General features: G+C 40.7%; 2 protein-coding genes and 1 long non-coding RNA gene across 3 annotated transcripts in view; 1 reads left to right on the forward strand and 2 right to left on the reverse strand.

Moving 5' to 3' along the window:
• Positions 1-29702: 29702 nt before the first annotated feature.
• On the forward strand, positions 29703-111409 carry arid1ab (AT-rich interactive domain 1Ab). The gene is made up of 20 exons (XM_084739149.1): positions 29703-31015; positions 62113-62334; positions 67876-68634; positions 69866-69982; positions 92124-92364; positions 94274-94363; positions 94708-94878; positions 95926-96226; positions 98155-98300; positions 98394-98491; positions 98584-98793; positions 98906-99110; positions 102750-102882; positions 104431-104606; positions 104705-104834; positions 104952-105071; positions 105236-105332; positions 105715-106534; positions 107802-107932; positions 108023-111409. Exons 1-20 carry the CDS (start codon positions 30116-30118, stop codon positions 109946-109948), a joined length of 6993 nt encoding a protein of 2330 aa, XP_084595275.1. The 5' UTR covers positions 29703-30115; the 3' UTR covers positions 109949-111409.
• An 8373-nt stretch (positions 111410-119782) lies between these two features.
• LOC146312701 (uncharacterized) lies at positions 119783-120034 on the reverse strand. Its single transcript, XR_014772041.1, has 2 exons — positions 119924-120034; positions 119783-119845 (listed from the first exon to the last, which is right to left on the reverse strand). It is a non-coding gene; the product is annotated as an uncharacterized LOC146312701 (long non-coding RNA).
• Positions 120035-140249: 20215 nt separating this feature from the next.
• Positions 140250-144179, reverse strand: part of tpbg1b (trophoblast glycoprotein 1b) — a 5988-nt gene continuing 2058 nt past the window's right edge. Inside the window, exon 2 of the mRNA XM_084738673.1 lies at positions 140250-144018. Coding sequence (XP_084594799.1) covers positions 143169-144018 — 850 coding nt within the window. The 3' untranslated portion in view covers positions 140250-143168. The remainder of the gene's footprint in view (positions 144019-144179) is intronic.

Below are 144179 nucleotides of genomic sequence, written 5' to 3' on the forward strand. Positions count from 1 at the left end.
CTTCAGTTCGACAATTCATTTGTCCACAGGCTTGTTAGGCAGGAAGAAGGAGGAGAGGGAGCGCGTGTCAATAAATCATCTGACGCCTGGCTATATTTATGCCCACAGCAATGAGTTTAACAAGGAGAGCAGCCCTTGAAGCAATATCCTAAGTGGCACTTCATCCCTGTCTCCTTCTTCTTTCCCCCCTCCTCTCCCTACTTCCCTCCTCATCCCGCCCCCCCCCCCCCCCCCCCATCCCTCAGGAGGCTCCTGATTGTGAAGTGGCAGAAGATGCTTCAGCTATAGCGCGCAGACAGAGAGGAGAAGACGGACCGAGACACCCGCTGCCGTCTCTCAGCTAAAATTATCCCATGAGCCAGAGATTTGGAGAACTTCATTTCCTTGTTCATAATTAAACTCCTCAACCTTAATCTGACCCAGTCATTCTCCTGCTGGAGCCGAGCTGGGGCTTCCTGCGGCGCTTATTGAGCCCTACTTATTACAGGGATCAGAATCCATCCTCCACTTCAGCTGCCAAGTGTGGGTCACCCTATTCAATTATTTTTGCCATTCATAGTACGAGGAGATGATAGATCCTGGAGATCCTGCCAGCCGGTGCTCGCATGTACGAGTGAGGAGAGAGATCAGGAGAGGTGACTGGGATCCTTGTTTCCACACGTGCACAATATCATTGCACGGTCTCACCCAATACATACTATAACTACAGAAAAAAGACATAAAACAAAGCACTTTGCATGCCTCATCCTGCATTGCATTCGTCACACCACTAGGTGGCACTCCTGAACCAGCCCTCTCACATCCTCTCTGCCTCTTTCCCACACTCTTCCACCCACTGCTGGTTTAATTACTGGCATAAAAGAGGGAGCTGTTTGTTCTGTTCGCTCTTCACAGGCCCATCATCATTCCTCTGACTGAGATAGACTCTTGTTTTGCTGTCAAAGCAGTTTGCAAATCAAGAATAGCCTAGCTAAATAATTTAAAAAAACAGAGCTTATTGCGGTAAATCAACACAGAAAATAGCAGCTGCCCCTTTCCTCCTGACCTTCTGTGCCAATTATCTTTTTCCTTCAAAGTGATCTTGTTATGAAGAATGAAAGAAAATGAGGAAATCAAACATATCTCTGCTGGTTTTCCCATTTGAATACAGCAGCTCTTGATTAGCTCTCCACACCAAGGCGAGGGCAGCAATTATGCCATTCCTATTAATTTAGCAGGTAAGCCAAAGGTGTCATAATTACCATGCAGGTAGACAAAAGAGCCCTCTTGGATGTCCCTATTGTAGATAAAACACGATAACTGCCCTCTAGAGTGTCCCAATGCCCAAGATAATGTGAAAAAGTGCCCTCTAGGGTGCCCTTTTAGTGGACGAAACATCATAAAGTGCCCTCTAGGGTGTCCTTCCAGTGGACAAAACATGATTAAATGTCCTTTAGGATGGCCTTCCAGTGGACAAAACATGATAAAGTGCCCTCTAGGGTGCCCTTACTGAGATCAACACATTATAAGTGCCCTCTAGAGTGCCAGTGAAAAAAACTGAGAAAATGCCCTGCAAGGATCACTTCCAATGCAGAAACATGCTAAACTGCCCTCCACAGTGCCCTCCCTGAAGACAAAACCTGATGAAGTGCCCTCTAAGGTGCCCTTCCAGAGGAGAAAGTGTGGTGAAGTGCTCAGAGTGGCCTTCCAATGGACAAAACACGATAAAGTGTCATCCGGGGTGCCCTTCCAGTGGGCAAAACCAGTGGGTGGAACATGACGATGTGCCATCTAAGGTGTCCTTATAGTGCAAAAACATGGTGAAGTTCCCTCTAGAGTTCCCTTCTAATGGAAAATTCCCTCCGGGCTGCCCTTCCAATGGATAAAGGATGATGAAGTGCCCTCCAAGGTGCCTTTCTTGTGCTGAAAATGTGGTGAAGTGCCCTCTATGGTGCCCTTCTGGTAGACAAAAATTTGATAAAGTGCCCATTAGAGTGCCCTTCCTGTGGACAAAAAGTGGTAAAGTGTGTCACTTTCAACACATCACAACTTTCAGCATGTTGGCGCCCCACTGCATACAGCTGGTGCCCTTTTTATTTTTTTCGCCCCTGCCCCTCAGACAGCTTGAGTCCACCACTGCCAGACAGGGTTGGCTGCTGCTATTGCTGCCACACCTCATGACCTGCATGAGCGCTAAACAACATCTGAGACGAAAAGGAAGCAGGTAGGTTATCAGGCACTTTCACCAGCTGTGACAGAGAGATAGCCTGGAAGTGTGTGTGACACCGTGCCATGTATTAGTAGATTTGTCAGTGTCAGCCCTGCTCCCTCAGCATCGTTTTAATATCACAGTGAAAAACGTGTGTGTGATCCATCCAAGTTAACCTTACAACTGTGTTGGAAGGGAAACAGGGATAGACACTAATATTTTTAAACACTGGCTCTACAGGCCACCAAACCCCTAAATTTGGTGGCCAAAGAACATTTTTGGTGGCCCAAATGTAAACTTATGTTAAACAATGCAGGATACGGCCTTACACTTGTGTTGTCATTAATTGTGATGTAGTGTTTCCTGAAGGCATTGTATGTGATGAAAAATGAGTTTGACTTCTCGGCTAGTTGAGGAAACTGGCGACATACACCTCAGTACAGTACGTCCGTAGATGTGTCACATTCTAGATACTCCAAAGTTTTCATTGCCATTTTGTTTTTTCAGAATCTGGCTTTTGTTTTCCTGGCACTTCTGTAAGGATCATGTTAGCTGTTTGAGTAGGCTTAGTAAACCCAGACTTTAATAGCCCCAACATATCGTTAGCTAGCCAGCACCAAATATTCTTCACTGTTTTTATAGGATGTTGAACTGAAAGAGGCAAAGGAATTGGGATGTTTGTGGAACTGTAACTTTGTGTTGCCGAAGGTTTGGGGATAAAACTTGATGGAAACTTACATGGAATATTTGATGGCCACAGTGTAACTTTTTGTAGCCGTGGGCCATCAAGCCATGGTTAATGTCGAAACCCAGGAAACAACAGCAGCCGGATGATGAGCTCTGTTTCCATTGTCGTCGCAGCCTTTATGAAGCTGATTTAGTGTGAGCCCAGAAGTGTGTCTTGTGCTCAGCTACATGATTTGAGCCAGGGTGGAGAATGGGATACAAGCTTGGTTCCATACAAAAAGCCCCCGCACTTGGGTCGCCGTGGTGAGCCTCTGACCTCTCCCTCTCAATGGGCATTGTGTGGGCCCCGTGGATTGGAGGGTAAAACAATCCATATAGGTTTAACAGGCATGAAGCAGGACGGATAAAGCCGGGGGACACTGGAAGGAGAGGTTGTGATCCGAGCAAAAGGGCCCTGCCCTCAGTATGCCACGGGTCAAGGGCAGCAGGGTAATCTGCAGAGGAAAAGGTCACTGAGGAGCTGTCTGAAGCCTTCTTACCTGAATCAACCACGATCATATGTGCAGTTCTAATCTTATCCCTTTGCTGTCTAAGGTGTTCAAATACATCTCAGTTTTACAAAAGTCTTTCTGACTCTATAGGAACAGCAAGCAATGGCCAGCAATCAGTGGGTAGCATCCCAGACAAGGGGATTAGTATGCTATGACCTGCTTTACAGTCAGCACAAACAATAGCCTCTCCATTGTTTTTCATTTGTCATCTCAAAGTTTCACGGATCCCACCTCTGTCGAAGCATAATTTTTGCAACATATGAGTCCAGTGAAGACGTGAATGAGCAATAAGTCAAGCTTCGCCATGGTCACCCACCATCTTCTTTGATGTAACCTACTTTTTTTGGTTACTCTGGCCCAAAAAAATGAATCTACAGCTGAATTCCAGGATTAGGCCCTGTGTCAAATTAATTCAGTTTTACCGGGGCTACGGAACAGATGGCTGTTTCATTCAGGACTCAGGGTAGTTTTGTTGCCTGGCAATCTCCAGCCAAACCAAATCAAAGACCATAAACTGTCACTTAGGGGGCAGTGGAATCTGGTTTTGCACGCAATCTGACTGCGAAAGCATCAGTCATCATACAACCACACCAGGCTACTCAGGACCTGGTCAGAAATTAATTGATGGTTAAGATGCAAAGCTGATAAGGAGCTCCTTCTTTCAAGAAAGACCGCAAAAGTGAGGCTGTATCAAATTCAGAGCCACATAAGCACAACTAGCTATAAATGCCATGTTATGGGAATATTTTAGTGACATGATAGGTGATAAAATATAAGATAAAGGCACTACAGATCCACATTTGAGTGGCACAGATGCACTTTAAAGTCCCTGCAGGAATATGATAGGAATATTATGGAGTGTGTTTTTATGGGCGAACCTTATTTCAGATTGCCTGCTCACTATATTCAGGGTTTAGTTACCAAAATTAATCAAACTAACCACCAAACAGCAACAGTTTATGTTTAAATGTCACTTGAAGGGCATGTTGACTTTGTAAAAATGAGAATTAATTGATATTTTATTGGATCTCCACTATATTACATTAAGTCTTATGATTATAAGCCTATGAAAAGTGAAATATCCCTATTAATAAAGACAGGAGGGGGTATACATACTTCAATATGAAGAAGCTCTCATTTGTTGTCTGCTCACTTAATGTAGTGGACTCTGAGAACTGAATTATTTGTTATGTAGGCAGTTTTGCTCTGTAAATTGATATTTCTGCACTCTGATATGTGTGAGTCATTATTTTATTATGTGATTACCGTGTTCATTATACACAAGCAAACTTGATGCGAGCTCTATAATGGAATATGAACTCCAATGTGGTTGCTGTGGGACTGGTTGTTTTATAGGGCTTTTCCACTCGCTCTCTCCGTTCTCCCCCTGTGTCTCTCTGCCTCTCTCGCTCATCGAGTCAAGGCGGGAGTTTACAGGAACAGCAGGCAGGCAGGGCCTTGTCACACCGCGGAACAACACAGGAATGTATTGTATGCGTTAGAAAGACAGGACAGCTGGGGCAAAATAGTGCCCCAAGTTCCCTAAACATGGCCTGCTGACGTGGAAATGCATTATATTTACTATCCCGCGAAAAGACAATCAAAATGAACCGTTACACTTTGCTTTACGTGACGTTATGTGGTTCGTTGCGTGTCGTTTTGTGCTGTAAAACAAGAGTCACATACACGCACACACAAGTGAGCCGCGGAGGAATCCTTAAGGTTGCCAGTGAGTGCTGCGGCACTGAAAGCACACACAGTAAATTGAGGCTCCGGCGTCGTGGAAAACCCGGACTGGAGTTTGATTTTAATCTGAGACAAAAACACATTTTAAAAGTGTTAAAATAGAAGAGGGAAGTGTAATAGTGTTTCACACTGCTTAAAGAAATATGTTATACCAAAGTGTGACTGTTAATTCTTTGATATTTCAACACATTTGACCGTTTTTAGCCTCTGTGTGCTAATGAGCTGCCTGTGTGTTGGAGGGAGCGGTTGCTGTACTATGACCTCTATCTAGACTTGACTATCTGTGGCTCAACTGTGAGAGCGCCAGACACCAGCTACACAGGGAGTGGAACTGGTTATACTGGTGGTCGGCAAACTGGGGCACCCATGTGTCAAGAATGACCCTGAAAGCCAGTTAGCAGTCCACAAAATGTCCCACAAAAATAAAAATGGAGAGGTTTTCCTTGTCTGAATGAATCTTTCTGTGCACCTCTGGAGCCTCTGCACCAGGGCAGACATGTTGAAATGTTGGGGGAAAGTTATCGTTAGCCTCCACACAGTTTAACAACTTTAAGATAATAATAATAATAATAATAATAATAAATATAATAATTTCTCATCAAAAATGTTTTAATATATGATGAAGTGAATAGTCCTAACAACAGATATCTACTTTACTTTTTATAATAGCTTTTCCTCTGACTTTATGCAATACTTTGTTCATAATCCTACAATAAACTACACTGAAAAAAGACAGAAATTATAGTTTCATAATTTTCTTCATAAGAAATGTGTGAAAAACTTTTATAAAAAATCGTTGGTATGGTCTTTGTAGTTGTTATATTGCAATTATTCATAACAGTTACATTATTTATATTTTATATGTTTTATTCTAAAGAACTATAGTGCTTTGTTCATATTAGCAGACCAGCCTCCTTTTAAAAAGCTAGAATTTTTAGTGTAAATAGTTCTCTTTATAATAAAACCTTTAAAAAACATTGGTATGGTCCTTGAACTATGACACAAAATATGAATAAGGATACAAATACCTATATTATTTATTTCAAATAACTTTTTTCACTGTTTTACTACCTTCACTCTATGCAACACTTGTTTCTGATTTGTGTATGTTTTAATATCACCTTTGCCCTTCATTTTAATTATAATTTTTCTGCTTCAATATGCTGCTGTAGCAATTTATTTTCATACAAAGTATTTTATGGAGCGGTAGTCCTTCATTTTGCATGTTATAAACAAGTTTATATGCATGCCGAGCTGCTCAGGCAGGCATATAACAAAACCAGAGCCAGTTTGGCTAAAGAGCATGTTGAAGGCCAGGTCTGTGTGACCACAGACATGTTTAGATCTACTGTATCTAGACGGCGGCCCTCATCCTGTACAATCTCCAGTCTGTCTGCCCTGGAATGCCGCCACTGACAGCGACTCTTCCCTGGAACAACAGGGAATTATTTGGAAAGGGTGGCAAAACCAACACACCGTCTGTCGATTATCCCCCTGCTATTCTGGGTCCTTTGGCTCCGCTGTGTGTTCAGAGCATCAAAGGGCCGTCAGAGATGTCGGCCTAAAGGGAGGCGATGCACAGTTTAATCAAACATTTGGGTGCCTCTGTGTTCAGTGTCATGTGCCACCATCTCAAAGAAATGACATATTAAGAAAAACAATGGGGAGAAATCACCCCCTTTGGAGCGAGGAGACCTCATGCACATGTGCCCGTTCCCACTTTTTTTTTTTTTTAAGATCCAGGAATATGCATTGAGATGCATTTGGTTGAAATGCAACCAAGAACATTGTTGGGTGCACTTAAAAGAGAAGCAAATCCTCTTATCCATTTCTGCATCATAGAAAACCATAATAATCTGTTCCTCCTGAGATGAATTTGGATGTTGTGGCCAAGAAAATATATTATTTTGATTTTTATTATTGTCTAGATTTCTTTTTAATGCAACATTATAGTCTCCTGAATACCCAGCACTTGTTATCAAGTGTCACACAGATAAAGCATGTTACATGACATTTGATAAAGGATCTGGAGGAAATGTTAGTGCCGTAGCCGCACTGCTGTTTTGATTCGGACTCCATCACTCAGTGTTTGTTACTGGGACTGTTATGCCTCTGCCTGGCCTGATAATACCCTTTCTCTACCCAGGCCCCTTTCTTGACTGTCACGTCTGGTTGACACAAAGTGCTGCCACACGGATGGGGGTTCACCCATCCCTTGAAAGCCCAGCTGTCAGTGGTTACATAATAGCAGAGCCTTGTTGGGCTTGCCGGACTGCTTTGTGCGCCTGTCACTGAATGTGATTGTGGGTAAGATTAAGCGGCGGGTGAGAAGCCACAGTTAAGGGGTTCCTACCTGGTCTCCAGCAGAGACGACAGAACAAACAGAATCAGGTTTTGGAGAGCGCTTTAATGTGGCTCAGCAAGAATCGTATCCCTTTTTCACACCACGCATTGTGTTGATGAACAGTGTTTCTTGCTTACATGCTTGATGTTTTATGTATTGCCTAAGTAAAGACCTGTTCAGCAGCATGGGTGGCCAATGAAGAAGTGGTACATTTGAACAAATGACTGTAACTAAATGCTTTTTTTTTTTTTTTTTTTTTTTTTACATGGATTTAAAGCTGTAATGTGTGACATTTCTGCTTTAAAATATCTAAAAACACTAGACATATGTTATATCTTCTGTTGAGTTGCGTACTCACAATATCTGAAATGTTTTCAAAAATGTTCAAATGCAGAGAAGACAGTGCACTGCCTGTTAGCTGTTGCTAGCTAGTTGCTACAATTTCTGGGAAAACATAGGATACATCAGAGAGTGAGGAAGGAAATCGCGGATGTGCCTTAAAGTGAAATGAAGTAAACTTAAAAATCATCTTGTCCGTGAACAAGAATGTTATTGGTGCACAAAAACTATGTCATCGTCAACAAAAAATGAACTGCAGAATATAAAAAGTGTTGAAGGTGAAACAACTTCCAACTTCAACATTTTAAACTGCACAAAGAACAGTAAGTCAAGACAAGGATTAACACAGTTAGCAAGCTAATGCCTTGCTAACTTGACCTTAAAACTATAATATGTTACATTTCCACTTTAAAATGTCTAAGAACACGAGACATATGTTATATTTTGTGGAGCTGTGTACTTACATTATCCAAACCTGCAATTTATTCAAGGTACCAGTACATTTACTGTTAGCTGCTTCTTGCTAGCTGCTAGTTGCTATAATTTCTATGAAATTACAGAAACAAAACAACTTCCAACTTCATTCAAAATTTTAAGTTGGACAAAGAATAGTCAGTTAATGGCAATATTAACCATTATTAACTGCTTGGACAACATTAGCTTAAAGCTATTATATATAACATTTCTACATTAAAATGCCTTAAAACACAACATATGTTATTTTAGTGAATTGCGTACTTATATTATCTGAAATGTTTCCAATAATGTTCAAACACAGAGAAAACCATAATTTATTCAAGGTAACAGTGCATTTCCTGCTAGCCGTCGCAAGCTAGTTGCTATACTTTACAGGAAAACACAAGATATTTCAGAGAGTGAGGAAGCAAGTCGGTGAATGTGACTAAAAATTACATGAATAAAATTTAATTATTTCCATGTCTGAGAACAAGAATTTCATTAAAAACTCATCTCATTTTAAAATGTATGTAATGGCAAACAATAAAATAAACTGCAGATTACAAAACATGCAAGTTGAAAATCACAGAGACGTAACATTCATTCAACTTCATTGACATTTTAAGTTGGGCAAAAAATGGCAGGTTGAGGCCAATAATATAACATAGTGAGCTAATGTTTAGCTAACATTAGCTAAAAGCTGTAATATGTAACATTTTCACATTAAAATGCTTGACATTTATGATATATATTTTTAAGTTGTGTGCTTACACTACCACAAATGTTTCCCAAAATGTTCAAATGCAGATATATAGCAATTTATATCAACAATAGCTAGCAGTAGCTAACAGGAAACTGTTCATTGCTAGTTAGAAATTGCTAGCAGTAACAGCAATAGCTAACAGTCTCCTGTTAGCCATTGCTAGCTAGTTACTAATTGCTAAAATTTTTGGGAACACTCAGTACATTGGATACATCAGAGAGAGAGGAGGAGGAGAGGAGAGGAGATACAACAGAGAGAGGAAGGAAGTGGATGAATGTGAGTAAACATGACATGAATAAAACTTAAACATTACCTTGTCCGTGAACAAGAATTTCATTCAAGTACAAAAAGCATGCAATGGTCAACAAAAAATGTAAAAATTGTATAATACAAAATGTGTGTGTTGAAAATTACAGAAACTCTGGGTGGCTGTTTAGCTCAGTTGGTACAGCATCTGCCCCATGTACGGATGCTATCAGTCCTCTGCAGCAGCCGCTGGTTTGACTCCCACCTGTGGTCCTTTGCTGCGTGTCATCCCCTCTCTCTTCACCCCCCTTTCCTGTCTACTCTTTAGCTGTCCTATCAAATAAAGGCAAGAAAAGCCCAAAAACAGTAAGTCGAGGTCATTATTAGAATATTTAGCAAGCTACTGCTTGGCTAATGTTAGCTTAAAGCCATAATACTCTCCCAAATGTTTCCTACAAATTTCAAACGAAGAGAAATCTGTAATTTATTCAAGTTAGCGGTGTGTTTCCTGCTAGGTGTTGCTAGCTAGCTGCTAGTTGCTGTAACTTCTGGGAAATATGGGATACATCTGAGAGCCAGGAAAGAAGTGACAAAGTGAAATGCAAATAAAATTAAAATGTTACCTCATTCATGGCCAAGATTTTTGAGTCATTTCAGATTGATTTGAATCTGCAATGATGGTTGTTCAAAGGCGAAGAAATCAACTCCCATGATCCCACGCCACTTCATGACATTATCTTTTGTTATCATTTTAATATGAGAGAGACCCCTAGTGGCAGAACCTAGATATTGCGCTTTTAAAGCCGCAATTCCTCTGCACGGAATCAGATTCAAACCAAAGGCTGTGCAGAATTTCTGTTGCCCACAGCCACAATCAATAAGTGCTTATGAAATATCATGTAATATAATGAATTCACCCAAAAGGAAAAAAAAGGCACATTTGAAATCCCAACCCAATCGCTATACAGCCAGGACAAGGACATGCACGTGATTCCAGTAAACATGATTTAATAATAAATGTGTTATTGAGCTTGAAACCATAAAAATCATGGGTAGTGGGTGGTGGATGGGGGTATACGGGAGGGGTGGGGGGTGGGGGGGTGCCAATTTATTGTAGAGAGACCTGATTTCCCCAGGGCTTGTGTTGTTAATTCAGTGTATTATAGCACTGTTTATCCAAAGAGGGGGCAGGAGCCGCTTCAATAGGGGCGCCGTCCTCTCTGAGAAGTCTCTCTCAGACACCCAGGACCACTGATTTCTGCATAGTGAAAGCTTGTATGAGCGCTCCATCAGCAGCATCCCTTCAGGCCGCTTGATGAGACTCTGCTTCCTCCTCTTCTACTCTCCGTCTCCCTCTTCCTGCCAGTCCAGACCAGCTTTTTCCTCTCTCCGCTGCTTATAACAGAGCCAAGCCTTACATTAAATCTGTGTTTCTGCATAACCGGCCTTGTATGTTTTTTTTCTCTCAGTCTGCTGGGCCCTCTTCTGTCTCTCTCCTCTTTTCCCTTGCAGTGGAAATAGCGCAAGCCAAGCCTCCCAGTGCCTCACTATCAGCGCTTTCTTTCTGCACAACCTGAATTCTTCCAACACAACAGCAAATAAACAGTGTTGCAAAAAAAGGATGGTGGGGGGACTGTGTACAGCACGACAGTGCCATTTAAAACTGTGGCTATGGAAACCCCTCTGTCTTCCCCCTTAATATGTGTTTACGTTGCCGGGTTTGACTGACAGATAAAGGCACACTGGGGGAAGAGCCTCTTTTAAAATGCATTGTCTTTCAGCACCTCCTCCCTCCTCTTTTTTTTATTTTCTCTTAAAATAGGCCTCTCTGGCAGGTTAAAATGAGGCAGAATAAATTACTTTGGCTATATTTTGCCCTTCTTTCCCTACTGTCTTGATTTGTACAGTTGCAGGACAGAAATTGCTCTCCTTGGTGCCTGAAATTAAACATTGCTGTTGTCCCTGACTATGTTCCTAGAGCCCTTTTTATTGTAACAGTCTCAGTGAGGATTGCGTATGTGGCGCCTGCTGCTATCAGACGAGGGATATCAAAATCTCTCGGAGAGGCATTCAGCCAAAATCCTTCAATAAGAAGGTTCATGGTAAAGACACTGAGGCAATATTGTGTACTTAATTTAGTTTTATGTGTAACAGTGAATATACAAGAGAATAAACAGTAAATATAAGATAGGGGAGACCAGGGATGGTACTAACACTTTTTGTTTGTGCACCAGTAACTTGTTCGTGCTTGATCTTTCAAACTTTGATACACGGTATCCATTTGTCTACTACAAGGAAAACGTACTTGAATGTCCACAACACGATCACAGTGTGTTTATGTCAAACACAGAGTTACATTGTTATAACCTACCCCACTACTGCAGTGAGTTGTGACATTTGTTGATGTTAGATGTGACAATGAGAGATGACACTATCCAATTCAACTTTTTTTGAGGAATAGAGAATGAACAGTTTTGAATAAAGTTGACAATTTAAAGTAACAAAAAATGTTGTCACAGTTGTGATGTAGATGCCCCTGGGTTGCAGGCTTTGTGGGCCCAGAAGTGACAAAGTACATACTTGAGTAGGGATGCATCGATACAACTTTTTTCAGACCAAGAAGTACAAGTACTTACATTTGGGTCCTTGCCATGACTTTAAAAAATGTTTTACTTTCTTCAGATGTTCCTCACTTTCTAAATGTAACAAATATTTGTTGCTCCTGCAGCTAGCATTAGCAAACTTCTTGAACTCTATGTCGTGTTGATTCTTCAGGCATTTTATCAAAGCTAGCTAGCTACTTTTTGTAAAATTGTATTGTGTATGGTGGTATTGGAGTGGTATAGTTTTATAAATACAGGTATGAATACATGAGTACAATATCAGACCGATACCCAATACTGGTATTGGTATCGGTGCATCCCCTTACACTTGACCCATACTTCTTTTTGCCCTGAGTTTGCAAAGCGTTCCATGCACACAATGCAGAAATTCTTGTTTTAGTCAACTGTTACAACTGTCCTCTCCCCAAACAGCCATATACTGCTGACTGTTTTAGCATGTGGGCTTGAAGGTAACATGAATCCAAAGCATCAGATTACTACAATACAATGAATGCTCAGCAAAAAATTATTTATTTTGAGCTTGAAACCATATGGATGACATCACTGTAGCTCTTTTCTGATTGGTCAAACTGACAGCAGTTCAACCCGATGTTACACCACTCCCTGGTCTCCCCTACACTTCTTCTTTTATTCCCTGATGCTATGAATGTATATGATAAAAAAGCTGTTATTATTTATTGATTTTCTTATGAAAATCCAACACAAACAGACAGCTGAGACTAAAGGGCACTACAGCACATGTGCATCTTCGCTGTATGTTCTGAATTGATCCTCATTCTTGCACCTCACGGAGAGACTGAGAGCTTTTTAATGAATCACTTTCAGTTTGTAATGCTTCTGTAACCTAATGCTAAGTTGTGTTTGGGCCAGTTGTCTGGAGGAGACAAGCCATACTACAGAGACACATGCCAAACAAAACCCTTGGTTGGCACTATGATGTGGGCATCATGCCTTTGCCAGCCTTCACTCTGTAGGGCCTGTGCCAACCTTTTATAAATGCCCTATTTGGCAAGAGCTGTGCCCAGCAGTGTCTCTTAAGGTTCTGGTTCAAATACCCTCTTCAAATGTGAACCCGATCCAAATCCTAAACGATCCAAATGATGCGTTCCAAATTGTAAGCTCTCATATCATATTCAGAGGAAACCGTGGATTATGTTTTATCAACTCGACTGGCAACAGATGGAGAAAAACTGGAAAGTCATATGCACAGCCTCGTTTTTCTTTATTGTCACACATTATAGTAGATTTTGTTCGTTAATCTCGGCATCCTCCTCCCTCGCCACGCATGGAGAAAAAGGTGGCAGCTGCAGCACATCAGCGTTCACGGTTTGTTTTCTTGGTATTCAGCTCGGAGGTGTGTCGCCCAGAATTACTGCAAAAAGAGCAATTACAGCTGAATGTCCTCTCTTTCATCAGCATTTCAATGCAAAGATTGGAGATCCGACCCCCAGCCGGTACCACCCCTATCTGCAACCTTGCCCCCGCAGCCTCAGGCCGATAATCAGCCCCAGAGAATAGTTTCTGCCCTCAAAAGCCTTGTAGTCCCCTATCTTGCAGCTTCCCCGCAGAGTCAAGATAAAGTTTTGTTTTCACAGTTGACTGGTGGGTGGTGCTGGACCCCCTTCAACCCCCCTACCCGCTGTCCTAGCACGGATGCAAAAGGTCATTCCTGAAGTGTGCCGCCCCACATGGAGACAATTCCCATTACAACGGAGGGGCGCTTAGATCGTCATCATGCCCACGTAGCTGCCCTCACACGTGCACTCTCTTAAAGTGCTAACTAGAACTATATCGGGTTCTTTGGCTTATTCCCATAGCAGATCCCCTTTGGGTTCCTGGTAGAAACTTTTATAAAGATTCTACTTGGAGGCTTTTCAGAGAATTATACCTAGAACACAACAGAAAAGACAATACTTAAAACCATCTGCGAAAGGCCCCCCTCCACACATCCTCCTGCAAGACATTCTACTCAGAACCCTCTTTGAAGTTTCCACCCAGAACCTTTCCACCCTCTAGGGCTGGGTTACACCAATATGGATTCATTTTTAAACCAGAGTAAATTATGGTTTCACTTTATGTTGCACTAAACTTTAAAACTGTCTTAAAATGAAGAAACATTCAATTTAAACCTAAGTTTAGTTTTTACTCTGAGAAATAAATTTTGTTGCACCAAAACTTTGAACTCCATTTTAAAATGTGATCCAATATTAACTTTAAACCTACACTTGAGGTTTTAACTTTTAAAACGGCTGCCTTTTTTTTTTTAGATGGATAGAGCAAAATATTCTGTTAAGGGATGGACTCAACCCAGTCGAGTTTTATCATGCATCTCGTCTTTCTTTCACTCCAGTTGATAATCTGGCCAGCAAGTTATTCTCAGAGTTGAAATTAGAGGTTCTCTCCCAAACAGTTATGACTTGGCTAATTAACTTTTTGGCTACCTAACAAACAATATAATGTTTAATTAACTTTTTAGCAAACTAGCATACAATATAACATTTGATAAATCTTTTAGCTAGCTGGCAAACAATGTAATGTTTAATAACATTTTATCAAACAACAAACTATAGAACATTTGGTTAACTTTTTAGCTAGCTAGCATAAAATGTAGTGTTCAGTTAACTTTTTAGCTAGCTTGCAAACAACATAACATTTAATTAACCTTTTAACTCACTAGCAAACATTTAGTTAACTGTTTAGCTGGCTAACAAACAATATAACATTTGGTTAAGGTTTTAGTTAGCAAACAATATAACATTGGTTTAAATTTTTAGTTAGTTTTAAGTTTTAGCTAGCTAGCACTGCTTAATTATAAGATGGATTTTCTGGACTTTAAACCCAGTTTTGCTCAACTCTGATTAGAACTAGTATGAGATTAAATTAATCTTTGTAATTCCTATCCAGTCAAAGGGAGCTACAAGAACCCACCCGAGGGTTCCACCAAAAACCCATTTGCATTCCATGGGTTTCATGTAGAACCCACTCAGGGAGATCTAAAAATATATTTTATGAGGGTTTCATCTGTGACTCTCTTGTCCTCCGAGGGTTCTTGGAAGAACCATATTGTATCCTACAGGTGAGGCTAAACATGATTGTATCCCATTTATTGTACATTGCGGTTCTCAGAAATGTTAGTAATCAATGTTACAATTTCCATTGTTTATATTAGGAATATTAGAATTTTTCCCATCCTGTCAACAATCCTTAAAGAACTCTATTTCAAAAAGAGTTACTAGAATGAAAAGAGTTCTCAGTGGAACCCCTAAACTAACGAATAATAAATAAATAAATAGTTCTGTTCAGAACCTCAAGCCTTCAGGGAGAATGCTATGGAACCCTTATTTCTAAGAGTGTGCCCATACAGCTGCTTTCCCATCTAACCTATTCTATCCTGTTGTTGTCACCTTGCAAAGATGTTTATATGCCAAAGTTTATTCCCCATTTTCTCAGACAGTCTCTTTCAGAGTTCATCCCCTTCACACAGAAGTCTCTTGCTGCTTCAACAGTGACTCCACCACCTATCTCGTATCAAACTGCTATGCTAATGTATTCCCTTGTTTTTTTTTTCAATTTCGCTTCATCGTTGCCCTTTGTAAGTTAAGGCATTCATGCTTGAAACAGCACAAACATCAGCCCCCATAAGAGGGAAGAGTTCAGGCACAACAAAAGGCGCATCTGTAAACAATAGGCTAAAAGAGTGGGACAAGAAAATGATTCAGCTGGTAACAGCTGAAATACATCCAATTTCAATATATGAGAAGATTGGTCTCTTGAGCATCTCAGGGGCCCAGGGAGTGAATTACATCAGCCGTTTTTCAATATAATGCCTTGTATCAACATACTGATATTACGCACAGAAAATGGTTTCTCCATAAAATGCTCCTTTGGTTTCTACATAGACTCTATTTTCCGCGCGGGATAAGTACAGCTGCCTGCAATTCTTTTTTTCACATCCATTCATTCGCGTCCAATTCATCTTCTCAGCCTGCCACAGTTCATATTGATATATGCTCAGGGGCTGTTCTCTAACAGGTAACTTAATCACTCCATCTTCAACATGTCAATTTTGTCCATCTCTCTGCCAGCCCACTCTGCTGTTCATCATGTCTACATTACAGTTAGCTATTTCACCTCAAAACAAACGCAGGTCCCCTGACTGCCACCATTGATTGCAAACCTATGGCTTCTGAATCACTAATTCAAACATGCATATTTGGTTCAATTATAGTTTTAAATATTCATAGCCTAGTCTATCTTTCTATCTTGAATGTACTGCATGAGCAGAATCTAAAGTCCCAGTCGATCATTCACACATAAAAAGTGGGGCAGCATCGTAAACCTCAAAATATAGCGTTTGATTTTATTTTCACCCCATCATTCTGAAAAAATAATGTATTCTCTAATGACTACTGATGTGCAGCAACAAAAGTTATTTATTTTTAAAGCATTCTGAAGCTATAAAGTGCTTCTCATTTGTATGGTTTGTGAATACTACACAAAGTTTATAGCGCTGTAAAGTGTTAAAAATTAAATGAAAAAATAACACATAAAACTTGAATAACTAGACCAATCCTATGCATTTTAGACCTCAGGTCATTATTGTTGAAATGTTATAGCAGGGCAGCCATTTGGTCATTCCACCAATTATTATTTCAATATGTCCCATGTCCTATGTTTTTCCCAGTGCCAGTTTCTTGTGTTTTATTGTATCTTTTGTCTGTAAATCAAGACAAACAGGGCAGGGCTGGTTATGTGATTGGCTGCCCGATTTAATGGCTATAGGATAAGTTCTCTATTCATATTATTACATGTAATAAATTCTCATTTATTTATTTAATTTAAACTTTTTGCATTTCCATAAAAGTAGACATATGCTAAGTGAGACTTCTGGAGCAACAGCCTTATAAACAGCAAATTTCACAGCATATCAATTAAATTATGAGAATTGTCACAGTTGTTGAATTATGGTATATTTTGCGTCAAAATTCAACTTTGACAAATGTCTGACATGCAAAATTGTACTGGTGAGCAATAGTACTGTCTTGATAGTGTTGACCTTTGAGGGAGTACAGAGTCCAAAATTAGGTACCACTATCATCTGTGTCACCATCCAGTCTTATGTGACCCTCTTCATGAACCAGGTTTCTCATAATTGTCTGGCACAAAAACACCACTTGAATAAACTCTAATTGTCTCATTAGTGAGAGAGCTAGCTTGCTGACAGTTAGCAAGCTAGCTAGTTCAGTGAGCTTTCTCTCTCTTCTACTTCTTTACAGTGGTGCAGAGATGACTTGTTATTGTGGGCCAACTCAAAAATTAGCATCATTCGCTAATGAGATTTTTCCATTGGGTTTTGGATCAATGCAGAAAATAAGCTCTGTGGCGAACAAAAGCTTGATACTTACACACTTTGTTCACCAAGATATTCTTGACAAACGAACATCATTTTTAAGCTTTTTGACATGGATGTGAAATTGCCAGAGGCTAAAGCTAATGCTATGCTATTAACGGTCACATAACTTCTGAGTGACTAATGTTTAACATGATGATGTTTAATGTGCCTAAGAATTTAAAAAGATAGTTCACCCAAAAATAAAAATTCAGTCATTATCTACTCACCCTCTGGAAGGTTGGGCCTATTGTTTTAAACTAAACAATGGAAGTGAATGGTGACCAGCTTTCATATGTAAAAAAAAACAAAAAACAACAGAATAAAAACATAAAATGCCTCCAAACTGCTCATCTGGTGTAATCCAAGTCTCCTAAAGCTCTGACATGCCAAGCTGACAAAAAAATGTTATTTACATCATGTTTTAGCCTGACTTTTCACTGTAGATCCTTAGCTTGGTGCCACGTTCACATGCATGCTGTCTGAACTAAGAGTGTGTGGCGTGATGGTGTGCAAACAGCATGTCGCGACTTTAGGAGACTTGGATTATGCCAGACGAGCAGTCTGGAGAAATTTTATGGGGGTTTTTTTGCCAGTTTTTTTTTTTATATTTAAGAACTGGTCACCTTTACTTTAATTGTTTGGGAAGTTCTCCAACACTGTTTTCTTGTAAAATTCCAGCAGTGTTTTGTGCTCTATCAAAATAAACCCGACTCTCAGTTGGTATGAGAGTGAGTAGATAATGACTGAATTTTCATTTTTGGGTGAACTACCCCTTTAAGCTCTTCTCACTTCCCGCTGCACCAGAATTTTTAAAGCACATAAAAGCTTCCAGATTCATTAATTGACTTCTGTTTCAACAAAATCATAAGCTCTTTTAAGTACTTTTCATTGGATAAATATTTGTAAAAAGCACAGACAGACATAAAGGGTATTATTGTATTATCATGTAACAAAACATGAAAAACTCTTAAGCTTGTGTTAACCACAAACTAACTAACCAAAAACCCAATGACTCTGAGGTGAGGCAACCAGAGATGCTAATATGCTAACTTATTATCAAGCGTTAGGACTCACTCCTGCAGCTCTCTTTTGAATGAAATAATTAGAGCTCCGACGAATAATCCAACTATAAGCCAACTATGTTGATGATCAATTGATTGTTTTGAGTCATTTATAATAAAGAATGTCCAAATTCTTCGATATCAGCTTCTCAAATTTGAATATTTTCTGGTTTCTCTAGTTCTCTATGGCAATAAACTGAATATCCTCTATGGCAATAAACTGAATATCTTTGTGTTTTGGACAAAACGAGACATTTGAAGACGTCAGGTTTGGATATGGAAAACAATCATCAACATTTTTCACCATTTTCTGATATTTTACAGACCAAACCACTAATTGGTTAATTATAGATCAATCGAGAAAATAATCAATGTTTAAAGTAACTGTTGGTTGCATCCCTAAATAATAAACAATGAGAAGAAAACTGGTGCAAGTGAACAGCATAAAACAGAGAAAGAAGTTTTGAGAGCCTGCGACTGACTAAAGCTAGCTTGCTAGCATGTTAGCTTGCCAGCGGCTGTCTCTTTTGCAGAGACGTTCAATTTCCATCATTTTCTGATATGATATTATAAGAATGTGGATTTATAGCACTAAAATCTGAGATTTCTAATTGTAAAGAACATTTTTTGAGGAGCCCTGGCTATGTTTTTCCCTGTGAGTCTTTTTCTCCTCTTTATTTTGGCCTTATCCTTGCAGCTGAAGCACTGACAAGATGCTCTGTGTGATTTATAGGGATGGGACTGTTTGTCAGTCGAGTAGAAGCTCACATACTGGGCTCTGTGACCCACAATGGAGCAGTTCCCAGTATGCTAGCAGTGATGAGTTCCCTCACTTACTACAGAGATGATTCCCCGCACGGTTTCCTTTCATCCCCACTGAAAAGAGACTGAGCACTTCTCTGTCCTTGCAGGGTGGACACCATAATTTTGAGTGCTCTTAACCTTGCCTGGCTTTGTTGAGATCGGGGGTCCTACCTTCACTTCACTAGCACACACTGCGAGAAAATGGAGTGTTTAGAATTCAGCGCCGGTGTCCGTGTGACTGTGTGGATTTTATGAATTCAGAGATTTTCCCAAAAAAGAAAAAGAAGCCCCCTAGCAAATTATCACCCCACACACAAAAAAGGTAGATAAAAGTGCCCCAGTGTAACCTGAATATGTCCTATCAGCTTTGATTTGAAAGCCTGTCGTGGGGCATTGAGGTCCCCCAGTCTATTTTCACCTGAGGAACAGAGAGGATTTCACTGCTTGGGAGAGAATAATACAAGGAGAGAGGAGCAACTGATTGAATGTCTGCTAAGCAGTTCAGGGTGAGCGGTGGCTCCTGAAAAGTTTGATCCCATTTGATCAAATCAGGTAAGAACAATGGCTGAAAGATTAATCTGAAATATGACCTTATAAGGCTGCGGAATAATTCCACAAGTGCTTTTTAATATCCTTTCATCTATCAGAGCTTTATGTTTGGATTAAATGTATACCGAGGCCCTGAAGAGACACAGTGGTTTTTTAAAGACAATCTGAATCTGATTGTCTGCATTTATTGAGGAACCCCGCACTCTGACAAATATGGGTTCCAGAAAGGTTCTTCCTGAAGGGCAAAGCACCTGTTTTTTTGGAGAAAGGGTTTGTCAAAGGTTCTTTGAAAGACTGATGGTTCCATTAACAACCCTCTTCATCCAAAGAACCCTTTTTGGAAGAAAGAGCTCTACAAGGATTGTTGGAGTCCGTGATGAATTCTATCATCAGGGTTCTTAAAAAAAAAAAAAGGTTCTCTGTAGAAACTTCTGAGTGTGTTTTAAATAAAACCCTTGCGATATAAAAAGGTTGTCAGTAGATCCCACTGGGAGGGTTCTAGATAAAACCCCTTCATACAAAAAGGTTATAAAAAAGTTTTACCCTCTGAGTGTGTTCAAGATAAAATACTTGAAAAATAAAAAGGTTCTCTGCAGAACCCCCGGAGTGCATTCTAGATAAAACCCTTGGAATATAAAAAGTTTCTCCATAGAACCCCCTATGTGTGTTCTAGATAAAAACATTGGAATATAAAAGGGTTCTAAATAGAACACCCAGAGAGGGTTGTGGGTGCCATTATTACACCATGGAAGAATTCTCTGTAGAACTTCTCATAGTGGGCTCTGGGTCAAATCTTTATCAGATGGTTCTGGGTATAATCCTCTCTGAAAGAACTCCAAGTGGTTCCACTTTTAATAAAAGGTTCTACCAGAACCCTACACCCTATATGGTTCCAGTCAGCACCTTTACTTCTAATAGTGTGGAAGGAACCATGCAGGACTTTTTAGTGCACATTCCTCATTCCTGCACTGTTTACAAAGCAGTGTGTGTGTGTGTGTGTGTGTTTGTCAGGTGTAACTTTAAGCGGCAGGTTCCACACACACACACACACACACAGAGCGTCTGGGAACGAGCCGGATGCCCATTGCACTTCGCAAAAGTGGCACTTCCTTCCTCTACACACTCCAGACTATGCGTTGAACGGCTGCCTGGCAACCATCTGGACAGGACCCAAGTGTTGTGATTGTGTGTGTGTGTGTTGTTTTAGTGTGTGTGTGGCCAGGACAACGTCACTGTGGGATTACCACTGATGTTTGGCGCAGGTATGCATTAATGACTCCTGATGGCCATAAATTCTCAGTGTGTACATTATGAGCCGGCTATTGCGCACGTGGGTGTGTACCGTGCATCCGCATGTGTGTGTGCCTGAATTCAACTCCACTCTTGTTAGGAAATTCCACGCCACATTATTGGGTTGTCTTGGTGATTGTATGGCTCCATTCCCAGACTGGATCCCAAGGGATTAAAGTAAAAGAAAAACTCCTGAATGATCAGTCATCAGTTAACTCGCTCAACAAGAGTGACACTTCTACTGTTCAAAGCTGAGATTAATTGAAGAAAGTTACTACATTAAAAATGCATATTTAAGAATATCAAAGGCCTACATAAATTAACAGAAATAGAATATTTTGGCTTAGTTAAGTTAGTAAAATATTTATGACCCTAGCCTGTCCACTGAAATTTGTGTTTTTGCATTTATAACTAGATTTGATGACATGAATAATGAACTCCCTCTAACTCTTTGCATCTTTCAGCGAAGCTTTTCAGCATGGATTTTATTGTTACTCTCTGTTCCTTCATTCTAATCAACCCCTGATATCAATTTAATAATGATTACGAGAGAAACGGCCCACTGGACGGAGTCCAAGCTGCTGCCGTGGTGACGGGCCGGGGAAGCCGCGGCATCAAGCCGAAGGTGATGCATCACGGTCATCATCGCGGGGAGGCGGTGGTGGGGCACAAGTAAACACTCTTAAATCATCATCCGGGGACAGATGGGGGGTGTCACATGACCCCCCCTCTCCGCCGCCACCACCACCGTCCCCTCTGCCTCTCCCTCTGTACACACTATCAACAGTCGGAGGAAGGAGACAAATGGGACAGAGTCCAGCCAGAGAGCACTTGAAAATAAGTTCAGATTTTCTCCTTTTGTTGGAATGACTCTCAGTTAGCAGAGGTGGGAGGAGGTCACATGTGTAAGTCCCAAGAAAGTGTCAAGTTTTACGTAAAAATCAATGTTTTAGTGTTTTTATTACCTGAATTTTGGTATACATCGGAATCAGACCCTACAGTGACAAAATAGTCATTTTGTAGGTATTCTTGGGTATTTTTAATGGCTTTTCATAGTTTGTCTTTTCCAGTCAAACCATTAAAAACTTTTGATGACTCATCCTGCACTCGGGATCATATGCTGAATTTGTGTCGAATGAGATGCTTTCTTGCTCATGATGACAAGGAACATGGAAGGAGAATGCATCCCTTCACCAGAGTGGACTACAGTGTTTCTGGGGAACAGGCCTCACTATACAAAAGCACATCTTTATAATGTTATTCACTGATTTGGGTGAAACTGGCTCGCTCTGATGTCCTCCGGCTGCTCAGCTTTAACTGTAACTGTTAGCTGCCATTAGCTAGCAACAGCGCCGGGATTAACAGCAGACAAATACAGCCTCTGAGACTGACAGGGAATACTGTGCCGAGATAGCTTTACTTGTTGCTAAAGTAACTTTCTAACTGCTAACTGCTGTTAGGTCAGTTAGCCGTCATTCAGCCCTGGGGTGATAAACCCAGTAAGAAAACCACAGCAGCACTGTAGCCCATTCCCCTTTGTCAAGCTGTCTTGGTCCTGGTCTTGCCATGTTTACTGGGAGCCCTCAGTGAAGACTGGGTTAATAGGACTGCTCGCCCTCCTGGTGTTACAACCATGGACCACCATGGCAAACATGTAACCAATTAGCGCCCCGCTAGCTGTTTCATGGCAACTTAAACCTTCAAGTTTCAAGGAAGTACCAACTTGCTCTGGTAAGCGAGACAAGTCATTACTTACATCAAGCAAATCAGAAGTCAAGAATTCTGATGATCTACCCCAGTTTTCACATTTAAATCAAACACAGTTGTGTTAGCTAGTGCTGTGCCCACATAGTTTGACTTCATAACATTACATGGCTCAGATCAGTCCCCCGATTGTGCATTTTATTGAGAAGACATACCATTAATGTAAAAAACAACTGACCATTCCTAAGTCCCAGCCCTTGTGCTCTGTGCTCCACAACCCAGTGGTGTACCCAGTGGAACTTCAGACAAATTCTTCTCCTTTTCTTGTGCTTATGTTGAAAAGAAAACCAAATTTTGAAGACACTTAAAAGTTGTAAGACACAACTTAATGTTAGCAAAACATCAGATAAAAACACGAAATCAAGACATTTGATAGCTAATTTTACAAAGACAGTAGCTAACTAGCTAGATAATCTGTATCTACTGTTAGCTAGTTAGTGTTTTGCTAACATAATCTGACTTAAGAAAGTTGACTGGGGTCCCATCTGGTACCAACTGTTATTGGAGCACAAAGCAAAACTCAAAAAAACTCAGAACAGGCTACTGGATTCAAAGTTAAGTCTAACATAACTTGAACTAAATGCTGGCTTCTAGTTAGTGTTTGACCAGCCAATAAATTACCTCAAAAGACACATTCACATACCTTTCTGCATGGGTTTTTTAGTGACGGATGAAGTCAGATGTTGTGGTGATCGTTTCACTAATTTTTGCACACCGCTGTAATACCTGAATCCAGGTTTATTATTTTGGACTTGCTCCCTTCATGATAACTATTGCGTGCTAGTAGCATTGCATTAGAAATGACCCAATTTCAAAACAAAAAGTAACTTCTCAATAGAGTGCTGCAGAAATGAGTCCTACAACACAGAAATGAGTTAGCATATTAGCACTTCTGGTTATCTCCTGTTGAAGTCAGTGGGTTTTTTGTTATTTGCCTGAAATAAGGTAAAGATTTTCATGCTTTGTTCTACAGCATAAAATAAGTCACAACATAGCCTACTTGTGAATTTGGAAGCTTTTATGTGTTTTTAAAAAAGGTGATTGCTAACAAGTAGCTAAATGAGACACTGGTTGTGTTGGCTTGAAACATCATAACACCCAGTGCTAGTCAATTAATGGAGTCATGTGGCAGTGGTTATTTGTTCATGCCATAACATTAGCTTTTCACTTCTGACAACTGTATTTATGTTTTAAATGATAAAACTGGTGTTCATTTGTGAATAAAACATTTAAGTACCAGAAACTTTTGTTTTGCAGACCTTATTTTCTGCACTAATCCAAAGTCCAATGGAAAATTTCCATTGGCTGTTTGTGGGGGGAACCAGAAGGATGCCAACTTCCAGCCCGGCCTACAAAAATGTCATTCCTGTAGCACTCTATATCTAGAAAAAATGCAAATGTTTGATTAAAAAAAACAAAGCCGTTTTGAGTCATCTGCCTCAAGTTTAAGTCATGTCTCGTGTCATGAATACCAAGTCAAAGTCAAGTCTCAAATCCTCAAATGACTTGAGTCTTCCACCTTTGTCAATTAGACAGAAGATAAGACATGGGGCACGGTACTCAGAGATCATGTGGGAAGTGTGAACCTTATTCTACATGCGCCAGACAGGATTATGTCAGAGAATTACAGTGAGAGGTTTTCGTGGTAACACCTTTTCGTCAAGTCATTCTTCGTCTGTGGGTGGTAACACTTATAGTACAGTGACTCCATATGCACAACAATTGTAATATGGAATGTAAACTCCTGTAGATGGCCTCTTCCTGATTCAGCCTTAGGATTTCAGAATAAAAGACTCTTGCTTTCCCAGCCATATCATTTTCCACATTCGTAGCATCCCTATTAATTCTGTGTTAAGGAGGTCCTCATGCTCGCTGTTGAGCTTGTCTGGACAGGCAACATGGCATTTTAGAGAACACCATATCCTTGTAAAACAAGAATCACATAAATAAATGCATGACACTCTTAGCTGCACAGGAGGTCTTTAGCATCATGTTGTTGCTCTCCCACAGAGATTTAACATACCATATGATCTTAGTGCTTTTAAGTCACTTTGCAGCGGCGCGGAGCCACACACACGGATGAACAACAACAGATAAATATTTTTCAAGGTAAGCGCTGAAAATACAGCACATTTTAGAAGCCACTTCTAAAATAAGACCAGGAAAACAAGAGCATAGAAAGCAGATTATAGTGCTCTTTATAAACATGTGAAACAGAGAAGAAGAAAGACTGCACCCTCTGATAATAAACAGCAAGTTTATGCTAAAAAGAAAAAGAAGCTCCCTACCCCCTCCTCCCTTACAGCCTAGTCTCTGCGCTTTCTGCTAACACACACATACACACACACACACACACGCACGCACACACACCTCCCTTAGCCTATATAAGCAGACAGCAGCTGAGCTGACCCCCTCCACCCTGCATACTCTCCTTTATTAAACACACAAAAGCTGTATTTGCAGCTCTGAAATACATGTGGATATTTTGGTTGGTTTCTGAGTCAAACTTCAAGTAAAAGAGGATCTCTTTTTCCACGGACAGAGTGAGCAATGTGAGCAGAAAGCCCCGCATTGTAGAGAGAAAGGGCTGAGCAGAGCACAGAGCTGCTGCTTCCCATCCCCCACATTCACATAGCAAAGTTCTGCTGCTTTTGCAAGCGCCGATGCTGCGTTCACGGGCTCCACCCGAGGCTCGGGAACGCAGAATGTCGCAGGATTCGACTGCTTTCTGCTTGGAAATAGAACACTTTTTGCTCATACATGAGTGGGAGTTTGTTTTCTAGGCTTGTTGCTTAATTTTCTTGTGCATCTCAGAGCTACTTTACAGAAATGTAACTAGAAAATATGTTAATATATTGTCCTAGAAAAGAAAAGCACACTACCTTTCCATATAAACAGATTTAAACAATATTTTAGGTCTATATATTTCTATTTCCTCTCATTTGTCAAGAATTTGGTTAATATTCTGTTAATATGTTAACACAGAGGATATTTAATACTTTTGCAAACTATATTTTCAAATGATGTGTTGAACATATGTTGTGATTCTGTTTTACTACATTCTACAATCATCAATAATTGATATATTTATATTATATTGTAATCTATATTATTTATAATCTACGTGCTTACGTAGAGGTCCTCATTAATTGATACCATTGCAATAAATTAGTCTTTCTAGGGTCCACACCTAACATACAATTAATACAGCATTACACAAATGAACATTAAGGCCATGCATTTACTTAAAAATGACTTTAATATACATTAATACGTTAATGCCAGTCAACTATGTACATATATTTAGGTTGAGAATATTGTAAAAAATATATATATGAATGTATGTAAAGGATTGAAATTCCTAAACAGAATGAGAATTATGCAGATAATATGAAGCAAAATACAATGTTGAAAACCTGCAAAGAGTTATACATGCATGACAGTTAATACCTCTGCATATTCTACTATATATTCTACATTATTCCATGATTGTTTGCTGATGTTCCCATTCACCACTGTGTCTGGTGTCATTTATGGTGTTCTGGTATACGTATCACAGAGTTTTCACACACTGTGATGACGGACAGCAAGTAAAGTAGGCTGTGGTAGGACATTTCATACTTTCCTTCGACATTTACCTCAATTTTACGCTGCATGAGCTGTTCGTTTCTGACTCAGGGCGTGATACCGAAAACTCCGACCGCACAGGAAGGCATCATGAAGGCTGCTGCTGCTAGGAGAGCGCGAGGCAGGCAGGCAGAGAGCACGAAGAAAGGGGGTGGGGAGTGAGAGAGAGTGGTAGAGAGACATAGGATGTCTGCTCACATTAATTGTATAGAGCGACTTTCTGCTTTCTCCAAATCTCGTCTCGTTCTCGTGTTGTGTTGGCGTGAGATTTGACTTTTTAACGGATAACATGTGATGCGTTCAATTTCGGCGGCCTGTGCACCACTGTCACTTTTCCACCACCACCACTGTTTCTCTTTTTGTATCTTCACTTCCTGCTCTGTGACTGGCTCAGTCCATCCCCCATCCTCCTTCCTTTTCTATCCTCTCCCTCACACACACGCACACACACACACACACACTGCACAGACACATGCACAGGTTGTGATTTCATGCTTTCCCTCTACTTTCTTTCCTCCGCTGTACACTCACTTCTCTCATTTGCTTTTGTCGACACATGGAAGCAGTATGGAGGCAGTCACTTCCAGCCATTAGCCCACTCGAACAGAAGAAGCCTATTTTGTTCCACCCCTTTAACGAGCTAATAAGATAAAGTGCACAAATGAATGTAACAAAGAGCAACACACAGCTCATGCATGAAGCAATTTTTGTAATCAGAATGGTTGAATAGTTATGGCTGACTTCAAGGCAGAGCAGTATGGTAAAGGAAGGGCGATTTTAATTGTTTAATACCATAAAACTGTAGACAAAGTCTGGCATTCAGCAGTGTTTCAGACAGAAGCCTTGTATATGAAAGCTATTTAAAACATATTTGAGCTGAAGATAAATGCGTCAGACTGGTCATTGTTGAGGCCAGGGATATAAAGCCACTTAAATTCTGTTTCCTTGTTAGGACAGACATAGCTATTTAGTGATGGAACATTCTTTGTTTACACCATAGCAAAGAGCATCAATAAAATGTAGTCTTAAGCCCGACTGATATATCAGTCGACAGATATTATTGACCGATATTGGCCAGTCACAAATATATTGATTGATATTGGTCGATTTCATAATTCTTCTTTATTGAGGTTTAATAAATATATATATTCTGCTCTATTTGTGTTTTTTTTAACTCATAGTTATTTATAATTATTAAAAATATCTTTGAAAGTTTACTGTTTCAATACCCTGCTCTCCTTTGTGAAAACATTTATTGCTAAACTGTTAAATATCTTGCCTCTATTATATATCTTTGTTTCAAGTCAGTTTGAGGGATCAATGTGTAATAATAATAGTAAAAATCATTATCATCATCACCATAATAATCATATATAGTCTAAAATGTAGATAAAGCTCATAAAAAGCATGCAAAATTTAACTAATAAGTATATAAATATATAAACAGATAAGATTCAGATAAAATATGATCTCATACAACACAGATAGAATATCAATAACAGAGCTTTTAAAGAAACATGCAAGAATACTAAAATAATGATACTAAAAGCAGGGCCCAACCAATACTGGATTTTTGGGGTCAATGCCAATACCGATATTAGGTTGCAAAAAATTCTGATATCGATACAAATGCTGAGATTCCTTATCTTATTTGTCTTCCAGAATATATCATACAGAATAAATAGTTTACATATAAAAACAAATTTTTCATATTATCACTTTGCACAATGATATGTAATGGAGGCAGGATATTTTATGATTTAAGCTAACATTAAATGTTATTGTCAAAAATGATATCAGGGCACTGAAACAGTAAACTTCCACTGGTTCAACTATAAATTTAAAAAGAAACACACACAAATAGAGCAAAATATATGTATTAAACCTGAGGAATAAAAATATACACAAAACACTTCTTATAAAGCTAACAAATAAAAACAATCTGCATTATATTTTATTAAAAAAAAAGGTTTCATATGTTGATATTGGCACATATTGAACAATATACTAATACTGACCCATAGAACAGTGATAGGCCAATATTGGGCTGATAATATCAGGCTGATAATATCGGCCAACCAATATATCAGTCTGGCTCTAAATAAAACAAGCACTATTAAAATATTTAAAGACAATAATGTTAAACACTAGTTTTGTATAGCTGCGTAGTTTGTCCAAATAATATCTGATTGAGCACACATTGTAAAAATGTAAAATAAATATATATATAGTTTCTAATCTATATCTCTCTCACTTACTCTGTTAGACAGCCCACTGTTGTGTATATTCAGCAGCATAAGCTTTACATCTATATGCAACACTTAATTAGTCTCAGAATGACCAGTGCTTTATGCTAACAAACAGGGCTTTTTGAATATGTAGACATTTTTATGTGAGCTCAGTTTAATGCACATTAAACCTACAACAATGGCTCTTCTTGGTTATAAACAATGTTGTTATTAGACAGTCTGCAGCACATTTAACTGTCTTAGACAAAAACCTTGTATAGGAAAGCTTTTAAAAACATATTTCAGCCAAAGTTAAATTTAAAAAATATTTTAGCTAAAGCTAAACATGCCAGACTCATCATTGTTGAAGCCAGGGATGTTAAACTGTAATCATGATTACTTATTAGGGCAGACAGTTATTTTGTGATAGAACATTCTTAGTTTATTATTATTATTATTATTATTATTATTATTATTAATAGTTTATATAAAATATTACTTGAACATTTTTTGGTGCATTTCAGACAACATATATGTCAATACCAGTATAGACACATGTAGCTGTGATAGGCTAATATCGGCCTGATAATAGTGTTCAACTGATTTATCAGTCTGGCTCTAACTAAAATAAGCACAATTAAAATATTTAAAGACATTAATGTTAAACACTAGTCATGTAGGTCATCCAAATAAAATAAAGTGACTGGTGAATAGAAAATTTTGTAAACATTTATAAATATATATTCTAATCTAAATCCCCCTCACTGTCTGTGGCAGACAGCCCTTTGCTGTTTATTCATTAGCATTTAAGCTTTTCACTTAGATATGCAACACTTAATTGGTCTTAAAATGACCAGTACTTTATGCTTACAAACAGGGCTTTTCGAATACGTTGACATTTTTATGCATGAGCTCAGTTTAAAGCGCATTAGACCCACAATAATGGCTCTTCTTGGGTATAAACAATGTTGTTATTAGACAGTCAGCGCAGTCCGGATCCAGTTTTCACCACGTGCTCCGCTCCGGGTTTTCGTTTTCTCGCGGCAGGTCGGTAAGATGGCTGTGTCTCGCGGAGCCTCGTGCTGGTTTGGTTGATTTCTAGCTCGCGCTCTCGTTCTGTAACAGAAGCCCCCCCCCTCCAACACACACACACTCACACACACACTCACTAGTGTCGGTGAAATTCATTTGCCTGGCTCTGTATTTATATATTTTTTCTTTCACAAACTTTCCCCTCTGTGTTTTTAACTTTAAACGGAGTCGCGGTGGATTACCGGATACCGGTCCGGGCGGAGGACACAGGGGGGAATGAACCGGGACAGCAGCGGGTACGTTGTTCTAAATATAATTGTATTTATATTCAATGGTTCTTCTTCGGAGTTTGATTGTGAGTGAGTCGCCGTGCTGAGAGAGAGAGGCAGAGAAAGAGTGGGGGAGAGAGAGAGAGAGGGATATCATGGCCGCTCAAGTCGCCAGCGTCGCCACTCTCAACACTAGCCCGCCATCCGAACTCAAAAAGCCGGATCGGGACCCGCAGGAGGAGTCGGTACCGGGAGAGAAGCAGCATGAAAATAAGGATCCGGGAGCTGACGGCGGATCTCCCGGCCAGAAGGAGCTGCAGGACGGGACCGATGCTGGAAATGCTGGGGGAGGAGGGGATCCTGACATGAAGAACGGCAACGGGAATTTGCCCAGGGTAAATAATAATAGCAGTAATCAGAATGATACAGGCGGGCCCGAGGGGAATAACCATCCCGGGATGGGACACCACCACCCGGGCCCCTTTCCTCCACCTCCTTACGGTTACAACCAGCACTACAGCCGGGGCCCTTTTCATCAACATGGCGGACAACAAAGCCCTGGCATGGCAGCTGCATCGGGGCCGGGCATGATGGACCCTTACCCCCCTAATTCACACGAGCACGGCTACCCCAACCATTATAACAACTACAGCCCCTTCCAGAGCAGGACTTCTTATCAGGGCCAGGGATACGGGGCCATGAATTCCCCGCGTAACAACCAGCCTCCGGCGGCTGGGGGGCAGCCAGGCAAGCAACAGCCAGCAGGAGGAACCACAGCTATGGCTGCCTCTTACAATAATCAGAGGTATAACATGGGAAACCAACAACCTACGTCCACGCCAACTTTAAATCAGCTTTTGACATCCCCCAGCTCTGCCAGGAGCTACCCGAATTACCCCCAAGGAGACTATAACAATCAGGAAGGGGCCAATAAGGGACCAGGAGATATGGGCAGCAGTCAGTATGGAGGGGTCCATCCGGGTTGGCAACAAAGGACCCACCATCCGCCTCCCATGAGCCCGGGAAACACTGGACAGCCTCCAAACAGAAATCAGGTAAACTTCACTTACTCCTCTGACACACTTTGACTGAGTTAAAGTCACCCAGTAGCTCAGAAAAAGCACTGTAGAGTTGCACATTGCATTGGATCAGCCATTGTCTATGTAGCAAGAGCTCTAAAATGGCTGCCTCTCTGTGTTTCTCCCAATACCACCCCCTGCAATAGTGTTTAGACTGAGAAAGAAGCTGCATATTCTGTTGGAAACAACTTTCTGAGTTGTGGGTATTAGTGTGTGTCCCTGCTGGGTAACAGGGCAAGAGTTTGACTAAGTAGAGCAAGAGTTTGTCAGGAGAAAGTGTGTGTGAGTGCACAGGGAGATGAGGTGATATTCCTTCGCAGTGCTCCTTCTTCTTCAGCCTCATTGTAGATTTAAGTGTTGTTTCTGTGAGAATCCGCGGCGAAATAGTCCCCCTTTTCGGTGCCGTGCTCCCACCAGCGCGATCAAAAGTTGTGTCAACGGCTGTCAGGGCGATAAACAAGATGCAAATGACAGCGATCGCCGTTAAATAACATTTGCATAATCATTAAGAAAAGAGCGGTTTAAAAAGCAGCCGCACACAGGCGAGTGGAGATGCGTCTCACAGTCCGGTGAAAGGCGACAATTAGTGAGTGTTTACTCGGATCAAAGTGTGATTGTGACCGCGATTGATTCATCTTGACGGAGGGTTTCATTCATTGTGGTTCGGTTCGACTCCCTTTCCTCCACCCCCCTCCTCTCCTCGCCTTTTCTCCTCCATCCATGTGCCTGCCTTGTAAACACGGCCCCGCTGGTTGGAGTTGGCAAAGTGCAGATTGCCTTTGCTTTGGGATTTGAATTATGGAGGTAAAAATCCTGCTGTCAGAGCCAGGAGACAGTTGGTCTTAGGTTGACATGCGAGCCGAGATCTGATTGGCTCCCCATCCCTCTGCTCTCGGCCATTTATAATTGCATCTAATGGAAGGCTGCAGAAAAACAGCCCCCTCTGCCCGCTTCTATCCTCCACTGTGTCAAGACATCACAGTCTCAGTGTCTTTTTATGTGTTTTTATTGATTTTGAGTACTATTGCACACATTTGTGCAGTCATAAAATATATTTATATTTTTTTATACATAGAAATATATCTGAATATTCTTCCCTATTAACATAAATATTACCAGATACAACTATGTTAATATCAAAATTACTTATTGATTGTATTTAGAGCTGCAACAATTAATCAATTAAATTTATTGAACTATTTTAATATGTTAATTATTTTGAGTCATTATTTTTTATATAAAAGTCAAAATTCTCTGATTCCAGTTTATTAAATGTGAATATTTTCTGATTTATTTACTTCTTTATGAATATCTGTGGGTTGTAGGCAAAACAGTACGTTTAAGGATGTCATCTCTCACCATTTTCTGACATGTTATTGATCAAACTAGTAATCGATTAATCGGGAAGATGATCGACAGATTAATCAACATTGAAAATAATTGTTAGTTGTACTTATTTAAAGCATTTTAAGGACACATTTTGCTCACTTCCTCACGCTGCAGTAATTTGCATGATGCCTGTACTCACACATCCTCCATTGTTTTTATTTGTCTGATTGAACCTGAAGCTCACATGTGCTGAGTCACATCTCCACTGTCATTTTTAGCTGTTGACCTCAGACGTGCACCTTGGGAAGTTTTTTTGGCCGTTGTTGGGTACACTGTGTGCACTGCTCAGCTCAAGTAGGCTGACTCTGGTACAGCAGATAGAGTAGGTGTGGTCATGTAGCCCCGTTGTACAACTGTGCTTTTCCACTGTTTCCAGATCAGGAGTTGGGGAGACTTTGTGTGGCCACGTGAGAGAGTCGGACTGGCTGCAGTTTGTGTTTACAAGCAAGCAAAGGTGTCAGCCGAGTGTCACAGAGGGTTTTTCTTTCTTCCAGCACGTTTACAGTAGTCTAATTTACTTGCACATGCACAGAGTGTAACCATGTCAACAGAGCTACATCTCCTCACAGTAATAACAGCCACATGTGCAGTGTTTTTACTCCACAGTTAAGTGTAAAAGGCAACATATGTTGAGTGTGTAGCTCTGCCTTTACAACAAAGGACTATTTTTATCATTTGAATTTTTATAGTTTTTTAATTTTTTGTATGACACTTTCTGACAATATTTTGTCAGGCTTGGATGATACGGACGATGGACGATAATACTTGTGTGCTGACTGGATATGTATAGTGATTCTCAAGTATTGCAATTCAATAATATAATATACTGTGATTTTGTTTGCTTTTTTAAACACATGGACATGGGAAAAAGTTCAATCACACACTTCTAGAGACTGAACATTAGAGCTTGGAGGCTACACTTATATTGTGATTCTGATACTTGGGTGTTGCTTTGGTATGTATTGCATTTCTTAAGTATTGTGATTCGATATTATGATTTTTCACCACTTTCGTTTAATTTTTTTTCCTTTGTATTTTTGATGCTGTAATCCAGGGCTCAACAATAGGTGTTGCCAGCTTAGATATGGTGAGTAAAATGCTATATCGGGCTAGTGAATCTAGCAATTCACTTGCCCGATTGAGCAAGAATTTAACTATTAAACTACTTTGGTAGTTGAAAAATGTGTTTTGGCCTCTCAGATATGAAGATTTCCTGCTTTTTTTGTGCACATTATCATATTAAGCTTAATATTTTTGGGTTTTGGACTGAAAAAATAAGACATTTAAAGACCTCACCTTAGAAAAACACTCAACTGTGATGTATTGCAAGTCAGGAAGTATTGCAATTCAATATTACAATTTATTGCAATTTTAGTTTTCTTTTTTAACACTAGACCATGGGAAGCATCATTGCTAAACTGCATACAAAAGCAATAAATAAAATACTTTTTTATAAGTAAACCGTTACATTCAGCTGTTCCTTCTCTGGAAGCCATAAGAAAATAATACAATAAATAGGATGTTAAGCAAAATTTAAAAAGGCAGCTGTATGTATTTTAAAGCCATTGGGACTTTGGCTTTTGATCCTCCAGTGTTGCTGTAGCTGCTCAGTGTGGACTGTTGAAGCTGCAAAGTAGCAGATAAAGTTAGCTGATACTTTGTGTGAACAGAGCAGAGGAAACATATGCCTGAAAGTGTGAGCAAACAAATTGTTGAATGTGAAGTAAAATGGATCTGTTTGTTAAGATAATGTCACCGCAATCGCAATACTAATTTCCAACAGTGCGTTAGTGGCTTTCCCATTATTTGTTAGCTCAAGCTAACAGACCAAGTGCCAGTTATATACATATAAATTCAATTTAGCAATAAAAACAATCAATTCAGGAAACACAATACTGAAGACAATAGCAAATTTTCACCTATAACATGTTGTATGTATTTTCTCCAAATATTCAAATAATTTGGGCACTCCCAAGTACTCAATTTAGCTAGTACCTTCACTAAATTATAGTACTTGTGTGTAATTTTAGGTACTTTACTTGACTGTGTTCATTTTGTGCTATTTTATCCACTACATCGCTGAGGGAAATATCAGCTTTTATTCCACTGTATTTATTTGACAACCATTTAATTTTCAAACATTTTTACATTAAAAAATTGAAACAGTGGCTGGTCTAGTTTGACCCCTCTGTCATGTCTCAGATGAGTCGCTGATGGGAAAAAATATTAGAGAAAATGCACAAAAACATGAATATAAATGGCTGCAGAAGAACTTTTTCCCCTTCTGTTCTCTCCTATTAATCATCTCATGACCCCTCGGATTAATTTTGTGACCCTTTCAAGGGGCCAGAACCATAGGTTAGGAACCAGTGGACTTAACTACAGAATGTCCTGCACGAGGTTGTTAAAATTAGCACCACTGACTGTTACCAGCACATTGTTTCATCTGTACCAATAATCAAATAATGTAGTCTAAGAATCTAAAATTTGCAGAACAAATACTTTTACTTTTGATATTACAAGTATTTTTTGATTATAATACTTATGAATTTTCTTAAGCAAGATTTTAAAGGAATGAATTGTACTTGTAATAGTAATAATATTTATACACTGTGGTATTGATGCTTTTAGCTAATTTAAAGACCTGACTTCTTCCACCGCTGTCATGGCAGCAGTCATACTGTATGTGTGTCAGTACAGAGGTTTATTTATGAGATAGTACACGTACTGTTTTACTACGTTATTTCCAGCAAAAGAGTGTTCATTAAGGAGAGACTGCTCATCTGGAGGAGTGATGCCACCACTTGTTGCTTGAAACTTCAAGGTGCAAGCTTTTCACACATTTTATCGCCACTTTGATGCATCACAACAGAGTGAAGTGTGGACACTTAGATCGACTTTGCACATTCATAGCTCTGTCTAAATATCGGCAAAAAGGTTTCATTCAAAATGTTTTTCAAAGGTAGGAGTATGCTTATATTTAAATAGACTGTTGAAAATGTTTGATTTTCAACATAATCTGGTGTGTTTTTTTTAAAAGATCAATGTTTAGGATTTGGTGGCAATTAGCAGTGAGCTTGCAGACTACAAACACCTCACCTCACCCTCCCCTTCCAAGCTTGTAGGATAAAATATGGTGGCCACGGAACTTCTGCGACTGTAGAAACATGACGTTGCAACATGGCGGTCTCCATGGAGGAGGGCCCACGCCTCTGTAAATATAAACAGCGTTTTCTAAGGTAACAAAATCACAGTGGTCCTTATTTTTAGGCAGTTATACACTAGGGCTGCAATTAACAATTATTTTCATCTTCAATTAATCTGTTGATTATTTCCTCCTTTAATCAAGTAGTTGTTTGGTCTGTAAGTTTCCCAAAGCCTGAGGTGGCGTCCTCAAGTGTCTTGTTTAGTCTTCAACCCACAGATATGCAGTTTGTTGTCTTAGATGAGTGAATAAACAAGTAAATATTCACATCTGAGAGGCTGAAATGAGACGACATTTATTTTATGGAAAAAAAGACTCAAAATAGATAATCAATCATCAAAATAGTTGGTGATTAATTCAATAGTCGATTAATAATCGATTAATCGTTGCAGCTCTAATTTCTGCTATATTTCATCAACAGATCCCCCTAAATCTTACACATCAGACCTTTATTATTTGAAATGAAATTATCCTGTCGTTATATTTGTGATTGTGATTGATAGCTAGATAATTCCTCTGTTGATTCTTCGCTTTGGACATTAGCATTAAATTAGCATGATCAAAACACCCAAATTTAATACAAACCGCTAATAAAATTAAGTACAATGTATGTTGATTACCAGGGGTAAGAAAGAATTCTGTGAACTTGATTTTACTCTTGAAAATCTGTAGGAACCCTGCCAGATATCCTTGACATCAGCGGCTGTAGACAGAACAGTCACATTCACCAACTGGGATGATCTGTGATTCTTTAATGTACCACAAGAGATAAGAACGGTCATGCAGACGAGGCTGTCTCTTCCTGTAGTGCTGCTCGCTGCTGTCTGAGGGAAAGTTTTGGATTTCCCTTTTTCGTTTCAATTTGTCGCTTCCTCCGTGCAGAGAGTTGTCCACGCTCAAGGCCAGCTTTAAATGTAGGCAAACAGAGTGAACTGACAGCATCTTAGTTTGTTTGGACGGGGCTTTTTCTCAGTTCAAGATATTTTTAGGCACATTTTTACAGTCAAGCTGTAAACATGTACGCTGTATAGTGGGCTTTTTTTTTTACATCACTGAAAATGACACGAACAATCATGCACTTCTTTGAGGCCATGTTTTTAGTAGGACTGAATGATTTTGCACAAATATCTGCTATTATTTTGACTGATATTGCAACATTAGAGGAAAGGATAATTTTTACCTCACTATTCTCATTTTCATTGAAAAATGCATTAAAACAATTATGGTTTGTTATTTTTTTTCTGGGATCTGTACTAAACAAAGATGTCTAGAGTATGATGCATTGACCAGGACACCTCTGCAGCACCACAATATTCAATTTAAAGTAGTATATTGACACACGTTTCGCCTTTAAAAAAAGTTGGCACATCCTGCGATTTGAAAATTGCAGTAGACCATATTGCAATTTCAGTCAAATTTTGACCACATGGGTTATAGTGTTATAGTATGACTACTCACATTTAAACTAATATGATACAGATACTGGTACCTAGAATTCGGTACCTGTACCCAACATATCTTTTTTTGGTACGTTACCTCCAACTAGGCTAATCCATCGACGATGTTGATGAATTTGTCGATGCCTCACTTAAAGTTTACTTGTCAAACTGTTAAGTTAATGCTAAACTGTTTAGACGCTAGCTGCAAGCTTGCTAACCTTAGCTGCAGCTGCTGTGGGCGACTCGCACGCTTCAGCTTTTAGATATACTGTATTTTATGTTTGGTTACACATGTTACAAATGCATCGAGTTTTGAAAAGTATAACAACATTTGCAACCACTCTCAGCTCGCTATCGACTCACTGTGACTTGAACAAGCTGCAGGGGTAACGTCTCTCCTTCTCTTCTTCTCTATTACTCTCTCTCAACCAGATGTGCTCTTAGGTTTGGCATGGATTGATTTAACGTGAATCGGTATGCAGTATACCATTGTAATGCGCCCTTAAAAGTGTCAGTGAATAGCATATTCCATAATGACATTTTAATCATATGTTTCATTCCTATAATCATGAAAAGTGTTTCTAAACTGCACATACAATGTTTAGTTTATGTCATCTCTATGGATGAGACTCCATAACACTCATCTCATTGAATAAGTGCATCAGATCTGTCTAGTTTGAATCTTTATTTCTGGTTGTATTGTAGTAAAAACAAAGACCCTTTGTATTCCGCGTGTCAAATTAGAGTTTCAAACTTTGAATGAATAAGTGTCTTATCTTTTCTGTAGCGTTTAAATGTCTCAGAGAGCAGTGTGTAGAGAAATCCACTGCCACTTCTCTTGAATTTACAGGTATAATACTTGCTGTAGGTGACAGTTAGATTATGTTAGTGACAGTGCTGTATTACCATTAAAGCAGACGCACACAAGTTAAGGTGAAAACTGTGTTGTGATTAGAGTGGTGAGCTTTGTTTTTGCTCGTATCCTTAAAACCATGTCCTTAAGCAAAAAGACTGATGTCTGTCCCAACACTCTTTTTCATCATTGGATTGCCATCCATGCAGGGTTTTTCATGTGTGCTTTCAGAGCAGCTCTCTGCTGAGGGTTCATTCTTACTGTGCAAGTGGAAGAAGAGTGTCTGGGAAGGTAATTGAACATTTTGGTTGTTAAGCACACTTAAAGGTAGCAGAGACTGTATTTTTTGCAGAAGGCAAACTCAAATCTCATTAGTGTCAGTGAATTTGGAAGAGTCGGAATCACTTTAAACTTTTGCAGGAGCGCGTGTGTTTTTTCCGTCTTGGTGTCAGTGGTGCAGGTGCAGAGAACACATTACCTTAATGGATATAATCCCAGACATGGTACCTGGAGGACAGGGCCTCTCACAAGGGCAAATGGACAGGAAGATGAACTGAATAGTTTCCATTTTTGGAACCTGAATTATTGTCAAATGAAGGCATGGAGATGTGTCACAGGAGGCCACCACCACGTGCACATCATGTTCAGTCAGAGGACTTGTGTGTTTGATGTTTGACTGATGTGGCAGCAGTGGTCATTTTGATTTGGTTGTAGTTATCTCAATCTGTCAGTCTAGTTTTAGTCTAGATTTTGATGTGTTTTTACTGGTGATTGTTGTGCCACTTGGTTTTATGACATATTTGAAATTTATCCATATTTCCAGGGCTCAATAAGGATTGCCAACTTGCCCAGGATAAAAAAAGACTGAAACTATTTTGATAATCAGTTAATAGATGAAGTAATTTTTCATGCAAAAGTGGTAGAAAATGCTGTTTTTTAGGCTCTCAGATATTGAGATATCCTGCTTTTCTCAGTTTTTTTTATCATATTAAACTGAATATCTTGGGTTTTGGACTGATGAAAGAAGACATTTGAAGACATCACCTTGGACTTTGAGAAACTAGAATGGACATTTTCCTTTTTTCTGACAATTTATAGACCGTTCAGGCCTCATTTAAACCTGACTATTAGCATCGACTTTGAGCAAGAAGATTTCTGACCCACTTGCCCAAGCGGATGAAACAGAACAATAAACCCTGATCTGAATTTTTAGTTTTAGTTTAGTTTTAGTTGACTAAATATTGTCTGATTTGAGTTGACTAAATTTACATTAGTCAACCAAATGTTGCGTCTGTGTTTTACCAGTGATCGTTGCTCCACTTGGTTTCAAAGAAAGGGGTTTTGTTTTCCTTGCCATCATATTCTCATAATCATCTGTTCTTCTCCCAAATGTTGACATTTCTGTACATTTTCTGGAACATGCAGCAGGTACATGCTAGTTAACTTCACAAGATGTCAGTATTATCTTCCCAAATTGTCCCTTCTAGATATTTTCATCTCGTTTTTATTTGCTGAAAAATGTGTCCATAGCTTTCATCATAGTATTTGTCATCATAAATAGGGCTTCAAGTAGCGATTATTTTCATTATCAATTAATCTGTCGATCATTTAGTTATTAAGTCCCTAAAATGTCCAACGTGATGTCCTTGAAAGTCTTGTTTTCCCACAACCCAAATATGTATATATTGTTTTACAGCTATAGAGGAGTAAACAAACCAGAAAATATTCATGTTTGAGTGATCAATTAATCGACTAATCGTTGCAGCTCCAAATTAGTTTTTATATTTACTTATCGTCTTGTTTTCATCAGTAAAAAAAATACATGCTGAAAATTATTCATCAATAAAATGAACTGTGGCAGCCAGCAGACCTGAGTTCATTTGGAGAGTTTTCCTCTGCAGGAGAGCTGTCCATGATGAGTGCTGTTGGCTGTACTTTAGCAGAGGTATGAAATGCTTCAGCTCTCCTTTCATTAACAGCAGCACGATTGGCTTTTTAATTTGCGGATATATGGCCAGTAATGATTCGATGGGTGATTTATTCATTAATATTTTTTACGTGGCCACTCCACCTGCCTTCGGCCACCTGCCGAAGATGAATTAATGTGTTAATTGAGTGGTGGGTGAGGGCTAATATTGTGGCTTTTCATTACGCCTCGCACACAAACAAATGCTCCTGGAAGTGGGGTTGTTTTGGATGGTATAACGCCAGGTGTTTCCCTCCGCCTAACACATGGGAGCGAGCCATCGGGGATGCCCTCTTGGCTCTGCAAGGCTGACTTCCCAAATTGAGTTTGAATTAAATCATAATCGAAGACACTTTGTAAATGTTTCTTTGAGAAAGTCCCACAGTTGAAAACATAATGAAAAACACCAAAGCCAGGGTGTTAAATTGACTGCCGCTAATAGACGCACAGCTCTGCTGCTGATGTACAAGGGAAGCCCCGCTGCAAATTGGAAAGTAGCATACAAATAAACAGTTTCATGGCAGCTTTACTGTGTCAAAAACTCTCAAAAAATGAAGATGGAATATCTTTAATATTTAACAGAGCAAATGTCTCGTCTGCCTCTGCATTGTTATTCCAAAGTAAAACTAATTAAAGCATTAAACAGACTAGTATGCTCTCATTTAGCACACTAGAGCTGTGCTGAGTGTGTCATTTGTTTGAGGATGTACTGGAAATCTTACTTAAGAACGTACTGGAAGCTGTGTGGCAGAGGGGCCGTCCATCACACTAAAGCAGGAGTTAAAAATCATTAAAATTTGATTTCTGACTAGAGATTTGAAGTGATCTCAAAGTAAAGATCAACAAGAAGTTAATCGGCAACTAAGGCTGCAACTAATGATTATATTTCTCATCGATATGCAGATTTTCAGAATTAATGGATTCATCATTCGGTCTACAACAGGCAGTAAATGCTGAACACATGCTACACTTTCTCATAATCCCAATTTCCTAAAAACCTACTGTAAAGCCTTGTTTTGTCTGAGCAACAACCCCAAACCCAGAGATAATTAGGTTATGATCTAGAGCTGCAATGATTAATCAATTATTAAATTCATCAGCAACTATTTTGATAGTCGATTCATCAGAGGGAGTCTTTTTTTTTTTTAAAGACAAAACTGAATATCTTTAGGTTGTAAATAAAACAAGACGTTATCTTAGGCTTTGGGAAATGATGATTGACATTCTTTTTTCTTTTTCTGACATTTTAAAGCAAACTATTAATTGAGAAATGCAGCATAACTTAAAGAAAAGCAGGAAATTTTAAGACCTTTTAGATGCTGGGAAAAACATAAGTGTTGTTTTTTTTGCCAGAAAATAACTAATTGTTTTGGCTTTAGTGCCAGCTGTTTTGCTATTGTATTTGTCATTTGAGAATTGTTTAATTAAAAAGGCCAAAAATTAGACTAACTTGTCTCAGCTTCTCAAATGTTCTCTTTCTTTGATCCTATATGAATGTAAACTGAATTTGAACTCTTCTAGCACTTTTTTGCCTTTTGCTGACATTTTTTTTAAACCGATTAAGCAAGAAAATAACTGGCAGATTCATCAAAAATGAGCATAATTGTTACAGTCCTAATTATGATGAAAACAGACATTCATTTGCACTTTTTCTATCTGAAAACATACAGAAATAATTGATTTGAAACTGAGCTGAAGACGGAGGAGGGTTGTGACTTGAGCTGAAGCTGTTAGTTGGTTGTTTAAGTAGTGAAATGACGGTAAATTAATCAACTGTTTGGATTCATTGTTTCATTCATTTTCAGGCAAAAAATGTCAAACATGCTGATTTTAGCTTCACAAATGTGCAGATTTGATGCTTTTCCTTGACGTTTACGATACTAAACCAAATATCTTTGGCTTTTGAACAGCTGGTCAGACAACGCAAGACATTTTAAGGTGTCACCTGTGAGTCAGAGAACTTTTTTTTTAGCCATTTACTGATATATAAGCATAAAAGATATGAAATTGATACGTAGATTAATAGATTATGAAAGTAATTGTTCTTTGCAGCCCTAGTTTATTTAAGTTAATATTATTATTAAGTTTAAGAGCTGCAATAATTGGTTGATCAGCGGAACAACAGAAGTTCAATCTTTTCTCTAATTGTTAAGTAAGAATGGAAAATTTTTGCTGCTTCCAGCTCCTCTTTGTCACTCGTGACAGTAAACTGAATATCTTTGGCTTTCTGGCCTGTTGATCGGACGACACGAGACATCTGAGGACGTCAAATGTCTGTGAGAAATTCTAATGGACATTTTGTACTATTTTCTCACATTTTATAAGCAAAACAATTCATCTAACAATAAGCAGTCAACCAATCAATAAAGAGACTAATTGTTAGTTGCAGCTGTTGTTAACTTGCCAAACATTCACTGGTTCAAGCCTCTCAAATGTGAGGATTTGCTGCTTTTGACAGTTTAACATCACTGTAAATTGGACCACTGAGATGCAGACTTTTTATCAGACAAATCGAGCAATTTGAAGACATCATCATGTCTCCTGTGAGATTATAAACCTGCAAATTCATTCTTTTCATTCATTTGATTAGGGCTGGGCAATACATTGATTATCTTATAGTGATATGAGACCAGATACTGTCTTAGATTTTGGAAATTGTTATCGTGACATGGCGTAAGTGTTTTTCTAGTTTTAAATGCTGCATTACAGTAAAGAGATTCATTTTCTCAACTTAACAGGCTGTTCTAGCTCTTCTGTTATTTGCCTTTGCCTTTACTGATTATTTATCTAAAATCTAATTCATAAGATCATCAAATGTTTGCACTTTTTGAGAATTTGCATAATGTTGTTTTGGAGAAAATGTTTATATTGAGCTAGCCTGAAAATCTTGAACTATTATTAATAAGCCATATCACCCAGCCCTACTTTATTCCATGCAACCTTAGCTATGTAAAACTCTTCAGATTGAGGGCAGCTGCTGCTCTTTAACAGCAAACATCATCCAAAATATCCATAAATGTCAATATTGATGTATTGACGGCTGCGCGATTAGTCGAAATTTTATTGAAATTGCAATATGGTCGACTGAAATTTTCAAATTGAAGGGTGCACAATATTTGTCAAATGCAAAATGTCTGTCAAAATACCATTTTAAATGAAGTATATTGTGGTGCTGCAGAGGTGTCCTGGTAATCACAGACTTCAGAAAACATATTTATTTAGTACAGATCCCTGAAAAATATTCGACTAAGTGATTAATTGCTTCAGTATTAATGAAAAGAATTATTACTTGCAGCTCTAAGTGACATTTTTTGTATCTGAACTGATGCATTTTTAACTCAAAGTTTCAGGTGTGTAAGGGTTACGTGACCCGAGTATCAACTTGTGCACAATCACTAGAAAGTGATATATTGTTCTGTAACAGCTGACCCCACACTTTCTGAATTGCTCCCGTTCACACAACACAATACACGTTTCTAAGAAAACATACAGAACAACTTCCAGCTACTGTTGCCGACTCAGTTTGGTGGGGGTTGGTGCTGTGGAGAAGAGGAAGCCCGGGCGTTCAAAAAGGAAGTTCACTTTCGGCTCTTTAGTGTGCACTGCTGAGTAATGATTCTCCACAGGCCACATGGACAGCATGCTGCCTCCCGGCAACTCTGTGTGTGTGTGTGTGTGAGACTGGATGGTGTGTGCGCATGAGGGAGAAACGGTGTCAGTGATACCCAGGGGAGGAGGGGGTGTGGTGATGGGGTGGGTGTTTTGTGAATGATCTTCGTCTGCCCCTGACAGCTGTGTGTATTTGTGTCTAAAGTGCGGCAGTTACTTGGTGGTCGTTGGGACTGTGTGTGTGTGTGTGAGTTTGTGTGTGTGTGTGTGTTTGCCGCTGCCTGAGGAGCCTCTCTGACCTGCTCTTACTCCACGTGTCACCAGCCATCCGTCGTTCTTCAGTAACATTGGCCTTTTTCATCCCGCTGACAGCTACAGACACTGTTACATCTTCTGACTCTGCTTTTTTCTACAGTCAACAGTTGTTGTTTTTTTCTTGGTTGCATTACCCAAAAGACCTCTTAATTATCCAAATCAGTGTTTGATACAGAGAACATCAAAAAAAAAAAAAAAAAGACAGAACAGGGGTAGATACTATTATTGTTACGCACTGACCCCTACATTTGGTGGCCAAAATACATTTTTGGTAGCCCAAATGTGAATTTATGTAAAAACGATACAGAAAATGCAACTTAACACAGCCTTTCTTCACTTTGATATTTGCGTTTTCCACTTTTCCCATGAATTGTGGTGTGGTGTTTCCTGAAGGGGTTGTGTCTGATGAAAAATGAGCCAAAGTCCAAGTTGATGTTTTTAAATGTCTTGATTTGCCAGTCCAAAATTGAAAGATATTCAGTTAAAATGATAATAAGAAAACTCCATATTCAAGAGGCTGAAAAAAAAATGCAATACTGGGCAAATACATCGGGTAAGTCACCTACCTGACCAGGCATGTGGCAAAAAAGTGTCAAACTAGTAAACTATTTTGAGAATGGATTAATCATTTAAGTAAGATTTCATGCAAAATGGCAGAAAATGTTGTTTTCCGCTTCTCAAATATGAAAATTTCCAGATTTTCCTGGTTTATTATCATAATTATTTGAATGTATTTGGAGTTTAGACATTTAAAGACATCAACCTAGACTTCGGATAGACATTTTTTTTACTATTTTCTGGCATTTTGTAGACATTGGATCTGTAGATAATACATGACAATTAAATGTAATTTTCATTATTTCATAACTACCGAAAAGTAAAACAATTTGTAAAAGGGCAAGTAAAAATTTACTTTGGGCAAGTAGATTACTGATTCCTGATTCCTGATATCTAAAAACATCAAAGTTGAACCCTGCTGTTTTACCACCTGACCAGTTGGGCATGTGAGTTTCTAGATTTATTAGCCTGACATGTCATTCTGCTTGCTGCGAAAAAGCAGCCAGTCCTTATTGTTGAGCCCTGCATGTGTCACATTCTAGCTACTTAAACTCCTGCTTCCATTCACTCATAATAATTCACACCTTTTGTACTTCTGGTTCTCCTGTAAATATGGCACATCCAGTTTGTCTCAGTAAATCTTTACTTTACTTTAGTAGCCCCAACATATCGTTGGCTAGCCAGCAACGAGTATGGTTTGCTGTTTTCAAACGCTGATCCAAAAGGCGCAAAGGAATCGGGATGTTTGAGGAACTGAAACTTTGTGTTGGTGAAGACTCACAGAATGGGGATAAAACTTGGGGGCCATTTGCATGGACAATTTGGTGACCACAGAGTAACTTCTTGTGGCCATGTGGCTTTGCTTATTGATGTCAAACCCTGCCGAACACCAGGGTCAAATCTCTGCTCCAGGTTGACTGACATCCACAATCTATAAAGGGTTATCGGAGGGTGAACATTACTAATCAGAATAATTGTATGCCCGGTGTTGCACATTGAAAATCCTCTGAGGAAAACAAGTTCCTCCATGGACAAATGTCAAAGTTGGGCTGTTGCATCAGGGCACACCGGAATGTAAAGGTAATTCATTTCTTTTGACATTTACCTTCTAAAATGCTCCAGATTAGCATAGTAATATCCTTCTGCGAGCGCGTGTGAGACTACAGACTTCATTTACATGACGTATGGTGTGTGCGTGTGTTTTTATGGAATAAAGTGGTTAACCTTTAAATTGGTGCAGTTGTTGATGCTAGAAGGTAGAGAATGATACTTCCTCCCAGCTCTCACACGGCGCTCACCTTTGCTCTCTGCAGGGAAAAAAAGCCACTGGCTCATATACATCTCGTATAAAGCGGGAGAAGCAACAGCAGCACAGAAGGAACAGTCGGATTTTCACTCTTTATGTATTTTGTGAAACTCACTCACTGCGTCTGTTTTTGTGGATTGTGCCCTCTGGTCATATCCTTGCTTTCTGTTTTGCCTAATGTGGTATGCACTGTTTCAGCCTTTTTTTAGGCTAATAAAACCAAAGCTGTGGAGTGCACTTAAGGAAAGCAGGAGCTGGTAAAAAAAAAAAGCCTGTGCAGACTGAAGTAATCTGAGCAAACCAGTGATGGATCAATACCCAAATCTTCAATCCAGCGCAAGCCTCACGCTCTAGATTTTTGTACCACAAGTAAAGGAAAGCAGTAATGAATGCTGCAATGATTAGTCAATTGATTGAAGAAAATGAAGTTTTTTCAGCTTCCAGCTTCTTAAATGTGAGGATTTGCTGCTTTCAGAGCTGAAATAATTTGATTAATTGATAAGTTGATTGACAGAAAAGTAATTGACAGCTATTTTGAATATTGTTCAACAATTTAAATAATTTTTTTCTACTAAAAATGACAATATTCACTGGTTACAGCCTGTCAATTATCTTAAACTAAATATCATTGTGTTTTGAGCTTGACAAAAGCTCGATTTGAAGATGTCAATTTGAGGCATTTACCCCCCCCCCCCCCCCCCCATTATATATGGGGCAATTAATGATTATTTTCATTAGAAGTCTGCCCGTTATTTCCACAAACAATCGATTGGTTGTTAAGTCTATAAAATTGTCAAAAAATTGCGAAAATGCTCAGTTCAATTTCCCAGACCTTGAAGAGATGTCTGAAATTGTTTATTTTGTCCAACCAACAGTCCAAAACCCAAACACTCTTTGTTTATTGCCACAAAGAAAAGCAGCAAATCCTCACATTAAGAAGCCGGAACAAGAAAATGACATGATTTTTGCTTGAGAAATGACTGAAGCAATTAATTGATTATCAGTCAATCTAATCTATTAACTGAGAAAAGAATGACTGGAGAAAAAAAAAATTCTATTGCAGCCCCTGATTTTTTTCAGTTTGGAAAATTAATCTGTAGCTCAACACTTGCGATGATTAATCATGTAATATCATTAAGCGAAAATGCCCAAAATATCAGCTCCTCCACAATAATATTTGCTGATTTTCTTAGTCTTCTGTGACAGTAGATTAAATCTCTTTGGGATCTGGACTGTTAGTTTGACAAAACAAGGTTGCTCATCCATGTGCTCCACATGTTTGGCGCTTAATTAATTGATTAATTGAGAAAATGATTGACAGATCAATCAGTGATTAAAATGATCGTTAGTTACAGCCCTATAAAGAAAACTACGAGACAGAGTTTGGACTAATTCTCATAGCTGAGTCTGTAAATGTACAGTCCAAAATTAACTTTCCAGCTCTTTAAAATATATGCCTGTTCTTATTTTTAACTGGCCCAAATAATAAATGTACATTTCTCACAGAAATAGGCCAGTGTTTACACAAGTTGAAACGCCACCTCTCTCTGTACAGCAGTGTACCAGGCGTCCAGTTTGATACGCAGCCATTGTTTTGTTTTGATCTGATCAGCTCATGGTTTTTTTAAAAAAAGAGAGCAGCCGGTGGTCAGCGGGGACAAAGTTCCACAGACAAAAGCAACAGCAGAAAGGCTGTTTGGTGTCATTGTTTCTGGCTCGTGCAGCAGGTGACAGTGATTTCTGCACCAAAGACACATTTGATGATTTGGTGCTGGGCTGATGCTAAGTTTAGACTCCTGTCATGAAAAAGCAGTAACTGTTGTTGGCGTGTTCCTCTCCCAACCTGCACATTTGCATGGCAGTGCCAGCATGTGTGTGTTTTGTCTACGGGAGGGTGCAAATTAGGAATCCCAACGGTCTCTCCGGTCCAGTTCAGCTCGTCACTTGTTTGTTTTTAAGCCTCAAACATGTTGGACACACTCCTCCACTTCAACCTGGAAGCTATTATTTAAAAGTGGACAGCTCTGCTACAATGCACAAACTCAGTATTCCAATTAAACTACCAATCTGTGATTCAGATTATGACTGAGCATGTTTCCCTCTGGCCCAGTGTGTGTGTGTGTGTGTGTGTGTGTGTGTGTGTGTGTGTGTGTGTGTGTGTGTGTGTGTGTGTGTGTGTGTGTGTGACGTCAGTGTCAGAGTTGTGACTCTAACCATGAGGCAGGCAGTGACCCAGCCAGGTCCTTAAGTGGCTTCGCCTCATTCAGTAGCCAGGGTATTTTTGGCATAGTAGTGAGTGACACACTTATCGTAATGGGTCGTCCAGGGTGCCAATGGTCAGCCTGAATAAGCATCCTTCTCGGCAGCGCGGGCCCGGCCTCGGCGGCGTGATGTAACCGATCACTGTCTTGACTGAGGAGTCGCTGCCCGCTGAACGCATCAAGTGGCTTATCTCCGAGTGGGAGCGGAGAGCAGAGACCGCCGCTTCTTCCCTCATGTAACCTGAGCACCATGGCCATTCTTACCCTGTACTCACATTGTGGCCTTAAATAAGCCACACAGCCGTGTATTATGGGATGGCAGTCGACCGTAACTGTAAACACTCTCTGCAGAGGTAATGCATTTAAACAGTGATCTCTTAAGCATACTGTGCAACAGTTATTTCACTCCATTCACAGTGGTTAATAGGTTATAGTTGAAGAATTTATTTGAATATGAGTCACAGTGAGAAACAAAGTCAAACAAAGAGACCAGTCATTCATAGGGCTGGGTATTGTTTGGAAAAATCAGTATTACATTTGTTCAATCTATAATTTAGCTGATTATCTTTGCGATTAGTCGATCACTTGTTTAGTCTTTAAAATGTCGAAACATTTTACTTTGTTTTTGTCAAATCAATAATCCCAAACCCTAAAACTCTTCATTTATTATCATTCTTTGTCAGTCACTAGTATAAATAATACTTAATATTAAAAATGACCAATATTAGCATCAAATCCTTACATTTAAGAGGATGGAATAAGCAAAAATCTGTCTTTGTTGTTTGAGAAATGACTGAAATAATTAATCAGTGAGCAAAATGGTGACTGATTTTCTTTTGATCGACTCATCAATTAATCAACTAATCATTGGAGCTCTACACTTGAGTTTTGGTACCAATACCAGAACAGTACTTTTTCACACATTACTTTAGAAGAGTTTTTAATAAAGTCGAAGCACTCGAACAAAAAGTGTTGTAGTCTAAACAAAACCATTTCGCTAACACAGGCCTGTTTTTATGGGGTCGCCAATTGGAGTAAATTACATACCACATTGTTCTGCGCAGAAAAAAATATATATATATTATATAATTAACAAAAAGTAATTTGTCTTTTGTATCATAAAACAACTAAGTTAAACTACTCAGTGCAGGCATGATGGGAAATGTGGGCCATCATTATATTAAAGCTAATATTAAAGTCACTGAACTATGTTATTGATACAAGCTCAGCACTTCCTCAGGGCCACTACAGGACCTTTAAAAAATCTCAAAATAGATTAAATTCACATTTACTAATAAAAGATATTATAAAGTATTAAATAGTCTTAAATTCCATTTGGGATGGTCTTAAATATTTTTTTATTGAATGCTGTAATGGTGGTGTAAAATAGTCTAAAATTCACTCAATGCAAGAGTTGAACTGGAATGCTTCTGTTATCCTGATAGACTTTTATAATGAAAGAAATACATTTCATATACATTTAAATTCATAGTTTGTGTTTATCCGTTTATAAATATAAATATAACAGTAATTCATGATTTATTTTTGTAAGTCCAGGCAGACATTAAATTTCTCTTTTGGGTCTTGAGCTGAAAAAGTCTGGGAACCCCTAGTCTAAACACAAATAACTAGGGCTGGAGCGATTCGTTAAAGTTAATGATTATGAAAATGCGTCGATTTGCATATCGTGTGTTGACCCGTCGCTATAGCTTCGCTCGGTCAGAGCATGGATTCACCTGGAGAACAAGCTGCAGAGAGCACACCTCGCCACAATCGTCTAAAGTGTAGTTGTATTTTAGACAGAAATGCAACAGTTTGGCTCTTTAGCTCCACAAACTGGATGTGACTTCCTGCAGCAGCTGCAGCATCGTCCTGTTTACTTTGTGTCAGCAGCCAAATACGATATATGAGAATTGTCAACACGTGGAACATGTTTCTGTTAGTAGAAGTCACTTCCGATAGTTTTTCTAGATGTTTCTTCATCACTCCTGTGTTAAAAGTGATGTCTGCATTGCTGCTGTTAACTTTACACGAGGCGTCATCTAATGGTTTTATTGTGCCGTTTTGTACTTTCTGTACTGTACTTTACTTTTCAGCCACGTATGAGACTGAAGTGGCTAAAACTAATGTTTAAGACTGTCTGTAATGCATTTCAGTCAGCAGAAGAACGATGAAAAGTATTTTCTTTGGCTCATACTGATGCAAAAATACACTTCCAGTGATCATCTTACCTGCATATGACTCCAGTTTAAGTTTGAAGTCACTGATTGTCCTGTTCAGTGAAGGGTTGACACAGTCATTCGCAGTTAAGTTAATATACCTCATAGCACATTTTGAATTTGAAGTCCAATATTTTTCTGATCAGCCATCTGACATTGAGCCTATTTAATAGGGTGGGAATTAGACAAACTTAAAAATATGCCACTATTATTATTCTAAGGTGCTTTACATCTCTATTTTTCAGGATTATGATTGAATAAAATATTTAAATATTAAAGAGAAGTTTTTGATATGTATTTTAAGTAATGATTCAGGAACTCGTATCCAAGAATAAATTGAGTATGAATCTGCATCATTCAAAGCCAGCTTTTAGTTATCCACTTTTTTTCAATACTCTTTGCTATAGACACATTTCAGTTGGTACCAAAAAGAGTGCAGCTTTAATACTCAGCCTGAGTCATAACCTTGAATAGACTAAAATTTGTCAGTATCTTTTTCTCCTACGAAAGGCTTTCCACCCTCAAACCGGTGCTTATTTTTTGTTAGATTTTTTAACATTCATCTCCTGCTTTACCAACAGTGTAGAAGATGAAACAGTGCCTGCAGGTGCAGTATACATCACTTTGACTTTATCACTTCACCGTTAAACGATGAACATCTGGTTTGTCCTCTACCGTTTCTCACCACAACGTGCACCGTACCCACCGGCCCCGCTCTCAAGCCTCTCTGAGCTCCCAGTCCAAACACCCCTCGCCTCGCTTCACTCCCGAGAATCAGCCACTGTCACCTGGAAATATAAGTTTGGCCTGACAGGTTGACAGCCGGCAGTCAGGGCGAATGTTCGCTCTCTTGTACCTCCAGCCTCAACATCACACTGACAGGCCAGGCAGCAGCAGGCAGCACTCTTTCTTTTATTTTATTTATTTTTTTATCAGGAAATAACTGGACGGTCTGAGCAAGCTGCTCTGATCTACCTAACGGGAGTTTTTTTTTTTTTTTAACAGAGCACACTGGGCCTGTCAGTCCAGTGCTGGGAACCAGTTAACACCCAGCAGTTATGTTGTTATTCACCAGTAAACATTCACTCTCATGTGCTCATTGCCACTGTCAGATAGGTACCAATCAATTCACTTTCTCAAAGAAGGAAAGTGTTTTTTTCTGATGTTTAAAGGTACTGAACCAAAATAAAATGCAGTACTTTTTTTTTTATCTTGTAATGGCATGTTACTGCAAGAAAGTAATAGAACATGTCTGTTCATTTGGAAATGAGGAGAATTTTAATATTTTTCTTTTATTTTTTGGGTTTGGGAATTTGCAAATTTGCGAGAAGTAAACATGTTTCTTAAATCTGTAAATGAACTGTGCTATTATGAGTTTGGCCTGTAACTAATGGTTATTTTCATTAATAATAATTGTTGATTGTTTTCTCAATTATTGTATTGTTAATTAATCTATAAAATATCATGAAATGGTGAAAAATGTGGATCATTGTTTCTCAAAGCCCCAGGTGAAGTCTTCAGATATCTTGTTTTGTCCACAACTCAGAGATATTCAGTTTACTGTCATAAAAGAGTAAAGAAAACAAAAAATATTAACATTTAAGGAGCTGGAATCTGAGACATTTGACTTTTTTTTCTTGAGAAAATTACTTGATTATCAAAATAGTTGGCAGTTACTTTAATAGTTGACAACTAATCGATTAATTATTACAGCTCTGTTACCATCTCTCAGTTACACTGCTCAGGTCTGTTTCTGCTAAATGTATAACTTCATCCTTGATTTCTTACACCATCACTCCATGACGTTAAATACATTTCAGGAACTCAACTTAACTTTTATTTTGAAGGGCTAAAACAGCAATTTAGCACTGGATGTCCATAATGAGAGAATGGTCCAATTCGAAGCCACAGAGGCCAAGATGTTGTGTCTTTTAGCCTCTGCCATGGGTCAAGCTTCAAAAAATGCTGTATCCTACACTACCCATAATGCAACAAATAGTGTATTTTCATCAGACCCTCCTTTGTCTTTCAAATTAAAGCTCATTCTAGAGCCAGAAATCATGACAAACTAACTAGAGCTGCAAGTATTTGTCAATCTATTGATTATTTGTCAAATATTTAATAAAGTGTCAGCTATTTTGATTAACAGTTAATCTTTTAAAGCCATTCTTAAGGGGAAAAATTGAAATTCTCATATTTAAGCTTCTTAAATTTTCTAGCTTCTTTAATCCTGTATGACAGTTAACTGAATATCTTTGTGTTGGGGACAAACCGAGACATTTGAGGATATCACCTTTGGACTTTTAAAAAACATTGATAAGTAATTAACTATTTTCTGACATTTTATAGACTAAACAATTAATCGCTTAATCAAGAAAATGATCAACAGATTAATCGATGAGGAAAATAATCATTATTCAAAGCCATAAAACCGACCTTAATTTGTAAAGCTGGGGAAGCCTCTCTTTGATCTGCTCTGTCTTCTCATACTGTCAGCCTGACAAGTGTCCATATTCAACATATGACATGTTATGAACATAAAAGTTCATTCTCCATTTATTGGCTTTTTGTAGAACTTTCAACCACATCTCACAGTCTTCCTCAGATAATGAAGCTTGCTCAGTTCCCATGGAAATGGAGTTGTCATTTTGTTTGCTAAGTTAGCCATAAGTGGACCATGAGTTGAGAATTTTAGTGTCAGTCTAATTGCTGGAGTAACAGAATTTAAAATTCCTCTGCTTTTAAATTACACTTGAACAGACGCTGGAATATCTCTAATATATTTGACATCTACCTTTGGCTGTGTTTCCTTGAGAATAAGGTCCAGCAGTAGCGTTTTCCACTCCTGCAGAGAGGTGGTTTTTTAACTCCCATCTTTATTGTTGTTGTTGTTTCTGTTGTTCTCATCAACCTCAAATAGCCCTGAAAGAGCTTTGTTTTCCCCCTCACCTCTCAGAGCTGTGAAAGCTCATTTGGTCATGCGAGTGCGCGTGAGTTCCCTTCTCCCTCTCTCCTCCCTCAGCATCTTTTGAATTCCTCGGAACAGCTGGGTGAACATCTGGGTGAGTAGGGTGCTGTTGCCTCTCCTCTGTGTGGATGATGGCACCAGCAGGCACAGGCTGCCGCCCCCCCCACCAACCCCCCTCTGCCCCAACCCAGGTCCTCCTCGCTTTCATCCAGAGTCATGCAGCGGTCAGCTCAAACTTGGAACTTCTCAGGTCTCCGCGGTGGGAAGGAAGGCAGACTAATTGCTTAATTGAGAACATGGCCCTTTTTGGTTGTTTTTTCCCTCGTTTCTTGGCTTCTTGTTTACTCTGGCGCTCAGGTACGGATCCTTCCCCAGCTATTTGCTCACACCGGTTGGCTTTACTTGAGCTTTCCTTAAAAGCTCATTTTAACATGTAGTCTAGATTGTTTTAATGCTTTGCGGCTGCAGCAAAATACCTCACTGCTGTTGCTGCTGGGATCCAGCTCTATGTTTGCTCTGTGTGTTTAAGTGTAGGTACTATTTATGAAACAGAAAACACTCACGTGCTGTGTAACTCATAATATGAGTAAAAGGAATCTTTAATTAAGATCATACAGGTTTAAAATGCAATATCATTTTGATATCATCAGTATCTAAAGGGTAAAGATGCAGCTGTGGTCTGGTTTTGGATATTATTTGATAATGAAGAAGTTGGTAAAGTTGGGCAGACACTGTTGGAAATGTAACATATAGTGTGGTAGTCAATAACGTTTGGAACATACTGATTTTAAGGGCTGATTATTGTTTTGAGAAATCTATATTAGTGCTGCTATTATACCTGAGTTGAGAAATTGTTTTTTGATACTTCATTTTAAGGAATGTAAATGTTTTTGCACCCTTTCTCATTTATCAAAAATCAGGGCTTAAATGTTGTCTTCAGTTCAACCCGAACAGCTGTGCAGGATCTTTGCTTAAGTAAAGCACAATCCAAAATTTTGACAGAGGTCAGGAACTCTCTGGTCAAAGCATTAGCGAAGAGGAGGGCTTAAGCCAATATTTAACAGAACATTACTATTTTAATAATCGAACAATCATTTAAGTCATTGTCGAGCAAACATTTCTTATGTCTAGCTCCTTATTTGTGAGAATATAGTAACCTTTTTCTTGTCTAAAAGTATCATATCATGACATTGTTTTTGCATTTTTCTGATATTTGTACACCAAATAATTGATTGATTAAGCAAGCAAACAATCTATACATTAATTAATAATGAAAATAACCCTTTATTGCTCCTCTAAAAAGTTCAAATCAGAGACATTGAGAATTTATAGCCAGTAGGGCTGCACAAGTAATTGAAATATTGTCGAAACAGAAATATGTCCAAGTGCAAAAGCCAAATCAAAGAAGCTGCAATTCTCTGATGAAGGAAGAAGACGAAACAGTATTATAATAAAGAACTGTGGTGCTGCAGAAATGTCCTTGTCTACAAATCTTGTTCTCCAGATGTAAGAAAACATGTTTGTTTGATACAGATCTCAACAAATGTCACAATATCTATCAAAATAATCTGACTGTTTTTTTTAACTATATCATGTAGCCCTAATACCTAGAGCTACTTGTTATCGCCTACCTCTACATTCAGTTTAAAGTTTGCCTACTTTTAAGTATTGTCAGCTGGGAAAATGTCAGTGGAGAAAGTAGGTGAGGAACACTCGCTTGTCCTGGAGCAAAGTACTTAACCCCCCACTTCAGCAGTGGAAGTGTTCAGTGCTTAAACAGTGGTCATACTGGGCAGCTCCCACTGTGATGTGGATCACAGCATCAGTGTGGAATAAGCAAACGGCACAGACTCACCTGGCTCCCTCTCAGAAACAAATCTCACCTCACTGCCGCTAAAAGGCCAGGTGATCCTGTCCCTCTGTGAGTTGTGACGCGCGCGACTCCGCCACCGTATGAGGGCGGCCTTAGCCGGCGTGTGCGTTGCGTGTTGAAGGGCTTTAACGCAGAACAATGGTGTGTGTGCCGAGGCCATGTGGCCGTGTGGCGGATTAAATTAGCAGCAGTTGTTTATCGTCTGCCCCCCCACCCACCCCCCCTGGTCCATCTGCTCCGCTCGGCCCCGTAGACTCCAGCTCTGCTCTCAGGCACTGCTCCAGAATCCCCCCCCCTTGCCCCTTCCACCATCCCATCCCCAACCCCTTACAAATCCCTATCCCCATCCCCATGTCACACACACACAGTTTTGAATAGTTGCAATATCCACCAGCAGCCCAGTCATGACACAATATACTCAGTGCAACCTCTTCTGCCAAGAGTGCTCTGGCTTTCCTCTATGCAGATTAGCCATGTGCTAATTGTGGTTATTTATTTATTTTTTTTATGGAAGAGAGAAAAAAAGGGAGGGGAAGAGTTTCCTCCAGAAATTGATTAGATGACTGAGCAGAAAAAAAAGAGACAGTGCTCTGTTGTGAGTCGAGTTGCCAACCAGTGAGCATGTTTCAGACTTTGTTGCTATTTGTGGAACAATTGTTCTAAATCTTTAAGCTGTGTGAAGCACAAAACGTCATGATTTGACAAGATTTTTGACTTTTAGTTAATATCTGATTTTTAGTTAAATCCAGTTAGACCTGAATTGAATCTGATGAGAGGGTTTAATGGATGTTGATGAGTGCTTGTAGTCATATCTGAAGTTTAAATGAGATATTTTGCTCTACTTCTACTCTGAATTCTTGAAGAAACGCTGAATGCTGACTATTTTATTGTATTATTTTATCTGTATGGTCGCAGTAAGAAAGCAAATATTGTCAGTATTTGTTCAGTACTTGTTTCAATCGTGCTCTTCTTCATCTGTTTGTCATATATCTATCAAAATACATACCATTGACCTTTAGGAATGAAAATCTGCCTTTCAGTTGAGACACTTTTAGAAACTGATGAGTGGGTTGCTGCAAAGCTTCTTCAACCACCTTTTGATCTGTGTATGTGAGGGAATCTCCCTAAACATAATTTCTGTAGTCACATGAATATTCTAAACAAGGTAATATTCATAATCTGGAAATATTTGTATTCTTATTCAGAGCTTACTGATATTGAGGACAAATCACAGTGCAAAATTTCTTTATAGTGCATATTGAAAAAAAAGTTGCACCACTTTACCAGGCAGAAATAAGATGTATGATAATAAGATCTAGATTTTTTTTCCTAATCAAACTACTGCCAAATAAGACAATCATTTTCTGATAACTTGTTATCTTGTTTGTTGTGTCTGGGTTACTCACGTTATGGGTTTATTGTATTGTTGTAAACTTTATGACTTTAGACTTGTTTAACTTTTGCTTATTAAGTAGAGAATCATGGTAAATATGTTGTCATACTATATTGAATCAGTGGTTTGTTTTGTGTTATCTGTCTTCACTGTTTTGATTGTATAAAAAAGTAAACTTTTTTAGAAGTCAGATTTTATGTGTATGGTGATGTGTCCTTCACACAATGACAGTTTTCTTAAAATGACAGTGTCTCAATATATCACAGTATATTTTATTGTACCTCTTGTATCATGATACATCTCATATGGCCAGATTATTGCCAAAACGTAGCGTAGCACTAGCTACAATAGAGGATTGTTGGCAATCTAATTAAAGGTTTGCTAATATTAGTTAATATTAGCCACCATAAGCTCCTGTTGAATTTAAGTTTTCATAAGTACAATAATAAACGTGTCATTTGACATCACATAATGTCACCTTAATTTTGCATGAAACCAGTATCAGAAAATTCCTCCAGTACTGCCTAAAATGCTGGTATTGGTATCAGCAAGTATGCAAGTCCATGCAGCCATCTGATACCATGTAATTTATTAACCCTACAATGGGACACAGCTACTTCTTGTGTGCCATTTTTCTGCAGGATGATAAAGTCCTGCTCTGTGGCATTTATTTTCTGTATTTGTTCATGTTTTACAAAGGGTTTAACCAGAGCCAGGTCATACAACAGTCAAATCACATCCATACAGGGTTAGAAATATTCAATATGGTATTGTATCCGTTCTCTGTATTGGCCGATTTTCCAGGCTCAGGTCTTGGAATCTGTAACGAGAAGGAAAAACTGTATCGGAACATCTCTATCCATCACTTGTAATTCAAGTGAACTTTACTAAACGATCAAATTCTAAGGCCAATCTCTACCAGCATGTGGCGGTTGGGAGGTCACCCTGTCACACTTTGATTGCAGTCATTTGTGTTTCAAAGCACCAGGAGTCAAACTTGCATTCTCCTCACCAGTGTTGCATGCCTTATCGTCTTTCCACTGTGTCCATCTTGCCCTCAGCACCTCTATCCCCTGAAATTTTCCTCTGATACACCAAAAAACAAATCACTTTCTGTGCCAGGCCTTGAACCTTGCTGATTTCCAAGCAAGCAAATAATAAGTTTGACAATTTTATTGAAGGTTTTATCAGTGTGGGAACATTTTAATATTGAATGTTAATCCCTTCTGTTGGCATATTTTCTCAGCCTTGCACCTGTAATATTTAAAGTACCACTAGTTTTAATCATAGTTTGGTTATGATTAAACTCTCAGCTCAGACTCTAAAAACGTGGGAAAATAAATTCAGATGTTCAAGGTCTTTACTCAACAGCAGCAGTGCTCCAGCCTTGGCGTCGTCCTTTTTAAGAGCTACTCATTCTAACGAAGAGAAAGAGGAACAGAGCCTTCTATGGCAGCCCCTGACCTCTATACACAAGATGCAGCAGAAGTTGTGTAGTGTAGTTAAAGCACACACATACACACACAAACGCTCACAAAGGCCTCAGCCAAAGCTCTCTGGGATCTTGCAGGATGTATAATGGTGTGTCAGATGTGAACAACTTAAGCAATGCGAGGAAAATGCTGGTAAACAGATCAATGAAGGCCCAAGCAGCAGACTGGCCACAGCTCTCTCCCAGTGTGCAGCGCACAGATGTGTTAACATGATCGAATGAGGTCGAGGAGGAAAAAACAAGACATCTCGAGCAGGTTTAACTTCCTGGATTCCCTTGGATTTGTGCTGGATTGCAGACCACGTAGTTATAAAGCCGTTATGACATGTTATTGCTTAATATTGAGCATGGTATTAGGCCACAGGCATTTGTTGTGCACATATTGGCATTTTGCTGAATACTGGGTTATTCCACAGTGATGTTTGGGGGATTTTAGTAGTTCCAGTGATGAAGCTTGCGATGAGGCAGCTTGTAAAATGGAGTACAGTATTCATAAGTATGTTTAGCAAATCGTCACCTGAAAATAAGCACCACTGCCACTTGTCACCATAGAATGAGATGTTTATATTTAAAGACATGTGGCTCCTCTTCCAAGGAGGCTGTTATGAGTTTCATGGCCACCGTAGTTTCTCCTGCACACTTGGAAGGGGAGGATGAGGGTTAGGCTGGTCCTGTGAAGGATAATTTCTTTCCATTAAAGCTATTTACCAATTACTTAGGATTAGTATGATAGCCAGAAATATGAAAATGGGCTGCAACTGATGATTATTTTCTTAATTGATTGATCTGCTGATTTCTTTTTTTTCTGGAACCCACTGTGACATTTTCAAATGCTATATTTATCCCACCAAAAGTCCAAAACCTGTGGATACTCAATTTACAGTGATATAAACCAAAGACAAGAGGAAATCCCTCCCTATTGAGAAGCTGGAAATGCAGAATGTTTGGCTTGTTCACTTGAAAAACAGTTGAAAGATTAACAAAATAGTTGCTGAAACGGCAGCATTTATTAGTGGATTATCTAGTTGTTGTCAGCTATTAAATTAACCAGCAACTACTTTGATAATCGCTTAATCATACTGAATCGTTTTTTTTTTTGGTTTTTTTTTAAGAAAAATGTCCAAAGTCTCTGATTTCAGCTTCTCAACTGTAAATATTTTTTGGTTTCTTTACTCCTCTATGATAGTAAACTGAATATCTTTGAGTTGTGAACAAAACAAGACATTTGAGGACGTCTCATTTGGCTTTGTGGAACAGTGATCAACATTTTTCACCACTTTCTGGACAAATTAACTAATCAATAGTTGCAGCTCTATTTGCTGATTGCTTTACTATCGGCGAGTATTTGCAGTTCCAAATGAAAACAATGTTAACTTATCTCTGGAGAACAAGATTTATAGGCCAGGACATCTCTACAGCACTGAAGTATTTTATTATTATACTGTTTTGTCACATTTTTCTTTCATTTTTCTGAAAAAAATGCTGTCTGTGATTTGGATATTGCACTTTGGATTAATTGTGCAACCCTAGTAATTGTGTCACCTTCTTATTTAAAATATAGTTTAGATTTCTGCAGGTACATATTAGACTAACACTTGTGTGCACAGTGCAGACTTATCTTTGCTATCTGGTTACCTGGCCAAGTGACCACTACCTCTGTCTTTAGTGCGGTTGTTAAATGAGACATGACAGAGTGAGAGGGAGAGAGAGAGAGTGAGCCGTGTGTGTGTGTGTGTGTGTGTGTGTGTGTGTGTGTGTGTGTGTGTGTGTGTGTGTGTGTTGTTTTGAGGACGTCAGCACTGATCCTCCACGTGGCTCAGGGAGCTGGAAAACCCTGATTGTAGTCGAGCTGTACTTTTCCAGCTCTCTCCCTGCTGAGCTGGGCGCCTGAGCTTGTCAGGCTCCTTAATGGAAAAGCGGGTACACACACAGGGCTGGTGTAGAAATATTCTCCCCACCGGTGAAAATATCGACCGAAATTGGCGAGGAAAAAGGGTTGATTGTTTTATGGCCCTGGTCGTCGCTGGGAGATTTTGTCTAAATGAGAAATAGATTTTACCTTTAGTGTTGCTGCTCTGTACTTTGTTAGCATACTAGTCATTTTTCATGTGGATTGGAGGACGTTAGCGGCTGATTCGGGCCTCGGTGGCACACTTTACGGATGACACAGGAGGCTCTGTCTAACTGCTTAAGCAGCTCATTAGGAAGGAGCTATAGCATATTTCAGCTTTGTTAGTGGGAATGTGAAGATTTCTCTTGTTGTTTGCCATAATTGGACAAACATACCTGTCTGGAATGGATCGAAAGACAGCAACACTGCGGTGCCCACTTCACTGTTTCCCACCAGTCATCTTTAGGTTTGTGCAGATCATCGTGTCAGGTGGAGGGAGGGGAGGGGGAGAGGGGTGGTGTCCTTCCTGGCAGACTGAGGTTAAAAGTGCATTAGAGGTCATAGGAGAGCGCCTACCGGGACCTGTTACCTCTTCCCCCCACGGTGCGGTCGGTAATGACCCTGGGGAGCGTAGTAACACTCCCCCCCACCTTCCCCCTCCACACATGCAACATAACACACACATACTCTCCTGAACCTGGAGGAGCTCAGGAGAGTGTGGCCTGGGGGAGGCTAGAGGGAAAACCTGGAGTGGAATATGTTATCTTGCATAATGTGGGTTGACCGTCCCAACTGCCTGTTGATTTCTCCTCCAGCACCTACAGGATAGCCCCCTCCAAACACACACACATCCATATATTTTCACACACAGCAGTCTCCTGCTGAGGCACCCCCCCCGCCCGACCTCGTCTTTCTCATTGCAGCACTGTCATTCATAGAGTGCCAAAGCCTGCTGCTTTATTAAAGCCCAGGAAGAGCAAGGCCTGGCCCAGGTTCAAACAGCAGTGCAGCTGGGACCTGTTACATTTTCGGCAGACTGCCCTCTCCGTCTCGCTGGCTATAAATAGCCCCGGTGGTTGTCTCCCTTAACCAAGGAAAAGAGGTTTTCGGGGGAGGAAAAAAAAACACACACACACAGATTAATAACCGTGGGAAGCAATGAAAGCTTTGTGTCTGCTGCCCGAGGTCAGCAGGCCAGGAGGTGTTGCTACTTCAAAGCCCCCATTGTGGCTCATACTTTCAGACGCCGCTGCGGTGGGTTTGATGGGAGTACACAGGGGCTGCCAGCGGTGTGATGAGTTGATGGCACTGGATCGCGCCAGCATACAATGTTGTGTTGACCAGCTCATTTCTAGTTCAGTGGAATTCCATTTTTTTAAATTGTAGTTATCTTTTGTTGCATCGGAGGAGCGTTGCGTTTTGGGGGGATTCCACCGAGCTCATCTCTTATGTACACACACAGCATCAGACGCTTTATGACCTTGGCTCCAGCTGTTGACAGGCGAGGCTACCTCATTATGAGCCCCCTCCTTCTCTTCCTCCTCCACTGGGCTCTCCAGCCAAAAAAAAGGCAGTCTGGCCCAGTAGTAACATCGCCTGCCCGGGCCATGTGGATCTCCACTGAGTCCAAGCAGGCCAAGGTCAGCCCCCGCCCCCACTACCACCACCAAACCCCGGCCTGCGTCCGTCCTGACGTTGCTCCAGCTGAGGGGTGGGCCCGGCTCCAGCCACCGCAGACACTTCCACTTCCTTAAGCTTATTTTCATAGAAACACTCCCCGACGTCTCCGCCGTAACAGTATCCACCCACTGGCACAATGATCTCCTGGGCAGGGAAACGCTCCTGGCGGATATAGTGGGCTCATTCATTCATTCATGGCCAATTTTTTCCCTTTCTAGTAGGAAAGTAAATCCACTACTGTTTTTTCCCTCCCCCTTCTGTTTTTTGTTCTATATTTGCTTGATTATACTGTGACTGGTTTATGAGATGATGCTCGCACGACACACTGCAATGGCGGAGTTATCATTTGTGCTCATTGCTGAGTAATGCTTTTTCAAGAAAAACCCACTAAAAGGTTCCAAAATAGCTCAGGCTATATTTGAACTGGGCTACATTTTCCTGTCACATCATCACTGGAGTCTGAACAATCAGTTGCATCATTATAGAGCTTGTTATAGCCTGTTATAGGGTGTGTGACTGCACAGTCAACACACCATAACCATCAACCCCAAAACCGTGAGTGAACGACAGACAATTATCTCTGAAGTCATACAGTATGATCCATCCATCCACCGCTCCAGCACATAGAAATCGTCTCTATGTTCTCTGTCCTCCAGCCTCCAAGCCCGATGGACCAGGTAGGGAAGATGCGCGGCCAGCCGTACGGAGGGCCCAACCCCTACTCCCAGCAGCAGCAAGGGCCTCCCACAGGGCCCGGACCCCAGCAAGGAGGCTCTTACCCAGGGCAGGGCTACGGACCTCCGGGCCCTCAGAGGTATCCTATGGGGATGCAGGGCCGAACACCAGGCGCTATGGGCAGCATGCAGTATGGACAGCAGGTCAGTAATTATTGATTCAGATGACTTTTCCTGCAAAACCTCTCTTTGAAGTTACAGTTTGGATTAAAAGGACAAATGTTTGAAGACTCAGAGTCTTCAATCAAAACTTCAACACAATATTGTCAATCTAAAGGGGTAGTTTGGATTGTTTGAAGTAGTCCATAATCAGTGTATTACTTATAGTAGAAGGTGGTCAGCACGTCCCCAGTTTGGAGAAGCAGCAGGAGTATTGGTGTAGAAGTAAAGTGATGTACTGCTGTGGACAGGGTCAGCAGGGAAACGTGTATTAGCCACCTAAAAAATCTATCATTTTAAATGTACACTATATTTGTAATATTTTCAGCACTTTACCACCAGACTCCTTTGGCTTAAACTGAAATTCTACCTTACAGAAGTTGAAGTTGCTGATCTGCTGCTGGTCTGATTGGTTAGTTTGTTTATGTTATTGTGTGACTTCAGAGCTTTAAAGGCTTTGTTCGGATTCATTGAAGTCACATAATAGCACCAACAAACTAATCGATCGACATAGCAGTAGACAGACACCTCCAGTGTTTTACAAGGTAAAATTATTCCAAAAATTTTTTGGGGTAGGAGCGCTTCCAGGACTCAAAAGAGACTTTTAAACAAGTGAAATGCCTTTATTGTCAAGGCATGGTCATGTTAGACCTTAAAACAAACTCAGGGACGATGGCATTATGCTGAAACATGTTGGAGTTTGTTTGTTTTAACATCTAACATGACCATTCAGTGACAACAAAGGCATTTTAAGAGAGAGAGCCTTGAAATTTTGGGGGGTATTTTTAAGATAAAATTACTGTTTTTGTTGAAGGAGTTATGTTGGTTTGGAGATTTGACTTATATTATTGTGGTTTCCCGTCAGAAAAGACTGTCCGATGTTAAAGTAATGCAGTGAAAATATTGGAAATACAGCTTACATTTGAACTGAATTGAATTTGAATGTGGCTGAAATAAGTTTTGCTGTTGACCCTGTTCATTGCTCAGCTTCCTGCACCGGTATTCCTGTTGCTTCTCCAAACTGGGGTTGCACTACACTGACTAAGGAAACAATCCCTTTAACTAGTCTTTGTACCACCTGTATAAATGACGTTAACAAGTGAAGGGTGCTTACCACGTCAGTGTGGTGATCGCAAATTTTTTGTGATTTTTTTTTTAAGTGAAATTGTGACATTTTTGGAAGGATTGACAAATGCAATGTTTATTTCTAAATCTTAACTAGAATATTTAAGTCAGTGGATTTATGATGAGCATTGTGGGCATCCAGTACAAAGTGCAGCATGTGACCAGGGTTATGTCTGGGTCCACAGATATGTTGGCCAAGGTTAAAAGATTGTGTCATGTTTAGAAAGTCAAAGCTATCTGAACAATCATCAACATGAGTGTTGAAATGACCAAATATTAAGTCACTGTCTCGTGGATGTAAACTCAGATAAGGAACTACTGTTGGGGTTGTGAGGGCAGCGTATTTCAAAAAAAAAAAAAAGAAAAAGAAAAAGTGAATGGGGTTTTTCCTGCTCAGTGCCACGTCAGAGAGGGCAGCACTGTTTTTTTTTTTTAAAAAGAACTTCCAAACCGCCACGCACAAAACCTTTGGTGCTGCTGGGTGAGCAGAGAAAATGATGAGCAGAGGCTTGCATCACCAGACCCAGGCCACATCTGTGTTGTTAGTAAAAAGTCAAAACCAGGTGAAACCAGTAAATTATTAAAAATGAAAGACCTCCTGCCCGAGGTGAAGTCATTCAGCAGGGGCATTTTGAGAGTTTGTGGTACTTAGTCATGGTGCATGGCACGGTTTGAAGTCCGGACTACAGGTTAATAAGTTTTTTTTACATTCCTCTTAGTTGAGGCAGTAGAGCGTTTATTTGGTCTGTGGACTTGCTGTTGCAGGAATGGTGGCAGTGGTAGCATACAGTCGAAAAGTGGAGTCATTGGATGTCAGTTGAGGGGAAATTTGCAGAAGTTCAAAGGCAGTTACTTGTTTACAGTTTGTAATGATGATCCAGATAAGTGAGGATGTAACAGCTCCAATCTGAAAAGGTAGGGTTAATTCTGTATAGCTAACTAGAGATGCAGTTGATGAATGTAGCTGTATCTGAAGCAATAGTTTGACATTTTGGCAATTATGTGTACACTGCTAACATGGCTCTGTCTGAAGGTAGTGCTCCTGGTAGTCCCACATATATCCTCCATAAAATCACACCTTTAAATAAAGTAAATAAACATTTGTATAATATACATAATGTCTGAAAAGGGAGTAGGAAGAAGTAAATACTTATCAAGTCCTACCCCCTTCTTTTACATTTCATTAATAAGCTTTGTGTTTGTTAATAAAGTTAAAATAAATTAAAGTCAATTTTTTATCTTTCCCTGGTACTGACATTGTAGCAGTCTCTCCTTCACCCTGAGCCTGGTTTTGGTCGAAATTTCTGCCTGTTCTGCCTGTTTTTCGCCAAGAGCTTGGTCATGGTGGGAACTCTAAGTTCTCTGTAAACATAATGAAGAGTACGGTCTTGACCTGCTCTATATGAAAAATTCCCTGAGAGATAACTTTATGTCACGTCTACAACAATCAATTGCTTAATCAATTATGAAATTAATAAAATAAAATAAATTAATTAATCGATTTGAGCAATTTTTTAAAATACATTTTTTTTTAAAGAAAATTCTCAGATTCAAGCTTCTAAAATGCAAAGATTCCTTGTTTTTTTTAGTCCTTTGTGACAGGAAGCTGAATATTTTTGGGCAAAACGAGACATTTGGGCTTGGCTTTGGAGAACACTGATTGATGATCAATCGATGTTGAAAATAAGCCTATAACAAGTCCTCTAACGTTCTTAACTACACAGCAGAGGGTTCCACCCCATTATTCTTATGTTTCCAAATTAATGCCATCTACCGCCTGTTATATTTCATATTGCATTTCAGTGGAGTAAGAGCCTCAATATAGTGCACCGCTTTCTATTTTGTAAGTCGAGAATGACGGCCAGGATCACATTTGAATTGAACCCGTAGGATTCCTAAAGATTCCCATCCGTGCCCCCATTGATCGTAGATGATCCGGCCAACAAAGGTTATTCAAGAGCCAACTGAAAATTTAGTCCAAAAATAGACCGAAGAAACAGACTCAAAGAGAGCAATCCATCATTATTTCCCTGTCTGGTTTATTTTCATGCTCGAAAGCAAAAGTTGGGGCAAATTCAACTCGACTGTGCAGGGGCACAGTGGGCAGCGTTTTCCGACAGCGTCGTCCAATTGAAAACAGCAAACATCCAGTTTGTCATAGCTACTTACTCTTAGCTAGGAATAAGACCCTTCTTGAACTCTCTCAGCGAGGCAGTGCGTCTTAACAGAGAAATGCATGCAGGGAATCCCGTCGAGTGAAGCCTTTTCTTCCACGTCCGCTGTCTGTGGTCTTGTGCCCATTGTGTGGTGTGATTATCTCATACCGGCCTGCCTGGTGTCTGACCGTGGACTCGATAAGTGCCCTGCAGAGAAGAAAACGGCTTCCCTCCCTTTGTCAGACACATACAATATAGCCACTTCATGAATGTTGTTTTAAAATGTGCGGCAATTCTTTTACTATCTCTTATTTTCTTTTCTCAAGTAGCTCTGAACCTTCCCAAAACAACACGTGGCTTTTTTTTTTTCCATCTCTTCTTTTTTATTACTGTGTTTCCTCACAAGGTCAGGGTTTTCTCCTTCCGTGCTCCTTGAGGGTAATGAAACGAAAACGCTGTATTGAAAGGCTTTCCGCGCACAGGATCGGGTGGAATATGAAAAGCCTCATATTGAAGTTCAAGGAGATGAAGTCAAAACTCAATTTTTATTTTCACGGCTGTAATTTAAAGCGATACACGGCTGAATTCCTACACTTAGATGGTTTTTCTTATGCGCTTTGACTGATCAGTTTTATAGCAAGGAACACACTCCTCTCTCTTACAGACACAGAGAACAGTTGTCTTTCCCTTTTAATCTTTGAGTGAGATGAAGAGATGCTCTGATTACTCCGCTGAGAATGAATAGTGGGAAAAAAAATCAAAGAGGTGACTGTGGATATTTGGTTATTTTTATATATTTTTTTTTTACATCTTTAGAAAAGATCCTGTCAGCGCACAGACTGTATTCAGGTAGTGATTGATATTCCTCAGAGGGGCTCAGGATAGTAAACCTATAGTAAAATCTTAGTTGAACTGAAGAAAGCTGTTATGTTCACAGGCAATTCAGTTGTACTGGGTTATATTTACTCTCATATCTGAGTGTTCTTCGCCTTTTTAAAGGGATAATTCAGATTATTTGAAGTGGGGTTGTATGAGGTACTTATGGATAGTCAGTGTATTACCTGTAGTAGATGGCAGTTGATATGCCCCCAGTTTGGAGAAACGGCATGGAAGCTAAGCAATGAACTGCTGTGAACAGGGTCAGCAACAAAATATACTTCAGCCACCTTAAGAAATCAATATCAATTTATAGCTTTAAATGTATGCTATATTTTGAATATTTTCACCTCTTTACCTTGCTATCAGACAGCCTTTTTTGATGAGAAATTGCCATTATATAAGCCAGATATCGCTCTGTCAAAAGCCACCAGACACCTTTAAGAAAAAACTGCAATTTTGCCTTGCAGAACACTGGAGGTGCTGTCCTGCAACTTCTCCATTTTGTTGTTTGTGTTTGTGTGACCAACCCTTTAAAACACACCAGTGACACGTTAAGTGAAACAACAAACAGATCGAGGCAGCTGTAGATCAACAACTCCTGTAATCTGTGATAAATGACTGTGATAAATGGGAAAATGACTGATTTCGCTTATGGAGTTTGGTTTGTTTGTAGAGAGCTTATATAACAGCAGTTTCCCGTCGGAAAAGGCTGTCCAACAGTAAGGTAAAGCAGTGGAAATATTCCAAATATAGTGTACAGTGGGCATGTGTGATAGATCATTTATTGGCAGATATTGGCCGATCACACCTACATCAGTCAATCCGTACAGGCTGATATTAGCCGATCAGTATCAGCTATAGTAAAATCTGGTTTGACACATTGTGTCAAAACCATGAATTTGCTTTTTTAGGCAAAACGTGCTTTAAAAGCCAAAAGTAAATATATATATATATATATATATGTATATATATATATATGTATGTATATATATATATATATATATATATATATATATATATATATATATATATATGTGTGTGTGTGTATACATTTTTTTTTTTTTTCTTCAATGAACTTTACTTGAAAAACTACATGAACATTTGAAGAGTCAAAATTGTTCTTTGTTGTAGTAGTGATGTCAGAGTTGGAAGAGTCAGAGAATCCATCTCTGTTCACTATATCGTACACATCTTATCAATTTTTAAATACAAAAATGTGAAATTATTGATTATTGTATCAGCTGAAAAAAATATCCATATTGTGCATTCCTAGCATACAATAAAATTTTGCTTCAGATGATTCAAACTATCCCTTTAAAGTGAACTAATCGCTGATCCTGACCAATCATTCTGTGTTCACATCTAGATGTCAGCCTATGGACAGCAGGGGCCAGGCGGTTACGGCCAGCAGAGTCAGAGCTATTACGGTCAGCATGGACCTCCGCCTCACCCCGGCCAGCAGCAGCCTCCGTACCCTGGCCAACCCCAGGGCAGCTCTGGAACTCCCTACCCGCAGCAGGGCCACCCCTCACAGCCTCCTGGCCAACACGGGCAGTCAGGACCCCCCTACCAACAATCCCAAGGACCCCACGGGCCTGCGCCGGGTCAGCCTCCATACAGCCAGCCCCCGCAGTCCCAGCCAGGACAGCCACCCTACGTCCCACCCCAGCAGCAGCAGCAGCAGCCGCCTCAGCAGCAGCAGCAGCCGCAGCCGCAGCAGGGACCAGGTCCTCAAAGTCAGCAGGGCTCTCAGGGCCAGCCTGGCTACCCACAACCCCCTGGACCAGGGCAGCCGCCACCACAGCAGCAGCCAACCCCACAGCAGCAGCAGCAACAGCAGCAGCAAGGACCCCCACAACAACAACAACAACAACAGCAACCGCAGCAACAGCAACAACCAGGAGGTCCACCTCCTCAAGCCCAGCAACCTCCAGGTCATGGCCAGCAGGGTCAACCGTCACCATACTCCCAGACACCCCCCCTGCAACAGCAGCAGCAACAGCAACAACAACAACAACAACAACAACAACAGCAACAACAACAGCAACAGCAGCAGCAACAACAACAACAACAACAACAACAACAGCAACAGTCACCATATCAGAGGTTCCCACCTCCTCCACAGGTAAAAACACCACACACTACTCTGTTAGCTGTATTGTGATGTGCCGGGTCCGTCTGTGTTTCTATTACTGTCTGCAGCAGGGGAGTCCTGAGCGGACACATGCTCTTTATGTTTACTGGACTGTAGTTGCTGTCTTCTCAAATTGTAAGAGGCGCAATATTTGTTAAAGGTGAAATGTTTGTCAGAATACCATTTTTTACATTAAATATTGTTGTGCTGCAGAGATGTGCAGCCTGCATGTTCAATATCATATATTCCTGTATCATATTCTACAGACTTAAGAAAATCTCTTTTGTTTCATAAAAACCCCTGCAGAAATCACAGCATAATTAATATGAAAATAAAAATAAAGTTGTAGAACTTATCTTTCCCTCTTTATTCAAAAGTTTAGCCCTACTAACTAGGCTAGCCAGTTAGTGTAACCCTTAATTAATGAAATAAAAGTTTGATGTTGGAACTAATGTCTTACTGGTAGAAAAGAAAGTAATTCCAGTTAATTCAAATACAGAAAGAAAGTAGTTCCTACATGAAACCGGGTCATGATTTTGAAAAGAGACTCTGGTTTTGAACTTCGAAAATATTTGGTGCTTTGAGGACCACAAGCCGAGTGCCATTTAGTCCAGTTATATTGGAGAGAAGTCACAGACATCTCTACGGTTAATATCTCCAAACCAGTGTGACTCACACAAAAAAATGCCTAGATGGATAAATAGCACTACAGGCCAGAGGGAAAATACATATTTTTGTGTTGGACTGTCCCTTTAACAGAGCGGGTACAATAAAGGGGTGAATATCTGGAAGGCTTTTACTGTGAAGCAGCTATAGGAGGGTTTGAATGAACCTTTGATGAAAGCCATCAAGGGCTAACTTGTTGCTTAATTAAAGTTTAATTATCTACTTAATTAAAGAGGTTCCTGTCTGTTAAATGAGTAGTAAGAACGACAGGATTTAGAACACACAACACAACAACTTGTACATCACACAGGAGAGAAACTTTGTCCCTCAGTAAAGGTTGAACACAAATAAAATGAGGATGAAGCCTCAAGCGAGCTACTAAGCTGTAAAGTAAGCGGCAACTTTTCCCGCGACGTAGACATGTCACACAGTAAGTATTCAAATCAGAGTCGCTCCTAAGGCAAACTACATTATATCATCACTTGTATCTATGTGTCCGGTACTTTTTGCATGTGTGGAATCCACTGTATCGTCTCCTTCTTGTCCCCATAATCAGGAACTCTCCCAGGATTCCTTTAGCTCCCAGTCCAGCGCTCCTCCTTCCAACCAGCCCATGGCTTCCAACAAGAGCAGTCAGGAAGACAGCATGCAGGCCCGGCCATCCAGTCTGCCGGTGAGCCCTCCCGTCTCTTCATCTAATATCCGATCTGTGCTTGTCGTAGCTCTGTTTCATCTACTGCACTCCAACCACCTCCATTATTTGCCCTTTTAATAAATATTTTATAACCTTGAGACAATGCCAAACTCCCACTAAAGGAGACACATTTACAACCAGATATTTCTAAGTTTTAATCTTATGACCAGAGTCAGTCCAGTAGTTGGTAATTATGCCCACCTGTCGCTGTGGCCAGAATAGATAATAATCAGTAACGCTGCACTGCAAGTAGCTTTTTTATTTCAAGGGAATAATAGACTTAGATTCTGAATAGGCACTGACTGATTTTTTTCAGAGCTAATACCAATTTTTAGTAATCAAGGAGATGGATAACAGAGTGAAAGTGAAAATCTTGGTGTCAAATTCAGAGAAATCATTTTCTGCTACTTGACAATTCCACTTTACAACATTTTGGAGGCAAATATTGTACTTTTTACTCCACTAGATGACATTTAGTTGATAGCTTTTGTTAGCTTTTGTTCAGATTATTAAAGGGACAGTTCACCCCGAAATGAAAAATACACATTTCTCCTCTAGCTTGTGGTGCTATTTATCCAGACTGTTTGGTGTGAGTTGCACTGTTAAGTGTTAGTTTTGGAGATAGCGGCTGTAGAGATGTCTGTGTTCTCTCCAATATAATGGAACTACATAGTACTTGTCCTGTTGTGCTCAAAGAACCCAAAAACTACATTTGAAAATCTCAACAGCAGTGTCTCTTCCCAGAAATCATGACCTGGTTTCTTACTTTCATTCTGCAACAGAATCCACCAGAACTATTTCTTTCTAATAGAAAGAAAGAGACACTGGTTTGGAAGTTTTTCAAATGTATTTTTTGGTGCTTTGAGGACCACAAGCTGAGTCTCTATCTCCAAAACTCTGCAACTCATGCCAAAAAAATCTAGACGGATAAATAGACCTACAGGCCAGGGGAAAAATATGTATTTTGGGTTTTTTCAGGTGAATTGTCCTCTTAATGCAAAATGTAAATCAATAATGATGTGTCATTATAGATTACGCTACCTAGCAGTATATAAAACCCAATCAGATAATGCTGTGGGTGGGACATTGAATGAGACTACAGAGTGGACTACAGACAGGGTGAGGCGGCTGCATCAGAGCCAAAGTGCATTTTTCAATTAATTTACCTTATCGACAGCCGGATAAAACAAATGGTTCCAATAACTGTAACTGTGAATTTGTAGACTCATTTATTTGTCAAAATGTTGACAACAAGCATGTAATAGAACTAGCATAGAAGATCAACCTACTGCAGGTGTCAGGGCTTCTCTGCCCTTCTTAAGCACATGAACAGTATCACTGTGTTTGACTAGAACAGATTTTAGACCACATCTCATTCACATGTTTTTTTTAAATCCATTCTCAGATTCTCAGACACCATTTTTTGGATGTTAACTGGCAGTTAAGCTGAATTGTTGTGTTGTTGTGCTAAAGTGCTTTTTACTGGTTAAACAATTTTTATGAATCGATTTCTTTTCCCCACCCTGACCAGTTAACACCTGCTGTTCTCTCTTATAAACTATGAAATATAGCTGAGTTTAAAAGCCCATAAAAAAAAGATAACATCGTCCAGTTAATTTCAAAATTGTCAAGTAACCAACATCACCTGGCACCTGGTTTTGTTCTGTAATTCAGCAATTAAAGTTCTGCAGCAGTAAGAGTCATAAACCTGCAGGGGGACAAAAAAAAGTATTGTAGTGTAACCAGAGCACCGTGAGTGAGGAAAATACACAGAAATGTGGGATGAATATCAGATTTTTGGGCCTGCTGTGCAATCGATTGACTACCAAATAGTCTAATTCAGTTGCACCAATCTTTTCAGAGCAATGTGATGGACATTTTCTGCTTCTTCAGAGCTGTAACTACTGTGGGTATTGCATGCTTTACCAGAGTAGGGTCAATAGTCAGTACTTTGGACTGCTGACACTGCTTGTAGATTCCCAGGTTTGTTTACTGCGGTCTGTTGACATGCTGGCTAAACTACTCACATGAAGTCTGCGTTATATTCCAACTTATCCTAACGTGGACATTGTTACCCAGTTGTCGGCTTGTAGCAATGTTTTTGACCTGGATATTTACGGAATAGTTTGGGTGTATGAGGTACTCATGATGCTAAATAATGTACTGCTATGGACACAGTCAGCAGCTAAATGTACTATATCTAAGCTATTGATGATTTACCTTGCCGTCGGACAGCAGAAAACTGTTTCTTTGTAAGCCAAATATCACTCTCCAAAGCCACCAAACTCTACTGGGAAAAAAACTGTTATTTTGCCTGACAGTATATGGACGTTTCTGGTCTGTTGCTGCCTCAATCTGCTAGTTTGTTTGGTGTTATTGTGTGACTTCGGTGAATCTGAGCTAACCCTTTAAAACACCAAAGTCACACAATAACACTAACTGAAAAAAAAAATACAGTTTTTTCCAAAGGACTCTGGTAGCTTTGGAGAATGCTATATTTGCCTTATAAAACAGCAGTTTCCCTTCAGAAAAGGCTATCTGACAGTGAGATAAAGGTTGACTCCTGCTGCTTCTCCAAAACCGGGGGCGTGTCGATCACATTCTACTGTAGGTAATACACTGGTCATGAATAAGTACTTCATACTTCAACTACACTTCAGAAACCCAAACCATCCCTTAAATGACAATAATGACTGAAATTTGGGGCTGAATGAATCTTTTGAATGTTAGAGGCAGACATAACAAGAGTAAAAATCTGTGTCCCTTTCTGCCATCTTTTGAATTTCAACCCCTCCTCTGACATCAACACTCACAAAGTACACAACAACAAGCGGATGCCAAGAGTGAGTAAAGCGTCTTCAAGCAGCGCAGGTTCCTACTGACTTGTTAGACGCAGAATTCTGAGAGGGCATAAAAACATTTCTGCCAGGAAAAGGATTGTTGAAAGCGAAGCAAATCTGGCGTCTGATAGCCCTCTGGCTAAGATAAAGGTGAGAGAACCCCTTTCCCTTCCCCACACCTCACCCCCCCCCATCTTCCCTGTTAAAGAGGTGTCTCGCTGAAACACGTTGCAGTTTCCATGGCAGTGTTTATAGGTCAGACTGCGGAGCTAACCTCATTCTGGGCCTCAGGGAAGGAGAGTGAGAAATGAGATCATTAATGAGAGAGAATGAAAGTGAGAGAGCGGAGTCGGCGGCGAGGGGAGGGAGAGGAGGAGGGGGGGGATTGAGGGAGTGCAAGCAAATAACTTCAAATAGTGTGAGTGATTGGTTGGAGTGGGAGATGCTGAGAGGGAGGGAGGGATGAGAGGCAGCGCTGTCTATGCCAGTAGGGGATGCCCTCAGGATGTGTTTCCCTCCTCTTTTATTTATTTCTCTTATTTATTTATACATCTCTCTGTGGGCTCAGCCATTGGCCGAGCAGGCCAGGCCAGGGCTATTTTTATTTATTTCCCTCCGACTTCTCGGGGATTCCCTACCGGTGCTTTGTGATTGGCTGGGAGAGCCATTAATCTGGCTAAGGTAGAGATGAACTGATCCCCTTTTCTCTTCTTCTCCCGACTCTTCCCTCTGCGCCCCCTGTGGAGCGCACATGACACTGTGTGCAGATTAGACCACGCTAGCTGAGAGTATAACCCTGACTGCTGGAGTCAAAACAGCTGACTAGTCGTCTACAGGTGTTGGGAGGAGATGTACGCCGGTGGTATCTGTTGTACCTGGAAATGAAGTTATTTTAAAAACCAGACTTTGACAAAGTGTTAATGAATTCTGCTTTTATCAAAACTTGAATGACAGAAGATGATCTGTTGCTATGATTGCTTCATTAATTTATTGACTGTTAAATATAAAAACTTGGCATTGAATGATTGGCCCCAAGATTACCTCAAAAGAATTTGGTAGGGCTGTGCTGAATAGTTTGAAGCCTCAATCATGACATTAACATTCAAATTCTATATCAACATTTGAATACTGCACAGCTTTTAAAATTTTTTTTTGCATGTTTTCATCCTGCTTAAACACAGTTCTTCTCCAAAGTCACAGAGAGCGTTCAGGCTACTATTAGTTAGAAGTTTGAGGTCATTATTAATATTATACTATTTGCAGAATTTGATTCCAGTGGTGGCTGCGTAGGACTGTTTCTGAATTATCCAAACATTTCCAATAAACCAAGCGTGTTGTAAAGTTCGAAAGTCAAAATTTATTGAAGAAAGTACTTAAAAACTCACAACATGTTTTTATCCAACAAAATATTCTGCTTCAATAAATATTTGTTGGTGTTTAGCCTTTCACAAACAGCTTTCACTGCGATGAAAAAGCTGTTTTCTCTCTGGTTTGCCTCACTCAAAGGGAAGCACCAACCTGTATTTAATGGGGCAGTTTAGCAGAAATCTAACAGGACCATAAATTACATTAATGTTGACAAAACTGAGGAGTTCTACTCATTTAAGATAGGTGATTTAATAAAAAAGACTCACTGACTCATTTAATCCAATAAATCACTTTATTCAATTTGAGGATTTTGTTCAAGGGATAAAATAAAATATGGTGACATTCAAAGCTTCATTCAAAATGTCAATGGAAGCTTTGAGTAAAAAGAAAATGACATTTGGTACAACTCTAATATTTGGGCACGAGATGGCAGGAAAAGCATCGGGCATCTTTTCATAAATTACATACTCTGACTTTTATTGTAAACATTGCTGTCTTTAGAACCGAGTGTCCTGTTAGCAGCATAGCTCCTAAATAAAGACATGACAGAACTTAAATGGACAAAAATAGATTTCAGGTAGGAAGAAAATCAATGTTTTTAGTTAATTGATTGATTTATTTCATTTTCCCTCCCCACTGAGGCTTTAAAGTGCCACTACTCTGCTTCAGACCTGCTTGCCGGCCGGTCAAAAAGCTTCGGGAACCCACCTGCCCCGCACATTTCCGAGGTCAGAATTGGGGCGGCCATGTCTTAACAGTTTCTGGAACTTTCTGGAACTTTCTGGAACCGAGGGCAGCAACCATTTTGCTCTGCCTTCCAGTGTAGCTGTTCGGAATAGGAGCCTGTGCCCATAGTGAATCCATAAAACTCGCAGAAAAACTGGAGGTCTTGATAGATAATTTCACAATATATAGACAGGGGTAGGGTGTATTTTGCTTAAGTTTGCAATTCCTGCAGGTTTCTTTGGAGTCGGTGTGGATTGTAACGTTTGTTAAGATGGATGCAGGTCTGTTCCATGTATGCCATGGATGCCAAAAACGCTCCAGAGATGCTGTAAAAAATTGGACGGCCCCTTAGTTTTGTTATTGTTATACTAATACATTAAATATAAAGAAGTCATTTAGGCTTTTATCCTATTTTATTAGGCAAAGTTCGTGTACAACTTTTTTTGTTTGAAGCCCTAATGCATTTGAGCAGTTTTATTAAAAAGAAAAAGAATTTTGTAAGGAAAATTATTATATAATTCAAAGTGTGGTATTAAAAAAATGTGTCATATCGGTAGTGAAACTGAGATTTAGAGTTAGTAGTTGTATTGAAAATTTTTAAATAATACCTGGCCATGACAAAGCTCACCAGCAAGCTCATTTTCTCATTAAAAAGCAAGTGCATCAAAAAAGTATCTTTTTTTCAGAATTGTTTTTCATTTTTCATTAATTGGTGGATTGATGAACAGGTAGTCCTGTGATTGATTCAGAATAGGCGATCAGTACTCATAGACGCTTGTGTACCTGTGCTTGTGTGCTCTAATCTTAAATTGACTTGTATCATTTTAAACAAAGAAGTTTGTTTTCCAAATGAAACTCCACCTGACAGAACGTTAAGTACAGATTACAGATCTGCAGGTTTAATTTGGATGAAAAAGGTGTTTATTTTGTAAGAACCGCAGAGATTTGTACAGACGCATTTGTTTTAATCTGCCTCAGAACGTCGTGTTTGAATCCCGATCCAACAGCGGCTGAGGGGTAAAGCGCCATTTAGCTACTTTAGTAGCTTTTCGCACAGAGCCAGCCAGACATCACCTCATCCAGAGCACAGATGGGTCTGTTTGAGCCAGGTGCTAAAAACCCAGCGTCTGTTAGGCCGCCGTCGAGGTGGGAATAAAGGAGTACAGGAGGCTCAGCGCCTGCTGGAAGGCGCAGGTAGGAAAGCAACAGTCAGCTTGCGAAAAAAGGCTGTGGATAAAAGGTGGAGGTGGAGGAGGAGGAGGGAGGGGGGAAAAAAACAGGCAGCCACGGTGGAACTGGCTGAGCAGGTTGAGCTGGTTCCTGGCTCCAGGACACACAAGCACAGTTTAACTGTTGAGTTGAGTATTTACCGCGAGGTCGGTTCCCCGGAACTGATGTTGTCTTCACATAGTCATGTAGCTGATGTGAATCTAAGACAACTTACAGTGAGTACAGCACAACAAGACACACGGCTAGAAAGTAAATTCTGTGGCCTTATAGCAGCTTTTGAGCTAAGATGAAAGAGAGAAAGAAGGACTTTTCTTCTACGTTTCTCAATCAAATGCGTCACATTATTGTCTATAATGAATAACCATAGTTGCTGATTAAAGGGGCCAATTTTACACATGAGTGGTTTCACAGTGAGTACTGCACGGCTTGTGAAAACAGTTGTATGGTGTCCTCTGGGGTTTTGGAGGGAAGTTTCAAAACTTTGAAAGAAAAAAATAACACTGATGACATCATAGTACTGTCATCATTGTTATCTCAGTTTGTATTTAAGACCTGACATTTACATTAAAAATGGATTTGTGGGGTTTGAAAGATGCGGGCATTTAAAAAGGAATAGCTTGGATCATTTGATGTGTGGCTGTTAGAGGCACTTATCAGTAGTCAGTGTATTACGTAACAGTAGATCAGCAAGCAAGCAGAGAGGACCACCAGCAAAACCAATTTTAGCCACTGAAAAACAGGTCCACCTAAAAAAAGAAAAATCAATATCAGTTTAAGTGTACACTATATTTAGTATATTTTCACTGCTTTACCTCAATATCACACAGCCTTTTCCCACGGAAAACCACCATTATAAGCCAAATATGGCTCTCTCCAAACCAACCAAACTCCATGAATTAAATCAATAATTTTCCCTTGCAGAATACAGAAGCTGTTGCTCTACAGCTGCTTCGATCTGTTACTTTGTCTGTCGTTATGTGAATTTGGTGAATCTGAGCCATCCTTTTAAAACACCAAAGTCACACAATAACACAAATGAACTAACAGTTCGAGGCAGTGGTAGACCAGCAACTCCTGTGTTCTGTGAGGTAAAATGACTGATTTCGGCCATGGAGTTTGGTTGGTTTGGCAAGAGCCATATTTGGCTTATATAACAGCGTGTTACTGTCAGAAAAGGCTGTCTGACGGGTATCTAACTTTTTCCTTTAGAGGCAGGGAAGATCTGATGAAAGATGTAACACCGTTGCATTATGGGAAACGTAGGATCCCGTATTGGTGGAACTTGACACATGCAGGGCTAAAAATCAGGATATCACAGCCACGGCTTCTTCAATTTTCACAGACTCTCTAATCATCACATCTAAGTTGTTCAAATAAAATGTAACAATTTAATAAATGGTAAGCTATAAATGTAATCGCAAATTCTTTTATGTTTGATCATGATTATGTAATGCTTCTTAATATGCAGAGTAAAGGATCAACAGAGGACTTATCTAGCTATGAATGGCAAATATGACAATAGAATTGTTTCATTTCAAATATTCAAAGATTTGTGGCTTACATGAGTGATTGTGTCAATGAAGCACCAGTTTATATTGAAAGTTGAGCATTTTCAAAGAGGTATATTCAAAGTCGAGCATATTCTTAACCTTTCAAACATAACTGTTAAAATTAAGCATTTCCCAAACTTTCAAGACTTTGTACAGGCTTTTTTTGTTATCTGTTCCTAATAAGCCACACAGCTTTGTGAAAGTGCCACGCTAAATCACTGGAGTGCCCCTTTGATGACCAAAATAACTGTTCACATTCAGCGATACTCACTTGTTACCAGCCTTCTCGGTCATATTCTGAAGAAATATTGCGTACAAATTCATATGGGAAGTCAAGTGTCTTTATTTAGGGAAGAGAATTATAGTAACCCTCATGTTATGAAAGGGAGCTAATAAAAAGGCCCACCTACTCCACATCGGGGCTCCAGCAGAAGTAAATCAGGCCAGTCTCTGCTGTCACCGTCCGGCTTTCATAATCTCTGGAAGTGACACTTCCTCGAGTCAACCCATGGGAATGAGTGGAACTACCAGCCACTACCATCATCCCTCCCTCCCACCTTGCTTCTCTTACTTCTTTTTTTTTTCCCCCGTCTTTAAATCTCCTTGTCCTCTCCCGTGTCTTTTGTACACCCTTTCTCCACTGTGGGGCTAATCCCACTCAGCACCGCCCACCGGTTGTGATGCTCCTCTTTTCCGATGTGTCTGAATGTGCTCCAGACTCAAGAGGAAGGTCACATGTTGGTCACACACTCACGCTTGAGTTTGTTTTTTCTTTCCTCTCTCATGCTTCCTGTTGCTCTCTCCCTTTCCAAATAAGTGGCTTCATCTGGAGAGCTTTTATCTTGAAGGAAGGGCCAAGGCTTTACGCTGTCATTGTGTCAGGGATGTATATTTGCCTATTAACAATGGACAAATGGAAGACACTCAGTACCATTAATTAGCTGTGCTTAACAAGCCTATAACTGCAGCATTTGTAATGACGAAAACCATACATACATTAATTTGGTCATGGTCTTCTTATGCCAACTGGAGATCGTAGTTTGATTCACCCATCCTAGTTTTCACTGGACAGTTCACCACAAATCAAAAATACATGTTTCTTCTTACCTGTAGTATTACTTATTGATCTAGATAAATTTGGTATGAGTTGCAGAATTTTGGAGATACCAGTAGAGATGTTTGCCTTCTCTCTAATATAATGGCACTCGATGGCACTCAGCTTTTTATGCTCAAAGTGCAAGAAAAATACATTTGCAAAAACTCAACGTCTCTTTCCAAAAATCAAGATAACCAGCAGATCATCTTGTGAAAAGTTTCATGTTGGATCTATTTTCTTTCTACCGAGCAGCCACCACCAATCGAATCACCACTCTCAGAAGTACTAACATTACAGAGTAGGTGTTTTTTACCCCGAGACTGTGCTGCCTTGTCCCACCCTACTGTGCTGTAATTTGCTATTAGTCAGTTGCGTTGACATGCCCTTGCCATGCCAGAAAGCCTTTCTAATGTAAAAAGTAACATAAAAGCTGTCTTTTAACCATCAACCATGATCTTTTCCTCAACCTAGGCACAGTATGGCAAAGTAAGGCGGGAAAACGCAAAACAGTCCTGGATGGACACAAATCGTGTGCTTATATCTTGCGCTGTCACATGCACAAGCCTTTCCTCCAGAGCAGATGCACTCCTCTTTTGGTGAGGTGATGCATTTGGCGGGTGTAGTTCGTCAGAAAGAAAATAGTTCCTACATGAAACCATTCAAAACAAGGTCTAAGCGTTATCTTCATGAACCGGGTCATAATTTCTGGAAAGAGACGTTGCTCCAAATGTATTTTTTTGCCGCTTTGAGCAACACAAGAGTGCCATCTGGTTCCATTATATTCGAGAGAGGGCAGACATCCCAGACATTGGCCAGTATCTCCAAATCTCTGCAACTCACACCAAAACTAGATCAGGGATTCTCAACGTTTTGTAACTTAAGGCCAATTCTGAATGTTAAAAAAAAATCCAAGGACCACCATCCAACCCTAAAAAACATAGGATGACAAAAGAGTAATCTGGGCTGAAACTGCTGTTTCAACTCAGCATCACTGCCTGCTATCATGAATCCAAAGTTAATGCATTCAGGGTCATATTTCCTCACCACACACTTTGAAGCTTTTACTAGCACAGGGTTGTCTCCCACATCACTTTTATGATTAAAAAAAAATAATCTATTTTGTGTCAAAAAACGTGTTTTTCTCTACCCGATGATGTGTTGTAACTGGCGTAACTGGTCATTGAAATAATGCATTAAAATTTGCTGTTTTTTAATTTATGTGAATTCATGAGCATGCTTAGATTTAAAAAAATAGTCCTGTAAATTACCAAAACAAAAAAATCAATAATCTAGTATTTGGCAGTACCACTCCACTGCCTCCGTGGCCCCACTGCATGGTGCTCTGGGGCCCAGCAGTGGGCCACAAGCTAGTGGTTGAGATGACTGATGAAGATGGATAAATAGCACTACAGGCAAGAGGGAGAAATGTATTTTTGATTTTTGTGTGATGTTTCCCTTTAAGTACAATATGTGATAGATATTTTTAATGATGAACGACACAAGATGATTTTTTATTTTCTTAATTTAATTGTGGTCTTGCTCTGACAACTGGAGGTTATAGTTTTCCCACCAAAATTTTTTGCTGCCTATTAGGACCCCACCCTTGCTTGAATCCAGTCTTATGCGGTGCATTTGCAAAGCTTAGGGACCACCCACAACACCACAACAGACCCCCACCACTACCCACTGCTCCCCCTTAATGACCTTTAATGTTATGTACCAAGCCTCCTGATCTGGAACTGAGGGATCTTCCAGTCTTGATCAACTCTGAGTCCCCCTCCTGCAATCCCCACTCCCCGCTCAGCCCAGCCCAGCTCTGCTCTCCTCCTGCAGCTAAGCTTGTTTTTGCGACATAGCTCTGGAGCAATCAGCCTGACAAGGCCGGCCCACTTTTTTTTTTTCCTCTCCTCTCCTCTCCTACCCAACCCAACCCCCTCCTTGCCTTTTTCAATATTACACTCTTGTTTTTTTGCTGCATTTCTTTCTCTTTTTTTTTAAATATATATTTCACTCTCTGCCTCTCTCCGTTCCTCTTTCTATCTAAATTCTCGTTTTCTCTTTCCCTCGCCTGCGCCCTCCTCCCCTCCTCCTCCTCCTGCCTTCCTCGTTCTCTCTCTTCTCTCAGTAAATCAGCTTTCATAACGCTGTGCAGCGCAGCCTTGTTTTGCGAGCCTCTGACGCTCACAGTATTCAGAGTCCGGGGCCAGTTTCCTGTTGCTATTCTGGGGCCCTTGCTTCCTGTGTGGACATGTCTTATTCAGATTCCAGGGTGCCTCTCGCTCGGCTCGCTCTCACCCTCCCTCCTCCCACCTCCCAGCTCGTCTGTTCCTCTCCCCCGCTCCTCTCCCTCTTCCTCTCTGTCTCACCCGTTTCTTTCCTCTATGTGATTTTTAATTAATGTACTTGAGAAAATTCAATCTGCTGACAAAGTGTGTTGTTTTGCATTTGCTTCACTGAATTGTTTCTCAGCTCTGCTCAAACCTCGAGCCCTGTTTTTGCTCTTGTGAGCTTGCGCACACACACACACACACACACACACACACACACACACACACACACACACACACACACACACACACACACACAGAGCACTCTCCCTCTCCCTTTTGCTCTCTCCGCTCACTCACACACTCTCACACTCTCCCATGCCCCTCCCCTCTGCCTCCATTTCTGCTGGGCTGAGCTAGTTTTGCAGCACAAAGACTGTGGCTGACTGCAGCACTGTCTGTGCTCTGCTCTCTCCTGCTCTCGCTGGAACAAGCTGCTGCTGCTGCTGCTGCTGAGCCTGGATGGATGAAACCAGCCTCACAATGAAATTAACTCTCACTCTATGAAATAACCTCTATATTATTTTTCCCCCCTCTCCCCAGTTAATTCACTGCTGGTGGCAGTTGCTTTGGTAGCGCCCCCTAGACAGTAGGGAGGTAACAGTTTGTCAAATATTGCAATAAAAAAACATGCCAGACTGTCATAATATCTACTGTGATATTATATGGTTAATTAACTTATTTTAGGCTATTATTTTTTATTTTATTTTGGAAAAGGACTGCAGCTGACTGCTGCATTGTTTTTGTTTTGCAGTTTTACATACTTAATTTAGACATTAATTGCCTAAAACAAGTCATGCCAATTTTACATATACTTAGGTCACGGATGCCTGCTTTTATTTAATTTTTTTAAAGAAGAAAAGCAGACTCTTTTTAAAGAAAGACTGCACTTAATGACTATTTTCATTATTGATTGATTTGCCAAGTATTTTCCTGATTAACAGATTAATCGTTTAGTACATAAAATGTCAAAATGTGAAAAATGCTCATTACAACCTCCCAGAATCCAAAGTGATGTCTTCAAATTAATTAGTTTGTCCAAACAACAGTCCAAACCCAAAGACTCTTTATTTACTGTCATAAATGACAAAGAAAAGTAGCAAAATCTTACATTTACAGGGCTGGAACCAGCAAATAATTGACTTTTTTGGTTAAAATGACTCATCTTAATGATTAGGCAACTTATAACAATTAACTGAAATATTACTGAAATTTGATTTAAAGGCAAAATGTGTGTCAAAATGGTATTTTAAATTAATATTGTGTTAAACAGCTGTCCTGGCATATACAGTAGGTCTGCAACTAACGATTGTTTCCATCATTCATTCTCAATGAATTGATCAGTTGTTTTGTTGATAAAATGTCAGAAAATGGTTAAAATAAATAAATAAATAAATTTTTCCCAAAGCCCAAGATGATGTCCTCAAGTGTCTTGTTTTGTCCACAACCCAAAAATAGTCTCTTTAGTCATAGAGGAGTAAAGAAACCGGAAAATACTCACATTTGAGAAGCTTGAATCAGAGATTTGTTGACAGCTAATCGAATAATCGACTTATTTTTGCAGCTCTAGATAACACAGTTTAAAAAGTCTCAGTACTGTACTGTCACAATATCTGCCGTGATCTTACATGGTTAATTATTTTTTATTTTATTATCATACAATTCCCTGATTGACCCCTGGCTCTAAACTTTAGCTAGCAGCTAACCCAGTGTTCCAGCTTGTAACAGTTATCCGTTTGTAAATGGCAGCTGATCTTAGTTAATCAGGACTTGAAATGGCATAGCAGTCAGTGCTGAAACAATCTATAATGTTTACATTAAAAGTTGAATCGTGACCGTAAAATCGAAAGTCAAACTGGATTGTGAATTTCAAGAATTGTGACACCCCTAGTGTTTATAAACAGCAACTGACAAATCCCACTTATTATACCTTTAAGTTGAAAGGAAAAAGAGACATTTTTGCAAGTTGTAATTTTACTTTGTTTTAAATATCGCAATAAGTATCATTTTGGGCACTTAATGTCGAGGCGTTATCATACCATGACTTTTTGCTATCCTTACATCCCTACTAGAAACCATATGTCTGAGTGTAGAGCTGCAACAATAAATCGATTAGTTGTCAGCTGTTAAAGTAATCATCAACTATTTTGATACTCAATTAATCATTTTGAGTCATGTTTTTTTTTTTTTTCCCCAAAGACAAAATGTCCAAACTCTCTGATCCAGCCTCTCAAATGTGAATATTTTCTGGTTTCTTTAGCCTCTATGAATATCTTTTGGGTTGTGGACAAAACTAGACATTTGATCAACGTTTTCTGACATTTTGTTAGCCAAACAACTTATCGATTAATCAATAGGATGATCAACAGATTAATCAATAATGAAAATAATTTAGTTGCAGCCCTTAATCCTACTTATTCTACCTTTGTAAGTGAAAAGAAAAAAATGATTTATCATTTAATAAATTACGTTTTGTCAAGTTGTCATTTTTCTTAGTTTAATATTGTGATAAATATCATATTGTTAGCTTTTTATTGTGATATTATCAGTTTTTAGTATCGTTACATTCCTACTAGACCCGCCATGTGTGAGTGTGACAGTAGGAGGGGAGGGGCGCTGCTGCTCTGGAGAGCACGCAGACTGGCTGTAGGGGTCTGGAGCCTCCCCACCAACTCACAATCCCCCCTCCTCAGCCTCACCCCGAGGCCCCTCCAGCCCCCTCGCCCTCCGTATCCCAGCACCCCTCACCTCGGGCTGGGCAGCTGCCTGCCTCACTCGGGCATCTGTGCGCTGCCCTGGGACTCCCTGCTACTATTGTGATCTCTACAAAAGGCCCCCCACGCACACACCATCTCCCCATTATTCACAGCAATCAGACCCCCTCCTCCTCCTCTCCCCCCTCCTCGCCCTCCCTTCATCTACTCTGTGTTAGCTCCACACAGGCTGCTGCGGTGTTTGTGTGCCTCGCACACCCCCTTTTCTGTTACCCCCACAGAGAAGCTCAATTAGGCAAATGTGGAGCGTTTAAAAAAGAACTCCCTACTCATTGATTAAGATTCATAGTTGGCCTTTATTTTCTTTTTTGACTGCGAGCCTGCATCACAGGAATGTTTAAGCAGAGCAGTATTGATCAGCATCAAATGAATTGTATTTTTTATGCCTTCGCAGTACGAGACTCTTTTTCTGAATTACTTCACTTTTCATACTTTTTTTCCTCCCTGTGTTATCCTCCCCACGTGGCTGCTGGTGATAAAGTAGTAGTGTAATGGTGATCTCTGGGGAGCTGGAGGGAGTAGACATTGTGTCTGTGGCACTGATACTCCCAGACAAGATATCTAACCCCAACAGGGTGCTCCTAGTCTCTGAGCGTCGTGTCACTCTACCGATCCATGTTTGTTGTCTGCCTACATCTTGGAGAAATTAAATAACACAACCTTAGACATGTTAATTTCACACACAGGGCTGTTTTTGAGCCATCTGCTCACTAACTCACATCTATATCATCGTGTGGATCGAGTCAAAGGTGCATGGTGCTCCTATAGGTTCCTCCAACTGTGTATAGAGAGTTTTTCTTCAGCCTGTGTTGTATGTGAAGCCCTGTAATGGCTGCTGCTGCTGCTGCTGTATGAGGCAGGGGCCTTGCTTCTCCTCCTTTCTCCAGTTCTTCCCTCATAGTGGGATGGGAGTGCCCCCTTATGGTTGAGCTCAGCCCTGCAAAACTCGAGCTGGGGCCGGAGACGCCTCTCCACAAGCCTCCCGTGGACTCCCCAGAAGCTCCACGGAGCCCCTGGACGCAGGTGGGACCCTCTCGGTGCAGGTGGCCGAGGCTCCGGGAACGCCCACCTGTCCGTCTTTGTGCTCACACCTGTACGTTTCCTGTTTTCCTGGAGTCATCACAGGTGGTTCCATAGATGAGACGGGCTACGTTTTATTTAGTCTGAGCGCCTGCAGTCTATCTGTCATCTGCGCGTGCAGATAGGAGTGATTGTGGTCTGGAGATAATTCGCTTCTGGGCTCAGTCAAGTCAGCACGTTCAGGGGGCTGAGCCGGAGAAAGAAAAAAGAGAAATCCCTTTTAAGAGAATGTGCGCAGAAATTTTCACTTGATCTTAAAGCTTAAAAGGGAAGGGACGACTTTTCCCATGACCCCCCGCTCAGATATCAAAAGCCCGCTTTGCCCTGAGCGAGCGGTAAACGCGCAGCACTGAAGCGTTTTCACTGACGAGGTCGCCGGCACGCAAACATAAACATCAGGGAAAAGACAGAGAAGAAGTTCAAGGTTTTGCTGTTTTGTGTTTGTCCACTCTCCGTGCGTGTGTGTCTCCCAGGCTTCCTCAGCGCAAAAAAGGCCCGGAGGCTGAGTGTGTAATTAAAGTGGTGGCGGCAGCGGAGAGGGGGAGGTGGGGGATGGCTCTGGTGCGTCTGAGTTTCCTGTAACAATGACGGGCTGCTTCTTTTGTAGTAGCTGACTGCACCGTGACCCTGGCAGGCACGCAGGGAGGCCACTGAGAGAGAGAGAGAGACAGACAGAGGGATGGGATGGCAGCAACAGGGGGGAGGGACTGTGTCGGCTCTAATGTGTCAACCACGTGGATCACAGTAACCATGGCAGCCCTCGAGATGCAGCCATTTTTTTCATAATCTCCCCCTCCTCCTCCTCCTTCTTAGTCCTCAGCTATCACCTCGCCACAGAGGATGTGTGTGTGAGCAAAGTCTGGAGTGAGTGAGCTCTTTTTTTTTTTCCCTCTTCTTCTCCTCTGTATATTGTGTTTAGCATCTGGAGGCCTGAGAACGAGGAAGCCTGCCAACTAGGCGGTTGGTGAAACCCTGAGGTCTGAGAATGACAGAGAAGAGAGAGTGGGTCAGGGAGAGTGTGTGACTGAGCGATGAACTCTGCCCCCCCACCACCACCTCCCACCCCCACACACACACCTCCACCACCACCAGATCTAGTTACACACCACTGGCCGGGGTCACACAATCCAGATATGTTTCATTATCTCACTCAGGGCCCGCTACCTCTCGCCTTCTCCCGCTTTCTGTTTCTCATAACCTAGAAGAAAAAAAAAGAAAAGAAGAAGAAGAAGAAATCGGCTGGCTTGGCAGACTAATGGCTCTGGTCGGGCTTGATTGATTCAGTGAAGTAATCTGCAAATGGAATACATTAGGACGGCAAGAGAGGAGAGCAGAGCAGATGACTCAGAGACAGCAGCGCAGGCACACTTAGAGGAGAATATAGGAATAATGGGAATTATTAAGACTTTCTGCCATTTTCCACATTCACGAACAATAGTAGCATATTCTTGATTTTTTTAGGATTTTAAAAAAGATTTTCCAACACCACTCTCTCTATAAATCTGTGTTTTTTGCCTTCCTCAAACATTCTGAACACTGTTCTGCAGTTCTCAGCTCTGAAGTTCCATGTTAGGCAGTGCTGGGAAAAACACAAAATGGCTGCCATAGAGAGGAGCTTGAAGCTCCACAGAAAAGAGCTGCAGCTCTGTGCTTCTCTGTACAACACAGCTCACACATCTCTCTCTTTTCCCACCTAGAAAAACATGGCTTTCTTAAATATTTTCATGTTATCAGCTGTCACAAATATAGATTATTATTGTAACCTTCCTCCGAGCTCATGCACCCACCCCCCACCCCCCCACGCTCAAAACTTAGCCACCCCACTGTCCCTCCAACTCCTCCTCACGCCTGATCTGCTTCATCCCCTCCATCATTTGCCTTCTAATAATGAGCATGTTGAATAGCAGAGCCACAGCAGCATCAGTATCACCAACCTCCCCCCCCCCCCCTCCTCCTCCTACCCTCCCCCTCTCCCTCCCCATCCTCCTCCTCCTCCTCCTTCCTCTGCTCTCCTCTCTCGCTGTCCGGCTTGTGCAGTCAGCAGAACAGGCTGGTGCTGTGCAGTATTGAGCCGGGAAAAATCAATGACTGCAGAGTGGGAGTTGGTAGGAGCTTGTGTGTGTTTGTGTGTATGTGTGTGTGCGTGCAATGCTTCTGCCTATCCAGGCTGAGGGATCAGAGCTGTCAGTTGTCAGATATTTACAGAAGAGCTCGCCCTCTCTGCTGCTTACGTGCCGGTGTGGCAGGTGCATATGTGTGCATATATGTTCTTGTAGATTTGATTAAATTTTTTGTATTATGTGTTATTATCATGTCAGGATTTCACTGATAACAAAGCATACTTTTCACTTTGAAGAATATGAACATTTTTCTCTATAATGCCCCCTTTCTATTTAATGTCAAATCTGAAAGAGTGATATAACATATCTACTTTTTTTGAGTTAACTATTGAAACATTCACTTTATTATTCTGTTAATTGATTCAGGTCCTAGTCTGTATTGTTCAATGACTGGTCATTGTCTTTTTCTTGAGAAATTCTGGGCTACAAGTTTCAGATAATTTTTTTTTTCTTAAAACATTTTTAAAAAAATAAATAAACAGGAATAACCAATAACATTAACAGCAAATGTATTGCAGACTTACAGCAAACAGGATAAAAAAAAAATCATGTCCTAAAAGAAGAGCAGGAAGAGCAGAATACCCCCTTCAGCAATAAACTTTGTGTTAAACATGAATCTTTCAGCTTTTCGCCCCAGTGTTCAACATACACAACTCAATCAAATCAAACAAAAGTAAAGCATTCAACACCCAGCAAGAGCAGAATAAAACAAACAAAACAAGACAAATCAATTCTAAGAAAACTTGTCAACTTGACTCCAATCTGGGCCAACCCTCCTGTCAGACATATAAAAACTAAGAATGGGTTTCAGTTACATTTCATTGAATCTGAATCCAATTCCGAATCCACTTTTACCCGATCCACATCTTTTTGAATGCCGCATCCAGTGTTTGCGTCTCACTGTGGGCCTGTGCTGCTGCAGAAGCAAAAACATCAAAGTGGATATAATATTAATTCTACTTTATCATATGGTAAATACCAAATAAATCACAGTTTTTTGTGCATACATAATACACTTCACATTACCCAACAGTTAGCATACACTTTGAGTTTTTTTTTTCTTTGCAGATATGTGTAGTGTCAGAAAGAGACATTTCAACTTAATTCTCAACATTTCAACTTCATTTCCAAAATGCAGGAAAAGACTGTCTGCTCCCTCTGATTTATTTTTTTTTTATGTCTTTAACGAATACCAAAAGTTGGACTTTATTCTCAACATTTCGACTTTATTCTCAAAATGAAAAATAAATCTTCCTCTTTTCATTTCTTCCTTATGTGTGCCTCAGTACTCTACCATACAAAAAAAATGATCCAAGAGAGATCATGAATGATTCTATAAGAAATTTGTTGCCTGCAGAATTGAACAAATCCAGATATTTTACCCATGTGGAACCAGATCCAAAATGGGACTGATGATTGTAACTCATTCCTAATAAAAGCAGAAATCAGCCCCTGGGCAGTCTTAAAGGTTATATGTCGTTCTTCCTGACCAAAGTCTAGGTATCATATGCTCTCTGGTGGTCGGATAGCATTGACAGAACAATTTTAACAGGGTTTACACCTTGAAATCGTCTTACTGTGTTAGTAAACCACTCGGATCCTGACTCAACTAATCTTATGTTCAGTTTAAATGATGGCCAGTTCTCTAAATCTAATATTTTGGGGGGATTTTTTCATGCAAAATAGCACCTCTTCCTCTGTGCCTGTTCTCATGATGTTGGTGCTGGTGTGCTTTGTTCTGCGCTACAAAAACAACGCCGGAAATCCCAAGTTTCACAGATCACAGGTTTGGAAGAGACTGAGAACATGCAACCCGACAGTTGTATTGTCGTAGTTTACGGCTGATTGAAACACAAGATGTTTCAACCACAGTTGTAGACAGTTGTGTTAAAACTGAGACGGCTATATTGGCAGCGATATAAAATGTTTCTGAAATAAAAATCTATATGAATCTGATTTTGAATCAGAAAGTGTCTCAGCAAAGAATAAACAAACAGGATTACAAATTTGAGGAAGTATTCAGAGGTAGTTTTTGGCACTTGACAGTTGTTCTTACTGCCAGTGTCAGTATGAGGTAACAGTGGCAAGAGTGAAGACTGTTACTTCTCAAATTTTGCTGATTTCTGGTAGATCTTTCTGCTTAAAGGTCCCCTTGAGGACCCCAAATCCAACTTCAATGGCTGTTGTTGTCGAGCAGGATGGATCCCGCCTCCGTCTGTCTTGTGACTGAAGTGTGTACGTCTTGTGCAGCCGTCCACAGTGACCTCCTGCCGAGACGTGACTCCTGGGCGTAGCTCTAGGAATTGACCCCCGACCTTTCTGCCCTCTGGTCTGGGTCATTTGGGGGTGGCGGGGGGGGGTGGGGCGGGGCGTTTTTTGTGGCCCGTGGTGGCCGCTGAGGTGGTCATCTCTGGCGGTCAGCCCAGGGCCTTCAGACCGAGCCCTCTGTCAGATGACCAGTCTTGTGATGTCTGAGCGGAGGTGGGGTGGTGCTGGTGCTGGTTGGGAAGAGAAAGGGGGGGAGATGTAGGTCAGCTGACGATGCTGGCTGCTAGAAAAAGGATCCCGCCATGGTTGTTTAAGCGAGGAATGTCATGCTGTTTGATCTCTGCTCTCTACTGCAGAGCATTAAGATCTCAGTGCTCGGTGTCGTTCACACAGCGTGGCTCTGCCTTGTCCTGACCCGTTTTCAAATTTGTGAACATTAATTGGGTATCAGCCAATGAAACTCTTAAGAGTGTGATTTTTCTCCTGCTGAGTTTCGCATGGGTTTGTAGTTGCCACTTCTTCTGTGCGGGTCAGAAAGGCCCGGGTTTGCGCAGCCACTGAAGTGAGAGGAAGAGATGGAGGGAGGGCAGAGGGAACAGGGTGGATTGGAGGAGGGGGGGGTGGATTCTGAATCAGCGTTCTGCTCCTGTCACTCCCTCTGGGGTTCCTCCATCAGGTCACGTCCCAAAAATAGCAACGGGCGCTGTTTCAAGTGCAAAACCGCCGGCTTCGGGGCTGCAGCCAGCCTGCGAGTGTGAGATTTCTATGGGAATAGTTGGCCACCTTCCAATGAGTGCTTTTTTTCCCTCCTCCTCCTCCCTCCCATTTTTTCCCTCCTCCGATGTGACTGGCAGATGAGCTTGCATTTCTGAGCGAGCACATGGGCTCCACGTGAGTGGCCAGTGTGTAAACATTCACCTTCCCACAAACATAATCATCGCCGGCTGCCTTCCTACCTTCTTGCCTGCCTGGCTGTCTTTGTGTCACAGCCAGCGAGGCTCAATAACAACACCACATGGCACCAGAGCCGGTGCCCAGCACCAATTATTTCAACTGCCTCCCGAGATGACTTGCTTCAAATATTTTTTCCCCACTTTCTCTTTGCAAGCCACACAAACAGAGTTCTCCTTGCCAAGATGGATCATTATCAGTGTTATAGGAGTGATGTGGAGTATTTTTAAAAAGGTGGAAAAAGAAGTCATTTTACCTGAATGTGCGTTTGTACCATAATAGGACTGGCACTGTTGTATGAGAGAATAGCAGACGCACCGTGGTGAAGGCAAAGATTGCTGCAACGCATCAGTGGCCGTTTGGATTTCCGCTCACTTGATTTGACTTCGTTTGACTTTGACATGACTCTGAAATGAAATGCTCTCCCTCTCCTCATTCAAGTATGTGCAGGTAAAAAAAAACCTGAATAGGATTCACATTCCCCCCAAATGCAGCAGTTTGCTTCTCCAGCTTTTTCACATTTTAGAGACTGAGCCAAACTGGGCTTCATTTACATCCCTGCTTACACATGCCAACACAGAGGCTGATTTGCCTTTGATATTGTGTTTTAGTTTTTCCACTTAATTTCTCTTTTACTCCTTCATAATCCTTTCTAACCTATCTTTTTACAAACTGCTGAAATGGTGCATAAAATAAAATTTTAATTAGTTGACGTGAGTTGATTTGAAGTGAATGAATTCAGTGTTTAAAAAATATAAACTATAAAAAATGGAAAGCCTTTGGCTTCAGCTCAGTCTGTGTTTCCACCACAGGAAGTTTCCCTAGGGACAAAAAACGTTTGGTGAAATTTGGTACATTTCCACCACAGGGACCAGGGTCTAAATTAAGTTCTGGAGACATTATTGTTTCGCCCAAATAAGTCCCTGTACTTAACAAAAGTGTAAGAACGTTAGGGATGGGGCTCGCAGAGCTGAGCATTTCTAATTGGTTGTACTTGTAGCATTTTATTTAAACCATTGCTTTTTCATACCCAAGTTTGTTTTGATTTGTTTTTTCTTAAAAGGAGGGGAGGTCCTCTCCTGACACATTTATATATTAATTTTCTTTCTTTTCTTCATTGATGTATTTTATATGTGTGCAAATAAAATAAATAAATAAATACATAAATAAATAAATAAAGTGGACTACTTTGCTTCATCTTCATGGGTCTTAAAGTGGACCAACAACGGGCTAAAGGAACCTCTTACTTCCTTGAAAAGTAGTTCTTTGGACTTAAGATTCTGGGCACTTTGGCCGCTTAAAGCCAGTAAACCCCTCATTTCCATCACAGGTGCTCTCCACAGGAACTAGGAACCTTCAAAGGAACTCGATGCGTTTCCACTGCAGGAACCAGGGCCTAAATTAAAGTTCCAGGGACATTATCTAACCCTCAAACAAGGCCCTGTTCATGAGGTAGTACTTTCCAAAAGAAGAGGAACTTTGGGGGCACACTGAACATTTCTGATGTGTGTTTGCAAGCAAAAACGTAAAAAAGAAAAAGCCTGGAAATGCAGACAACAACTAGTTTAAGGAAATGTTTAGTTCCTTGAAGAGCAGTTCCTGGGACTTAAAGTTCCAGGTAATTTGGTTGGAAACGTTGCTTAAGTCAGTCAGTTTTCAAACATTCCAGCTCAGTCACGTCTGTATTTAAAAATGGAGTCCACTGATACATGTAGATTGTATCAAAAGATTAGCCTTACCATTATCCTGGTAAAAATCATCATTAACTCGTGTTGCTCCTCTTGTTCCAGGATCTGTCGGGCTCCATCGACGACCTGCCCACCGGTACAGAGGGGGCCCTGAGCCCAGGCGTGAGCACCTCAGGGGTGTCCAGCAGTCAGGGCGAGCAGAGCAACCCCGCCCAGTCTCCCTTCTCTCCGCACACTTCGCCCCACCTGCCCGGCATCCGTGGGCCCTCGCCATCACCTGTGGGCTCTCCCGCTAGCGTCACCCCCTCCCGCACCGGCCCTCTGTCCCCTGCTGCTGTGCCAGGTAAAGACAGACCTCTAAAACCACTTAGTCTTCTCTGTTTTTTTGCTCTAGCATGACAGATCTGTTGCATGTTTTCAATGATTTCACTTAAGTATCTAAGTACAATTAAAATACAGTAGCAGACACATCTGGACAAGATATTTCTTAACCACAGTCTGTTTTTTTATAATGTTACAGCTTTCGTGAAGAATGTTCAATCTGGGAAATTATATCTACCCAGGAAAAATAATTTGAATACATTTTTATATGCATAGATGGATCCTGTAACAAACAGGAGAAAGATTTAGAGTTTTAATTCAACACTTGCTCACTCACAAATGCAACAGATCACATTTGTAATTCATGAAGTGACTTGCCAGATGGGAACATTTTCTCCTAACATGATGCAAGCAAACCATCCAGACGCCACAGAAACAGAAGTTACAACTCATTGTGGAGAGCAGTTGAACAGGCAGCCAACAGGACGATGTCATAGTCTTTGTTTTTATCATATTTTTATGGTCATTTGGAACAAGACAATCAGATTTCCAAAGATCTCAGGTCGGGCTGCAAAGTTAATCAAATATTCACTTTGATCATGATTTTGGCTTCCCACAATTACCTGAACATGATGGACTATGATATTATTGTTTAAAATGCGTGCCCCATCCAGTCATAGAAAACTCTGCTGCATATCAAGTCAAGCGCTTCCTAAACTAACAGCCAGCCACGGTTCAGCGGCAGCCTCTACAAAATCTCCTGAATGTCGCAGCTGCAGTCCAGAGTAGAAGAGTGATATATACAACAGAGAGCAGACGAGCAAAACGAAAATCAAATATCTGAAGCAGAAGGCGAAGGGCTCATGCCTCCAAACAGATCATAATCATCCATTAATTGTAGGGCTGCACGATTTGGTAAAAAAGTCATATGATTATTTTGACTGAAATTGTGATACGATTAGTGGAAATCATCAGTTTTGCATTAAAACTGAAAGAAAGAAAATCGTGACGATGTTTTCTTTCATCTGGAGAACAAGATTTTGAGATGCACTATGAGGACCAGTTTTGTTCTGATGCACAGATTTGTATATAAGCAGTAGAGATGAAACAGTATGAACATTTCATATCATGGTTGTAGTCTATAATTATCACAGTCATCAGTATTATTGTGGTATTGTTAAATGAGCTGATAATGGTTAAAAACTACTGATACTGAAATAATTTCACCAAGTTTTATATTGAAAACCCCTCAATGATTTGAAATCATGTCCTTTGCGATGCCACAAACAAAAACCAAACCCACATTGCTGCTGCACCTCTGGGAGACTGTTGCTATCTGTGGTTGATGCTGGACAGTATTTACTGTGAGTTTTTCAATGTGCAGTAATCCTAATTGGAGTTTTATCACAGTTTTTTATGAAACTGATGATTGTTCCATGCCTAGTAAGCAGCTATGTAGCACACCGTGGAGGCAACAGCAGTACTCTGTTTATTTAAATGTGCAAGTACAGTGAAAAATATTTTGTCCCTACAATCAATGAAAATTATGGCAAATAATTGTAATTTCAGTTTATCAAAATAATCGTGATTATCATATTGACCACTCTTTAACTGATCATACAGTAAATAAAACGATCTGCATTCAATTTACATTAAACGTCAACGTATGATGCATTTCATCATTACTGCCGGGGTTTCTTCACAGTGAATCTACCGCGGTGGGCGGTTGCTGGCAGGGCATCCATTATGAAAGATGACATTGCGTTCAGATTTAGAGCTCATTAGTTTGATATTTGAATGCCGAAATTATTGCACAATCATTTTATTACCTAAAATGTCTGAAATTGTTGAAAAATGGTTGTCTTTTAGTGGCAAAGATAGCATGTTTTAAACGGTGCAGTTTTTGAGTGGAGTTTGGTGCTGTCTTGCAGGTAATCAGATGCCTCCCCGGCCACCCAGCGTCCAGTCGGACAGCATCATGCACTCTTCCATGAACCAGTCAGCCATGGGCCAGGACAGGGGTGAGTGTTGATACATGCTTCAAGAGGTTTTTTGAACAAATAGTGGTGTCTTTTAAAATAATAAAAAAAGTACCTAACATCTCTTTAGCTCTGTGGCCAACAAGAATGTGTGCCACATCCTCAGCAGCCTTTAGGTGTGATTGTTTGCATTTGTATGCATACCTCCCTCCTGTAAACACTCCCCCCAGGCTGTATTTGTAAATAAGAATGTACGCGTTAGTCTACATGCCGGGTCAAATGAGAGAAACAGCAGGAAGAGCAACTGTGCTGCTGTGTGAAGTGATATTTTGGTGGTTTACAAATGAATTCTGTATCTAATTATGTTCCCTCTCCATCCCCTCCAGTGTACATGCGTAACCCTCAGATGCCCCCGTACGGGTCCCCTGGACAACCTGGCTCCGCCTTATCTCCACGCCAGTCTTCGGGAGGCCAGATGCATAGTGGGATGGGACCCTACCCACAGAACAACTCCATGGGAAACTACGGGCCTCAGGGCGGCCAGTACGGCCCACAAGGTGAGGCCTCAGGGCTGGAGCGTAGGTGGTCCTGCTTTTAAAAGGCCCTCTGCACTGGTTTACAGTGTTGAGTGCACTCATATCACGCAGCTTTTTTCAAATCCTAAAAATATTATGAATGAGTTTACAGTTGCCGTCCTGCAACCATCACAGTTTCATAGATAGCCCAGATTTTTTAAAAAAAAGGCTTTGAAGTTTCCTCTCACTTCATATATTTATGAAATTATATCACTTCACTTTGAAGTCTCAGATGGTTTCTGTGGGCTTTGAAGAAGTTCTGCTATGAGTCATAGCAGTGAACGGCGAGGGCCAGATAAAGCCCGCTTCATCAGGCTGCTTGTCAGAACAGGCAGCACTGAGGTAAATTTAGAGCCGGACTGCTGAAACCCTTTATCTCGTCAGGGAGAGATGAGCAGAAGTCCTGCCACAGATTTCTCTCTGTTTTAGACCAAAACACAGTAGGATGGCATGAAACCCTATCTGATGTTTGGGTGTAGCAGGCTGAAATCACAATTTCTTCACTGCTGATGGGAATGTAATGTGGTCAAAAGTTTTTGGAAGGAGGTTTTTGACATGGTTAGCCAGATAACAAAACTGAAAATCCCTTGTTCACTTAAGTTGTCTGTTTATTAAAGTGAATTTATTACTATAGTAGTAATAGACTTGTCTATTTCAAGCTAAGAGAGCAACAGAGCTATTATAGTTTTGTATTTTTCATTAATTTCTATTTTAAGTTTTTTTTTTATTTATTTATTTTAATTTTAGGTTTCAGTTCATGTTAAGCTTCAGTTCATTTCCAGGGGTGATTTGCTTGTTGTTTAGTTTTTATTGTTTAAAAATCCTCAGTTTAAATATATGTACTGGTGCCTCCTCCTGCTTACTGTGATGGCAAGTTTGACCAAATTGACAAAGACTAAAACTGAAGACATTTCCTGTATCTTTTCATTTTATTGTTGTTAGTTTTCGAAGTACACAGCATAGTTTCAGTTCAGTTTTGTTTCTTTCAGTTAGGTACTGATATACTCAAAATTTCTGTGTTTCGTCCAGGTTACCCCCGGCAACCCGGCTACACAGGGATGCCCAACGCCAACTACCCCAGTGGTCCTGGCATGGGCGGCACCATGAACCCCATGCCAGGTCAGGCCGGTGGTGCCCCGTACGGAAGCATGCCGCCCGGCAGAATAGGCCCGGGGCAGATGGGTGCTCGGCCCTACGGTCCCGCTATGGCTTCAAACATGGGGGGCATGCCTCCTCAGGTGGGCTCCGGGATGTGTCCCCCTCCGGGCATGAACAGGAAGGACGGTGGCCCCCCCATGCACCACGGACCCACGAACTCCATACACAACAGGTGGGTGCTCCCAGCTGCCGGCTGCATCAGCGTCTCAGTGAGCTATCGACTGGCGAGGGCCAGTACGACTCATTGTGTTAAGACTCTCCAGCCTGAAGAGGTTTTTTTTTTTTTATCTTTCAGCTGAATATGTGTGTGTGTCCTTGCTCATATGTGCTGGTTGTGTGACCATGAAAAATGATTGGATCTTCCCACGTGCAAGCCGGTCTGTTGTGTGTTTTGGTGCCTGAGTGTGCCGCGGAGTAGATGGCAGTAGACCAAACACTTATCTCTGAGAGAAAAGGAAAAAGTGGAGAGAATGAGAGAGCAGGAGATGGTCTCTGACATCAGTGAATCACATCTTTTCCCAGCGAGGATGCCAGCTCAGCCTACAGAGAGCGACTCGTGGGCCTGGCAGTTGCTCGAATCATATGACGTAAATTGATGTTTCCTGCAGAATAAATTGAAACCAGTAAGCGCAAGACAAGGAAAAGCAAAGATTTGTTATAGAATCAAACAGAAAGGCATGAAAAGGATGACTCTTAAATTAAATTTAATCCCATGAATATTTATTTGTTTTCTTTGTCATAATGAGGTGCTTTTATTAGGTGTTGGCAATATGACCTAAAATATATATCACAATATTTTTTCTTTTTATGGTGATGGTATTATATCACCATATTACAAAAATAATAATAGATACTCCATTCAAAACATGAGTCTCTCTCTTTTCGTTCTGTTGGTGATGTAAGGAAACTAGTGGTGTCTCAATTTCAATATTAAATCAAAAATCAATCGAAATGAGGTTTCGAATTCATGTTATCAAATTGAAAGGCAGGATTGTTGATTCTCCTAGTATTTGTTTATCTCTCCACGCCTGCTTACATCCAGTATATGTCTGAAGAAAAAAAAAACAGCATTTAGAAGAAGCTTAAAAACCAATGACCTCTTGAGCTTTACGTGTGAAAGCTCAGTAGTCTAACAACGGCATAACAATCAGTACAAAATCGAATTGTGACCTTAAAATCAAAAGTCTTGTTGAATCATGACACCCCTGAAGGCTACATATTTTTAAATAAACAGATGTGTTTATTTAAACCAGCTGAGCTTGTTTTGCAGTAAGAAGTTGCACAAAAAGCAACATGATGTCCCACATCAAACCAACTACTAATTAATTAACTTGCTCCGAACGAGGCTTAATGTTTGCACAACTTTTCTTGACTGTCTGGCAACATTACAACACTAGTCCAACATCGTCTCAGCCTGTGGGAGTAGAGCAGATTCTAGCCTCTGCTAGGCAACATGCTAACACCAAGTACAGACTAACCTGTAAAATAAACAGTAAATCAACATAAAAACAGTTGCACCTTCCAAGTTTGAAGTCGGTATTGAACAAGCTTGTTTTGTACCAGTCCTTGTTAAGAAAAGTGGTTCCAAAGTGAAATGTTAAACACATAAGAGTCTTTTGGTTGTTGTTGGGATATTTCTATCAATAAAGTTAATTCACCAGGTCTTGACTTCTTTGAAGGGTGGCAGTAACATTAAATGAAGACTGGTGTCAGTTCTTGCAGCCAACATCATAGAAATTCAGTTCAGTTAAATTTTCAAAGCACATATAGGGTGAATAAATTAGTCCAAGCACAGGCCCTTGTGGAACTCCATGACATAAAGGGTTCATTGTACAAACTGACTGGTGTGTTTTACTCATAACCTACTTCCGCATCTTTCTGTTACACAATGTGTATTTTGTACCGGAGTCTGAGTTAGCAAGGAAAATAGCGGTTACTGGATACAGCTTGTGTTTTGTGAGTATGTGCGTAGCCCTTTACCAGCACGTTATTGCAAACACGTTTATGACCGTATTGCAAAAGCCATGTCAAGGGTTTAATCAGCTAGTTGTGTCTCAGTTTTCCCAAGTGTTCTTTCTAAACAAGCATTCTTTTCTTTAGGCCACCCGGCTACCCTAACATGTCTCAGGGCATGATGGGAGCAGGCTCTCCATACGGCCCTGGTATGAACAGCATGCACAGTATGATGAACCAGGGAGGGCCCGGGCCGTACCCGATGGGAGCAAATATGGCCAACAACACCCCCGGTGAGTAAAAGCTACATAGAGGACCTGAAAGTTTTGTCAGTGAAAGAATGTTACAGACTGGTAATCTTTTATTTTTTTCCCTAAATCACCCAGGAATGGCTCCCAGTACGGAGTTTGGCATGGACAAAATGAACCCTGCCCAGAAGATGAACAACAAAGTGGACGGGACTCCCAAGCCTGAATCCAAAAAGGTAAAAAGTCTAAAACCACATGATAAAATTCTTGATGTTCAAAGAGTTTTTTTTTCCCATCTCATGATTTCCTCTCGTCATCTGTCCTGAAGAAGTCAAGCTCCTCCACCATCACCAATGAGAAAATCACTCGTCTGTACGAGCTCGGCCCGGAGCCAGAGAGGAAGATGTGGGTCGATCGATACCTGGCGTTCGCCGAGGAGAAGGCCATGGGCATGAACAACCTGCCTGCGGTGGGACGCAAGCCTCTCGATCTCTTCAGACTCTACGTGTCCGTCAAAGAGATTGGCGGCCTCACCCAGGTATGAATCTGATATGGATATCACACGTTAAACACAGACAGCACTGTGATTCCTGTAAGGCTGTTGTTGTGTGCAGCTCTTTGAGCCTCCTCCTTCGTCTGTCGCCCACCAGGTGAACAAGAACAAGAAGTGGAGGGAGCTGGCCACCAACCTGAACGTGGGCACGTCGAGCAGCGCGGCCAGTTCGCTCAAGAAACAGTACATCCAGTGTTTGTACGCCTTCGAGTGCAAGATCGAGCGCGGCGAGGACCCGCCCCCGGACTTCTTCAACACGGACACCAAAAAGAACCAGCCGAAGATCCAGCCTCCCAGCCCAGGTGAGCACCGCCATCCACCTCCGCCTTACCACTGTTTCTTACCCCCTCTGAGTACAGCCCCACTGACACTGGATTTTCGGGGCTGATTCTGATATTAGGGAGTTAGAAAATTCTGATATTGATATATTGGCAGGTATCCCTTTTAGTGGAATCCACTTATTATAACCAAGTTAATTTTCTGTCTCTTTATTTCTCATGCAGATTACCATCTAATTGACATTTGTATATTTATTACATGAATATAAACCAACTAAATGGACGACTTCGCTATTTACTGGATTTTATTGACTGTCTGAAAACACAGTAAAACTGTGTAAACACTTTTCAATTTAAGCTAAAATTGCAGTAATCTATAAAATATACCTTAGTGTAGTTTTACTGCGCTGCATCTCGGTGACTTGTTTTTGGTAATTTATCATGAGCTTCGAGGAGACTACGTTTTACATCAGGAGAAAAAGACTTTCTTTTTGTAGTCCTGATTTCACTTTGCAGGCAGCAGCAGCCTCAGGTTTTTATAGGAGTTAAATAAAAGTAAGACAGTTGTAAAATGGTTTTTGATATGCAATCATGTATGAAAAGACTGCAAACACTTTAAGCTGACTACTTGGTTACTGTAAGATTAAAAATTTGTATAGCATTTGTATAGAAGCTTTGTAATAACTAACATTAATAAATGGGAAATTGATAGTTAATTAAACTTTAATAGTTATTATACTGTTGAACATTAATGTATACTTTGTAACCCATTTATTAAGGAATTGTTAAGTTTTACAAACATCTGTTGCAACTTTATAATGGCCATCCAAATATGTTTATAGACGCACTACACTGTAATTTACAAATTATCATAAACATCAGTTGCAGCTTTTCAATAAACATGCCAATCATTTTTGCACATGCAGGGTTCAGTGATCAAGAAAGCAATAATAAATGTGCAATGTCTGTTGACTTTCAAAATAAAGGCACAAAAGCTACTGTAATGATTTCTGAAAGGTTAAATACTTTGATTAGGTAACAGTGAACTATTAACTAAAGTTTAATTTACTGCTGATATAGACAGATATACCTGCTCCAGGTATATGAGTTTATTTTTGACAGAAGCGGCATCATGCTGCACAAAGCAGATGGAACTGGACAGGACGTCAGACACAGAAACCCCTTAGAAAATCCAGTCAGTTTTCAAAATAAAAGACCCTGTGAAGATTCACAATTATAAAAACGACCAAAAAAGACTTAATGGAACTACACACTCTGGTTACTCGTAGTAGAAGTACAAAGGTTAAGGAGAAATGGTGCTGCTGGTGAGGTATGAAACCATGTCACAGACGCAACATGCTGGGTGGAATCTAGGCATTACTGTATCGTAGGTCTATTTGATGTGTATGATGGAGCATATTTAATGATTAATAACATGTCTTATCATAAGGTCATAAATATTATGCTTCAGCTTTTGTTATTCAACAGAAATGAACATAAAATGAAAGTAACTTGTCTTGGAAATGAAGGATGTATAGTGTGCAGCACTCGTCTGAGCTTACCGGGACAAACTGAACACAATGTTTTTTACACAGAGAAGGAAATAACTTGATGTATTATGTTTTCCGAATTTGAAGCAAAGCACGAATAATTACAAATTTGTCGTTGGCAGCATTACACAAAGTTGATTAAGTTTCCTGTTAACTGAACAACTCACAAAACGGCGTGATTTTTAAGGGAGTCTGGGGACTTCTGGCTCTACCTGAGTTAAATCATACTCGTATCCAATGAGTGAAAGCTTATTTCATTTTCCCTCTCTCCCTGGGGTGCAGCAAGATTTCCATGCAATTCATCACATCCTCCTTTGCTCTATTTACCTCACATCATCTGCCCTATAAACTGCTGTATTTTATTGTATCCTATTAATTGCAGTGTTAAAAGCCGATCTCAGACCATCGTTTGTCATCTCCTGTGCTGGGCTGCCATCCCCCATAAATCACTGCTATTTTGGCGTATATTGGAGGAGTTGTAAATGACAGCGGTGCAAGCTGTAAGTCACAGAAGTGCACTGCATCCTCTGGACAGTTCCATCCCTCGGAGGGGGAAAACGCTCCTTGGCATTTGCACAGGACATGACGAAAGACTTGTCCTTTCAGACTCGCCATCGTTGTGCGAACGTTGACGCCAGCAGCATGCCAAAAATCTTTCAATGAACTCTGAATGTTTGGGGGAAAAAAGTCAGTGTGCAAACTGGCAGTCAGTCAGAGGTTAAAGGAGGAGGGGTCTCGGGACGATGTGTCGCCTGGAAGCTGTTTGTTTTGGAGGGACTCTGGCTTCAGCTGCCAGGAGCAACCCGCCACACCGGGAGCGAGCGAATGAGCGACCACGTGTTGCTCCAGTCTGGCCGCGACCCAGGCTGTCAGACACGGGGCACTGAGTCAGCGCCGGGGTGTTGTTACAGGAGACATCAGGGTGCTTGTCAGCTGGCATCAGCCCTCTAGTTAGTACGAAGGAAGAGATGGGAAAAGGAGGGGAGGAGGGGGGTGTGTGACGGAGGGCGGGAGGTGATTTGGCGATAGCGATTGCCCCGTCAGTGGCGTGTCCTCGCTGCCTGGTGTCTGGCCCCTGGGCTACAGAGGCAAGGCAACACTCCCTGGAGATTAGTGCTGAGCCAGAAATGATGAATGGGGGCTCGGATGTGTGTGTGTGTGTGTGTGTGTGTGTGTGCGTTTAAAAAAAATCACACTCTGACTCTTCTGTTTCTATTTTTTTTTTCCATCCTCACGAGATCCTCCCCCCTCCTCCTCCTCTTTTCCTCCCTTCATCTTTAGTAGAGGGAAATCCCTGCCCAGAGGGAGGAGGAGGAGGAGGGGGAGGAGGAGGAGGGCAGGGGGAGGCGGTTAATGTGTGTGTGGTAAGAGCGCAAGAGGCGAGAGGGTGATGTGAGAAAATGTGAATAAATGTGACCTGCCAGTGACCCCAGTGTTGTGTGTGTAAGTGTGTGTGTGTGCCAGTTTAATGAATGGGAACCTGTGAGTCATCAGACTGGCGTGCTAATAGTGAGAAAGTCCTGAGCCGAAGTTAAGGATGAGCGCTACTATGTCACACACAAACAAACAATCACTCACACACACACACAGAGCTGCTGTCTCCACAGGTCAGGCAGTAATCTGTCAGAGTCAGGGTTTAGATCATTGTTTCCTGGTGACTCCGAGAGCCGGAGGAGGGTGATCGGGTAGTGCGGGGGTGGTAGTGGGGGGGGGGGGGGGTTGGCATGCTGCGACGAGCTGGAAGATTCAACATTTTTCGCTGGCTGTGCACTCAAAAGCCAGTCAGCTTGACACAAACTGTGTTCCTCTGTGCAGCGCTCAGGAATTTCTTAATGGGATTTTAGGATTGCCAAAAGCAGCATGTGTTCCTTGAAAGCCCCCAGCAGCGCTCAGCCCTATCCACAAGACTATCCCCCCCGCTCCACTATCAGCTATCAACTCTCGCCTTTTTATTCCTGGTGTGAAGAGAGAAGGAGGGAGGGGAAGGATGTGCTTTGAATCCTCTGGAATAAAATAAAATACTTTTTTTTTTCTTTTACGAACCGGAGGAGTTTATTTATTGTTACTCAAGTGAATTTATCCCTGTTTGTTTGTTTGTTTGTTTTTTTTACAGCTGGTTCTGGATCCCTGCAAGGACCCCAGACTCCTCAGTCCACCAGTAGTTCCATGGCAGAGGGGGGAGACCTGAAGCCCCCCACTCCAGCATCCACCCCGCACACGCAAATGCCTCCGATGCCCGGCGTCAGGTACGAGTCAGAAACAGCAACATCGCATTCACAGTATCAGTCGAGTCGTCACGATCAAATGAAAGCGATCCCTCCGAGAAACTGGATCAGGAAATAGAAACAGAAGACAACAAACAGGGAAATATGCCTTCGGTTATGTAATGGTAGATACACACGCAGCCAACCAGCTGGTAATAAGTGTTAAAGAGGAGTATAATAAAGAAAAAATATATAAAACAATTGTTTAAAGAATGTATTTTGATTTTGGAAAATGCATTTTTACTTGCCTGATAGCCGAAGTTGTTTGTCTGCAATGGAGTGAAAGTAAAATCAACAAGGATTTGGGCAATTCTAGTTTTTTAATGCAACACACAAACCAGTGATCCCTATACATCAGTACACACACACCAGGTCCTCAAAAAGCTCAGGTTTTGACAAGCTCATCCACCCCCTGCCTCAAGACTCTTTAACAAGCCTTCATATGCTCTCCTCAAAGCCACCAGTCTTCATTGTCCAGAACAGTAATTTTACCTCGCTGATCATCTTAAAACAGACTTTATTCAGACTCGAGAGCAAGAAAATAGAACTCACCAAAACCGTCTTTGTTAGTCTTTCCATTGTTCCAAAAACCACCAGATCTTGGTTGAAGTGAACCTGATATATTTGTCCCATTGTTCAACTCTAATGTTTAGGTTCAATAACTTTGGTTAGCAAGCATTAGCCAGCAAAAAAAGAAGTTCATTAATCTAATGAAACGCCCACAATCATCAGTCAGCTGTTAAGCCCCAAAATAATTTCATGCTACTCTGATTGAATTTTATTTCAACTTTGCTTGCTGCTTTCTTCAGGAACTCCTGGCAGGTGAAACAAAACATTGTGTCCATCTCTTGGTCATAGCGGACCCAAGAAAACTTTTCAGACCAACTCTGTAAGAATTTCCTTTGCCGTTTTGCGTCGTAGCCCTGCGGTGCTGGTGTTTTACCGTCCGTTTGTTTCAATTTCGTTTTATTGCCTGGCACTGAGCCAGTTTTAGGTGGTTGGAGGAACATTTTTCAGCCAAAAACATGGTGGTGGATGGTGGCTCGTTATTCCATTGTGCAGTGTGTTTGAGGTCAGGGCTCAACACAGCCTGTGACTGATTTACATACTCAACCCGAGGCATCATGGGCAGACAACTACAACAATAACTGTTTGCAACACAGAAAAATAGATAAAGACATCACACTTGTTTTTTACTTGTCCAGTCGGACAGCTGCATGAGACATTTCACTTGACCAACAAGTGAGAGTTTTCTCGTTTAATAGTTATTTGCCAGATGTTAGATAATGCTGACAGATGTTGATCAGTGTTTCCCAAAGACCAAGATGATGTTCTCAAATGTCTTGCTTTTAATCATTGGCCTTTAAAAAAATACTAATTTCACATCTTTTTGGGTGGCAAGGAACAGTTTCAGAGCAAGAAATCAACAAGAATTTTGGAACAAACCATGTAGGAGTCCTGAATATATTGAAAATATCATCTATGAAACAAACAATTTCCTGTTTGACTAACAAGCCTGTTCTTCTGTAGGAGTAGCGTTAATCTGCAGGACCCCTTTGCCGATGGTGGAGACCCGGCGTTTTCCAGAAGGAACGCCATGACTCCCAACTCGCAGGGCTACCAGCCAGGGATAGCCGGCCCGGAGATGATGGGTCGGATGGCTCCCTACGAGTCCAACAAGGACCCCTTCGGTGGCATGAGGAAAGGTAAGAGTCGGCCAGACCGACCAATCAGATGCTGTAGGAGTTCTGTTAGAGCTGAAACTAACAATGAGTTGTGTTTTTTGTGTTGTGTCTATGTAAAGCTGGAGAGCAGTTCATGCAGCCAGGCCCCAACAGTGGAATGGGAGAGCAGTATAACAGAGGCCCACCAGGCCCTATGGGCAACATGCAGATGGGCCAGAGGCAACAGTACCCTTACGGATATGACCGGAGGTAAACATGCTGCATGATTATCTAATTAAATATATCTGGAAATAAAATGGTTCCAAAGTGTTTGACAAGAGTGTGTTCCAATGTCATATCAACTGATGAGTGTCATTGGGTTTACAGACAGGAGCCAGGCATGGGCCCGGACGGCAGCATGGGACCAGGAGCTCCTCAGCCAAACATGATGCCTTCAGGAGCCGACACAGGGATGTACTCGCCCAGCCGCCCTCCACCACAGCAACGGTCAGTACCATCCAGTCTGTGTTCAAGGAGAAACAGAGGGGTGTTTGAAGGCATTGTGCCAGTGTGATCATTGTAAAAAATCTGCAGCGTTGGAGTTTCATACTACAACTGTTTGCATTGATTGTGAAGAAGAAATGGTGTGAACTTTTGTTATTGTTTTTCAGGCATGACTCCTATACCAATCAGTTCCCTGGCCAAGGAGCTCCCCCTGGTGGCCCATACCCAAATCAACAGCCAGGAATGTATCCACAGCAGCAGCCGGTGAGAACATTTTGTTCGGTGTTAGCAGCGCTCTCACTGCAACTTGATTCCTGTCTTTTTAACATTTCCTCAATTAAAGATGTATGTTTACGAAGAGACTCTGATATATTTACTACGTCAGAGTCTTGCCATAGAGTATTACTGACATTTGTTATTTATTTTGTTGTTATTGACAATATGTCACTATTTAAGTACCTTAACGGTTTCAGTAATTATGGACAACGATCCACAATAAAATACACATGTGATATTTTCTATGTTTTGTTTACCCTTCTGTACTGTAAACATACGGAACTGTGACCCTAAAATTGAGATACATACCAAACCATCAATTTAGTTAACCCTTCTACCCTTCATAATGCTGAATGTTGTCTTCTGACAGAACTACAAGCGTCCTGTAGATGGAGGGTACGGTCCTCCAGCCAAGCGCCATGAGGGAGAAATGTACAACGTACCCTACAGTAGTCAGCAGCAGCCAGGACCCCAGTCCTCGGGGCCCCAGGGCCAACAAGACATGTATAACCAGTATAATGCATACCCTGGTGGGGACCGCAGACCACCCGGCCCACAGAACCAGTTCCCCTTCCCCTTTGGACGAGATCGAGGCCCGTCATCCGCAGGCCCCAACTCCCAGTCTCCAATGCCTCCCCAGATGATGGCGAGCCCCATGCCTTCAGGTCCTGATGGCCCCCAGGGTCCAATGTGGCAGGGCCGCAATGAGATGGGCTACCCGAACTACCCCAACCGACAGGGACCTCCCGTACCGGGCCAGGGCCCTGGCTACCACGGCATGAACCGCTCTGAGGAGATGATGTCATCAGACCAACGCATGAACCACGAGGGTCAGTGGCCCAGCCATGTCAACCAGCGGCAGCCGCCATTTGGCCCCGGTGGCTCCGGACCTCCCATGACCAGACCCCTGCCATCCACCTACCAGACTTCCCAGAACCACATTCCTCAGGTGTCGAGCCCAGCGCCCATGCCCCGGCCCATGGAGAGCAGGACGTCGCCCAGCAAGTCGCCCTATATGCACCCGGGCATCAAGGTGCAGAAAGCCGGACCCCCGGTACCCGCCTCCCACATCGGCCAGGCCCCCGTGCAGCAACCCATGATCAGGCGAGATGTGGCCTTCCCTCCAGGCTCTGTGGAGGCCACCCAACCCCACCTCAAGCCCCGCAGGCGGCTCACCATGAAAGACATCGGTACACAACTTTTATTTCAATCTGTGTGATCTGTGTTTACAGTAGATGTGTGTATACACTGAATAAACAAACAAAATGTTAGCTGTATGACATCTTTTAAATTACAAGGATACTGACTCAAAACTGCTTATTGAGAACAGTAGGAGGCATAGTCAAGGTTGTACCAACAATGATTAATTTAATCTTACATTAGTTCTGTTAAGAGTTGAGCGATACTTGATTTTAATGAGTAAATCCATATTTAAAATTAAGCATATTAAACTAATCTCTGTTTAGTAAATCCACGTGTTTTAATACAAATCGAAACTGAATAGAGTTTAATCAACATGGAGATGCCTGCTTACCCAAATTAAAATAAAAAATAAACAAAAAATACATTTGTGTGCTGTCAGGACTGAGTCAGTATAACAGAGAGGAAAACCCATTAACTTTCAGCTATTCTGTATGCCTTCATAAAATGGTGCGTAGCTTCCTAAAAAAAAAATAACTAAAACATTACATTTTTTGCTAGCTAGCATAAAAGCTAACAAACAGTTAAATTGTTTGATGGCTAGCAAAAAGGTAAAAAAACACATCGTTTGATCACTACCTAAAAAGTTGATCAAATTCTAACATTTTATCAACTTGGCTAAAAAGTTAATAAATTATTACATTCTTTGATAGCTAGCTTAACATTACACAAACATAACACAGTAACAGGTCAACTACGGAAATAAAGAAGAGACTCATCATAAAACTCATTTGAGATGAATCTGTCCCTCCCCTTTCTTGAGGAACTTTACTATTTTGCTCATTCCGTCTCAAAAATGCACATTAAAAGTTTTGGCAAAAGAAAAATAACATACAAGAGGTTTAAATTGAATCTTTCTTAATTTTAAGATAGTTTTAAAGTTTGGTGAAACATAATTTAATGTTTAACCATGATTTTTCTCAGGTTTAACAATGAGTACGCAATTAATACAACCCAGCTATAGAGTCTAAAGAACTGTGTTTGACCATTTCTTTATCTGAATGGACCCAGTACAAATCACCACCACATATCTAATGAATGACCACCTGCCATGTGATGCCCTGGCTGCTGTGAGAAGTTGAATTGTGTGACAGATAATAACTGCTTTTTTAAAATTGGTGACAAAAGTAATTAGTGGTTATATTAAATGCCAGTCCTGATGGCTCAGGTTGGTGAAGCCCTGCTTGTGATTCACAGCTTTAATAACTGATCCTGATCAGTTCAGCTCATATTCAGTCTGTTTTTGTCGTTTTTCAGGCACTCCTGAGGCCTGGAGAGTGATGATGTCACTAAAGTCAGGCTTACTAGCTGAAAGCACCTGGGCTTTGGACACCATTAACATTTTACTGTATGATGACAGCAGCATTTCTACTTTCAACTTATGCCAGGTAAGCTACATCTGTTACATCTGCATTAACACAACTAACTAACTAAAGTTTATTGGATTGTTTTGATGACTTTCTTCTTCTCTTTCTCAGCTGCCTGGATTCCTGGAGCTGGTGGTGGAGTACTTCAGACGCTGCCTCATTGAGATCTTTGGCATCTTAAAGGAGTATGAAGTAGGAGACCCCGGCCAGCGCACCCTCATAGACCCCAACGCCGCCGAGGACTCTGATGATGAAATCCCCATGCCTGAGGGCGAGGGCATGGACGTGGACGAAGAAGACGAAGAGGATGACGAGGTAGAGGAAACAAAGGCCACTCCTGACACCTCCTCGCTGGTCCAGGTGAAGCAGGAGGAGGACAGCTCGCAGACACACAAGTCAGAGGACGAGGAGGAGGAGAAGGAGAGGGAGTCTTCTATTAAGGAACCCAATACCTCTACCTCAGGGTCCTCCGCCCAGGACCCCACCCTCCACGTGGAGAAGCCCAAGCAGGCGAGCAAATTCGATAAACTCCCCATCAAGGTGGTGCGGAAGAAGAATCCTTTCCTGGCGAACCACTCATCCAAGCTGGGCCAGCGGCAGTGCTTCGACAGCGGCCTGATACACTGGAGCATCGGCGGCGGAGACACCACCGAACACATCCAGACCCACTTTGAGAGCCGGATGGACCTCCTCAAGCAGCGGAAACGTACGCCAACCACAACCGAGAGCCGCAAGAAGGTCCCTGTGACTGAGACTGTGACGGAAAGCCAAGAGAAATCAAAGTCCAATGGGGAGGACAAGCCTCGGCAGCAGCCCCCATCTTCTGAACCACAAAAGTCTCCAGCGGAGAAGACCCCCCCTCCTCCTCCTCTCCCCATTGGTGCACCGGTCACTGCCACCATCGATGACGTGTTATCAGCCCGCCCAGGCTCGGTCACAGAAGAAGCAGTCCGCGGAGGCGCCGAAGAGCAGAAAGAGAACGGAAAGTACCTGTTCAGCATCAACCCCGACCTCCAGAGCAGACGCAACGTCAAGATCCTGGAGGACGAGCCACACAGCAAGGACGAGACGCCGCTCAGCACCCTGTCGGACTGGCAGGACTCGTTAGCTCGCCGCTGCATCTGCGTGTCCAACATCGTGCGCAGCCTCTCCTTCGTCCCCGGGAACGACCTGGAGATGTCCAAACACCCCGGGCTCCTGCTGCTGCTGGGCCGCCTGGTGCTGCTCCACCACAGGCACCCCGAGCGCAAGCAGGCGCCGGTCACCTACGAGAAGGAGGAGGAGGAGGATGAAGGCGTGAGCTGCGAGAGAGATGAGTGGTGGTGGGACTGCCTCGAGGTGCTGAGGGAGAACTGCCTGGTCACTTTGGCAAACATCTCAGGCCAACTGGACCTTTCTATCTACCCAGAGAGCATATGCCTGCCGCTGCTTGACGGCCTGCTCCACTGGGCCGTCTGCCCCTCGGCGGAGGCCCTCGACCCCTTCCCCACACTGGGGCCACACGGCTCGCTTTCCCCCCAGAGACTGGTCCTCGAGACCCTCAGCAAGCTCAGCATCCAGGACAACAACGTCGACCTCATTCTGGCAACGCCGCCGTTCAGCCGTTTGGAGAAGCTGTACGGCTCGCTGGTGCGCCTGGTCGGTGAACGCAAGGTGGCCGTTTGCCGGGAAATGGCGGTCGTCCTGCTGGCCAACTTGGCGCAGGGTGACAGCCTAGCGGCGCGGGCTATCGCTGTGCAGAAAGGCAGCGTGGGTAACCTGCTGGGCTTCCTGGAGGACAGCCTAGCCGCCACGCAGTACCAGCAGAGCCAGAGCTCCCTGCTACAGATGCAGGGCGCGCCTCAGTTTGAGCCCACCAGCGTGGACATGATGCGGCGGGCGGCCCGTGCCCTGCACGCCCTCGCTAAGGTGGAGGAAAACCACTCGGAGTTCACTTTGTACGAGTCGCGGCTACTGGACATCTCGGTGTCCCCACTTATGAACTCTCTGGTGTCCCAAGTGATCTGTGACGTACTGTTTCTGATTGGCCAGTCATGACAGCCGTGGGGAGGTTTCAGCTCTGCCTCTTTCCGTTCCCGATCACCCCCACCCCCCTTTTTTTTGTATGTGTGTGTGTCTGTTGCGTGTGAGTGAAAAGAGCAAAACTGACTGTCCTTTTTTTTTTTTTTTTTTTTTTTTTTTAATTTATGCAAAATCACCTCGGATTCCACTGTCTTTCTACCCCTGCTTCTCACTAAAGGAAGGAATATCATGAAGTAGCTGTGGATTTTAAAAACGTCTGATACGGAAAGATACTGACAAAGAAGAGCAGATCGGGACCCAGGCATAGGACAGAGTGCGCTGCCCTGCGGAAAGGACTTGTTTTTTAATGAAAAGAAAAAAATCTCCAGAAAAAAAAAAGAAGAAACTGTAACCAAAGTTGCTGTCTCGTTTACAGTGAGTTTGGGGGATACATGTGCTCGCGTTCTCCCTCGGGGGGTCGGCAGGGGGAAGAGGGCACGGACTAAACAATATTATGGTTCATGTTTGGAGGCTTCATAGACTCACGGACTGTGGTGTGGTATAATTGCTGTAACTTTGGATGCTATATACTCAGCCCCACAGGAACCACATTATTGGCTGTGAACAGACATCTGTCATGGGAGGCCTGTGCAGTAGATTGTAGGACTTTTTTCTGTACTGTACACCTTAAAAACTGTAAACATACTGTAATAATACTGTTTCACACTGAGATACGCTGGCTTGGCAGCAAACTGTAGTTTTTAAAAACAGTTTTAGTTAATGTCGAGAGAGAAAACGGCTTTCCCCCCAAAGTATGGTGAACCTACAACACCCCGACCTCTTCTCTTTGTCCCTTGATTGTATGACTTGACCCTTATATTAAAAAGTCACCTCTTTAGGACTGGTCCTCAACTCTAGATGCAGTCCAAGCTGCAGTGTATATATGATGTTGTACATTACACTTCTCTCTCTTTCTCAACTTCTGTTGCTCTTCACCATTTTTAATCTTTGACGATTACAAGTTTCCCGATCGCATCAAGTACGCCATGTGATTACTTGACGCCCACCCCACCCCCCCCTCTCCGTTAACTTTAGGCGCCTCACCCTGCTCGTATCGCGCTCCAAGGGGGTGTTTAGCTGCTGTCCAACGCCACCCCCACCTCCCCCCTCCTCCAACAAACACGACTTCAAGTTTCAGTTTGTCTCTGGTCCGGGTGTAGAGAATATAACAAAAATCATGTCTGCGGTTCCATTTGAGCTCCTTCATAAATGACAAACTAGACCTTGATGAAGAAACCATTTTAATTTTGTTTATTTTGTTTATTTTTTTTTCCAGTGATGCGGATTCTGCATATTTGTATTTCAGATGATGTAGCTAAAAACTTGATGTAAATTCCTCTTTTTTCCTTTTTTTTGGCTTAATGAATATCATTTATTCAGTATGAAATCTTTATACTATATGTTCCACGTGTTAAGAATAAATGTACATTAAATCTTCGTAAGACGTTTGCTGTGGATTTATTTATTATTCCCTCCTCATACACGCTTTAATAAAGTCCTTCACCTGTGCTGAGACAGTTCAATACGTCTGCAGCGACATGCAGTGTGTTCTGCTGATGCTTTTGATATTTACACATGGATGCAGAGACACAACACCACTGCTTATCAAATGCACAGCCATGTTTTCCATCCGTGCATTGATTGACTGCTCACCCAGATGTTGCACGGCTGTCCTCGTCTCCGGATCACACATGCTGATATTTACATATATATTTACATCAGTGGGGGAACGTGAACAGGCAAGTCTGCCTGATGCATACAGATAAACCGAGGAGGGTGAAAGGGATAAAAGCACATTTTCTCACAGAATATTGTCTTGAGTTTCATTTGATATTTTGACAGATTTTGGGATGCAAGACTTCAGATAAACACTAGCAAAGCAGCCAGTAAAACAAACACAAAGTCTGACACGCTTATGGAGAGGCGATGTTAATTTGAGAGGCACAAAGTTACAAAGTAGACAGCCTAAAGTTTTGAAATATTTATTTCCACCGTAGTCCTCAATGGCGAGACAAAATAGCATCTGTAAAAACAGAACACAGTCAGCACGAGCTAAATGTGGCTCCAAACTAAATGTTCAAAGACTGCTTCGATCTCTTGATGTGGTTTTCCTTAGTTAAGCTTTATTTATTCAGGAAGTCTCATTGAGATCAAGATCTCTTTCTGCAAAAAGACATGAAAACAGAGTAATCCAGAGTAAAGTCCTCGCTTCCTTTTCACAACACTGACTTGGTTAAATGCATAAACGCACATGGATCTCCTGACATAAACCTGAGTGCACTGGTAAGATTCACAGAGCCTGTTTGTAAACTCTGATAATATTAAACTTAGAAATATTCATTTGTATTCTACCTTTCATAGAGAAAATGCAGCTCAAAGAGCTTAAAGGTAAAATTATGCACTTTTCATGTGGAGACGGGTCAATTGTAACATATTTTTTACATATGCTCATCGAGTTTTCAACAAAAATGATTTTGAGTTTTGAAAGTAACTTTTTTTGGATGTTCAGTATTTTTCATCAGCTTTCTAAAGTTTAGAGTTATTATTGCCCCTGACACACATGGCCCAATGAAAGCACCTTCTTTGTCTGTGCTGACATACTTCACTGTTAGGAAAAGAACATATTTTACTAAATTTAAATGTAGTTTTGACAGGAATAATTGTCTTCTGCAAGAAATGCAAAAATACTACAGTGACCATGCCAATATTGCACCAAATTTAATATTATTGTCTTGTCCTTATTAGTGAACATATATCAACTTATTAATAAATAAACATGCATATTTGTTTTTATCTCAAAAGATGACAAGTGTATTTCAAGTAATTATGAATGAAAATGTTTAAAAAAAAAAAGAAGTTACAATTGCCCCTGGTCTCCCCTAATCCATTACAAGTAAGAATCATTAATTTAAGTAAAAGTACAGAAGTATTATAATCAAAATGTACTTAATGTATCAAACAAAAGTACTTGTTCTGCAAATTATATATTATACAAGATTAGATTAATACTGATGAAATAATGCACTAGCAGGAGCCAGTGAAGCTAGTTTTAACAGGCTCATAAGTTCTGAAGTTTAGTCCAATGGTTCTAAAACTAAGGCTCAGGCCCTTTGAAAGGATCACAAGATAAAATTGAGGGGTCGTGAGATGATTAATGGGAGAGGAAAAATTCTGTTAATATTTTGGACATTGTCTCTAATATTTTATTTTTAATGAAATATTGGATAACAAACAAGTGAAAAAGTCTGAGGACCAAAAAAATGTATGCTAACATGCTAAGGTTAACAGGTATGTTTATCATGTTCACCATCTGAGTTTAGCATGTTAGCATGCTAACATATGCTAATTAGCGCTTAACACAAAGCATAGCTGAACGTCACTGGTTTTGCTTTTTACTGGACAAATTAATCTGTTGAACTTATGGTGACACAAGTTGTCATGACATAAGTTAGTTATAGTTAAAAGCCGAAGTGAAAAAGTTGGATGCTTTGAGCAGGAGCTTTAAAAGCTGGTTTTGACGAGGCTTTTTGAAGCTTCAGAGGGAAACGGTTTGGAATTTGAGTTCAAGATTGCAGGAACAGCTTCGTCACAGATCTGAGAGTCACATGAGGGACAGGAGAGTTAGTGTACAGGTTAAAGTTTAAGGTGACTGAATTTAAAAAGAAAAGTTGAGGTGATTTTGTAAACAAATACACAATTCTAGTCAAACTTGATATTAAATTAATTGTACTTGATAAAACTTATGTTCAATAAGCTGAAGATATTAAGACCAACTCTTCAGTCACACTGACGAACATCACAAACAAATCTGATTTCCTTTTACATTTTCTGTTTGAAAAGACGCAAGGCAACATGTTCCCAGTTTTAAGTGTAATGGTGGAGGAACAGAACTCAGTTCTAACCATCGTGGTTCTCAGTGTTTTCATTGATGTCAAAATAAACAACCATAACTTATATTACAGTGCATCACTGACACAGCAGTTTTTCATCATGTATATTTTCTTCAAACTATAAACAAGAAGGGTCTCCGGAGAGTTTTAAGCAGTGCATGCTGGGAAGTCTGCCAATATGCTGATCATGTTGAGTAGATTGAGCTCTGTTTAAGAAATAAATACTAGTGATATTAAGCTTGATTACAATGAATAAATAAAAGCTGTATGTTTACATTAGGTTAATGAGAAAAGACTAGTTGATTACACTGGCTGTAAATTCACATAGAAGACCTTTCAACAGTGGCGTTTTCATTGTCTGTCCCACTGCGCTCCCTAGAGGACATTTGGTGGTAATGACACAGTGGTACTAACTTGTACTCAGCCTGCATTACCAAGTCAAAGTGTATTTGAAAATATAGTGCAGGGGAAATGTTGCATCTCATGAATTCAGTTGATTATTTCATGACGTAGGTACAGGGTTGGGTCAGATTACTTGGAAATGTAGTCAGTTACTGAATAGAATTTACATGGCAGTTTTTGTAATTAGTAATGCAATCCACTGGATTACAAAAAGTGTATTGTAATCTGAATACTTTTTTTTATTAATTTAGGATTACTTCAAAATCATTGGAAATGTTGATAATAATGGACGCAGCCACAAATATTTGAGTTCTGCAAACATTATTTTTTCTCTTTAAACATCTAAAACCATTTTCAGTGCAAATAAAATGCATTTTTGCACAGGAGTCTTTTTCTCCCAGCAGGCCCACCACAAAGTGGAGCACTTGTCTTAGAAACCCTGTGTGTCAGATAAATGTTGTGAAGTAAAAAGGAACATTTTTGTCTTTGAGATGTTGAAAGAGAAGAAAGTGGCAGAAAATGGAAATACTCAAGTAAAGTACAAGTACATCAAAATTGTACTTACATACATTTCACCGCTGGTGATGAATGTCCTCAAACAAAACCTGTAAAAAAAAAAAAAAGAAAGAAAGAAAAGAATCCCTGTATGTCAGACCGACTTTTCATGAGTTAATGAGTATTGGTCACTGTGAACAAAAGTTCCTGAATTCTAAAATTGTCATATTTTTAAGGTCCAGTGTGTAACGTATGGGAGGATTTATTGGCAGAATATGGCAGAAGTATGTTTTCATGAGTGTATGATCACATGAAAATAAGAACTGTTGTGTTTTCAGTTCCTTAGAATGAGCCGTTTATATCTACAGAGGCTGCAGGTCCTCTTCCACAACACCGCCACGTTGCACTGCCATGTTTCTACCGTGGCCCAGAGCGGACAAACAAAACACTGGTTCTAGAAAGGCCCTTTCACATTTTTCCTTCAGTTTAGCAGCCACCCCATTTCCTCCTATATACTTGGTAGGGGAGGGTGAGGCGAGTTGGTTGCAATCTACAAGCCAGGTGCCACTAAATCATACACACTGGTCCTTTAAGCTAGCTCTCAAACAGAAGCTAACATTATTCATAAAACTGGATTGCCCTTTAATGACATAAATCATGAATGGAATCGAGTAATCCTTGACAATGTGACTGTAATTTAATTACACGGTTTTCAAATCTAATTTAGGCTGATTTTAGTTGCTTATTTTTTGTTATCTGATTATGTTATCTTGATTACATGTAATCTGTTATTACCCGACCCTACATAAGAAGCCAAATGCTCTGCATATCAGAGTAAATGGATGATTTTTAGAGGAATTATTCTCACTACAGGCACTCAGATATTCTTACTTATTTCTATCTGGCATCTGAAAGACACAAAGCTCTGTGAATTGTGATTTTTTTTGTTTTTTTTGTTTTTTTTTTGCTGGATTTTGGAACATTTGGAGGAGTGTAGGAGTAGGCAAAAAAGAAGAACAAATAAAGTACCGATATGATTCTTGGACAGCTCGGTAATGTGTCAGTGTTAAGCTGCTGTTCAGAGTGGAGGAAGGAAAGTAAGAGGCAGCGAAGACAAACCTGCTTATGAATATTGTAATCTCCACTGTCAGCGTGCTGAGAGAGACCATCCCGCACATCTGCAGCAGCATCTGAAAGCAGTTAGTGGGCTCTACCTGCCACATCTGTCCAGGCGCTCCACATCCATACTAAGTGGAGAGTCAGAGCTACAGGTGCCATTCAAACAGCCTCGGCTACACTTTCATTGACAAACAGGAGATTCTGCGCCTCACATTTCATTCAGACTGGCACCTGAAGACATCTGTCACGGATATTTGGAGGAGCCATGACAAACAATCACGGCAGCCAGCAGTAAACACACACTGCCAAAGATTTTCCACGTCTCTAAACAGATCCTTGATCCGTTATAATTGCATCCACAAAGCACCTAACAAATCTTTCAGAGCTGCCCCCCTTCCCCACCCCCCTTCTGTGCTTCCAACACACTGACAGCATTGATTACAGAGGATGTTGTGCAACAGATTCACTGGAAAGCTGTCGATATCCATATGGTCAAATATGGATTTCAGCATAAGTCACAGTCACATTTACCTTGATAGGCTGTAAAATGAGCTGAACCATGTAGAATATACTATTCCATCAAAATTATGATGATGTTAAAGGTTTTTGTGCGTGTATCAGCTCAGAATATGAGTCTAGTTCCTGAACTCCACCGTTATTCATTTTTATTTTCTATCCACTTACACTTAGTCTTTAATTTGTTGCCAGTATACATGTGTATGTGTGTCACCTTGTACTTCAGCTGCCTCCTCTTCTCTACTCTGAACATATGGCGCCCTCATCTGGTCAGGACAGCAAAGTACAGTGTGTCACTCTGGGCTTCTGTTAGTGTGTGTCCTGCGCTGTGTGAAGAGGTATGATGATGAACAAGGCCCCTAGACGTGAAGCCCCCTTTTTTGGGCTTAGTGTTCCACTTAATTAGTGTATCTACAGTAATATGTGTTCATTTTATTTTATTATATTTTAGGGATTTTTTTCAATCTCATGTTGCAACAGAAAAGACCCATTGAGCATGATTTATGTGGATTTATTGGAATAAAATATTCATGTTTTCATTAGTGTATAATTACCTGAAACTAAGAACTCTTGTGTTTTTGTTACCTTAGAATGAGCTGTTTGTATCCAGCATTTTGCAGCATGTCTCTACAGTAGCCCAAAACGGACAAAACAAACACTGGCTTTCTTTTTTTACAAGTTTTGTTTTCCTCTACATGCTTGGAAGGGGAGGGTGAGATGCAGTGCTTGAGATCTGCAAGCTCACTGCTAAATGGCACTAAATCCTATACACCCTGGTCCTTTAAATGCTTTTTTTTAAATTGGTGTTCCACTTCAGTTAGTATATCTACAGTAATATGTGTTTCATTTTTTTTAAAAATCTCATGTTGCAGAATAGAATAGAAAAACGTAGCCAGAGGGCAGAGCTCTCAAGCTACCGGTCAGTCTTTGCTCCTACTCTCACTTACGGTCATGAAGGTTGGGTCATGACTGAAAGAATGAGATCACAGATACAAGTGGCCAAAATTGGTTTTCTCAGCAGGGTGGCTGGCATCTCCCTTAGGGATAGGGTGAGACAGTCAGTCATCCATGAGGGTCTCGGAGTAGAGCCGCTGCTCCTTTGCGTAGAAAGGGAGGCGTTCCAGTCATGTCCAGCTGGGAGGAGGCCATGAGACAGACTATGGATTAGGCCCATCCTGGCCTGGGAATGTTTCAGGATCACCCAGTCAGAGCTAGTTAATGTAGCTGGGGAAAAGGATGTCTGGGGTCCCCTGCTGCAATTGTTACCTCCATGACCCGACTTCGGATAAGCGGTTGAAGATGGATGGAATACACTAATGCAAACATGCTTATAAATATTATACTACATTTGTGCCATATGGTTTGCCCATATTCTTACACACTGGACTTTTAATGTATTTAAATATATTTAATGGTGTAGGTGAATTCATATATAAAAGATAAAATCAAAAATTTAACCAAGTTACACATGTAGGAATTTGTGTTGCTAATAGTTATAAACAATTAACTTATCATCAATGCGTAAGTTATCATATCACTCCAAAAATGCAACAAGACTCAAGCAAAGGTTTTAAAGTGGGAAAGGGGCCACGCCATAGGCGGCTCTGAAAAGTTTTAGAGGGGTGCTCAGTGAATGGAAGTAAAAATTGTTATTAAATTGGTTATCAATTGGAGATCACATAATAGCCCAAATGTGTAATTAGGTTAAAAATATAGTTCAAAGATACAGTATTGGTATTCAAACAGCAAATAGCAGTATTGGTCTATCTTGACTGAATTGTGGAGTGTCTTTGGGACCAAATAAGACTTTACAAAGCATCAGTGCACTATCTGAAAGATTCAGCCTTTACAGCAGGTATGGAGCTTTATTTTGAGGGTCAGAGTCCTATTTTCCAAAGACAGTCCTCATTTTCTTCTAGCTGAGGCCTGGGATTTAAACTCACCATTCACTTCAGTCTTCAAATAAAGTTCTGTCCCCACAGGAAGCAGCTGAGGTGTTTAAACTGATGGCTCTGGGCATCATTTTGTAGACAGGCAGTTTCTTCAAAGGACAAAAAAAAACTTGTTTTAGTCAACACTTTTCTGCCAGTTCTGGCTTGATACAAGTCACTTGGCTATAAAAGCCAAGATAAGTTTCAAAGCTTGACCTTCACACTTTTTATTACATTTAATTTACAATGTAAACCAGCTGGTTTATTATCTTAAACTTCAATGTGTCATTGAAGATGTCATTTAAAGTTCCAATGAAACAGCTAGCAGAGCCCTTGCTGCCTGCATTTCCTGTAAAAGAGGCAGTTAGGGACAGACTTGTTGCAAACATTGATTGGTGTTTACAAAACCCAATAGTATTAAACTTGCATTACACCACTCCTAGACCAAGAGCTTCCCATGAACACAACTAGAAGAGGACCAAAAGAGCCTTCAAGACCAACAGAGGCTAATTCAGCAATAGGGAACAGGCTACAGTACTGAGGTGGTTTTCTTGTTGGGTTTGGCTCCATGGCAATTAGCCAAGTTACTTGGTGCTGTAGTTTGGCTGCATTCATCCCCATGACTGTACATGATCAGCTGGAGGCTGCTGAGCCCAGTTTGGTAGCTTGCTAGCCAACCCCAACACTAGCCACTGTAGCCACAAAGTTATCCATACATGAGGGAGGATCTGAAAGCAGGTCAAAGATATGAAGCTGTGCGCCCAAGAATAGTAGGGTAACCAAAGAGTGTCACCCAAAAAAAAAAAGAAATCAGTGACTAGTGGTGCTTTTGTACAACACCACTTTAGTCTGCACCAGTGAATAGCTGCATTGTTCTTTCATGCTCTAGCAGTGTCGTAACAATTTCATATAAGCCCTTGTATGCATTTAGTATAGTTTTTTTTTTTTTTTTTAATACCCAGTTACCCAAGACTCATTTTGGGGCAGAGACTGTATAATAATAAATTTGTTTAGACTTCCTGAGAAGTCTGTCTGTGCAATAGTTTCCCCCAAAACATGGGCTCCACCTTTTGAATGTAGAGGCAACATGTAAATGAAATTACTTTTGGTAGTTAAGGTCTTTTGGAGCTTGTCCCAGAAATACAATGATTAGGTGATAAGTTGTTAGACCTAGTTTTTGAAGAATTACTGAGTTTAACCCTGGACAAACTTGCCCCTTGAATAAGTTGAAAGGCACCTGCTAATAAACAAGCTATCCAAGATTCAGTCAGTTACTTAAGCATTTGCACCTTATGACTGGTAATGTGACAGATCTACATACAAGATGTGAGTTTTTGCAGTGAATCATTTTTGCAACCCATCTTTTACCCACTAGATGGCACCAAGCATACAGCAATATCCACACAAGCTTGGGCATTTTACCACACAATCAGGATGAGAAAGCAAGACAACACAAGTTTTAAATGAACAAATTTATTCCAAAATACTACAACTTCATCCAAGGACACCCACTGAACCTACTGGAAGCACAAGATGCATTAGACCACATTAAACCAGGTTTAAGCACATGAACCAGCACTAAATGATCAGATGCTCACCTGCTAGAGTTTCTTATGTGGCCTTATTGTTATCCATTTGCTCTTTGCATGGACACGCGGGACATGTGGCTTCAGAGACTCACTCTGCTGTGAAGGAGCGTGGGTCTTCTGTGTAGGAGGGGTGTGGGGCTTCTGTGTACGAGGTGGGTACTTCTGCCATGAAGGAGTGTAGGGCTTCTGTGTAGGAGCTGGGTATGTCTGCCGTGGAGGACTGTAGGTCTTCTGTGGCTTTGGGATAGTCAACTTCTGCTCATCAGGGTCTTTCAGCCGTCTGATAGCGAAACCACCGAAGCGTGGAGGGATGTTGTAGGTTTTGGTTGGGGCATAGCGCTTACCAGAGGTTCCTGTTCTGCTGCTCTCGGAGGCAGGGAGGTTATGAGCTCCCTGTGCTCGGTTTCTGCTGTTCCAGGAGGCTTGGACAGAGCTTGTACTGCTGGTGTGCTGCTCAGCAGAGTTGTAGGTTGACCTCTGACTTGTGGGCATCTTTTGGCTGTGTGGCTGGAAGCCAACAGGGACATTTTGTTTCTTGGGAAGAGATTGGCTATAACTTGCATAGTTCGAGACCATGCTGGACATGGGAGCAGGTTTGGAGCTTCCTGGAAACAGTTTGCTTCCGTGCCGTTTCCCAGCCTCAGTCTGGCTGGGGTCATTTCTAGTCCTCTCATTTTGCGGAGACGTGAAATGAGAAGGTTTAGAAGTTTTAGACACTCTTCTAGCAAGGCCAGTGGCTGACGTTTGCATCCGTACAGGACCTTTCTGTGGCAAAGGAGCACCTGCACTAAACAGGCTGGAAGACTTGACAGGAGAATATCCCCTTTGCCCATAGAAGGCTGGTGTTGGAGCAGCAGCTGGAGCCTTCTGTGCTGCCGACTGGTGGGAGGCCGACTTGCCTGTGCTAAGAGAACTCTGAACAGATGCAGAACTGCTGGACGCATACTTGCTAGCACGCTGTGTACCCTGCTGACGGCGATTCTTATTGTAATGACTCACAGAACTTCCACTAGCAATAGCAGTAGAAAGGCCAGAGAACTTTCTTGGTGCATTTTTTGGGTTCTCTTTACTCAACTTAGACAATTGTGAGTCAGGTTTGAACAGTGAGCTGTTCTGCACCAACTTGACTGAAGTTGAGCCACTTTTAGCTGGCTGTGAAAGAGTCCGTGTGTAACTGCTACTGGACAGTCCCTTGCTATAAGCACTGCTACCTGCAGTAGCAGTGTTGAAGCTGTTGCTCTGGGCTGAGGCCTGTCTGAGTTGATTCTGGGGATAGCTGCTACCAAGTCTTCCTGGTCCACTATCCTGTTGTGAGAAGCCAACATATTTGTTGCCGTTTTGTCTCTGGGAGCTCTGAGCTGTAAGAGAAACAGTGCAAATAAGGATTATTTGCAAAATCAAACTAGTGTGATAACATTTAAATGGAATCAAAATGAAAACCAGTGTACCTACAATTTAACTCTTGTAATGTCTTCATAGTCTTATCAGATCTGTCAAGATATGTATGAGGTATCAGGTTTATGATATTAGATCCACATGTCTGAGCCTCACTAAATTTTAGCTTTGAAATAAACCAAGTTTTGCCAATTTATACTCTCAGATATTCACATCTAAAATATACATTACTATTTATAGTTGTACAGAACACTGTTGAAATTCATATACAAAATTCATGCTGAAAAGATCTACATTTGAGTCAAAATAACAAAGTCAATCTAGATTTCAAAACTGAGTTTTACTGAAAGCATAAAAAACTGAATTCAAGTGAATATATTTTCAATTGACCCATCCCAGCTCCCACCCCTTTCAGTACTTCATGTGTAATTTTTTTTAAAACACACAACATTAAAGTAGTGTCTGGGGGACCTGTAAAAAGTTACTTCTAAAGTTAGCAAAACACTAGCTAACCTAGCATTTTGCCACAGTGCAAAATGCTAGCTAACGAAGTAGCTGATAATTGTTAACTAGCCCACTACACCTGAGAACTAAGGTTAGCAAGACACTAGTCACTTAACTAGTCTAAGCATCATTAACTGTTTTAATGCAATTTAAAAAAAAAAGTTCTTTGACAAGCCAAGCACAAGGCATATTCAAGTCCAGGAAACAGGAGTACCAAGCTTGTACAACTGTTAGAGCACAAAAATGGCAGGGACAGGTCATTTGCATGCATTTCATTTTCAAGCTACCAAATACTGATACATCTGAGTCACTAAACAATTTGTGGGAGGTCCTTAAACTTAAAATTCAAGTATATCTAAAGACAAAAACTAAACTTTTAATTTAAAAATGTAAGCGTCACAGCACTATACAATAGTGACACTTGTGTTCTACTCACCTTGTGTAGCCCATAAACAGCGCACATGCTCTGCTTGAACTAAGAAAATCAGCAAGATCCTGCACAGAAAACAAAGACATCGAGGTCAGAAGAAATGGGACAGTCAACAGCAACGCAACACAGCTCAGAACAACTGAGGGGGGGAGAAAAAAAAATACCCCAAATGAACTCCACAAGCCATTTCTGTGAGCCAAAGCATGCAGCCCAGTCAAAGCCACAGTAGCCCGACTCCCTTGAAGCTACTTGCTCTGCATGTGTGTGTGCAGCAAAGAGGTAACATTTATTGCAGCCTGCATCCAATCAGCTTAATGAAGTGATTGTCTACAGGTGCCCGCTGCTGTGGTTTCAGGGTGACTCTGAGAAAAGAGCTCTGCAGTTTTTCTTCTTCTCTGCCACCTTCATCTGCGCTGCGTTCACAAATAAGCGTAGGGTGAAGGCTTTATTTTGCAAGAAAGAGCTTTTTCACTCATATAGTAACAGTAAATGGCCCTTGACCAGCTTTGTTGAGATTTCTCCTCTGCCCTTGAGAAAGATCATGTTAGCCTTGATGGCCTTGTTAATATTATTAATGATGCCTCCTGTACCCCCTGATGCTGAGTAGACTCAGGCGGCACGCTGCAGTAATGATGCAGTCGACCCTAACTGTGACAAACAACACATCAAGATCAGGCTGCTTCCACCCTCTGTTTGCAGCGTATAAATCACATACTGTAATACCAACACCTCAACCTCTGCATCAAAAAATACCAACTGTCATTTGTTTCTCTCAGATACAATAAAACACTTAATTGTTCAGTTGAAGCAGGAAAGTTGTCTTTGGTCTGACCCAGGAAAATAAAAACACAAACAAGATAAAAAACATCACATTAGAGGCTCGTTTATGCTCTATGTTAGATATTTATATGGATACGGATGGAGCCTAATGTCTGTACTCTGTCTTCATTTCATCCACACATTTTCTGAAATCTGAAGGATCATTGATTTCTTTTGTACATATGAAAATAGACATGCATGTTTCAAATGATGAAACTGTCTCTGTCTGTCTGTCCTCTAATGTTAAGCAAAACATTTTACCATCAAATTTGGACAAAGAATATTCACCTAAATGGCTATAAGCTTAATGCAGTTGACCATGACATCTTTCATGTGCAAAGATGAAAGACTTTACCACTGCATGGCGCCAATGCAGCCACAATTAATCACACAATACATCCAAAATGCAACAACAACAACAACAACAACAACAAGAAAAGCATTTATTCGATATAAGTAATCAGACAGTTCTGTGTTGGTAAGTACAGCCAGATCGAGAAGTTCAAATGCATTTAGCCTGTTAACTGTGCACACCATCTTAGTGATTATATTTCTATTCCAAAAAAGAAAAAAAAAAAACCCACAAAAACAAATTTCTAAAAAGAAAAAGTACCAAAAAAAGTACCCTACATTCTTGAAAAGACTTAACTGGGGCTGCTCAGAGTCAAAGGTCACCCCACAGAAGACGAAGAAGAGACAAAAGTTTCTGACAACAGACACTGTTTCACCTATAGAGAGGTGGAGAAAACAGAGCGGCACTAATGGTAGTCGTGGGGACAGCATAGCCAGTAGTTTCAAGGACACAACGAAGTCCAAAGATATTGGAAATGATATTTTTTGTCGATTGGTTAGTGAAAATAATGCTCTGACTACATGTTGCAATATATTTAATGACCGCACAGACCACCGCCATTTTTATAGCAGCCAGTTTAGGTTTATTAATACAACCTCCTCCTGCATCACCGTGTTTGTGAGATGTTTGACTCTTCTTCTATTGCTTAACATCCATGTCAACAAAAAAGGACACATGGAAATATGTGGGAAGTGATGGTTACATCATTTAAAATGGACAAATCTATTTTCATATGTAAAGGGAGTGTCAATGAGCCTTAAGAGAATAAAAATCACTCAGTTGTCATATTCACTCATGGCGTACAGCCTAAACTTTCATATTTAAGTGCGCTGTAGTTTGTTGGCCACATTACTTAGATTTTGGATAAATGAACCTTTGTATTGACTGCTTCAGCCTCTTATGTTGCCACAACTCATTGAAATGAAATAGTGTTGTCCTGAGCAGAGCTATTCAAACACAGGGTGGATGGGGTGTTTTTTTTTTTTGTCAGTGATGATTGACAGGATGTTCCTGTCTACAGCTGTGCTGTAAAGGTCATCTAATGGCTTTTGTTGGTGGCCTGCTATCCTCCCTGCTGTCTTAACAATCCCGGGCAGCTTGTTTCTATTTACTGAAGTTAAGAGTCCACAGCAGACAGAGATACTAAAAACAAGGGTGCTGTCTATCAGGATGAGATACACTTTTTCCAGGATGTCTTGACTGAACAAAAAACTTTTCAGTTTCCTAATTAAAAACAGTCTCTGACAAGCTTTCTTACACTTAAATCAACATCATCTGTGAAACTGATGTGTGTTTCCAGATACTTAATGTAGTTCACAGTTTCCACAGTTTGGTCAGTTCTAGTGATGAGACTGGGTCTGTTTGTTTCATCATGGGTTCTTTTGTTTTTCCAATGTTGGTTAACAATGAGTTGGACTTACACCATCATTCTAACTTGGAGACCAGAGCAAAAATAATTAGAAACATCATGTTTATAGAAAAGAACCTCTAAAGCTGTGCCATCAGCATATTTAAATAGCTTAAAATTACTGTTGTGCAGTATTATTTCATTGGTATACACAAGTAAACATACTAGTGGAGATAAAACACAACCCTGCAAAGGTCCCAAAGGGAGTACTTCTTTAACACAGACTCTTTGTGGACAGTCAGCTAAAAAATCCAGCACACAAAGCTCCCGCTTACCTGAAAATCCAGAAGCCGATGAAAAGTACATGAAACATATAAAATGTGTGTGTCTGTAAAGAGGAAAAAAAAAGGCTGAGAAAACTCCAAACTTTAAGGCTTCTTCACTAAACTTTTTGAGTTTTAGGTCAAACTCAAAGTCAAATAATTGTGGGTTTTCTCACCCCTTTTTGTTTGTTTGTCTTTTTAAAGTGTATGGTCAAGATAGGCTAACACACAGATTTTACTTTATTTTGCTCTGTAAATATAAATTATTTGTTGAAACTCAAAAAAGTTAGTGACTGCCATACAATTTTGAGTTCACTGAATTTGAAAAGACAAGTTGAGGTCATTTTGAAAATACTACACAAAGTTTGGAACACAAATTTTGGTTTGAGAAAAATTAAAGCACCTCAACGAAAGATTATAGGTTGGCAAAACATTTTTGTTTTGAGTTTGAGTTTGAGTTTGATTAAAAACAGAAGACAGTTGCCATAAAATTCTACGTTTTTTCAACTTTTTTGTAGTGTAGTGTGTGTGGCATCCTCAATCAAGCAACTGCAAGAAATGATGAGCAAAATACTTTATATAATAAGTGTGTGTGAGTATGATATCATCAGCTTCCTGTGTCTGTTTGTCTATTCTGGGACCATGTGGGACGCTCCACATGAAAATGACCCTTTACATTGTCAGTGTAGGTGACACACACACACACTCACACACAGAGGACACACTCCGCGGTAGTGTGGCAGGTGTGAATCTTCATACCAGACTGTGCTTGGTCAATGGTGTTCATTAATGGCACTCCCCCGCTGCCAGAAGAAGCAGGAAGTGAACGACAAATGAATCCGTCACTCTGTCCCAGTGCCCCAGTACTGTATATGTGCCTTCTTCTTATACCCAGATTTATTAAAATGTACAATCTTATTTTTCATCTTTTAGACACTTGAGTGTGTGAGAGAGTGTGTGAGCCAGAGCGGCAATAGCAAATTTCCTCCTCTCCGCCGTAGGAAAGGAGTGACACCTCGCATGCGATGACCAGATGAGTGTGGTGGCTTAGATCAAAGACACAATTTCCTGTCAAAGGAAATAGCGCAGAGGGATTTTTTTTGGGAACAGTTTCCTCCGTTCGAAATTCTTTCCATTACGCTTATCAACATTCATATGAGCAAGAAGTAAAGAGCAAAGTCCTCCATTGGAATTAGCAAAAACAGTCCTGATTCAAGGCTTTTAAAAAAAGCTGACACAAAACACTGAAGGAACGGTGACATAAATCAAAATGACTCGTGCGGATGATGAACAAAGGAAATGCACTGTTCGATTTGTTCAACTCCTGACCTGTGCACAAGTGGAAGATGAAGACTGGCCTTCAGAGGAACCTGACGAAGTGTAAAGGTTACACTGTGTCACTCTGCTCGGGAGATTTCTGCGCACTCAGATACATTTGGATCTGTATTTGCAGGACTGCAAGAGGGGTATGATGGAGGAGGAGGAGGAGGAGGAGAGGGCAAACGCAGTCGTCATCTAATTTATGTGCAGAGCCGTGCAGAACGTGGGGATATTTGTGAGAAGGGTCAGCAACACAGTCACCTCAACCACCTGAACCGAAAAAAGAAATACTCCAGTTTAGCTTTGTGTCCACACCAAGCCTGCAATTCTTTAAGTTGCTATCATTTGAAAAACTAAACAGCTGCAGTACATATATTTTTTTTTTCTTATATTTTTGAGTTTTTACATTGTTTTTCTGAGGAAAATATTACAGATTACACCTTTAAGATCTTCTTGTTAGCTTTCTTTGGAGCAAATGGAACTTGCACAGGTTCATACAACTGAGCATTTCGTCATTTTCATGTTTTAAAGCACTCATTTCTGAACACTGAGTTGTGATCCACAAGTAAATCACAGGAGAAATTTTTATATCTGTAGTATATCTTTTATAAATATTTAAAATGCATATATTGTTTTACTGATCAGATGAATAAACAAAAGCCTGATAATTTTGCCTAAATACACTCATTTTGATTATGAAATGTCTTGTATTTTTTTCAAAGGAGAAGAAATAAAACTATGAGACGCATTCTACATTTTTCTTGCTGACAGCAGATCATATGGAAAGTCCAAAACCAGTGATTCATCAGTCCACCTCTCACTGCGAGCTAATGTTTTGCACATGTGACCTATTTAATGTTCTTATTTCTTCTTGTTTTTGTACTGTAATGTCTGGTTTGATGCAACATTTTTCAGAGACACATTTCTCCAAAAGAAGACAAATAAAGTAACCTTATCCTTATATGAAAAGTGCCTTTACAGAACTTCTGTTATCATTTGGCACCATATAAATAAAACTGACCAAAGTTGATATCAGTACATACAGAGTAATGACAGCATTCATCTGGACTCATGGTGAACAGTCCATTATTCACTCTCCTTTGAGCTCTGTTTTGGTCTCAACCAACTTCTGAGAAAAACGGCTTGTCTACCTGTAGTGCACAGTGGTTTATCAAACTTTTTAATAGTCGCCTATTTACACACGTTCTACCTTTACCATTATTGTTGATTTACATCTTTATGTGGAATGTGCATCTATCATATGCTCTCTCTGTTTTCTCTTTGAGTGAGTGTTGGGTCTCCATAAATAATATTATTATCGGTCCGATATTAACTCTCCTTTGAGCTCTGTTTTGGTCTCAACCAATGAATGCTCTGCTGTGTTCACCAGCTTTTTGCTAAATATGCCTATCGGTAGTGTACAGTGGTTTATCAAACTTTTTTTTTTTTTTTGCTCAAAACCCAAAATCTGCCTGCTGTGTCTCCAAACAACACTGATAGGAGCTGTAAAGAGTGAACCAAACTATGGCCCTGAAATCAAACCACTGAGCAGACAGATGCTGAAAAGCTTATATGAGTGACACCTTTCACTTGACATATAGTTGTCTGAGCAGTTGTTAGTGTACAAATATTGATTGTAGCAAATTTGGTTGCTGGAAAACTAAAACTCTCCCCAAAAACAACATTTTCTAGGCTTAGCATTTCTGAAAAGAAGGATGCCATGAGGCCATGGCTGTTAGGAATAATTGAAATGAAAACTAAAATAACATTTCAGTTTCCTAGATGGACATTATTTCATTTTGTTGGGAGAGACCCTCATGATATCTGATGCTGAGATATTTATTCATTTCTATCACAGAACATGTAACAAACAGTGCTGGTGGAATTTATAACCATGTGTGGCTGTGTCATCTCATCACAAGCAAACATCAGAGTCATCCTCTCCCAAAGTCCTTAATGTAACATGATGATGTAAAGTCAGAGAGAGACAGTCAGCAGATGGTGTCTCATCTCCGGAAGAATCTACCCTTTGGCCTCCAAACCGTTCTTCTCCTACTGACCAATCAGCTTCCTCGGGGCCCTGTTGGGTGCGCCGAGCCCCCTCCCGCTCCGGCATCTGGTCCAGCATTAGAAATAATGAAGGTAATAATAATGAGCTTAAGTCTCCTCCCTCCAGGAAGGCGAGAGGTCAAACTACCTATGGAGAGTTCACACCCAACACATTCCACCACCAGCAGCTCGGATTCATCAGCAGAGAGGCTGCACTCTTTACACTTTACAGCTAACATTGTTCTAAAGCCACTATTGTAGTTCTGGTCATCATGTTTATACGTCATGATAACATAGATCTTACCAAAGTCAATGTTTTGATCTGGGAACACTTTTTAATAGGGATGCACCGATACCACTTTTTTTTCCAGACTGAGTAGAAGTACAAGTACAAGTACTTACTTAATAATGCCATTAAAGTTCTGACAATAACTTTTAAAACATGTTTAATTTTCATCAGATGTTCACTTTCTAAATGTAACAAATCATTGTTGCTGTTTACTGCTACAAGTGTAACCATAGTTACTATACACATTACATTTTTGGGTTATTTGTAGTTACTTTACTGATTCTGTGTTCTTTATTTAGCTGTACAGTTTACTGTGTACATCATATATTTCATATATCATAATTATATAGTAATTTCACAACATTATTATGGACTTGCACAATGAAGTTAACTGTTAAAAATGGTGTTACATGAGATAATTATCATGTATTATTTTCATCATTTACAGCATTTTAACTAGTATTTTAATGACACATTTACATGTGTAGTATTTAACGCTCATATTGTCTTCCCATTTACTATGCACCTTTTATCCTCCTTAGTCTGATTTGACTGTTTATAAAGCATAAAATATAAAATGATCATCAAATTCTGTGTTGCACTCTTTTAGTCACCTTGTTTCCAACACATCAACATATATTTGACATTTATTTTTGTAATGTATGGTATAATAGATGGAATCTATATAAAATTAAACTTCATTTTTGAGTTAAAAAAAAAAAGCAGAAATTCTGATTATTTTGACTATGGTTATGATCTGAGGCACATAAACTGATCAATTATCACAGACTGGAATATGTCAAAGTTATTCAGGAAACTGTGTTGAAACAATGTAAAACTTTTTAATGGCAGCAAATAGTCACACCTGTTGTCTTTCCGGGTCAAAACTGTGATGTGGTTTGACCGTTTTAACCATGAAATATAAAATGAACACCAAATTCTGTGCTGCACCCTTTTAGTCAAGTTGTCACTCATTACCACAAATTTTAAACTAGTTTTTTTACACTTCTTATTCTTTTTATTATAATTAGTTTTTTGGACAATATACCTACTTTACATGAAATTCTAGCATGTTTTTAAGTTTCTTCTTCGTCTCTCTTGTCTAAGAGTTCATTAGTTCCTACCTGTCGTTGTTTCGGGGGGACAGGTATGAGTGTGGTGCCGTGTGCAGCAGGTTTGTTGACCCTGCTGTGAAACCCAGAGTGAAGTTGTGTGTCCTGTGCTGTCAGGCCGTTTTGGTGAAGAATACATACACAAAGAGAAGTTGTAGCAGCTTATTACAAAGAAAAGAGGGTTACAGACTGGTGGCAGCGGCGTTTTTCTTCTTCTTCGTCTTGGGATTAATTAGACCCGCCAGGATTTATTGGACAGCGGCTGGCTGCGGTCTACAGGTGGACTCTGTACATTTGGACTTAACTGGAATTTTGCGGACAGTTTCCAAAGTCGCTGCGGACATTAGTGGATGATGTTGAGGACAACGAGTCTCTCGCTGATGATGACGACGCGACCAAGAAACGAAGGTAAGCAGAAACAAACTGCTTGAACTCTGCATCAACTCTTTACATGTCTGTTTGTGTTGCTACTCTTCATGACGTGGTATCAGGTGTGGGGTATCAGAGTACTTTTATGAGTACGAGTACAAGTATGTGAGGACAGTATCAGACCGATGCATCCCCACTTCTTAATCATTACAACAACGCCAACAGTTAATTTAAATCACTTTGTCTGGAGGTTAAACTGAAAGTGAGTACAACTTTAAGGGATAGTTCACCCAAAAATGAAGTGTTGCAGAATCTCCCAGACAATTAAAATGAATGGTGACCAGTTTTCAAACAAAAAACAACTGAAAAAAAAAGTATAAAATGCCTCCATACTGCTTGTCTGCTATAATCCATGTCTCCTAAATCTCCAACATGCCAAGTTGACCTGAAAGACAACATTTGAACCACATTTTTCAACTACACCTTCATTATGGATCCTTAGCTTAGAGCCATGTTCATGTCCGTGTGCAAAAAGTCTGAACTAGGTGTGTGACGTGAACAGCATGTCAAGGCCTCAGGAGACTTGGACAACACCAGATGCACAGTATGGAGACACTTTAAGTTTTTATTTTTTATTTTTCAATTTGTTTTCTACGGTTGAAAACTGGTCACCATTCACTTCAGGAGATTCTGCAACACTGTTTTCCTGTGAAACTCCAGCAGTGTTTTGTGGACTAAAAAAACAATCTGGCTTTCAGTCGGCATGAGGCTAGTAGATAATGATTGAATTTTCCTTTTCGGGTGAACTATTCCTTTAATGTAAGAAGTAAACCCTCACTGTGAAGAACTGTCACATCAGTCTGTAAACTGTGAAAACACCAAAACCATCTCTACCAAATATGTTAGCCTAGTGGTTTATAAAAAAAAAAAATCAAATGACTCTTCATGTTTCTTATGTCCTTTTTAAAGTGATACTGCCTCCCCAAATCTCAACAATTAATTTGATGAGTAAAAGAGTTGTTATTGCTGATAGGAGTAAAGGCCAAAGATACAAAAAAAAGCTGTTGTTAAAAACTGCATTATCTTTTTTTGCAAGTTTGGGATGGAACCCCACTGCAAGCTGAAAAACCTATGCTAACATGTTAAAGCAACACTGGCACTGATTTGTGGTAGTGTTTCTGTCCACATGGCATGTCCAGTATTCAGTTTCCTTCTAGCTCTGGTGTGGAAAATATTTCCATGGTTCTTTAGATGCTCCACTACATTCAAAAGCTAATCGCTAACTCAGTGGTTCTTAACCTTTCCTTGTGTCCTTTCCCTTAAAGGACCCCTTTTTGATTAAACTCTGACTGAATGACATACTTTATAGATATTAAATATAAACACATATTCACTGCATATATTAAATATATGCAATGAATAACAGTATAGTACAGAACAACTGATAAACTGTACAATTAACCCAAACACACTAACTGCAGGAATCTCGCCTTGTTTAACGGTGTTCTTTTCTAATGCAGACAGTGATGGTTCTGTGAATACAGCGTGTGTTCAGGTCTTCACCGTCACCTTATCCTCTGAGATATGAGATCTTGTGTATATCTTAAAGGACCAGTGTGTATTTAGTGGCATTTACTGGTGGCCTTATTTATTATACACACATCTCCCCTTTCAAGTGTGTAGAACATCCTATAAACCTATAAAATGTATTCACCTCCTTGGATGCTTTCCTCTTTTATAAATGGAATCATGGTCAATATAATTTGGCATTTTTGACCAAAAAAATTACAAACATACATGGATTACATAGATCCAGCCAGTTGGTGCTTGTAGTTTCACAATTAGTGAAAGAGTGCAGTGAACGTGTCTCAGGTGAGTGTAGTATAAAGACACCTGTGTGTGGAAGGTCTGGTCACTGGTTCATCAGTATTCCTGACGACAGTTACACCATAAAGACAAAAGAACACTTCAAGCAACTCTGAGAAAAGGTTATTGAAAAGTATAAATCAGGGGATGGATACAAAAATATATCCAAGTCAGTGAACATCCCCTGGAGTTCAGTTAAATGTATAAATGTGACTAGTGCAGGCCGTCATCACAAACTGAGTGACGGTGCAAGAAGGAGACTAGTGAGGGAGGACACCAAGACACCTGTGACGACTCTGAAGGAGTTAAAAGCTTCAGCAGCTGAGATTGGAGAAACTCTGCATACAACAACTGTTGCCTGGGTTCTTCTCCAGTCAAAGCTTTATGGGAGAGTGGCAAAGAGAAAACCACTGTTGAAGAAACTCCATGGTCAAGTGGAAGAAGGTTCTTTGGTCTGATGAGACCAAAATGGAGCTTTTTGGCCACCAGACTAGACACTATGTTTGGCACATCATCACAAACACACCATCCACACTGTGAAGCACAGTGGTGGTTGCATCATGATGTGGGGATGCTTGTCAGCAGCAGGCCCTGGAAGGCTTGTCGAGGTAGAGGGTAAAATAAAAATAAAGGGAAATCCTGGAGGACAATCTGATTCAGTCTGCAAGTGAACTACAACTTGGGAGATTTATTTTCCAGCAAGACAATGACCCGAAACACACAGCAAAGACAACAAAGTGAATGTTTTGGAGCGGCCAAGTCAAAGACCAGACCTCAATCCTATAGAGCATTTGTGGCTGGACTTGAAAAGGGCCGTTCACAGTTGATCCTGTGCAACCTGACAGAGCTTGAGCAGTTTTGCAAAGAAGAATGGAGTAAAATTGCAGTTTCCAGATGTGCAAGCCTGATTAAGACCCATCCACACAGACATAGTGCTGTGTTCAAATTCTCTGTATAGCAAAGGGGAACTGTTGGTTGATAATTCTCCGTGGGTTCATTGCTATGTGCACTTTGTGTAATTACATGCAGTTGATCTATTGTTCATATAAAAATATTGATTACTGCAGCTTCAATATTTTCATGAAATCTAGCTGTATATCTACTGTAACTTGAAAAAGAAGTGGAAGAATAACCACAGCCAGCAATAAATGAAGTCATTGTACAAGAACCACTGTGGGTCTACTGAAGGGGATCCCAAGTGTCTTTAAATGACTTGTTTCCAGCTGGACTATTGTATTTGCCCAGCTCCCTGCTCAATTCCAGCCCAACTCATTGATGCGTAAAGCGGATGATGAAGTAGTGCAGGAGTTGTGGGTATCTCGTCCTTTCTTTAAAACAGGTCAAGGCCATTTATAATCAACCAGCAACACAGGCCTTATTCCTTTTCTGTGAGAGGAGCAGAGGAGAGACTCTTTAATGAATCATAGGGAATCATTCATCTTCATACTGTGTTGGTCTCTTTGCAGCAGAAGTCCTATCTTTTCTTCATGTCTCAGCACATGATGTAGTTTGAGAAAACTGTGCAGGATGGGACACGGGGAAACACAGTATGTCTCTCTAATTGAAAACTCCCTAACCCCATCCTCCTCTAAACAACCACAGCAACAAGAAAACAAAACTTCTGACAAGCCGCATGGATAGAGAGACGGCTTCGTGGCCAGCTGGAGGACAGTGGAGCCAGCAACAAGGCTTCAGGACCCTGTTCTGTCTCTGCTCTGAGGCCCAGAGGAGGGCGGAGGTGAGGGGGGGTGATATAAACCCTGGCGGAGCCGTGCTGTTCCTCCGTTTACAGTTGTAGTCAATTCGGAGATCAATGGAGACACGGTCATGAAGACTTCAGAGGGAGGCTGCATTGTTGCGGTGGAGTGCTTTACATGAGCCTGTCTTTCATATGGGACAGGACTTTGTTGGGAGCATTTGTTTCTCATTTTCCGCGAGTCTGGGGATCCATTGCGGTTCTGCACCAAGAGGTTTTTGTTTAAATTTCAAGAGCATAAAGAATCCCATTATGACATGTGAACACATACATGTTGTACAAACTCTGTGGTGAACATACTCAAGTGGAACTGATAGATTAAATGCAAATCAAGTCCATTTGTAGTGTGAGTTTGGTTAAAGTCGAGTTGAAATTAAAATTCTCCTTTTTTCTCATGAAATTTGAATTATAATGACACTGCAGCAATTGTGCAGAATTCTCCGTTTTACAAAAGAGGATAAACTGGGTTTGGACATAACAGGAAACAGCCCTCTTGGTGGACATTTCCCATGACAGCGGTTGACATTTTAGGGTTGGTGTTGCCTAGAGATGTGCTGTCAAACTTCAGCAGCACAGAGGTGGAAAATATAAAGAACTTTGCTGATTAAAATAGTTTCATTCAGTTCAATTCAAAGCTTCTGACTATATTGACAACCTCATCACTGTTCAAATGTACTTCAGTACATACAGGAGTAAATAAACGCATCACTGTTCATGCCACCATGATGTTTGGCATCAATTCTGACTGTCTTCAGTTCAGCTGTAGGCCTAAACTCAGTTGTTTGCTGCTTCAAACTGTTAACGTTTCCTTGGCTTTTGCCGTCTTTCAGTAAACTTCTAACAAGGAAGGAAATAATTATGGCTGAGCTTACAACGGTGCTCTTAGTCACCAGCGAGGGGAGAGCGAAAAGCTGCTGGTTTGAGAAGTGACAATAATGAGTCTCAGGGCAGCGTTGTGTGCACATTTGTGTATGTGAACATGATTTTTCCACTTATGTCATGGCACTCAGCCTGACTGTCAAACTAATGAATCATCCACTGTTATTATTTAGTAATAATAAATATGTGACAGTGGCTACACTTTCAAAACTAGAAGCGCTCACTCAGTAGATTGCAGGTCTCCACCAGGCAACCCAATAAAAGAAAAGACAAATGGATGTAACTCCTAGTAACTGTAATGGATTACAGTTACATCCATTTGTAATTTAATTACATGCAAGCAGTTTCTCTCCAGTATGGCTAGTATCCTATTAGGTACTTGCTTGAAATTTTGTCTTCATCAGTGTCAAAAATTCTTGTGCTATTGCCATAAACATGTTTTGTGAATCTGCAGTGACCACTGACCTTTGACCATCAAGATCACGCTTGAGTGCAAGTGGATGTTTGCACCAAATTTGAAGAACTTCTCTCAAGTTGTCCTCCACAAAAATGGGATGATCCAAAAAACATAAAGCCTCTGGCCATGGCTGTTGCTATCATGGAGCTATTAAAAAAAAGGTTTTTCAAAAATTGTGAATCACAGAGGACCTTTAGCCCACTCTCATGAATGTGCACAAAAAATATTAGGCAGATTGGTCCAGTAGTATGTGAGATTAGCTGAGGACAAGCTTTAGGTCTGTTGGTTATGCACATATGCATGCACCAAACATGTAAGAGATCACATGACCTGATAATAAAGCAGTTTAGGAAGGTTTAGGCACCAAAACTACATGGTTAGGTTTAGAAAATGATAACGGTTTACTACTTTCATAAAACAATCAACATCCACTGCCTCACACAGCAACAGAACCCCACAGTGTCCTTTGTGAAAGTCTGTTGACCCTCCCTAGATGGACTTAATTGCTATTAACGCTACATTCACCCTTGTTACTTTGAAAGTCGTGTTGCCTGTCACAAAACGGACAATTCGTGTACATGTATACAAATCTATCGATTACATTTTGTGACTGTTTCACGATCTGCTGTAATACTAGGCTGATGATTCATTATAGTCAGTTCAGTTTGAAGATTTAGTGCAGATGATTTGTACGACACCTTTAATGCACATCTTTGTGAAACATGTCATGGCCCTGAACAGCCAACAACTGATACAAGCCCCCCCCACCCCCCATTTTTAACAATCTGACGTTGCGTTATTCATGTAGCCTACCATTAATGATTTATGAACTTTTTCTCTACAACACCGAACTTTATGGAGGATCCATTACACAGTTATTATGGTTGTACTGCAGTTTCCAATTGAAGAGTCAAAACTAGCAACCAGGGCTAACTAGCTTCCTCTCAGACAGTGGAAGCTGGCTAGACAATGTTGCAAATATTAGCTGGGATGAAGCGTATGTGCCATGACAGTAAAAAGTGCTGCTTGTGGGTTTGTCATTATGATTGACGTTACCTAGGTAATACTCACCAGCAACAGTCAGTGTCTGGCTGATCCACTCCCACAAATGAGCTTTTCTGTCTGTTATGATAGTTTCTGTGTGACATAAAGATGGACACAGGCAGATCAAGCTTCTAATGTGTGATTGGCTGCCTGGGAAAAAAAGCGTTGGAAGTGAAGGGACATTATGGACTATTTTTAGAGTCTGTCCATACATATATTGTACTGATTAAATTACTCAAAGATTTATCGGTCCTAGAGAACACTGATGTGATATCAAAAATAAGAGATTACCTGAATACAGTTTGAACAAATACATTGATTCAGGTATAAGTGTGTGCACACACTGTGCTCTCTGTGCGTTCAAGTGCTTGTCAGCTGCAGCCGTCATGAAGTGATAAATGTGGGGCTGGCTGGCTTTAATGGGTAGTTGGGCCAGCTGAACCAACTCCTCCTTGCCTGCATCCAAACAAGCGAGCAGGGGCAAACTCAATTAGTCACATTGATCAAGTGAGCAGCAGAACAATGGGTAATACCCCACTGGAACCACTTCTGCGGTTCGGTCGCCACCCTCACTGACCAGACCGGTTAGATATGATGAATAGATGGCATACGAGAAGCTGGGCGAATGAATTCATTGATCTCAGATAAGTTCATTGTTAAAAGAGGGAAAAAGAAGATATTGTTTCACTGTCCTGTGCAAGGTTTGGTTTTAAATGAATAAAGCAGAGTGTAAGATGACTGTGTGGTATTTGGTCATGGGGAATGTAAACAGGGTTGGGAGGTTTACTTAAAAAATGTATTCCGATAGAATTACAGATTACCTGTTGAAAAATGTAGTCAATAACCTATTCCAAGTATCACAATATTAAAGTAATGTAACTTAAGTACTTTCCATTACTTTTGGATTACCGCTAAAGTTAGCAGTATGTCTGTGTCACCAAAGTTAGTGTTTGGTCTGTGTGGCTAGCATTAACGGTTGGTCTGTGTAGCTAAAGTTAGCATTTAGTCTGTGTAGCTAATGTGAGCAGCTGTTCTGTGTAGCTAGTGTTAGCATTTGGTCTGTGCAGCTAATGTTAGCGGTATGTCTGTGTAGGTAACGTTAGCAGTTGTTTTGTGTAGCTAACATTAGCGGTTGGTCTGTGTAGTTAAAGTTAGTGTTTGGTCTGTTTAGATAACATTAATGGTTGGTCTGTGTAGCTAACATTAGCATTTGGTCTGTGTGGCTAACATTAGCGGTATGTCTGTGTAGCTTATGTCAGTGGTTGGTCTGTGTGGCTAAAGTTGGCATTTGGTCTGCGTAGCTGACTTTAGCGGTTGGTCTATGTAGCTAAAGTTAGTGTTTGTCTGTGTAACTACAGTTAGCATTTGTTCTGTGCAGCTAACATTAGCAGTATGTCTGTGAAGGTAATGTTAGCAGTTGTTTTGTGAAGTTGACATTAGCAGTTGGTCTGTGTAGTTAAAGCTGGTGTTTGGTCTGTTCAGCTAACATTAACATTTGGTCTATGTAGCTAAAGTTAGCATTTGGTCTTACCTGTAAATGTTTCTTTAAGAAGAAGACACTGAAATAAGATAATGGCGAAATTTCCACTTAGGGAAAGCTTCTTTTTTTTTCAGAGGGATAATGGATTGGCAACTGTCAGATTAGTTGGTTTCAGTTGTAATCTTGCTAATAATCCCCATTTTTACTAAATGTTACTGTAATCTGATTGTCATTTTTTTGTAACTGTAATTGAATACAGTTACCTTTTTTGTATCTTAATTACGTAATCCCATTACATGTAATCTGTTAGTCCCTGAGTCTGAATGTAAATGATGACATGTGTCCTGGGTTGAGAGGGAGACAGCTGTGTTTGTCATACCGTGCCAGTGGAGGGGGGTAGATGCCACTTTGTCTCTGTCGTCATGCTGCTGACTGTTGTGGTCTCTTTTTAACATGTTCAATTCCTCACAGATGTGGTGTTCACTTTTAAGGCATATTCCCTATCATGGCCATTAAACCCATGTAATGGCGCCAAGATGTTCCCAGAGACAGGAGGCATATAAAATAAAAAAGGCTGCTGTGCTCCAGAGGAACGCTGAAAAGAAATACTTGAAATATGTATTTAACCACACGCTGCACATACAGCAACATAAAGCTGTTAAAGTTTTTTAAACTGCTTCCTCAAAAGAAACCTCAGTGCTGTAACAAATGACTTGTGGGAATACAAGACATGGCAAGTAGAGTTGAAATGAAGACATGATCTTTTAATCAGATATGTGCAACATACAGCCTGGAAGAACGCTGTAATTGGAACAATTTTTCTCTTTTTAACAAGCCTCTCTTTTGCACTGGGAGTAATGTAGAACGTCTGGATGTATTTGTAGGGTTCCTCTCTTTTCATTGCATTCCTGCTGAGACAGTCTTGCACAGCCTATAGCAAACAGACCATATATTTTTCAAGCAGGCAGACTCATAAAAAGACAAAAAGGGAACAGCTCCTAATCCACACTTTAATGAGCGAAAACGGAAGTAATGACATGCAGGGGGAAATCTTTCTTCTCTCAGCTCCGCCAACTGACACCAATAACCCGTGGTCGGCGTGGTGCCCCGGTTGTGACACGTTGTGTAATAGCAAATGAAACCTTCCCTTGGGATTTTCTCCCACAGGCAATTATTAAGAATGATGACACTTTAACAATAGCTGGATCAGAGCGCTCAACTTTGTCATCATGAGTGAATCCTATTAGGCGGCGGCATAATGGGTGTCTGTGAAGACAGAAAGAGAATGAGTATCACAAGGCATCTTTCTGCACTGGAAAACAAAGCTTATTTGAGGCGTCTCGCAATCCGAGCCACCCTTTGTGTCAGTGTACGGGCCTCAATTGTTTTCCCCTCAGCGAGTAAATGCCCGGCTTAATGTGGTTCTGCACCTCGGAGAAATGATACCTCGAGTTTCCTAACATTATGAACACATTCATTTCTGCTGTTTTCATATCGCACAAGATTACATTTGTGCTGAATGAGCATACAGACATCGTGACTCTCTCAAGCTTTGTTTTGTTACTACACATGCAGTAAAATGGCTCTGTGTTATAACAAACATGGCTATCAGAGGAGTTTAGAGAACATCTTGATTGGAGTGAAGATGCTACTTTGGCTTCGAACAATGGGAGGCTGTTTCATTTAACTTCAGGCCTGCTTTCCCCCCATTCAAATACCTTGATAGCTAGCAATTTGGGCAATAAACACTTTGAGGAATAGCATCTTGCCACCACCCCCCTCTCTGTCTGTGTTAGTCTCACTTTGTAGCATCAAGAGGCCACAGAGGGTCGCTTTTGTCATGTAGAAGAACAGGGTGACATTTGAGAAAAGAAGGCTATCATGTCTTGTTTTGGATACATGCAGGTTATAATTTGATTCACTTTCAACATGCACGTGAAATGAGGCTTGGAATTTGACTGAGAAATACATTTATTGACATACACCTCAGGATTTTAGTGTTATTTAATGGTAAACTATTTTATGACCTATTTTCCCATGTTTTTGTGTCTAAGTGACTAATGGGGACAAGAATGTTTGAAATCAGTCCAGTATTGAGGGAGAGCATTGCAGCTGGGTAAACTAAACTACAATGTAATCTCACGAGGCAACTGCGCACAAAGTACGTCCACTAAAAGTTCTTGTTTTGCTACTGACAGGCTCAGATTATTCTTCTAAGTGTCTGCCAACATTATGGAAATGATCCCTACAAAGATAAACCTTTTTAAAGACTAACTTTTTGTTTAACCAGGAAGAACTGTTCTCTCACCAAATAAACCAGACTCTCTTTGCAAAACTGAAATTTTAACAACTTTGTCTTCATTCAAACTCAACAGAAACAAAATTAAACATCCAGCGTGGTGAATTAAGGGTTTATTTCAACCAAACCAGGGTTGGTGATTGTTGGAGCTGTGGAAAGCTGAGCTTCAGTAAATCTTAAATGAAGCTCAAGATTAAAGTTTCTCCAAAGGGAGTCTGATTATTTTGACAAAAGCAATGAAATGTATCTTACTCTTCAAAAAGTGATTCATTCCATAATGTTGTCAGACACTTAAAATAACAATCTGATTCTGTCAGTGGCAAAGACAAGCACTTTTTTGGCCGTGATGATGTTCGCAGTTGTGAATTACCTTGTAGCTTAAGCCGCGTTTCCATTATGGGAACTTTCCCCAGGGACTAGGAACCTTTGAGGAACTCAGTGTGTTCCCACTGCAGGAACCAGGATATATTATTTTACCCCCTAAAAAGTTATTTGTCCCCTCCCTTTCCAAAAGTACATGAACTTTGGGGTAGGGGCTTGCAAATCTGAACATTTCTGATTGGTTAAGTACTTGCAACACTTCATTTTAGCCGCCATTTTTAAAAATCTGCAGCCACAAACTAGTTTTTTGTTCATTGTGCTTCAACACATCAACAGAATTACAGAAGAGGACGCACAACAGTTGGACCTACAACAAAGTCCTGGCTTCATTATAATAATGATATAATGATGTGTCCTTGTTATAAAATTGTGTTGTGTAAAAACAGCTGTTACTTTTTCATATGTCAATGGATTTGTTTGCCTAATCTCTGCGTTGTCTTTAGATCTGGGTGGAAAGAACAGGCTGAAGGAACCTTTTAGTTCCTTGAAAAGTAGTTCCTAGGACTAAAAGTTATAGATACTTTGTGTGGAAACGCAGCTTTAGTTTCACTTCTGCCAGTTCTCCTTCAATACTGGACCAGTTTCTAAAATACCTGTCCCTATTAGTCACTTCAACACAAAAACGTGAGAAAATAGGGTCCAAGTTGAAAAATACCAGTTACCCTTTAAGGAAATGCTCTTAGAACACAGCTTCCACTAAAAAGACATTTTTCTTAGCATAACTAATTGTAAACACATAAAACAGAGAGAAAAACCAAAAGGACGTTAACTGGTCAGAGCAAACTGCTGAATGAAACAATGTAGCTGGTGTTTCAGAATCATCTGTATCTTATCATTGGAAAAAATCCCCTAAACAGAAAAAACATTGAGCCAGACTTTTCCTTCAAAGAGCCTCCAGAGCGGCTGTTGTCTTTCAGGAGGGAGGGGAGATTGCTTTCAGCGGCCTCAGCCCGGGACTGGTTCTCATCATTTTGACAATAAAACTCATGGAGTTGAAACAAAGCAATGTTTGAAGAAAAAAAAAGGAAGAAAAAAAATGAGGGGGCTAAGAGATTTCCGCTGGTCTGCACTGAATTGTCCCCCCTCTTCCAATCCTACAGCCAGAGAGGAGCGGAGTGGTGATTTTAGAGGAGCTTTGGAAAAGCTTTGGAGGCTTAATTCCTCTGCGGCACCCTGGGGGCTGAAGGACGGAGGGACCAAAGGGCTTGAAATGGTTCAAAGATGAATGAGTGATTGTGCTTTCAATTCCCAGAGGTTTGTTTTTGTAGTGTCAGGATTTTATTACAGCATTTTGTTGCTTTTTCACCAAGCAAAATATAAAGACCAACTGACAGAACAATGAATGAATACGTGCCATGTTGAAAGGAGTTCAGTTCAGATCAGTCTGTTGTAGAGCTGTCATGATACCAGAATTCGCAATTTCAACACAGGACTAGTATAAGAAAATGACACTTGATACCTCTTTCGATATGACTGCAAAAAGAAAAAACGAGTCCTAGGCACACAAAACAGGAACACTGTTAGGTTTTGCAATACAGAAACGCAAAGTTCAGGCAGGAAAATAAAGACTGAACTGAACTGAGGTCTTTTTATCGCTTTATAGCTTCGGTTTTAAACGTGGTACCAAAAAAGTATCAATACTTTTGATAACCTATCTCTGTTGATTAGGAAACAATACCTAGCTGACTTTAGGCACTTGCTGTTGCTTTTGTGTGGACTCAAGGATTAGGCAAGGACAGAAGAAATGTCAATCAATGAACTCGCTTTACAACACTGATGTTCGTTTGACTCTAGAGAACAAGCAAATCTGAGATACTGTGTATTAAAAGAGCATATTAGTCATGTAATGAGGAAAGATGGGCAGTGCATGCTTCCAGTGGTTCTCAACCTTTTTGAGTCGTGGCCACCCAGAATGATCAGGTGTTTGCAACCCTCACAAAAAAAAATCCATGTTTTAGAAAGTCTGGGTGATATTTCCAAAGCTTGGTAGGAGCTTGGGGCTCTGTTGGAAACGCTGGTGCCTTGCATTTCTCAGTTGATGGTGCCACTGTCTGACTTTTCTGGTGACCCACCTTGAAACACCATATCCTTTTGCCCCAAGTCGTGAGCTGGATGGCTTATCAAGCCATAGTAGTCATTCCATATGATAACTAGTAAAACTGACTATAGTTGATTGGTTAAGCATGACGTGGCACAAAAATGCTGAAATGAAAAAGAACTCGCAAACTTTGACTCTCACAAACACACTTAAGAAAATCTATTCTAAGGAAAGTGTATCACAGGTACACATGATGTAATGTAAAAGTCATTACCCAGTCTAAAATATGGCCCTCATTTCCCATCATGCCGAGTGCTAGATGGAGTAGTTTGTCAAGTTTGCTATTTTATATCACAAAATGACAATGTAAGATTTTGTTTGGTTTGTGTTTTTCATAATGTGGTGGTTTCTGAAGGTAATTTGATCCTTGTTTGAAGTTTTAACCATTAATAAAGTTGCATTTCTTGAGGCCAGCTATATTTTACATATTTTTAAGGGGTTGGTTCTGATATTTTATTTTATCCTCCACAGCAATGTGGCGACCACCAGAAATTATTTCACAACACCCTGGGAGTCCCAACCCCCAGGTTGAGAACCACCACAGTAATCAACAAGGCAGAAAAATTATTAACTCTATTGTATGTATATATTTACAGACAAATCTGTACAATTTTTACATTTCGCTACTGATAAATGCAATAGAAAAGAGTCATTAGAAAACACACCAGGGGGGTGATTGTCCACTCACATGTCCCCACCCGTGGAGACCTGTGATAACCTGGGGCCGGAGTCGATCTCAAAGCGGTAGTGGTAGCCCTCCCACACCTCCCTGCAGGCATCCCGCATGTCGTAGATCCGCTTCTTGATACCCTTGCGGTTGAGATAAAGTACAAAAAGGAAGATGAGGCCTACGAAGCCCAGGACTATACCCAAGAAGACGTAAGATGTCTGCAAAGCAAGGTCGGCCCCTGCGTTCCTCTGGTGGCACCCCAGAGTCAAAGTGCCCACAGCAAGCAGGGATGTGTTCCTCATGCTGGCTGGAAAGGCGCACACGAGGCCCTCAGCGTCTCTGATGCGTCCCTGTGATCTGTTGAGCCACAGAGCGAAAGGTTCGATCCCGCACTTGCAAATGAACGGGTTTTCCCCCAACAAGAGAACAGCGCTGGGCAGGGAGTCCAGCTCTCGCAGGCCCTCCTCGGTCACAGTCTTGAGGGAGTTGAGGGTCAGATCGAGCTCCTCCAGACGCTCCAATCCGGAGAAGGTGGAGTTGTGGATGGCCACCAGGGAGTTGTTAGACAGCTGGAGGCGCTGCAGGCTGCTCAGGTGGGAGAAGATCCGCGAGGGTAAGTAGATGAGGCTGTTGTCAGAGAGGTCCAGGCCCCGCAGGGTCCCCAGGGAGCTCCAGCGGAGAGAAGTGGCCAAGTCCATCACAGACGAGTGGTTGTAGAGGGCTCGGCTCAGGTTGAGCTCCCGCAGAGACTGGTTCTGCACGGTGAACGCCTCAGGGTGGATGACTGCCAGCTGGTTGTTGCTCAGGTCAAGAGAGCGAAGGCTGCGGAGTCCAGCGAAGGTGTGAGATTCCACCTCGGAAATTCTGGATTAGAGGAGATCCAGAAAATGTCACTGTCACTTTCAAATCACATACAAGAGAAAAAGAAAAAGGACTGATGTTTCCAGACATTAAGTTAGTTTAGTTTAGATCAAAACTGAAAAAAATTGAAGGTGGCTGTAATTTCAATACTAAACCGACTTGAT

The sequence above is a fragment of the Lutjanus erythropterus genome, chromosome 16 (assembly GCF_056507025.1).
Source record: "Lutjanus erythropterus isolate fLutEry1 chromosome 16, fLutEry1.hap2, whole genome shotgun sequence".
Taxonomy (NCBI): domain Eukaryota; kingdom Metazoa; phylum Chordata; class Actinopteri; order Lutjaniformes; family Lutjanidae; genus Lutjanus; species Lutjanus erythropterus.

What these genes read in the sequence shown, in the direction of transcription:
- arid1ab (XM_084739149.1), top strand. Translation starts at nt 30,116, where the DNA reads ATGGCCGCTCAAGTCGCCAGCGTCGCCACTCTCAACACTAGCCCGCCA. An exon ending in CCCGGCCATCCAGTCTGCCG is followed by an intron (nt 69,983 to 92,123) that starts GTGAGCCCTCCC and finishes CTCTTGTTCCAG; the next exon opens with GATCTGTCGGGCTCCATCGA. An exon ending in GTCCCCTGCTGCTGTGCCAG is followed by an intron (nt 92,365 to 94,273) that starts GTAAAGACAGAC and finishes GCTGTCTTGCAG; the next exon opens with GTAATCAGATGCCTCCCCGG.